The sequence below is a fragment of the Pan troglodytes genome, chromosome 1, assembly GCF_028858775.2.
Source record: "Pan troglodytes isolate AG18354 chromosome 1, NHGRI_mPanTro3-v2.0_pri, whole genome shotgun sequence".
NCBI classification, from domain to species: domain Eukaryota; kingdom Metazoa; phylum Chordata; class Mammalia; order Primates; family Hominidae; genus Pan; species Pan troglodytes.
This window is the reverse complement of record NC_072398.2, coordinates 45,768,747-45,909,213: the sequence shown is the minus strand read 5'-3', so window position 1 is coordinate 45,909,213 and position 140,467 is coordinate 45,768,747. Positions and strand designations below refer to the sequence as shown.

General features: G+C 46.6%; 2 protein-coding genes, 2 long non-coding RNA genes, 1 other non-coding gene and 1 pseudogene across 9 annotated transcripts; 3 read left to right on the top strand and 3 right to left on the bottom strand.

The window, feature by feature from the left end:
• Positions 1-25,527: 25,527 nt before the first annotated feature.
• CHIT1 (chitinase 1) lies at positions 25,528-87,313 on the bottom strand. 5 transcript variants are annotated; one of them, XM_063793548.1, is made up of 14 exons: positions 86,989-87,121; positions 86,405-86,610; positions 53,346-53,403; positions 42,882-42,951; positions 41,242-41,271; positions 38,380-38,581; positions 37,759-37,815; positions 36,211-36,376; positions 35,851-35,975; positions 34,917-35,040; positions 32,379-32,564; positions 31,931-32,044; positions 30,454-30,580; positions 25,528-25,756 (listed from the first exon to the last, which is right to left on the bottom strand). In XM_063793548.1, the coding sequence occupies exons 4-14, from the start codon at positions 42,949-42,951 to the stop codon at positions 25,740-25,742; spliced, it is 1,218 nt and encodes a 405-aa protein (XP_063649618.1). In that variant the 5' UTR covers positions 53,346-53,403; positions 86,405-86,610; positions 86,989-87,121; the 3' UTR covers positions 25,528-25,739. The 5 variants fall into 5 exon arrangements, with proteins under 5 accessions (XP_063649618.1, XP_016791739.1, XP_063649603.1 ...); XM_016936250.4 differs by lacking the exon at positions 86,989-87,121 and having other exon boundaries at positions 86,405-86,740; XM_063793533.1 differs by lacking the exons at positions 25,528-25,756; positions 86,405-86,610; positions 86,989-87,121 and adding exons at positions 26,040-26,203; positions 87,191-87,313.
• On the top strand, positions 68,591-69,420 carry LOC104004695 (nucleophosmin-like; annotated as a pseudogene).
• A 13,282-nt stretch (positions 87,314-100,595) lies between the features above and the next one.
• Positions 100,596-101,851, top strand: LOC100610072 (uncharacterized). Its single transcript, XR_010151145.1, has 2 exons — positions 100,596-100,882; positions 101,038-101,851. It is a non-coding gene; the product is annotated as an uncharacterized LOC100610072 (long non-coding RNA).
• Positions 101,852-111,832: 9,981 nt separating this feature from the next.
• LOC104004533 (uncharacterized) lies at positions 111,833-118,383 on the bottom strand. The gene is made up of 4 exons (XR_010151144.1): positions 118,115-118,383; positions 117,581-117,766; positions 114,143-114,334; positions 111,833-113,700 (listed from the first exon to the last, which is right to left on the bottom strand). It is a non-coding gene; the product is annotated as an uncharacterized LOC104004533 (long non-coding RNA).
• An 80-nt stretch (positions 118,384-118,463) lies between these two features.
• Positions 118,464-122,659, top strand: BTG2 (BTG anti-proliferation factor 2). The gene is made up of 2 exons (XM_001155267.7): positions 118,464-118,808; positions 120,162-122,659. Exons 1-2 carry the CDS (start codon positions 118,667-118,669, stop codon positions 120,494-120,496), a joined length of 477 nt encoding a protein of 158 aa, XP_001155267.1. The 5' UTR covers positions 118,464-118,666; the 3' UTR covers positions 120,497-122,659.
• Positions 122,660-132,044: 9,385 nt separating this feature from the next.
• On the bottom strand, positions 132,045-132,148 carry LOC112206999 (U6 spliceosomal RNA). Its single transcript, XR_002941477.1, has one exon. It is a non-coding gene; the product is annotated as a U6 spliceosomal RNA (small nuclear RNA).
• Between the last annotated feature and the right edge of the window lie 8,319 nt (positions 132,149-140,467).

Below are 140,467 nucleotides of genomic sequence, written 5' to 3'. Positions count from 1 at the left end.
AGCAATTTCCTGGCTTTTCTGGCAGCCTCTACCTTTGCATCTTCAGCATTCACTCCAGGCCCCTGGCCAGGTGGAAACTGGGCACAATTTAGTTACGTAAGCCACAGTGCCCTAAACAAGGCTGTTGTTTTCTTCCCAGGCTCAGCATTGCCCTGCTTGACCTACCCTCCTACCCTCCCCCTCACACTTTCTGTCTTCAGGCTGGGTAAGGGCCAGAGAGCCTCGGGAGGAAGGAAAGCAAAGAGCCTGAAACTGAGCGCTCCCTTTTGGGCCCGTATCTTTTTTTTTTTTTTTTTTTTTTTTGCAATTTACATGCTGATTATTTAGAGGGAAAGACAGGGAAATTCCCAAGAATGCTTTAAGCCCTGGTGCTATTTTGCTTCTGTTTTGAAATTCCCATAAAGAGAGAGGATCTTTTGCAAGCTCGGTGCTGCAGTGAGGCACCATGGAGGAAATACAGGCCCTACGGGGCGGCTGCACTGAGCATCTCACATCAGTCAGCTCCCCAACTCTCTCAGTGAGGCTTTGGAACCCAAGCCTGATGATACAGCCCCTCTCTAAATCCTTCAGTGATCTCTCATCACTCCTAGGACAAGAACAAAACTTCTTAACGAGGCTCTCTGCCTGATTACGTCCCTGTTTGTGGATACATTTTTTTTTTGGCCAAATATCCAGGACAACTCCATTCTTTGCAGGCTTAACATTAATTAATAGGCAGTGAGTGAAAAGTTCAGAACTCCAAGAGGCAGAATGGGTCCAAGGGCTTCTCAAGAAAGTACCTTTATTTTTCACTAATGTTAGGTAATACTCTAATTTTTCCAGGCTGGTTTTGCAGCTCTCTCGGTGAGGTCTCTCTGCTCTCTCCCTCTTCTCTCCCTCTCTCCCTTTCTCTTCCTTTAAAACTCAGCCAGTGCCTTCCCTTCATTGTAAGAGAGGTGGACAAAAAGTGGCTTGTCCAGAATCACGCTCGGTGAATACTAAAGAGGCATCACTTTTCCTTTTTAAGATGACTGCCTCCTTTTGTACCCAAGATGATTGACAGCAATGACAGTCAATGATAGCTTCTTCTTGTTCATTTGGGGCACTGAGAGGAGGACTTCTAATTTCTAACAGTGATATTATGAAGTGGCATGCAGATGCAAAATTTTTCATCACAGAGCACAGGATGTTAAGAAAACACCTCCTATTTTCACTATCTCCCTTTGTTAAAAATTATTTCATAGGCTTAGATTGGCCCAAGCCTTGTTGTCCTATGCTCCCTCAAGCTCAGTTTATTAATTCCACATGCTCTGCCTGAAGGCAGCTTTGTAACAACAAATGGCCAAGATACCCCCAGGCCTGTGTTAGCAGGATTGGCCAAGGGTCTCATAGGCTCACCACCTCCCAGCCTTATCTCAGGCCATGACCCCCACACTCCCTATATTCCACTCATGCTTATATGTCTTCTTTTAAATCCTTATATTTGCTCTACTGACTCCCGCCACAGGGCCTTTATATATGAAATCCACTTGCCTGTAAATAACGATGAAAAATCTGAGATTTTATGCTACTTGCAAATTAATGAGATAACTACAGTTTCGTGGATGTTGGCAGAAGACACAAGACTCCTAGGTCAGAGACAAAGGACTTTATTATCCATGGCACAGCAAGCAGCATGAACATGATTCATGTTAGGGTCAGTTCCCCTTAGCCCCCAAGTCTCACAAGGGCAGTGTTGGAGGAGCCCAGGTAGATGCCATGAATGCAATGAGTTACATCACAGCAGAGGAATCCCTAGTTTAAGGAACTCAAATCTTTCATGATGAGCAGTAAGCCTTCCTCACCTTGGCCAGCCCAAGATAAGGGAGACATTATCTTTATTACTGGACAGTAAACAAATCTGCCTTTTGGTCTGGAGGGGGACGCTATTTCTATCTTCCAAGGCTGTTTGCTGTACAAACATCACTAAAAAGATTGCCTAGAACAAAGAAGCCAGTGTCTCTGCACATAAGCTGTGCAGGAAATGCAGGCAACCCATGGAGAATTGCGGATGGAGAATTGCGGATGGAGAATTGCAGCCTAACACCGCTCTTCTTTGACTGCTTTATTCTTCCTCATCCTTCAGATTGCAGCTCAGGAGTCACCTTGTCTGCAGAAAAAGCAGTCTCCAGGTGACAGAAAACCCGCTATAGGGCTGTCAGAGCACTTTGTACCTCTCTCCTTAACACCTGACTCAGTTATAATTTTATATGTTGTGTGTGGGAGTGGATATTTTGTTTGCCTCTCTCACTAGACTATAAACTCAGTAAAGGCAAGGGCTGGGTCATTTTATCCACCTTTGTATCTATCCCCAGTGCTTGAGACATAGTAGATGCTCAGTAAAGTACTCGTTGAATAAATGAACAAATGATCTCAAAATGGTGCATAACTTCACACTCTTATATTTTGAGTTTAAACCCTGATGTTCTCAAAATTTCATCTCATTCAATAGTTTTTGTTACCCTGTGAAGAACTGACTCAGGAGGTGCCATAAAACCACAAAACAAGCTTCCTGACTTAATTTCCCTAATCAAACATTTCTAGGCCCCACAGTACATTGATAGTGTTCAACCAATGCTTATTAAGTAAGTGTACTAGAGTAGTTGCCTTCCACCGAGGTAGACAGTAGAGACAGAAAGGTGAATGGGAACAGAGAGGCAGTCCCTGTCCTCATGAAGCATACAGTCTGGCAAAGAAGATGGACATTAAACAAAGAAAAGCAAGTAATGTATTATAAAGGAAGGGCAGGTGTTAGCCTGCCCCTTGCCCCCCGTCCCCTACACACACAAAAAATTGTGCAAAAACCTGGGGCAGGAAGAGGTTGTTATGTTCAGGAACTAGAATAATTCAAGAGTGGTTGAGGCATGGAATTAGGGGGAGGGAGCTCGAGGGAGGCACAAGATGAGTCTGGATCAGGAGCCAGAGGGTGGACATTACCACCATTCAGAAAACAAGCTCCTGGGAGCCTGGGCTGGCCCCTTGGGCACAGTGGTTTTGAGGATTCGTTCATTTTGCATGGCATGTCAGAGCAAACAGAGGTGGTGTTGATGCCCCACCAAATACTTGAGGAGAATTCTCTCTTTTACAAGTAGTCTCTTCCTCCAGAGGGTGGACTTCTGCCAGGCAGGAATTAAAATCATCTCCAAATCCTCAGCTCGGTGGTGGTGCTGGCGCACAGTAGAAGCTGTCGAAGACTCAGAGGCAGAAACACTTAGAGAAGAAAACAGTTGCTTGTGAAAAGCGGAAGCGAGTCAGATTTCAGAATGGCTGGCTCGTCAAATGCAAAATGCAACAAGTATTTGAAGGGGGAAAAAAATGACCCAAGGTTATCACGTTTGGTGGAGATCAGCATCATTTTTACAACACATCTTCACTTATCAGCATAGCAAAAATCAGGGATGAAATTATTTTTGTCAGGGAATTTTTTTTTGCTTTTTGAGACAGTCTCTGTCACCCAGGCTGGAGTGCAGTGGCGTGATCTGGGCTCACTGCAGCTTCGACCTTCTGGGCTCAAGCCATCCTCCTGCCTCAGCCTCCCAAAGTGTTGGGATCAATGGCGTGTGCAACCACACCCAGCTGGGAATCCAAATTTATGGGAAATAGCCAAGGCTTATTATTTTGGTGTCTTAAACCAGTCAGGATAACCTATTATTCTTGGCTTATCTCCAGATGCAAATTATTCCCATCCCCACCCCGCAGTGGTACTTGGTCATGAATGAAGCCAGTAGAGTGAAGAGTTGGGCTTTGCGTCTACGGATTTTCCTTCCTTGTGGGCAAGTCCTTGCCATTGAGGCATGGGTTTAACCGTATATGTTGCTTAATAACTTCCTGATGCAGCATCATCAAATTGACATTTTGTTTTATTTGACCAAAATTTATTTCTATTGACAAAACAGGAGGTGCTGATTAAATAAATACTTTCTTTTTGTATGGCTAGTGAAACCAGAGCCACATGATATTAATGCTTTACGGTGAGCTTCTGTCTGGACGCTTTGTAAAGCCCCTAGGGCTGGGAAGAAATTACTTTTATGTGTGAAGTATTATATCAGCACCATTTTCTCTAAGATTCCCATATGTGTTAATATTCCTAGACTGCCAGGAAATGTAGGTTTTATTTATTTATTTATTTTACTACCTCTAAGGCTGCAATGTCATCAGTTCTAAAGCCATACCAGAGTTTTCTAGAGGACTTCATAGGTGTCATTTCCACATGTAAAATGTAGTCTTTATTCCTTAATAGTGGCTTATCATATAACAAAAATTCTTTGCTTGGCCAAATTTCAGTCGGGCTTCTGAATCTTCTCCTAGGCCCATCTGTGCACTTCCTTGTAAAATCCAGTTTTAGCAAAGAGCCCTGCTAAGTCAATTTAGCAAGAACCCCCTACCCTCAACATCTGAATACCTTGACATCTGACCAGGTTCCTTGTCCTTCATCATGCCCCAGGGGATGTCTGACCACCCTGGCCTGTCTGCAGCAAGAATCCTGTTAGGTCTGTTTAGCCAGAATCCCCCTTACTCCTGTTTCCTCTTAGTAACTTCTGTCTACAGACCCCCTGGTCCTTAGCTACTGATTTTCACTTGTCCATGCTGTCTTTAGAGTTGAGCCCAATCTCTCCCCGCAACTGCAAGACCCCATTGCCCTGGTTCCTCTACCTGTCATAATGATCTTGGATAAAGACATCCTTACATACTTCAACAAGTGGCATTGGATAATTTTTTTCTTTAACACATACCTAATTAAATGGAATTTTGGCATGGTCAGTATCCAATTATTTTCTGGTAAGAAAAAGGACAGATTCTCATTGGATCTATATAAATAACATGATCATAAACATTCATTCTATCTAGAAGTGAATAAGCTATATTAATTTGGTTCCAATTTTCCCCCTCAAATGTATAACATAGGATATTTGATCATAAAAAGTAAAGGAACTTGTAAAAGCACGGGTAAGAGGAGAAAACATAAACTGTGCTTGTTCTGTTCTCTCACTCAACACAATGACCACCATCAACACAGGAGACTTCTGCCACCAAATGTGTGGGTCTCTCCCCATCACCAAGCAAGCATTTGCAATGGACACCAGCTGGGTGTCCTCCAGTTCAATTCTGATGCTCTCGGCCTGCAGAGAGCATCAGATCCCACAGGTTGAGGGCTCATTCCTACAAGACTGCCGCCCCTTCAGGCACCAACCACAAGTCTGGGCCTCTGGAACTTTTGACCGACCAGCTTCAAGTTGGGGTTCCCACATTCACCTCTTTAGGTTTAATTTGTTAGAGAGGTTCACAGAACTCAGGGAAACACATTTACCGGTGCATTATAAAAGATATTACGAAGTACACAGATGCTGAGATACACAGGGCGAGGTATGGGGAAGGGGCTTGGAGCGTCCATGCCCTCCTTGGGGGTGCCGCTCTCCAGGAACCTCCACATGCTCAGCTACCTGGAAGTGCTCTGTACCCAGTCATCGTGGGCCTTTATGGAGACTTCATTGGGTAGTCATGATTGACAACCATGTAGAAATGTGATTGGACAAGAAGGGTGTGGTCTAATACTAATAGACGCAATAGGGAAACCCAGCAAGGGCTGTCTGTTCAGATTCTTATTGGCCTCTGTGCAGCATTCCTTCTTTCAGGGAACTGGGCAAGACTCTCTTATGAAACAGGGGTCTTACGACCTACAATCCGACAAGGTAGGTCAGGGGATTTCTTTATGACCAGAGAAGGGGAAAGGTTAGAGTATATTTTGATTGTCTAAGGCCTGCTTCTGAGGCCTAAGACACCCCAACATTAAACACAAGATTGTAACAAGGGCTGCGGGAGTTATGAGTACTGTTCTGTAGACAAGTCCGATCAATACAGGTCATTATAATCTGATCAGGCTGTACAGTGAACTTCTGTCCGGAGGCCTTGTAAAGCCCTTAGGGCTAGGAAGAAATTGCTTTTATGTGTGAAGTATTATATCAGTGCTATTTTCTTTAAGATTGCCATGTTTGTTAATATTCCTAGCCTGCCAGGAAATGCAGGTTTTTTTTCTTCTTTTAAAATTGTCCTGATGATATATTAGTTTATAATCTATATTAAGATTTCCCATGGGATTTCTTTTCCTTTTGAAACTTGAAAGTTCAAGTGGGACTAAGTGACATTTAAGGAGTGTGCCCATGTGCTGTACGTATAAAAACCAACACTGGATTTGAAGACATAGGTTGGAAAAAAAAAGGTTAGCTATCTCATTAATAATTTATAGATTGACTACATGTTGAAATGTTAATATTGTGGGTATATTGGGTCAAATAAAATATATTATTAAAATCTTTTTAAAAAGAGTGCCTTACTCCAGTGTGTGTAGGTATAATATGTTAAATTGAAAATGAGAGATAGAGTAAGCAGATTTTTTTCTGATATTAATTAAAATATAATATCGATCATAATGAAACCAATACTTATTCCACTTAGTCCTAGGTAATTCATTTTTGTTTTGTTGGTCTTGGGTTAGGTAGACCAAACTTTCTTCTATAAAATTGTATGCTTTCTGATCAGCTGCTCTCACTCTCTATGCAACTACTCAACATGGCCCTTGTAGCAGGAAAGCAGCCGTGAGAATACTGACCCAAGGAGCATGACTGTGTTCCAATAAAACTTTATTTAAGGCCGGGCGCGGTGGCTCAAGCCTGTAATTCCAGCACTTTGGGAGGCCGAGACAGGCGGATCACGAGGTCAGGAGATCAAGACCATCCTGGCTAACACGGTGAAACCCCGTCTCTACTAAAAATACAAAAAATTAGCCGGGCGTGGTGGCGGGCGCCTGTAGTCCCCGCTACTCGCGAGGCTGAGGGAGGAGAATGGCGCGAACCCGGGGGGCGGAGCTTGCAGTGAGCCAAGATCACGCCACTGCGCTCCAGCCTGGGCGACAGAGCAAGACTCCATCTCAAAAACAAAAAACAAACAAACAAACAAAAAACAACTTTATTTAAAAAAAATAAAAACTAACCCTGACAGCCAGTTTTCTGACCCCTATTCTAGAGTCTAGACCAAAACCACTCTAGAGAATCTGAGTCAGTCCCTTGGTTCAGTCGAACAGGTCCAATGCCAGCTTATAGAGGGAAGCCCGTATCCATGGGTGTTTATGTCCTGTGATATCAATAGTCCTGATCTTTAGCTTGTAGCAGGAACCTTTAGAATATGGAAGGAAAACGGAAATATTACCCATGTATAATAAAATTAAATGGTTCTGGTTAATCAGCTAGAATGGAGGAGAATGGAGTGTTTTATTAAGGTATAATGTGCAATCGATTTGTATGAGAGAGTGGGACATTAACAAATCTCCAGGGCCTTAATTTTATCTTTATGGGTAAGAATGTCACCAACTGACAAGGATATTTAAACCTAGAGACAACATTTGAAATAAATGACATATGATAAGACACATAATTAAGCCCCATTAGGTCTTTTAGGAAGAAGCATCATTGTTGAAAATCTGAGTAATTTGGAGTTTTCCTTCTGAATTTAGCAGCACGATCTCTCTCTTTTTATGTCCCTATCCTTGCAATAATGCTCCCTTTTAACCTCATATAAAAATTTCTGAAGACATTATTTTTAAATCATTTAATTGATTATTATTATTATTATTATTATTATTATTTTGAGACAGAGTCTTGCTCTGTCACCCAGGCTGGAATTCAGTGGTGTGATCTCGCCTCACTGCAGCCTCCACCTCCCAGGCTCAAGCAATTCTTGTGCCTCAGCTTCTTGAATAGCCAGGATTATAGGTGTGCACCACCACACCTGGCTATTTTTTTTTTTTTTTGTATTTTTATTAGAGACAGGGTTTTGCCGTGTTGGCCAGGCTAGTTTTGAACTCCTCCTGGCCTCAAGTGCTCAACCCACGTCAGCCTCCCAAAGTGCTGGGCTTACAGGAGTGAGCCACCACGCCTGGCCTAATTAATTTTTGAGACAGGGTCTCATTCTGATGCCTGGCCGGAGTGCAGTGACACAATCACCGTTCACAGCACCCTCAACCTCCCAGGCTCAAGCGATCCTCTCAACTCAGCCTCCTGACTGGCTGGGATTACAGATGCACAGCCCCCTGCCTGGATAATTTTTAAAACATTTTTTTGTAGAGAGGGGATCTCACTATGTTACCCAGACTAGTCTTGAACTCCTGAGCTCAAGCGATCCTCCTGCCTCAGCCTCCTAAAGTGCTGGGATTACAGGCGTGAGCCACTGCAACCAGCATCATTTAGTTATTTAAAGAAATTAATGAAAGCTGATTTTCCTTTTATCTTAGCTATAGGAATTTTACCTTTGTAGCTATCAATAGCTATTTGGACCATAATAACTTTAAAAGCCAGAACTTAGGGTTGAGGAAGGAAGCTCTGAGCTTGGAATGAAAAGAACCTACTGACACCAACATGAAACACATACCACAGAGAATTCCAAAAGTCACAGAGACTCCAAACAACTTCTTTAACCTTGTATTCTCAAACTCCAAGAAATCTCAGAATCCTTGGACAAACACATTCACCAGAAAATACTACGAGGGGAGTCAGATTCCAGAAACCCTGTCTGCTGCACCTGACAGAAATCATGTCATGGTCAGGCCATAGCAGCATCAAACCCAGATTCCACTCCTGCTGCTACCAATGTGGACACAATTGGCCGTGCACCATCAGAACCAGAACCAGAAACAGACTTGGCAAGAATCAATTTAGCTCTATTGTTGCACAGAAGACATTTCAGAGGAGCCAGAGGAGGGTGGGCTGCAGATCAGATCCAAGGGGTAAGGTACACTGTGAGCTCTACCTGTCTGCCTGCTCCCTTGGTAGGAGCCAGGCAGCCAATAGCTTTGTAGAAACTCCAGGAATAAGCTGTCAAAGGAGGACCAGAGAATAATACATTTAGAAAAGAGAAGAAAACAATGAACACTTCAAATCAACTCTTCTAGCTATTTTGAAATATACAATAAATTATTGTTAGCTACAAAAAAAATAAAAAAGAGAGAGAAGCAAACAAACTTTCACTTGCAAAGAGTGGAAGGGAGTAAGCTTTCAAACAAAACTGGCTCACCAAATACAAAGCACAAATGTTTAAAGGAAAAAGTCCCAAATGGCCTAGATGACCGTGTACCATTGGTACCATTTCTTCATGGTGGAAAACAGCAACTTTCTCACATGGTCATCAGAGTCGCAACGTATCCTCAGACTTCAGCAGAGCAAAAGTCAGGGATCAAATGGTTTTTCTTAGGAAGGCCAAGTTTCTGGGAAATAGTCAAGGCCTATTTTGGGGACCAGAACCAGTCAGGGCGACCCTGTTGGTTTGTTTTTTTTCCTGCCATGGTAAGTGAAGTGCTTAGTCATGTTGAAAACAGGGCAGAGTGTCAGCAATGCTCAACACACATTTGTTAAACTAAACTGAACTGAAGTTGACAGTCCCTCATAGGCCCATGAAAACCTGGTCTCTCTGGAGAAGCCACATGAAGATAATAGAAAAGTGATTGTACAAGGGTCCCCTTAGCCAGCCTGAAATCAGTTTCCTGGTTAGCAGACAGAGTGGAATGTGGCGCTGTGCACCATTTCTGCCTGGATGTGGGACAGCTGTGTTCAGGCGGCCTCTCCTGTAAGGGAGCAGTGGCTCCCAGCGTCTGTGCTTTCTGGCACACAACACCCATGGGCAGGGGACTGGGAGTGAAAGCAGGGTAAGGAACCACTCTAGAAGTCGGGGCCAGCGGTCTTCACCCCTCTGAAGGCGCCTGGAGCAGCCATGTGTGTATTTATTTTCTGGACCCTGGTTTTGGCCCATCTTGTTAAAGAAGTGATGGCCACTCAAGCCGATCTGGGTGTCCCCCATCCCAGGGATTGACCGGCTTGCTTCCGCCTTCACAGTGTACTCCCCATTCTGGTGCCCACTCCTCACTTCAGTGATTCCTCTTTCTATTCCAGACTCATCTTCTGGAAGCTTCCCTCTTTCACAGGCTCACATCTAATTGCTCTATCCTCTGACTGTGTTCTTACAACCATTGGGTCTGTGAGCTTGGGGAACACTTGTGTCTATGGTGGTGTTTTAGTGCCCATGTGTCTCATCTTACCTCTCAGACTGGAAGCTCCCTGAAGGCAGGACTATCTCTTTTCCATCTGCCACACACTTTAGGATCTCCCTGAAGGTAGGGGCTCTCGTCTCCTTTTCTATTCAGATCTGGTGCCTCCTGAGGGCAGGGTTTGTGTCTCTTTCTGCTGGACTTCCCCATAGCCATGCTTGGGTAAGGGCCTGACTCTCTCAACAGATCTCTTCCACCCAAGGACCCAGGTCTCTAACACATCTCTCTGGATGGTGATTGTGATTTGAAACCACTGTTTTGAGGGATGCTTTGCACTTATCCATAGGGCATGCAAAAGGTGTTCCTAGTGATGTCTTGTTGACAATCTTAAACTCCAATCCATTGGATGATCCTCCTTGTCCTCTCCATTCAGTATCCAGAAGTAAGTGGAGGTTAGTGAAACACACACACACACACACACACACTCCTTCTCCATACATTCTAAATGTCATCTACAAATGTACACCTCTAACCTCTCTAAATAGCCCTGTTCACCATAAACAACCATCCTCTCCTTGGAGTTGTTTTTGATGCCAGGAGAAAAGAAACACTGGCAATGTACAAAGCCAGAGCCCAGGTGACCCCAACCCCACGTGGTGCTGTGGTAGAATCAGAAAAAGTCCCCAACCCCCATTCAGCTCTGCCACTTGCTGACCTTTTTAGCATGACTCAGCCCCCTTGAGCCTCAGCTCCTCACAGGATTGTGGTAAGAATTCAGTGAGGTATGCATGTGAGGGTCTGGCACGGAGCAGATGCTCTGAGGAGGCCGGTTCTCCTTCTCCAACCCCACCTTCATTTCTGGCTCTCCCATGAGATTTCCACCCTCTGCAGTTGAGATGATCCTGTGGCTCCCCTACTAAACACTGAATTTGGAAAACGCTTACAGCAGAGCTACATGGATCCCTTTTGCCAGAATGGAGATGGGTCAGATAGCAGTTATAACTCCCTTTAAGAGCCTTCAACATTAAAACAGGCAACTAGCCTGGGCGTGGTGGCTCATGCCTATAATCCCAGCATTTTGGGAGGCCAAGGCAGGCAGATCACCTGAGGTCAGGAGTTCGAGACCAGCCTAGCCAACATGGTGAAACCCCGTCTCTACTAAAAAGGCTCAGGTGTGGTGGCATGCACCTGTAATCCCAGCTATTTGGGAGACTGAGGCAGAAGAATCCCTTGAACCCAGGAGGCAGAGGTTGCAGTGAGCTGAGATCTTGCCATTGCACTCCAGCCTGGGTGAGGGAGCAAGACCCTGTTTCAAAGAAAACAGGCAAATAAAGCTATCTTCAGACTCTCCATCCTTAGGAGTACTTAGGGGACCAGGCCTCATCCTTAGGGGATCAGGCCCTTTGGCCTGCGATGAGATGAGAAGGTCCTTCCTGAAGCCTGGAGATGGATGCGATTTGAGAACAGCTTATGTGGTAAGGAGGCTGTGGTAGAGAGAATAATGGCTCCCCAAAGATGTCCATGTCTTAGACCCCAGAGCCTGGGAACATGTAACCGCACATGGCAAAAGAGACTTTGAAGATGTATCTAAGTTAAGAGTCTTAGTTGGGGAGGTTATTTTGGATTATCTGGGTGGGCCCAATGTAATCACAGAGGTCCTTATGAGCGGATGATGGAGCGTCAGACACAGAAAAGGGGATGTGACAAGGGCAGCAGAGGTAGGAGTGATGTGCTCTGAAGATGGAGGAAGGAGCCACGAGCCAAGGGATGCGGGCAGCTTCTAGAAGGTTAGAAAGGCAGGGAAATAGATTCTGCTCTGGAGACTCCAGAAGGAACACAGCCATGTGGACATCTTGATTTTAGCCTTATCAAACTTATTTTAGGCTTGTAACCTCAAAAAACTGTAAGACATTAAATATGTGCTGTCTTAAGCCATTATAATTTGTGGTAATTAGTTATAGCGGCCACAGAAAACGAATACAGAGATTGTTTTCTCCATTGACAATGAGGAAGCAGAGAGCAGGTGACCTTTCCAAGTCACTTGGCTGCTAAATACAGAGACTGTACTGGAGCCCAGTCTCTAGGCTTCCTTTGACCAGGCATGGCCCAAGGCAAACCTGAGTGCAGGGAGTGTGAGGACATGCCTGAAAGTGACCTTTCTCCTGCTAGGCAAGGGCCTAGAGGAGGTGAAACCTGCGTGGTCTTCAATGCCCCTGACATTTGAAAGAAAGTGCCAGCTCCCTCAATAAAAACATGCTCAAGGCAGACCTACCCAGGTTGGCACTGGATGAAGACCTCCCTGGTGGGGAGAAAGAAGCAGCTGGATTGCATGATCCCTACCCTGTCCCTCGGATTCACCAAGATGCACATTTCCCTTGAGAGATTGTAGCCAAGGTGGTCTCAGGGGCACTGGTCACCCCTTAACACTCTGGCCCGGGAGGTGGCACAGTCCTCCCCCTGAAAAGCAGAGCCTGAGCCAAGGCATTCAGATAAGACTCAGGGGAGGCTTGAGGGTGAGGCAGGGGAAGTGCACACTTCGAGGTGGGTCCTGGACAGTCAGACGTTCGAGCTATGCTCGACTCCTGATTCCATACGGAGGGCGCCATCTGTTTAGGGACCCCTGTTGAAAGATGCACCCCTGCACCCAAGTCGGGGCCCTCTTCCATCTCCCTAAGGCTAGTCTTCTGAGCTCTGGTTTCCAATAAAGATACAACCTTTCCTCAGGGATTGGAGCTGGGCACCTCCTCTTTATGGAGACAGAGCTCTCTATCTACAGACATGACCTGACTCATCACTCAGGCCACAGCTGAACCGTGAGAATATAACAGTCCCCCAACATCCACATCACTTCCACACTTCCACTGTTTGGGTAAAGCATTACATTACTCTCTGGAGCCCAGAGTCTTTTGGCTGAAAGACTAATTCACTCCATTATTCATCCTGAGGGGCAAGGGAGACTTGCTATGTGTGCCAAGTGCTCAACACATGCTATTCCAGTCACAACCCCCCTGCCGAATCCTGGAATGGAGGTGTTGGCCTTATCCCTCTCAGTAGGTGAGCAAACGGAAGCTGAGAGAGGATCAGTGCTTTGCCCAAAGTCGTGCAGATTTTATGTGGTTTAGCAAGACTTGAACTGAATTCAGCTCTTTCAACACTGAGTGCGGGGGTTGTTTAAGTAAGGCTGCCCTCATGGGATAAAAGGAGAGTGGGAGGAAAAAGAGAGAGAGCCAATATTGTAAGAAAATTCATGAAACACAGTGGGACAATAGGACAGAACAGTTGAAACTGGGACTGTCCTAGATAGCTGGTATAGATCTTGCCAAGAAAGGAAGTCAGAAGCTAACTATAGACTGAGGACCATGGGTGTAAGAACACGGTCAGTCCCTGGATTCTGCCACTTCTCCTTGTTGGTAATTTTCCATTCTCCCCACTGCTCCCCTGCAATGACTAGCACGTAAACCCTGAAACTGAAAGGGACAGCTAGGAAGCAGGTAGCCAGTCTTTGTCCAGTTCTGCAGCTATTTTAGGGAGAGAAAGAAACTCAACAATATGGTGTTTATGAGGAAAGTTTTGAGAAAACTTAAAAATAAGGGGAAAGGAGAGTGAATCTTTGGTGGCTTAGAAGGATAAACTAAAGAGCTCACAGGAGTCTGCCAGGGACTAAGGGCAGCATCTGTTCATTCTTTCAGGAAAGAGTTACTGAGCCCCTGTTAGGTGCCAAGTCCTGGGCTAGGGTGGGGAGAGTGAGGAGTGGAACCTCCTTTAGTTAGGACAGTCAGGGAGGCTTCTCCGAGGAGGTGATCTTAAGCAGAAATCTGAGGGATGAGAGGGAGTCAGCTACCTCAAGAAGAGAGAAAATGATCCAGGCAGAGAACACCATATGCAAAGTCCTGGAGGTGAGAAAGAGCTTAGTGTGTTGGAAAAAAAAAAAGAGAAAAGCACAAGCAAGCTGACCAGCTGGCTAGAGTAGTTTGGGGATGTGGGGAGAGACAAGAGGCCCCAGGGAGAGAGGCAGGTCTGTGTCCTGGGGCCTGTGGAAACCACAGAGGGGTTTTGTCCTCTGTGCAATGGGACACCACTGGATGTTTAAGCAGGTAGTCCAGGATAGAGTTTATGTTTTGGAAAGTCACTCTAGTGGCTCTGTAGGGAATAGATTTGTGGTATGGCAAGAGTGGAAGAGGCATGAACATAAGCAGCTGTTAAAGAGGTCCAGGCAAGAGATGCGGTGGCCTGCCCTGGGCTGGGGACGTGGAGGTGGAAAGAAGGGTGGACTATGGACATTCCTTGGAGGGAACATCCGCACACCTACAGATGAGTTGGATGTAAAAGGATGAGGGAATAGAGGGACCAGGAACCACCCAGGGGGTCCTACCTTTAGCAAGGTGGACAAGGTTGTGCTAATCGTTTAATGTGAGGAATTCGTGGGGTGGAGATAAGTTTTAGAGTAGGGGGTCTGTCTCAGCCATATTAAAGAACTGTTTATGCCTTATCTGGGTAGAGAGAGCAAGCGGGCTGGTGGATACATGCATCTGGAGCTCGGAGGAGAGGTCTAGGCTGCGGATACAGTCATTGGTGTCAAGATGCTATTTAAAGCCATGGGAACGGATGAGTTCACGTAGAGCAAGAAGGGCAGAAGCCCATGCCTGAGCCCTGAGGCATCCTGACATTTAGAGATCAGGTGGTGGAAGAGACCCAGAAGGTACAACAGCAACTATATCATTCAGCCCGACATCCACAGGCCCTGCAGGTTCAGCCCCAGTCTGCCAGGTGCTAGGGCCAGCAGAGGAGGGGGACAGGGCCCTTGCCCTCAATGGGCCCAGGGTCCATGTAGAAGGCAGTTGTTGAGCCAATACTTACAATATAATATGGTAAAGATGGGCCCAGGAGAAGGAACTAGAAGAAATGACTGTGGTCCCAGGTCCCAGAAGCTAGGGCTATGACTGAGTCTGGGAGGGGCCATGGGCCTCAGAAGGATGGAGAGAAAGGTTGCAGTGAGCCGAGATTGCGCCACTGCACTGCAGCCTGGGCGACAGAGCGAGATTCTGTCGAAAAATAAAAAAGAAAAGAGGCAGAGGCTGGGAACTATTCCAGGTCTGGCATCCTTTCCTGAGACCTCCAAGTCCCCTTGAAGCTTGTCGCCCCTCCTTCCCTTCCGCTCGCCGCCAGCCTCCCACCCCACCTCCTAGTCCGCCTCCAGTTTCTCCACACTGCCCGATCTTCTTCCAGCAGAGCCCCTACCGCTCATGAGTAACAACATGGAGCCCTGCTCATTCCTCATTCCCATTCCTACCCCAGGCCTCCAGGTCTCCACCCCTTCCCTGACAGGACAGCCTTCTCAGGAGATGTGTTTTCTACAACTAGGATTAACTTGACAGGAAAATGACCACAGCCTGAAGCCTTGCCCTCCATCAGGGAGGGATGCTGTCTCAAAAACAGTTGCTTCATTTCCTGCTGTTGAGAAATCATGCCTGTTGACCAGCTTACATTTCACATTACTAAGAAAGGAGAGAAATCTGCCCCGCTGAACTTCTTAGACAGAAACTTGGTTAACCCCCTGGGTCTGTGGGTGAGGGTCCTGCACGAACCCCTTTCCCTCCTGTCAGCTGCAAGTGCAGCGGCTGGGCTGCTGGTTTACATTGCTGCCTGGGTCATGGTGCCCACGCAGTTCGCTCTCTCCCATGGCTATGTGCAGTCCACAAACCTGGACAGTTTGGCCTCAGCCTCTCTCCATCCTTATCCCCTCCTGCCTCCCGGGTCTTCGCGTGCCTGGTCCAGTCTGGACACACCCTGGCCCTCAATCTGAGGTCATGGCTCTGAGTCTCATGGCTGACTGCCTGAGACTGCAGTGAGGTCTGAACCCTCATTCAAAACTCGATCTCAGTTCTGTTGTTTCTTTACGTTAGGGTCCCCACAGATCATCCAACCAGAGGAAATTTCCTCTGAACATATTTAATTTGTTCTTTTTTAATTGTTTATGACTCATTTAATCTTGAATTATAATACTTTGTGGGCATGCCTTATCCCCTCTCTTCTAGACTCTATAAACTCCAGAAGCTCAGGCCTTGAATCTGGAGTCAAATCTCATTTATCTTCATCCACAGTCTCAGCCAAGAGCTTGGACATGCTTGTGGAATGGATGAGTTTTGATTAGAATTGTAGAAGGAGAATTTGAGCTGATTGATATGGGAAATGCAACCTAGGGATTGATTTGTTGGTTCTGTACAAAAAAGTACCACTAACAGCCAGGAGCAGAGTCTATAAAGGGGTTAGAGAGCAGTTCATTTATTCACTCGTTCATTCAACAAACACATATTAAGCATCTACTATTTGCCAGAAGTAGTATTAGATTCCGGAGATATAGTAACAAACAAGGCTGATAAAGTCCTGGTCACATGGAGTTTCTCTTCTAGCTCAGAAAGACGGATAGTCAACAGCAAACAAACAAAAAACAAAACAAAACAAAAAACACCACGCAGCAGTAAGTGCCATAATAAACAATTTGGAATGATTTGAGAGAGTGACAGGGAGGTGGTTGAAAGGACTCTCTGAAGAAGTGATGCTTAAGGGGAGACCTGAAGGGTAAGCTGGGCTGCTATGGGAAGATCTGGGCATGGAAGCCCAGGAAGCAAGAATAGATCAGACCAAGTTTTGAGGTCAGGGCAGGTGGGGAATAGAGATGGGACGAGTTTAATGGGTTCAGAAAACAGAAGGAAGGAAAGAGTAGCTGGATCATTTGTTCATTGCCTCATGGTGATCAAGGGGGCAATGAACAAAGATAATCAACAGTTCAATAGGAAGATAATGGCAAGGTAGACAATACAAATGGTATAGTGTCAACAGCAGAAGCTTTGATCTGCGGATGAATTGGAGTCCCGGCCAATTGTTACGGTGTGTGAGCTTGGGCGACTTTTCTAGGTCTTACTTTTCTCAAGCCTAGTTTTTAGAGTTCTTGCAAAGATGAAATGGTATAATAGAAATGAGCATCTACCAATTGACTTTGTGTAAATGGTAGCCTACAATCCAGGTAATAATCTGAAAACCAGCCTTACAAGATCAGGGTTGACCAGAAGCATGGAGCAGAAAGTAACGACCCAGCAGCTGGGCCTAACGAGCCCTCCTTGCTGCTCCTAACCTCATCACCCTCTTTCCCTCTCCTTTCCACTGGCCTGCCCTTTCCTGCCCTTCACGTTTTCCTTATTTTTCTTTAGTCTTTCTCCTTTTCCTACCACAATTTCTCACTCTTTCTTTCCTTTACATTCTTTTAAGTCACATCATCTCAACTGCCTTCAATTTGGAAAACATATTTTAACATATTGGTCATGTTTATTTTGCATGGTTTTGTCTTCCTTTAAAAATCAGGTGTTCTGAATGTTTTATACATCTTTCCTAATTAAAAAGAAACAGCAGCAGCCACATCAAACTTCAGTAATTTTATACAGTGATGTGGCCCTTGTATGATTATGATTTTCCACTGAGGTCACTGCCCCTTAATAGAAAATGGCTCCCACCACTGGATTAGGGATTAGAAAGAGATTGTCTCAAGGCATTTAGGGTCTGATGTGCTGGGAGATCTCTCCACTGGCAGGGAGGGGAGGTCTGGATGTGTTCAAAGGTCAGTGGCCTCTGAGTCACTGCAGGGATGCTCTGGAGCACAGCCTGGGCATCTGGCTCCACCGCTGGCTGGCTGAAGCTCAGTGGCTGCTGCAGATGTGGAACCCGAAAGGTGGAAGGGCAGGGAAGGCCTGTGGGGTCAGCTAGTGCAGACTGAGATCCTGAGGAATCTGTAAGGACAGGCTCTGGTGTGAAGTGCAATGTAAGACACCCTCCCTCCCATTGTTGCAGGCACCTGTGCTTGGCCACGAAAGGACAAGTTTCCTCTGCAAGCACGTGTGTTGCACAAGGGTGGGGTGTGTGTGTGTGTGTGCTCGTGCACATGCATACACGTGTGTCAGGAGGAGGAAGCCATAGAGCAAGTCCCCCACGTCTAGCTCAGGATGATATTGCAAGGAGCCTTCTGGTTGGGGGATCAGGGTGAAGAAGTGATGCTTGATGCCAAGTGGAGACTCTGACCCTCCCTTGCTTTCCTTATTTTCTGAGAAGAGGTACCCAGTGGCTGGCAGTGGCCAGCTGTGGCCAGTAGGTCATCTAGTCCAACCTGCCGACTGTACAATGGGACACAGAGGACTTGGGATGAGAAGTGACTTGTCCAGGGGGCAAAGACCTCTTGATCTTCCCTCCATACCAAGTCACCTTTGCGTCCAGGCGATGGCAGTAGGAAGATGGTGGGGTGACATTCCTTCTGTACTCTGACTTTAGGGGTCCCAGATGTCGAGCATGAAGCCCTGCCCTGGCTCATGTTATGGAGCCAAGTCCCTTCATACTCCAGGGTTGGGTGAAGTAGCTCTGGGTTGTGCAGCAGAAGGCAGCCCAGGACTTAACCGTGGGCACAGATAAGCCACATGTGGCACACAGAGAGCTAACTTTAAACATGGAGAGGGTGGAGGTTTCCACCTCTGAGGGGGCCCAAGTAAGGTCATACGAACTAAGGCTACAGCTTGGCCATCTTACTCTAGATGCCAGGAAGGAGCTTGGGGAAATAAGGGCACCAGCAGGTGGGTCTGGGCTGGTTTGGGTGGCCTGGATCCCCCATGTCCCTGCTGCTCTGCTTCAGATGAAGGCCAAGGACAAGCAGTGGTAATGGCAGTAGTTGTGGACACTGGGTCCTTGTCCCTTTCCTCTAGATGCCCCCCTTCTCAGGTGACCCCTTTACTGTCCCCCCTTGGAGTGTGATCTCCAAGGGTGGAGCTGCTGAGTGGGTAGGGGGACTGGGAGGTGCCCTCACCTAAGCCTGGGCTTCTGCTTGCCTGGCCTCATCAGTTTATTATTGGCCCGGGTGACAGCTGGGAATGGCAAGGACACCCTGGAGGAGGGACTGGGTGGGGCTGGGGCCATCCTAAGCCCCCAAGATCCCACATGCCTGTGGTGGGGGCCAAAGAATGAAAGGAATGTCTGCATGCTCTCCCTTCCTCACTCCCACCCTGAGCAAAATGAGGCAAGGCCCAAGACAAATGTCAATGTGGGCCTTTGGAAGGGTTGTTTCTTTCCTTGAGATATATTTGAAATACATTTGTTGCCTTAATGCCTGAATTAATTAAGAGGGATCTGGCTACTTTCTCTTGGCACCAAGCTCTGAACAAGGGGAAATGGGCATTACTAACAGGAAGAGACTGAATGAGCATAAAGAGCGCTTGTTAGTAGTTAATCTACCCTAGACCAGGAGGTTGCATCTGGGGAGGAGGCCTAGGAAAAGCACGGTGTGGAGGAGGGGGTTGCTGGGAGACCCTGCAGCTGCACCCAGCTCCACCAACCTTTCAGACGCACCCCTGTCTACTGCTTTGTCACCTTTTCCATTCTGCATCTCAGATGGAGCTGCTCTCTTAGCCAGGATCCCCTTCAGTTCCCCCCAAACTCAGCAACACCAGGCCCTAGAGTCAAGGGACATGCATTTCCCATGTGAGAGCTTTATACTGTAGGAAAAGTGGCATCTTCAATGGCATTTACAATTGATAAAAGAAAAACTTCAGCTGGGCGCAGTGGTTCATACCTGTAATCCCAGCACTTTGAGAGGCCAAGGAAGGTGGATCACCTGAGGTCAGGAGTTCAAGACCGGCCTGGCTAACATGGTGAAACCCCACCTCTACCAAAAAGACAAAAATTAGCCAGGTGTGGTGGCAGGCACCTGTAATCCCAGCTACTCAGGAGGCTGAGGCAGGAGAATCACTTGAACTTGGGAGGCGGAGGTTGCAGTGAGCTGAGATCACTCCACTGCACTCCGGCCTGGGCGAGAGAGTGAGACTTTGTGTCAAACAAAACAAACAAACAAACAAACAAAAAACAAACTACAGCTGAAAGAGTTTAAGGAGTTTAATTGAGTTTAATTGAGCAATGAACGATTCACAAATTGGGCAGCCCCTAGAATCACAGCAGATTCAGAGTCTCCAGGGGTGCCTCGTGGTCAGAACAAATTTACAGACAAAAAAGAAAAAGTGAAGTACAGGAATTGGAAGGGAAGCACAGAAACCGGGAGATTGGTTATAACTTGGCATTTGCCTTATTTGAATGTAGTTTGAACATTCAGCAGCATATCAGTAATTGAAGTATGGCTGCTGGGATTGGCCAACACTCAGCTATTGTTACAGGTGCACACTACTAAGTTAGGTTTTCAATTTTGTCTGACTATTAAGCTAGGTTACAGTTCATCCACAAGGACCCAAATATGGAAGTATGGAGTCCTTCTCAGGCCATAGTTAGTTTGCTTTAACACAATGTAGGGAAAGGCTGTACCTGTGGGAGGGGACATGGAGACAGGGGAGAAGAAAGAAGGAGGGAAGAATGGAGGGAGCAGGTTTATTGAGCCTGGATCCTCTGGAGATCCCTGGGGGAATCTGTGGATTCCTTCAGTGAGAGAAGTGAGGGCAGTGCCTCAAGATGAACAACCTCCCCAGAAGGTTCTTAATTATTCGTGGCACTTTCAACAATCTGGTGTCACTCAGCGACTTCTGGGAAAACCACAGGTTTATGGCATCTGCTCTATCCCTCTCCAGGGACACTTAAGAGGGACAGATGGGAGGGAGAGAGCACTAGCCACTACCTTGATTTTATGTCAAATAAGGGCTCTTGCACAGGAAACAGAGATGCTGAGTTCTGAGTAAGACAAGAGCAAGCTCTAATGCCACTTCCTACCACCCTCAGTACCATTTGGGGAGAAAGAGGAGGATCTTGGCCTAAGAAGGGACAGGGAGTTTCAGCTTTCTACCTACTAGAGGGAAAATAGAAAATGCAATAGCCCTGTAGCCAACAAAGACACTAAATCAGTGGTTAAAAATTATCCTTAAAAAAAGCATTGAGCTGATGGCTTTACTGGTGACTGCTACCAAATGTTCAAGGAGCAGATAAGTCCTTTTAACACATCTATCAAAAAATAGAATGAGGGGACCTTCCCAGCTTGATATCCCAGAATCTTGATACCCCAGATCAGTTTATTATTGGCCTGGACAACAGCTGGAGGTGGTGAGGACTTCCTAGAGTGTAAGAAAGAAAACATGCAGGTCCATCTTACTCACTAACATATGTGTGAAAATGTGAAAAAAAAAACTAATCCAGCAAATTACAAAAAAAAATTAATATAGCATGACCAAGCTGGCTCAATCCTAGAAATGTAAGATGAATTTAACAGGGGAAAATGAATATGATTTATTACCAGAATAAAAGCAAAAATTTATAAATGGAAAACCATATGACAAAACTTACATCCATTCTCATAAAAACTCCTGGCAAATTAGGAGTAGAAGGACTTCTTTAGTCTTGTTAAAGGCATCTATGCAAAACCTACAATGAATGGCATATTTAACACTGAAATATTGAAAGCATCCTGTTTCAGGCCAAGAACAAGACAAAAATGTCCATTATCACTGCTTACACTCATCACTGTACTGGATGTCTTACAGCAGTTTGCAAGACAAATAAACAAAAGTTATATGGTTTAGAATGGAAGAAACAAAACTTATTTCTGCAGATGATATGACATGACTATCTACATAGAATGCTGTGCAGAATTTGCAGAATAATAATCATCAAACTTAATCAGAGAGTTAGAAAAGTTGCTGGATACAACATCAACATACAAAAGTGGCATTACCATACACCAACAACAGTTGGTTAGAAAATTTAATTTTTACCATGGATAAAATTTATAACCATAATCAAAAATTTAAAATACCTAGGAATAAATCTAATAAAAGATGTATGAGACCTTTAAGAAAAAATTTATAAAATTTTATTAAAATATATTTAAGAAGACAACTAGGGCCAGGCACAGTGGCTCACACTTGTAATCCCAGTACTTTGGGAAGCTGAGGCCAGGAGTTCGAGACCAGCCTGGGCAACATAGGGAGACCCTGACTCTATTATAAATAGAAAACATTAAAAAAAGAAGTAGAAGACAACTAAACAGATATACCATGTTTTTAGATAAGGAGACTTAATATACAGATGCCAATTCTTCTCAATCTGTAGATTCAGTGCAATTATAATCAAAACCTGGACAGAATTTTTAATGGAATTTGGCAATATAATTCTAACATATACATGGAAAAGTAAGAGCTAAGAACATCCAAGACATTTCTGAAACAAAGAACACAGTATAAAGATTTGCTGTAATAAATATAAGGATTTATTATAAGGCTTTCGTAATTAAGATAGTGAGTTATTGGGGCAGCAAAAGAAAAATACACCAATGGAACAGAAAGATTTCCATGTGTGTACAGAAACATAATTTGTTTCAGGGATGGTATTGTAGGTTAGTATGAAAGGGATAGATTATTCAATAAATAGTGCTTGAATAACCAGTTATCCGTATAGAAAAAAAAATTAGATACAACCTTACAGCATATTTAAATGGCAATTTCAGTAAGACTAAAGGCTTAAGTGGGAAAAAAGCTACAAAACTTTTAGAAGATAATATAGGAAAATAGCTCTTGACTTCAGACTAGAGAAAAATTTCTCAAGATACAGAAAGTAAAAACCATAAAGAATAAGATTGGTAAATCTGACTACATTAAAGGCACCTAAGGAGAATGAAAAGCCAAGCCTCAACCCAGAAGATTTAGCCAAACCTGCAGTCATGAGTGGATTTGTGTTCGGAGCACGGAAAGAACGCCTACATTTCAGTAAGAAAGATATAAACAACCCAATAGAAAAATGACAAGAGACACATTGGACTATTCACAAAAGACAAACACATATTGCTTATAGGTATAGGAAAAGATGCTGAAACTAATGAGTAATTAGGACAATGCAAGTTGAAACTCTAACGGGATACCATTTTACATCTCTCAAACTGGTATAAAGTATGATATGGTAATGGTGAGGATGGGATACAAGAGAATTCTGCTGACGGGAGGGAAAAGTTACACAACCGCTTTGGGAAAACATGTTGCCTGCACCTGGTAAAATTGAACGAGCACATAATTCACATCCCATTAATTCTACTCCTAGGCATATTCTACACATATGCACTAGGAGACATGCTCAAGAGTGTTTATAGCAATATTGTCCACATTGGCCACAATCTAGAAACAACCCAAATGCCTGTTGACAGTGAAATATGTAAGTCATGGCATACTCTTATGATGGAATACTATACAGTAGTGAAAATGAGTTACAGTCATGTGGAGCATTGGGCCACAGAAGATACCATACAGTGTGATTCCATTTATGTAAGTTTCAAAACCAGTGCAAACTAAACAATTTTATTTAAAAATGCACACCTAGCTGGTAAAACTACAAGAAAAACAAGAAAAGGAATAACCAAAATCTAGTTAGAGGGCTATGGGATTAGGGAGGGGCACATCAGTCACTGTTCATCAGAGGCTGCTAATGTTGTTTCCTTACCTGGGTGAGGGATTCATAAGAGTTCCTGAACATATATGTTTTGAACACTATTTGGTATAATGTGATATATTTTACAATGGAGACAAAATTAAAATGATAAAGAGTTTCAGCTCTCACTGCTCCAGGTAAGGTGTGATGGACAGTTTGGTCCCCGATCTGACCAGCCAAGGGGGGAGTCAAATTTGCCTGGGGTTCCAGCAGGTGTGTCAGATGTAACAATGAATGCTATGAGAGAGAAGAATACAGGGGCCTCTTCTTTATGGGTGAAGAGTGGTCATCACTGTTAAGGAAGGTGGCCAGACATTAGTGGGTTAAGCCACCAAAAAGTAAATAGCCCCAAATTCCTTTCAAACTGTATTGCTCAATGTCAAACACACTGTAACAGTTCAAGCAGCATTTGTGCCTGTCTTCAAAGGCCATGCAAGCTTACATGACCTAGTTTATAATTAAGGTGTGTGGGGCTGACAGGGCTGTCTGGTGGGAACAGAGAGAAATTCTTGTTATAAAAAGTGGTATTTGCTTTGCAGTAGATGCTCAAACTTCATATGTCAGATTGTCTTGGGCAATGAGAGCAAGAAGTTCACCCTAGGTGGAGGCAATAAGAATGGCTTGTATGCAGAGAATTTTTAAAAAACAAGAATAAAGCCAGGCTTGGCCTGCTTTTTATTATCCCCATGAGCCTGCAGCTCCAAACAGCATCAGTCATGAAGTACCTGTACCTTCTCTCTGGGTTGATTTTGTTTTGTTTTGTTATGTTTTGTTTTGTTTTTGAGATGGAGTCTCACTCTATCACCCAGGCTGAAGTGTGCAGTAGTGCAGTCTCGGCTCACTGCAACCTCCGCCTCCCGGTTTCAAGCGATTCTCCTGCTTCAGCTTCCTGAGTAGCTGGGATTACAGGTGCCTGCCACCATGCCCAGCTAATTTTTGTATTTTTAGTAGAGACAAGGTTTCACCATGTTAGTAAGGCTGATCTTGAACTCCTGACCTCGTGATCTGCCCGCCTCAGCCTCCCAAAGTGCTGGGATTACAGGCGTGAGCCACTGCACCAGCTGGGTTGATCTTTTGACACTTGGTGCTAAGCTGATCCTGGAGACCCCCCACCAACAGTCCCACCAACTGGAAACACCATGAGGGCAGGGTTCATTTCTGCATTTCCCTTAGGCCCTAGCACAGCTCCTGCCACATGGCAAGTGCTCAGGCAATGCTTATTGTTTTAAGCATCATTAAGATTTCATACTTAGGTAAACCATAAAATCAGATATTGTAGAGGACAAGAGCTGAGGCATGAAGGAGGGTGCACTGGGGAGAGCAACCAAAGACATGGGTTGGCCTGGGTCAGGCCCTGACTCCACTGCTGGCTTGACTTGGACACCTTGGTTTCTGCACCTGTGATCCCACGGGATTGACAGCAGAGATAAATGGACCTGAACATTAGTGTATGGCTGGACACAGAAGAAGTGCCCAATACTCATAACCTCTGAGGTCTAGACACCAAATAGCAGGGTAAGGAGATAAGAGAAATGCATATGATTTTAACTTGGGGGAGGAAAAGACAGCAGTGTTCTAGAAAGCAAACTTGGGCTCTGGGTCTCATCTAGACTGGCATCTAAATTGCAGTTTTAGGCCAGGCGTGGTGGCTCACGCCTGTAATCCCAGCACTTTGGGAAGCTAAGGTGGGCAGATCACTTGAGGTCAGGAGTTCGAGACCAGCCTGGCCAACATAGTGAAACCCCATCTCTACTAAAAATACCAAAAAATGTAGCTGGGTGTGGTGACATGCGCCTTTAATCCCAGCTACTTGGGAGGCTGAGGGACGAGAATCACTTGAACCCAGGAGACGGAGGCCGCAGTGAGCCAAGATTGCACCACTGCACTCCAGCCTGGGTGACAGAGTGACTCTGTCTCAATAATTAATTAATCAGCTAATTAATTGCAGCTTTGCCACATACTGCTTGTGTAACCCAAGGGAAACAGAAAATGACACGTCTTTTGCAGGGGTACCATGAGGATTAAACGACACAGGTTAATTCACTTACTATTCATTCAGTAACTATTTATTGGATGTCTAATACATGCTTAGTATGGTCTCTGGTCATTCAACGAATGTTAATTCCCCTGTCCCTTTGAAGGACAGGACTAATGGCTGGACACTAATATTAAAAGACTCAGTGGTATTCAATAGAAGGGCTTGGGAGAGTAGTGCTCTTGTCATGAAATAGCACTTCAGTCTGGAAATCCTCTAAGTGATTTCTGCACCTGAGGGTAAAAGAAGAAAAAAAGTCAGAAATTATATGGTTCAATATTTACTGAGCCTCAAACATGTGTCATGGTTGGAGAGGACCACTTAAGACATTGTGCTTGACCTTAGGAGCTCGGAACCTAGGGGAGGAGTCTAACATCCACACAGATCACGGTGGCAGCATATGTCAGTGTGGTGGCCCAGTGGTCTAGGGTGGCAGGGAGGCAGTCACTGATGTCCAGGGCACCCGAGGATGTTTCCTGCAGGAGTAACCCAGGAGCTGACTGTCTCAGGGTGACTGGCAGTGGCCCGGTGGGGAAAGGAGGGATGGCACAGGCAGAAGTGAAGCACAGGTGGAGATGCGCTGGAGGAAGCATGGCTTGTTTGGAGACTCCCGATGGTCCCCTGGGATACAGGTCACCACACTGGATATGGGACACCAAGGGTGCTTTCCTGGCAGCAACCTGGGGCAGAGGAGAGGGAGGGTGTTGTACTGGACCATGCACGTGGACCATGCACTGGGCATAAGGGCATGACAGAGGCTGGGGCATCACCAAAGGTTGACTCTGAAGGTACAGTCCACAGGTTGGGGCAGTGGCCGGGAGCCCTAACCTCAGTCGGTGTTAACTAAAAGGCCACGAGGCAAGTGGGGATTGAGGTGACAGTTGACATAAAGGATAGGGGAGCAGTCATTGCTCTGGAGGACTTGTCCATGGGGCCATGATCACCGCCATCAGACTAAGGGCCTACACGAGGCACCTGTGCCAGGGGAGAAATGGGGCCAAGGCAGGGCCTCTTGGGGACATTTAGAAGAGGGGACCAAGGCAGGACCCTGTCCTATAAGCTGGGTTAACAAAGGCAGCCAAGGAAGAATTGCACCCAGATTTACCCCTGAGGACTGTGGATCTCAAAAGTGCATGGGCAAATCTTCCTTAGACTTGGGATCTCATCTCAAATGTGGCCTCTACTGAGCCTTCTGTGACCACACTGTGCCCAGCAGTCCCCTCACCCCCATCCTTCACTCTCTAGCCATATCTTGTTTCCTTTCAGCACTCATTATTGCCTGGAAAGGTCTTATGTGCACGTTTGTTCACTGTCTGCCTCCCCCAACAGAATGTTAGCATCAGGAAAGTAAAGCCCCGGCTCTTGTCCCTGCTGTGTCCAGCTGGACACCAGGCCTGCATGGACACTTGGTGTGTGCTGAGAAACTCAGCAGCAGCAGGAAGACTCCAGCCACATGGGGCTTCAAAGCCAAGGTGGAGTCAAAAGAGACAATCTGGCTGGGAACAATGGCTTACACCTGTAATCCCAACACTTTGGGAGGCCAAGGCAGGAGGATCACTTGAGCCCAGGAGTTGGAGACCAGCTTGCGTAACATGACAAAACGCTGTCTCTACATAAAATACAAAATTTAGCAGGGCACGGTGGTGTGTACCTGTAGTCCCAGCTACCTGGGAGGCTGAGGTGGGAGGATCACCTGAGCCCAGGAGGTCAAGGCTGCAGTGAGCTGTGATCGTGCCTCTGCACTCCAGCCTGGGTGACAGAGAGAGACCTTGTCTCAAGCAAACAACAGCAACCCCGTCTCTACTAAAAATACAAAAATTAGCCTGGTGTGGTGGCAGGTGCCTGTAGTCCCAGCTCCTCGGGAGGCTGAAGCGGGAGAATCGCTTGAGCCCAGGAGGTGGAGGTTGTAGTAAGCCGAGATCACGCCACTGCACTCTAACCTGGGCAACAGAGCAAGACTCTGTCTCAAAAAAAAAGAAAAAAACCAAAACCCAAAAAACAAAAACAAAACAAACAAAAAACAAAACAAAACAAAACAAAACAAAAACAAACAAAAAGAGACAATCTGAACACAAATGGCTTTTAGAGAATTCTCATTGTTTCTGTCCTAGACGGGATTCATTCAGAAAATGGCGTGGGCCTGAGCTAGCCGGGTGACAGAGGGCTGTGGGAGTCCCACATGAGGAGCTGGCATGATGGTTGAGGTTAATGGTGATATCAGGGGTACCCAGCAACTGAACTGGGGTGGGGACGGCAGGAGAAGTGACCGGAGAAGATATGAGGGCCTGATAAAGTGTCTCAACCCTGTGCTGATGGGTGGGGACTTTCTCCTTTGGGCAGGGGAAGCCTGTCAGTTCCCCTGCTTAAAAACTAAGCAAGGGAAGTGACAGGCTTAGATCTCTATTTTAGAAAGATTAAACTGGTTGCGATGTGGTGGCTGACTGGAAGAGGGGGTGGGCAGGAAGCAGGGAGGCCAGATAGAAGGTGGGTCCAGGTATGAGATGATGCTGGTTCTAGCTGAGGGAGTGGCCATGAGTTTGTAGAGGAGCAGGGTGGATGTGAAGACCAGAGAGAGGCTGTGGCTAATGCTTTCCTGAGGGTAACAGTAGTGCAGGTGTAAGACTGCGTACTCAGGGAGGACTTTGGTTATTTGGATGCTTGTAGGAGGGCACATTCTGCTAAAAGGAGACTACAGTTTTTGCTAAATCCTTGACATACCCAGCTCACAGAAGTTGAAGAAAGGGCTGAGAAGGGAAGAGGGAGGGAGGGAATGAGCACTGATCATAGGGCAGGCGTGCACGACTTCACTGACTCCTCACATTTCTTCCATCCTACAGCAGAGGACTGAGGCTCTGCTTCTTTGCCTGAAGTCACACAGCTGGAGTGCAGCATGCCAGAAGTCACCCCTGTACCTGGACTCCACTCCTAACAGCTCGTTGGGATGTGGTTGGTGTATCCCTCAATTGAGACCTCAGGGGGCGGAGCACGTGCTCAAGCAGCTTGTGCTCTGGACTGAGGAGAGCAGGTTTCAAAATGCCCATGGACAGGCAGGCTGCCGGAGTGACGGGGACACTGTTCCTGCACTCTGGTGCTGGGTTTACTCACATGGGGGGCCAAGCTGCCTCCCCCTCATCTCACCTGTCCCAGTCCCCAGCTGCCTTCCCAAGTCCCAACCAGAAACCAGCTTGGAGTGAATAACAGGCTGGACCATTAGGCTTTGTGCAGATTTTCTTCAAAAAGAATGACCAAGGTGCAGCCCAAAGCAGCCAGGAATGTTGGGATGACTTTATTTAACCAGGACACCGTGTGCATGCTCTCTGGCCTATTTCAGGCCTTGGTTCTGGACTCAGAATTGGTTAGAATCAGTCTTCAGTTTAAATGCCTATAAAGTGAGAATAATCATTGTTCCTTCTTCATCTGGTGAACGGGGGCAGTAGGTGAGATAGGGCCTGCAAAGGGCCCAAACAGGATTTATCTCGAAGACCCCTGAGTACCAGGGGTCTGAATTCTTAGTGTAATGCTGAGTGGCTGCTCGCAGAGCGCTTAAATCAGGGAAAGGTTCTTCTCTGCTGCCATCTAGTGGCATTTTGGGAATAACACGTGCGTGAAGGTCCGCAGAAGCTCCTGTTTCCAGGCTTCTGAGCCAATAACCAAAGAACCTGTTGCACTTGGGGCCGCGCTCTGGCTGCCATCACCTGTGTACTGGAAACTGCCCACTGGCATATGGACTCATGAGGCAAGACCTGCCACAGGGCCTGGCACATCCTGCACGGACCACCTTCCCACCTGGCTCTGACCTGCGGATGTTTTGGAGTCAACAGTGTGCTTAGAGAGCCTCTTAAGTCACCACATCTTTGGGAAGAGGGGCACAAACCAAAGATTTATTTTGCAAGTGAAAGGGGCAGCCCAGGAGACCCAGAAAAAAGGAAGGCAAGGCTGAGAGCAGAAAGCCTGGATAAAGGAAGACCACAGAAAGGCCTGCAGGAGCCAGATTGCAGCCCCCAGGGAAAACCCAGGAGGCAGGCTGTAGAGTGATCCTGGGCCCAGCCTCAAAGCTGGGACTGGAGGGGCTTTAGCGACTCAATTCCAGGTGCAGCATTTGCAGGAGCTGCTGAACACCAGGCCTGTCGGGCAGCTTTGCTGGAACAGCCGCCCCCCTGCACAGCTGTAGAAGCTGGACCGTTCCCGAGGATTGGGATAGAGCCCATCAGCTTTGCCCTGGCAGAACGTGTCTTGTCCAGGGCTGGGGCCATGCTCAGGTTCAGAGGGCTGACCTGGTTTTGGAACTTCAAGCTCTGGGGTGCCTGAAGGCAAGTATGGAAGACCTGGGAAGACAGTGAAGATTCAACCAAGGCTCCCCTGAAGAGATCCCAAACCCACAGGCAGAGCACACAGGCAGCAACCATTGGCTGGCAGCAGCCCAGCACCACATGCCCTACAGGCTGAGTACAGCCAGATACCCCAGGCAGAGAACAGCCAGACAACAGCCATACCTACAGCTGAAGCACAGTGCCACAGGCAACACCTGGCCTCACATGTGACAGGCAGTTAAGGCTTTACCCATCTGCAAGCACAACCATATACTGCTGAGGGCAGGTGGGGGTGCCACGCTGCAGCCTAAGGGGAGGCTTTCTCCCAGGTAAGAGAGGAACAAGGTGCTGCTCCCAGTCTGGGGGCCCTCTGGAGGGAAGCCACGGTTACAACAACCCTGGGCAGGCATTGCTACAACCAGGAAGAGAAAGACCGCAAAAAGGAAAATTGTTTTGACAGTTTCCTTAGCTCCTGCGGGTACATGAAGCTTGGGAAATTACAGTATTGGGGCAAAGTCATTTCCTCAGAAGGACCCGGGACCTACTGTTCATTGGATGCATGGAGCTGTGTTTGTACCCCACCTCCAAATTCCACCACTGGCCCTGGGCCCCTTACTTACTCAGTTCCTGCCGCAGCGTCTGGATGAGGGGGTATCGGCCCTGGTTGCAGGAGAAGCCGGCAAAGTCATCTAAGTCCAGTGCCCAGACCATGGCCCCGCCCAGTCCCTTCTGCTTCAGATAGCTGACCTGTGCAGGGAGGGCATGCAGTGGAGGAGCCCGGGGAAGCCTGACCCGGCCACCCCAGAGCCTGGCTACCTCATCTGGACAGGGCCCTTTTTTCTCCAGCAGCCTCAGGCCTGTGAGTGGCTGTAGATTCTGGAGACAGCCTTGGGCTGGGAGCCTGGATGCTGAGTCCTCATGCTGCTTGGACATCAGTCATTTTGCAGTCTCCTTGTCTTAACGTAAGCATGACCTGGGGTGGAGTGGGTGCAGTCGGGAGGAATAGTGTCAGTTGTGTGCACCTCCCTAAGTGGGAACCCTTCACAGCTTGGTCATGTGTGGGCTGAGCTGCTTTATTTAAGGGTATTGTATGCTGGTCAAGGTCAAGGTCAAGGTAAGTCCAGTTACCATAGGGAACAACTCAGATTTCCAAAAGATCTCAATCAAGGCTTGCTTCTCTGTCTTCATGTCTTTGTCTTCCCTGAGAGCCATCTTCCCTCCACCAGATTCCTGAGGCTTCCTGAGGGTGTGACTGTGTGTTCCCTCAGAGTGGGATTCTCTGTCCTCTAACCCTGCCAGGGGGCCATGGTGCTTGATCCCTTGCTGGCCCCAGCCTCCCTTTCATCTAGCTCCCTTCCTCTACCTGCCCTGCTTGGGGGTCCAGCCATGTGGGCCTACACTTTGTTTTCAGAGTCCAGCCTTTACTTTCTCCGCACCCGTGTCTTTGCTTGTGCAGTTGCCCGCTCCCTCACCCCTAAGAATGGCCACCTTCTATGCTTTAGGACTTATCTGAAATACCCTTCCACCGTGACCCCTTCTCCCATCTCCCCAGCCAGGATCGTGCCCCCCTGCAATTGTCCACCTCTAGAAGCTGCCGCTGTCAGCCACACATGATAGTTGATGTGGGATGTACAGATAAACTAGTGAAGCATCCGTCTTCAGGAGCTAACAGTTTCACAGGGGAAAATGGCATGAAACCAGGTAAATGCACCAATATTGGGCAGGAGAAGGGGGTCCTATAAGTAAAGCAAAAGGTCTGTAATTTGGACATGCACCAGGTATTGCCAATGGGCTGAAGAAAGCTATATGTCTCACCATGTGTATTTCTCCTCTTCATATGTCTGTAGAATTTGTATGGTATTTAATAAAATAGAAATACTTTCCAGAGTGCTACTAAATGTAGAGCAATTTTTTGTCATTTTGTCTTTTCTGAGTCAATAGGTAGTAAAGGTACAAAATATTATCACGTGGAGATTTATGAAATGTTGGGACATTTAAAGGAGACTCACCCTTGAGGTCCTGAACTGTCCTCATTCCATGTCATTGACAGGACTTGTTCACTAGGACCACCCCTCTGCCAGCAGAGCTGGGCCTCACCTTGGTTTTGAAGCTCTCCACATCATCAAAGCCCACCCACTGGTTGTCCCGGAAGATGTAGGGCACCTTCTGATCCTGGATTCTCTGTTTGGTGGCCCCCTTCCAGGAGCAGACCTGTGGGAGCAGAAGGCAGCACTGGGGAGGAGGAGGGAGGCTCTTGCAGGCACCTTCCCTTCCTCACCAGGAGGAGACTAGAGATTGGAAAATTCCTGTCTGAGGAAGCCTGGAGAATCAGGAGGTTCTTTGCAGTGACCTAGAATGCTGGACTCAGCTTGAGGCACCTGGGCTTAAGGATAAATTCAAGATGGCATGGATGAGATGGAATTTACGTGGCCAGAATTCTCTGCACCTGGCATCCTTACTCAGAAATGGTGGGAGAAGGAAACCTCTGTTCTCTCAGGCACCCCCTGACCCTCACAATACCCAGGGTGGTTATGGGTTTTCCTACCTCATAGTAGGCCAGCATCCCTCCTTCCTTGGTGAAGGGGCCGGGAGTGCCAGACCCTGTGGCTGGGGCCCCCACTCTGGTGTCTGATGAGGAGGCCAGTGTGAAGGAGCGTCCGTAGGTAGGCATGCCAAGGATCAGCTTGCTGGCCGGGGTCCCCTTCTGCAGCCACTGTTGCACAGCAGCATCCTGGTGGAAGAGGGCAGAGTTAATTTTCTCAGCCCTCAGCCTGGTTCTGATTATCTAAGTCTGGGGGATCCAGAGGCAGAGCTAGGAGGGCAGGGGCTCCTCAGCTGGAGCTCTACGGGCCTTTGTTAGGATTCCAGCCCTACCCCATCTTCTTTAGAGCCTGCCTTAGACCCATGACCCCAGTGAAGAAGCTGCATGGCATGATAACCAGAGAGCGTGGGCTTCGGACGCAGACAACCATTCACTGAACAAATGTGTACTGATGGCCCACTGTGTGCCAGGCGCTGTCCATGGTGCTTCAGACACATCAGTGAACAAGGCAGACACAGATCCCTGCCTTACCCAGCAGCTTATTTAACCTCACTGAACCTTGGTGTTCTGTCTGTAACATGGAAATAAGGAAAATATCCATCTCTTAGGGCATTGTGAGAATTAAAGGTTATAAAGCATGTAAAAGGTCAGCACAACGCAATAAAGGGTCGCTGTGGTCATCATCGTTATCATGATTGTCGTCTTAGTTTTACCCTGAGTACAAAAGCAGGGAATTGGGTCTGCTTTATTCATCTCTGTATCCCCAGTGTCTAGAATGACACCTGATGCTCAGATAGAACAAAGGCTTCCTTACTCACCTTTGAATAAGGCCTTCCCCTGATTATGTATTACTTGGTGTAACACCCCCAGGCCTGTGACGGGAGAAGGTACCCGGTACAAGTATGATAAATTAATGAATAATGAAGCCTCATTCCTTAAGCCAAGAGTATGGTTCACTTTCCCCCAGAAGCTGCCCTAGTTTTGTCAGGTCTAGTTACTCTGAGCCCACTTAGCACTTAGATAAAGAACAGCTTTCACTACATTTATTTAAATATATTTCTTTTTGTCCATCTATACAACTTATCTTTGATCAGATGGGTGCTTTCTGAAGGCAGAAGTCGGGGCTTCTCCTGATCTGTTATAGCACTTTTGTGCAAGTTGGGAAAAGTCACCCATCTGGTTAGAACTTGTCCCCGGGCACACTGTGTGGTGAGTAGAAGGCCTCTTTGTAGGAATAAGATGGCCTCCATTCCTCGGTGGATTCAAGGTACACAATGTGGAAAGCAGGGTGCTGGAGGGACTTCAACCCCACTCACCTCTCAGCTAAATTTCTTTCGGTGTCTCCCCACCAGCGCAGGGATACAGCTTCCTCCAAAACTCACACAGTCTTCCAGACAGGGAGGGAGAGGCCAGACTCAGTGTGAAATGTGGGTGCCTGGCTCACTGGCTCAAAGAGGTGCTCTTTATTCATGAAAGAGCCAGAAAATCAAAGATGTCCCACTCCAGCTGACATACAGAGATGTGGGCTCTCCAAAAGTAAAAAGCATTTTAATTTAGGGTTTTTTCTTTGTTGTTTGGTTTTGCTTGTTTTAAGAAAGAAAAATAATGTAGTTATTATAAGCCCTCTCTGCAGGGTTTTATAAACCCTCTCTATATTTTAAGATATACAGAGGGCTTATAAAAAGGATCTAGGCTGGGCATGTTGGCTTGTGCCTATAATTCCAACACTTTGGGAGGCTGAGCCAGGAGGATTGATTGAGGGCAGGAGTTTGAGACCATCCTGGGCAATATAGCAAGACTCCATCTCTACAAACTTAAAAAAAATTAGCTGGTCATAGTGATCCCAGTTACTCAGGAGGCTGGGGCAGGAGGATCGCTTAAGCCTGGGAGGATGAAGCTGCAGTGAGCTATGATCATGCCACTGCATACCCTCCTTGGTGACAGAACAAGATTCTGTCTCTTAAGAATAAATATATAAAATTTAAAAAAATTTAAAGTGTCTTGATTGCCCAATGAGGAAAAGTTAGGAAACCCCAACCTACCCTAGTCTAAAAACCAAGCCTGCCCTTTGCAGGTGCTGGGAGTACTTCCACCCTGAGTGACATCTGCAGAGATGTTATCAACTTGGGAAAGCTCCTGTCCCTGAAAGCACCTTCCAGAAGGTCAACCAGTGAGACCATGGAGCACAAGTCTGCCCACTGTCTTGAAGGAAATGGGGTGGGGGTGTGTGAGGGAAGCAGCAGGCTTGCTGGCTGGAGACTCAAGCTCAAAGTGGGCTTCCCCATTGGTCACTTGTTTGTCATCAAACTGATTTGCTGCATCTACCATCAGCCAAGATGCTCCACAGAAGTGAGGTTTCCCCTCAGCAGGGGCATGGACCAGGAAAATAGAACAAAACAAGCAAGCAAAGAAACAAAAAAGCTTCTTGTTTCTCAGTGCCCTGTGTATTTTTTCCCATGAGGGCCTCGGGGCTCAAAAGAAGCCACCAAACAGGGCCTGCTGGACAGGGGAGTCCTGCCTCAGCCCTCCTGCCACACGTACCACGTTGAGGCTGGCTGCTGCACCACTCTCCTCTTGCCTCTTGTAGAGGGGGCTGTTATGTCCCGTGACCTTCTCCCAAGAGCCATGGAAGTCGTAGGCCATAAGGTTGACAAAATCCAGGTTCCTGCAGGAGGCATGGAAGAGGAGGTGAGAAACAAGGGATTGGGGGTGGGGGTAGCCCTTCTTTCTCACTCCTACCCCCTCAGTGCATGGCCTAGGGAGGAACCACTGGGGTCAGAGGCAAAGGTGGCAGGCTCACCTGGCTCTGCAGAAGGTGACCCAGACAGCAGTCCCAGCCAGCCCCCTTATGAAGGCCATTCTCATTCTCATTCAAAATTGTCACCCTCACCCCACTGTCCCCTCAGCACCCCCAGGCCCTCCCTATTCCACTCAAGAAAACTCCTGCTACATTGCTATTCTGGAGGGAACTCTAGCTCAGGGTTTCTCCCACTTCAGTGTGCACACAGATCACCTGGGAATCTCACTAAAATGAAGGTTCTTCAGAAGGCCTGGGGTGGGGCCTGAGAGTCCATAATTCTAATGAGCACCTGGTTTTAATGAGGGCTGCAAGTCCACATGCTGTACTTTGAGGAGCAAGGATCCAGAAAACCCATTTTCTTGAAGACAATGGCTTCACTACCCACTCAGAGGCATTTTCACCTTAAGAATGAGTTCCCAAGGAAGAGGACAGAGATCCAAAATGAAGGATCCGGAACAGGGCAGCAGTGGACACTGAGCAAAGCCTTTCTGGATGTGTCTTAGTTTTACCCTGAGTACAAAAGCAGGGAATTTTCTGCTTTTGTTCTGGTGTAAGGATGGGACTTTCCAAATGCCTTGTAGATGAACACCTGCTCTACCCATGGGAAAGCTCAGTCTGCCCTTGGCCTCTCTTCCCTCAGAGAGCACAGCTCCAAGCCATCTGCCTGAGACTCACTGGGCGATTTTGTCCACCTCGTATCCAGCATCCACATAGGTCTGCCCAGCTGGAACCGCTGCACTCAGAAGAAGGCGTTCCTTCCCTGAGGTCTGGGCTTCCTGCTGGAAGGCATTGGCCAAGTCCTGTGGGAGTGGAGCTCAGAGTCAACACAGGGGCGCGCACCAGGCAGGCAGCCCCTGTGAGCCCCAGGTAGATGTTCACTTGTAGAAGTCTGAGAGCTGGCCACAGGGCTGATCTGTGCCACGCAGATATGTGAAGCAGCTGGCTCTGGGGGCAGAGCAGCCCCCACATGTGCTGTGGGGGCTCCAGCTCTGGGTCCCTGCACAGACTGGTGATCCCCGCCCCGCCCAGCCATACCTGTACCAGGGCTGTGAAGCGCTCCTTGTCTACGGCAGGGCTCCCCCGGCTTCCTGGGTACTCCCAGTCAAGGTCAAGGCCGTCAAAGCTGTATTTGCGCAGAAACCTGATGGCCGAGTTGACAAAGGTCTGACGGTTGTTGGCCGTGGCTACCATATCTGTGAACCTGTGAGGTGACGAAGGGGAGTAAGGGCCGGCCTTGGACCAGACAGGAGGCCACTCTTACTCAGAAGCAGGCAAGAAATCACTCAGGACAGTGCGTCTCTGTGTCTGGGCTGGGAGGGGCACTGGGAGGGCTGCTTCAGAAGCTGCAGGGATATTTGCTGGTGAGTTATGGTCCGGGTTGAGGAAAGGGGACCATCCAGAGCACTTTCTACCCCCAAACATCGACATCACCAGGGGCACATGGACACCCTAGGAGCCTTTCCCAAAATTCCCTCCAGAGGCTTCCTCCAAGCCCCTGAATTGTCCCACCCCAAACCAGAACAGTTGACACCCTCAGAATGGAGGTTTAAAAAGAAAAGGAATTAGTTTCTCTAATTCCTCTTGTAAGGTTTTTCTTTAAGTAGGATTTTTCTCTAATTAGAATTTCTCTAATTCCTTTACTAAGGTTAGTAAAGACCTGGGGAGCCCACTGTTTTAGTTTCCTGGCAGGTTAACCTGGTCATCTTTCTTCTAACTCACACCCGTAGAGTGCTTTGTGTTTTTATTGCTATTACTAGTCCAGAGTTCATCAAAATCCCCAAGCTGCCCCAAGAACCACCTCTCCACATCTTCCTTCCTTAGTGGGAAGTCCCTGAACTTCTTGGGGGGTGTCAAGTTCTTTACAGATTGATCCTATTTTATTTTTATTAATTTAGTCCGAGGACACCAGGCTAAAAACTCCTGCATTTCAATAAACAGTCTGTATATAAGCATTATTTTGGAAGATGAGTAATCACTTTCATCAGATTCCCAAAAGGGTTCATGATCCAAAAAAGTTTTAGAAAGACTGTTTAGAGCTTTGGGAGCCCTATATTCTGGATTTCCTAGAAAACACCAAGCTTCAAATACTCCATTCCATTTTCTCCATAAATCATTAAAAAAATGTCCCCCAAATGCCAATACTTTGGCATCCAGGCTCAATCTCACAGATTACCTTTTGTACTCAGAAGTGGAATAAACACTCTTTCTGGGACAAGGTACCCCATTTCTGAGCTCAGAAAACATAGACACTGCATGTTGTCAGGATTAGTTGGGACCCTCCCTCTTCTCATTTCATGGAAGACGAGACTGAGGCTTGGAGAGGTCTGAGCCCTCTGCTGTGTTTAGACCTATGCTTCTGGCAAGACTGGATCTGAAACAGCCTGGAGCGAAGCTCACTGTGCTGCCCTCCAGCTGGGGTGCCAAGAACCCAGAAGGAAATTCAGCCCTCAGAGTTCAGCTCCCCTCCCCTTTCCCCTGACCACACCTCAGCCTGGCCTGATTCCCTGACCAGGGCTCCCTCTGGCCAGTGCACCAGGTTCCCATCCAGGAGCTTTACCACACAGGTGACCACAGTCAACTAACTTCTGAGTGCCGAAATTCCAGCCTCCGATGGCTAACAGGGTCTTCAGCTTGGGATTCCTGGGAAAGACAGGAGACATAGCAGGATTTACTCTGCCAGCTCCCAGGGCACCCTGGCAGGGATGTTACAGTGGGGAGGAACAACAGGGGTGGGGACGTGTGAAAGTGCCTATGTGCAGAGACTGTATTAAGCATTCTGGGGACAGCTGTAGATTGGAAAAGGGAAGTCACGTTCCTGACTCACAGAACCACCTGTCTAACTGTGTGGGCTCAGGAAGCAAGGATTGGGGCAGATTCTCAAGAGGCTTTGTGAAGGTGCCCAGAACACTGGAGCTGAAGGGTGGATCAATTTCATAATGAGGAAGGGGCTTCATGGGAGACAGAAAGAGTCTCACAATCCTGATCACACTTAGACCTAAACTGGAAGGGACCTTTGGGATCCCCTAAGCAAACCCTACCTCTTTCATTAAGCACAGGAGAGCCCAGAAAGGTGATACAACTTGCCCAAAGCCACACAGTGGGTCTGTGGCAGGACCTTAGTGCTGGAGAGGTGTCTGGCTCTGGGAGGAGGTTATCTGTCACCCCACCACATCCCACCCACCCTGCTCCTCTGCTTTGGCTCACATCTTCTTCAGGCCATTGAACTCCTGGTAGAGAGTCTCGTCATTCCACTCAATGGTGCTTAGCTGGTGGTTGGTCATGCCAGCGAAGGCATAGATGAGGTGGGTGCAAAGGCTGGGGTCCACGTCCTTGGGCAGGAAGCGAGCCTCCCCCTGTCTGTACTGGGCCCAGTTGGTGAAGTAGCAGACCAGTTTTGCAGCAGAGCCTGGCCCGTTGGAGTAAAGAAAAGGGATAGCTGTCAGCAGGACCTTCTGGGGACTGGTCACCCTCCATCTGGGGTAGGCAATGTCTTTGGACCTCCCTCTTCTACACCTGGAGTCAGTGGAGGGACCCGACAGGGAGAAATGGCATTTGCTTTTGTGTGGGTGGAGTCTGGCAGTTGGGAAAGCATTTTCAGAGGCCAGACATGGGATCCTCAGAACACTGAGTGGGCAGGACCATCATCTTCTAAGCCTTCTTTTCCCGGGAAGCAAGTTGAGGCTCACGAGCTTGGGGCCCGTCCCCATCAGCACGGCTGCTAAGAGGGCAGAGCAGCGGTGCTGCGACCCAAGTCTCATGACTCCTTGACATCCTTGAAAGTTGCTAGTCTCAGAGTCCGAGCTCCCAGGATCAGGGTCTGGCAGGCAGGTCTCCCTATCCCCAGTTAGGGTCTCCCCTCCAGGCCCTGAAACCTGAGAGAAGGTAGCCCCAGGCAGCCCCAACATGAGGCCTAGAGGGAATTAGACATGGCATGCTCATCTGCAGAAGGAAGGCAGGCAGAACTTTCAAAAACGGTTTGGAATACCTCAGAATACTTCGTTAAAATGCAAACAGATAAGTAGCAGAGAGGAGGCCCCAGTTACAGGCCTGGGTTTATGTTTCTTTAGTCTTGCATTAAAGCCATTTGCATTTGCTTGTTATCCCTTGTAGATAATCTACGTTTATCAATATCACTGCTGAGATTCTAATAGAGCTAATTTTATCTAGGAGAAGGCATTTTGTCTCTAAGTACCCCACACACTGTAGGGTACTTGTCTCTAGAGTACCCTACAGTGTGTGAAAAGACTTTGCAGGGGTGGGATGGTCAATTCCCAGTGAGGGCTCGGTGGTGATGACCCCCACTGAGGTCAGCCCTGTGCAGGGTTGACCAGGACACCAGGAAGCAAGAATGCTAGTCTTCATTCCAGCATCTGCCAAAAATAGACTTTGGGTCTATCTCATCTTCAATCCCGGCCCCATCTGATAATGACTGTGTGGTCTGTGGGGTCTCTTCCAGTCTCTCAATCTATGATGGTGTGGTTTGTATGAGCCAACATTTTATGTCAAGATCTTGATGGAGCAGTGAGTTTGGACTGGAGCGTGCCTGTGGCTGGTGTCTAGAACCTGGGACTTCCCTTTGCCCCAGCAGGGTCTGTCTGTACCCCCTCCAATGCCCACATGGACAGGGATGGGACGAGGAAGAGGAGGGGTGCAAAGTGTCTATAGGAGAGTTTTGGGAAGAGACCGCTCAGGCAGGCCTCAACTAGAACCTGAGAGCATGGAGGGCTGACCTTGGGCATACACGTGGCCCCGGAGTGGTCACTGTCTCTAACCAGAGGTCACCCAGGAGTGCAGCTTGCTAGTGGGGCTGGGGTGTAGCCTGCAATGATACAGGAGAATTGGTGAACTCCCCAAAGGAAAAGAAAGGAAGGAGGGGATGAAACCAGGTAACTCATCCCCCAGGCCACGTAGGAAGGAGCCAGGAAGCTCTTTTTCTATCATGTCATGCTGTCGCATATCAAATATTGTTATGAATTTCTGTACTATGGAGAAAATAAAGTGCAGTGGTTAACAGCAGGGACTCAGGCATGTCAGTGTCTGGGTTGAAATCCCAACTTTGCAACTTACTCGCTGTGTGATTCTGCTTCCTCCTGTGTGAAACGGGGAGACCATTGGACCTTCCACAATGTGTGTCACAGGACCCCAGTGTGGGCTAAAGTTAATACATGTAAAACACTCGGAGGAACACTGCATGGAAGAAGTTCTGTTCTAGGTGCTTCACATATATTAACCCTTAGTCCACACAAAGTCCTACTATTATTACTACTGCAGAAAGCCCAGAAGTAGCCTGGACTAAAGCTTTTTGAGAAATCTTCCACCTCTCATCTTCCCCATGTTTGCTGTTTCTGTGCTCCCGGCTGTTCCCTCCTATGAGGCTGAGAGGGAAATGTACCTCCAATGCTATAGCCCAGCGTGAGAGGCACAGTCGCAGGACAAGGTCTGAGAGGCCAGCATTCCCAGGCCACTGATGCACAGGGAATGCGGTGGGACAAGACGGGGACCAGGAGTTCAAGTTGCTGAAGGTCCCCCAGGTCTCTTTTCCATTTGACACAACAAGGAGCTCCCTCCTGCCTCTCTCAAGCTCCACATCTGATCAGTTCAACAGACCAGAAGCAAGTGTGTTGTCCTCGCAGAGCTAAGGGGCTGGGGATGCTGAACCAGATGAGACTTAGGTTCCTTACCTGCAGCAACTTGGAGTCTGAGACTGGTGCAGAGAGACACCTAAGCCAATAATGAGAGGCAGTACTGTACTGTAAAACACACAGGTGCTGCAAGAGCACAGAGTGCAGAGGAGGGAGCCAGCCACCCCAGGAAAGGAAAGCCCTGAAAGAGGCTGATGCGCAAGCTGGCCCCACAGATGTGCAGGAGCTCAGCTAATGGATAAGGAGGCAAGAGCCTTCCTGGGAGGGCTGGTAGCAGATGGGGACATTTGCAGGGGTCTGAGCTTTGGAAGAGAGTCCCCACTGAAATCTGGAGCTCTTGGGGAGGTCTGGCAAGGAAGGTGTTTTGGGACATTAAGCAGAGCCCAGGGAAGGGGCTGAGGCAGCCAAGAAAGAGGCCACTTACCCCATGGGATCATCAGCAGGACCATGAAACCTGGAGCAACACAAGAGAGAAGGCCAGGGTTATGCTGCCATTCTCACCTTCCCAGGCCCCACAGCTTATGGAAGCACAGGAGGTGGTCAGGGAGGGCTGATTTCATACAAATCAAGCTTTCTCCTTTCAGAAGGGACCCAGGAGGGCACTGTGCCCATCCTTTCATGCAGGCCAGACCACGGGGGTCTCTTCCTGGCCTGGGTTGGTCCTAGAAGCTGATGGAAAGTTCCATGGGCTGAGGCTGCCCCCTCTCTATACCTCAGTAAAGGGCAGTGTGGATTCAGGAAGATTGTGGAAAAACTGCTGACTTGTGAGTTATTTAGAGAGATAGCTTCTCTTTCGGAACAAGAAACAAGCCTGTTCTGGGGCTAGAAAGAATCAACCTGGAAGGGCTGCATGGGGAGAGTTCATCTCCTGGGGGGGGCCGGTGCCTCTGCTCCCATCGTTTATGGCTTCCTGTTGCCTTTCCGCTACCTGGCTGTGGTAGGCAACCACAGCCTTGGAGACCTAGGGTCTGACAGGACTCCTTCGAAGAGATCTCTTTCACCTGGTGACCTTGGACTTCTCTGTCAACCTAATAGAACCTCCATGAAAATTTGCAAGGATGCCCAGGATCTTGGCCCCAGGCTGCCCTCTTGCAGGACAGACAATATGAGGTTGGAGAAGAGGCTCTTGGCAGTGGGCGCTTCTTGGATAAGGCCAACAGGAGGGACCTAAGAACATGGGAAAGACACAAAGACCCAGTGCAGGGGCCTCATTGACTCTGGGCTTTCAGGACAGAAAGAGGAAAGTCAAGTCATCTTCAGCCTGTTGAGAAAAGCCTTCCCTTGCAACATGAAGTCTCTTGGGCTGAAAGAGCCTAAGGGGGAGCCCACAGGAAAGGTAATCAAGGGACTGCAAGCCAGGAGGCATGGAGAGGGATAAAATGACCCTCTGAAGTTCTCCTGAGTCCTCCTGCTTCCTTGCAAATGGTAGCAAGTGGTCCCTGGACATCCACATCCCCACCTCCCCACAGCTCCCGAGACCTAGCCCACAGGAAAGCTAATCAAGGGACTGCAAGCCAGGAGGCATGGAGAGGGATAAAATGACCCTCTGAAGTTCTCCTGAGTCCTCCTGCTTCCTTGCAAATGGTAGCAAGTGGTCCCTGAACATCCACATCCCCACCTCCCCACAGATCCCGAGACCCAGCCCACTATCCGACGGCTCACCTGCCCAGGCCACAGACCGCACCATGATGCAGCTCAGCGGCAGGCTGCAGCCCATACAAACCAGCTTTCCAGGTCCTGCTCTGCTTTTATCTGGCCACCCTGTCCCACCCCAGCCAGGAGTGTTGCAATCAGGGGCACTGGGTGGGGGGGTGGGAGCAGGGTGGGGAGGGGTAAGATGTCAAGCAGCATGAATTGGGCAAACTTGACACAATGGCCTTTAGCAATTCTTGCTTTTCTGGAACAATCAGAGGGTGACTCTTAGTGTTGCCAAACAGAGGAAAGCGGGAAGTGGCCCTGAACCTCCTGATGGATGAGCATGACCCTGACTTTCTTTGTGTAGGTGGTGAGGACCATAAGCAGCCCCAGACTTAATAGGGCTTTGGAGGAAGAGAAATGACTCACGAGTCAGGCAGCTGGGTTCCAGACCAGCTCTCTTGCTTCTCCACTGCCCTCTCTCAAACTGTTTCTCCATCTAGAAGATAATGGGGTTGCAAATATAATTTATTTTTCATGATAGTAATAGTTGCATATCCATTGATGGAGAAAAATAGATAATGATAAATAATGACTATAAGTTTGGTAATGGCTTGAAATGCCTATGTTTCTTATGAAGAATAATAATGGTGGACATTTGGGCCAGGCATGGTGGCTTACACATGTAATCCCAGCATTTTGAGAGGCCGAGGCAGGTAGATCACCTGAGATCAGGAGTTCGAGACCAGCCTAACCAACATGGAGAAACCCCATCTTTACTAAAAATACAAAATTAGCCTGGCATGGTGGCACATGCCTGTAATCCCAGTTACTCGGGAGGCTGAGGCAGGAGAATCGCTTGAACCCAGGAGGCAGAGGTTGTGGTGAGCCGAGATCGCGCCACTGCACTCCAGCCTGGGCAACAAGAGTGAAACTCCATCAAAAAAAAAAAAAAAAAAAAAAAAAAAGAAGAATGGTGGACATTTGTGTCGGTTTCCCAGAGCTTCTGTAACAAATGGCCACCAAACAGGTGGTTTGAAACAACAGAAGTTTATTATTTCACAGTTCTGGAGGTCAGAAGCCTGGAAACAAGGTGTTGGCAGGGCCATGCTTCTTCCGAAGGCTCCAGGGGCGAATACTTCCCAGCAGCTTCCAGCTTCTGATGGCCCCTGGCATTCCTGGGCATGCAACGGCATCGTTCCAGTCTCTGCCTGCCTCCATTTTTACACGCCCTTCCTTGCTGTGTCTCTGTATGTCCCCTCCTTTCTGTCTCTGAGAAGGACATTCTAATCCAAGATGATCTCATCTTGAGATCTTTACCTTCATTACATTTGCAAAGACCCCTATTCCAAATACAGTCACCTTCTGAGATTCCAGGTGAAGTTATCCTTTGCGGGGGGTGGGAGGGGGTCACCATTCAATTCACCACAGGACCCAAGTGGGCACATATTACTGTAATGTCTGCAGACAATGTCTGGTGCATGCATGAACTCCAGGGTCCCTGAGAAAGCTCTGCAGTTTCTAGGGGATCCAGTCTTTGGCCTGTGGGCTTAACATGAATGGCCTGGATGGCCATGTGGGAATATTGGGTGCGGCAGGCTCTGAAGTTATGTTCCTGGGTTTGAATTCCTCCTCTGCCATTTACTATCTGTGTAAACTGAAGTGAGTTCCTTAATTTCCCTGAACTCCAGTTTCTTCATCTGTAAAGGGGAATCCTCAGAGGACTGTTGGGAATGCACTCCATGGTGGCTGCTATTATTCCTGGTTCTGCCAAGTGCTGCCACTTCTGTCTGGTCTAGGGGTGTCAGAGGGCTCTAGTAACCTCTTCGAGGCCCCTGAGAGGGTTGGACCTCAGCGCTCAGATGGACCAGCCCTGAGTCCTCCCTTTCCCTGCTGCAGTCATGGCTTCTGTTTCTGCTGTGGTCAGCCCTTTCTCTTGGGGATCCTGCAAAAGAGCCTGTTCAGGGTCACCTGAGATGTGCAGAGGTGCCTCAGCTCCTTGGTGGTGGGGGAGTGAGAGTGGGATGCAGGAATGAGGACTGGGAGGTCCTGAGCCTTGGGGAGGAAAGGCTTCTCTGGAGAGTTAGGGGCCTCCTTATCTCGCCCCCGCCTCCATATACACAACTGATCTGTCTGTTTCATGCATTTCTTGCTATGCCTCATGTCCCCAGAAGGACCTGCACTGCAGTGCCCCGGTTCTGAGTTTCTCCAAACACTGCCCTATCCCCTATTGTCCTTAGGTTTTCTAGAAAAACAGAGCAAAAATTATAACAGAGTTTGGTAATATGGCTGGATTTAAGGTGAATGTACAAAAATGAATAGCTTTTCTCTACATTAGCAATAACCAATTAGAAATAGAAGTGAAGGAAATGTCTGATTCACAGAAGTGTCAAAATCTATAAAATATTTATAAATAAATTTAATAACAATAATAAGTTTAATAGTAGAATCTATAAAACTTACCCACAGGATATAAATTTGCAATAGGATCTGAACATGTTCTTGCACGGGAAAACAATATCATAACAAATGTCAATTTTTATCAACTAAAAATAAAAAACCAGTAATGATGGTGACACACTATACAAAACTTATTATAATTCCATTGGGATTAAAATAGAATGGAATTGCCACCGGGACAGACAAACAGAGGTAGGTCTGAGCATATATGAAGAGGGCGTGTGCAATGAAGGTAGCAGTTCAAATGAATAAGAAAAAGATGTTTTATAAATGCCAATGACTTAATTGTCTACCAATCTGGAAATAACCAAAGTTGGGCCCCTCACACCATATACAGCAGAAATGACACGTGGTAAATGAAGGGGGGCACAGGGAGCAAAGGAGCTCAAGGAGAAACACCAGCCAGGGTGGGGTGGGAAAGCCAGTGGAGTGATGCTTGAACAGAGCTTTGAGAACAAGTAGGTTGCTGGACAAAGAGAGAAAGGGAAGGAAGTTATAACAAACACACCAGATGTTCACTGATGGAGCCTCTCAGTGAGGAAACTGCCCACGATATATGCAGGGACAGTGGGACATCATTAAAAACTCTGTGTCCTGTCGGTTGAGAACCACTGGTTGAGGTAGGCAGGTGGGGGTGATCTCTGCTGAGGGGCTCTGGGTAAAAGGGCACTGGACATGGCTGGAGGGAGAGGAGAGAGATACAATGCCTTGCCAGCCTGGATTTATTTTACAGTATGCCTCAGTCTAGTAGGGCACATCCTGGGCTTACCTGATGGCCAGACCTGAATTGCAAGATTTCAAGGAATAAGTCCCTGCCTGGAGGCTGAGACCTGGGAGCAGAAGGCAGGCCCATGTCCACCAAAGCTGGGGAGGAGCCTTCCCCAGGGACTGACCCAGAGTGCCCACCTAAGTAGGAAGGTCCCAGTCACCAGTACAGATTGCCCATGTGTAGAACTGAGAGGTCTCTGATGCCTTCAGCAAACTTCAATTAACAGCCCACCACACCTTTGCTCCTAAATTGTGTCCCTCCTGGGGCTGCCCTCCCTGGCCCTCAAGTCCTACAGAGATCACTCTGAGTTAAGCCTTGCCTCTTCCGCAGTCAATGTACTCCATACTACCTTCTGCTATCTTGGAACAACTCCTTCCATCCAGAATAGGAAAGAACCCTGGCTTGGAGACAGACAGAACTGGGTGTATCTCAATGGATATCCCCAATAAATTACTTTCATAGATTTTATACTCTCCTTTCCAGCCCCATTGGCTTCTCCCACCCCTTTCTCAGCCACTGCCAAAGCCCCAAACAAGTAAAACCAGGGTGCTTGATATAAAATGAGGCTTCAAACAAGTCCCCATCCCACCCTACTGCAGAGCAGATGCCTGTATAGAAATTGTAAAGCTTCTGCTGATTTGCATCCAACCTGGCTGGCTGAGCTGGGGCTAGTCACAGCCTCTCCAAGCCTTGGTTTTCTCATCTGTAAAATGGGGAGAATACTACCTATCTTATTTGGTAATGATGTGGATTGAATAGATAATGTGTGAGAGGGCTTTGTAGGTGGGAGGACGCCAGCCAGATCTCATGGGACTGCATCTTGATGGTTGGTACCACACCCTTTTCTCTTGCTTCATGTGAGCATCTCATCTCTGTAGCTGGACTGTCCATAGCCAGGCAGAGTGGGGCCTCTCTCCACACCTCTCTATGTGTCCCTCAGCGCCAAGCATACAGGGGGCCTTCAATTAATGTTTGTTAACTGTTCCTTCCCTCATCCCACCGTGTTCTTCCCCTTAGCAGTAAAAGACATCACCACCTATCTGGGTCCCCAAGTCACCCAGGAAGTGTCCTTGATCCTTCCCTTTCCTCACCCTCAATGATCAGGACCTATTAGACATCCTGCCTCCTGCTCCATCTCCTCCACCTCCTAACCACTGTCAACTCCCACCCTGTCCCCAGAAGAGCCTCCTACCTGCCTTCCTTCCTAATTCTCTTGCCTCTGCAATCCATTCCCCACACAGCAGCCAGAGTACACTTTGAGAAACTTAAATCAGATCCTGTTGCTTTCCTGCTAAGACCTTGCAATGGTTCCCACTTAAAATAAAATATCAACTCCTTAACTCTACCTCTAGAACACTCTAAGTCTGTTCTTTCATTAGGACAATGTTCTTTCAAAGGACACCTTCTTGGCAGGGAAGATAATTTATCACTGGACATAACTAAATAAAAAAAAAACAAATTTTTGAAGCCTCTCAGGCTCACTTATCCATTGTGCCTGGAGCTGAGGCGTTAGATCAGGTGGCAGAAAATCTTTATGGACTAAACCCCACGACTTTGATTAAGTCTATTGGAGGCCCCACTGTAGTAAATTTTGGAATTATGTTTCTCTGTTTAACCAGCTTGTCTTTAGTGTGCCGGACAAGTCAAAGAATCCTGCATCAAAATCGAGAGAATGAACAAGCTTTCATTGCCATGGCACATTTATATAAAAAGAAAGGGAGAGATGTTGCGGGAAGTCAGGGACCCTGAACAGAGGGACTGGCTGAAGCCATGGCAGAAGAACATAAATTGTGAAAATTTCATGGACATTTATTAGTTCCTCAAATTAATACTTTTATAATTTCTTACGCCTGTCTTTACTGCAATCTCTGAACATAAATTGTGAAGATTTCATGGACATTTATCACTTCCCCAATCAATATTATTGTGATTTCCTATGCCTGTCTTTACTTTAATCTCTTAATCCTGCCATCTTCGTAAACTGAGGATGTATGTTGCCTCAGGACTCCATGAGGATTGCGTTAACTGCATAAATTGTTTAAACAATATGAAATCTGGGCACCTTGAAAAAAGAACAGGATAACAGCGATATTCAGGGAACAAGGGAGATAACCATTAGGTCTGGCTGCCTGACAGCCAGGTGGGACAGAGCTATATTTCTCTTCTTTCAAAAGCAAATAGGAGAAATATCGCTGAATTCTTTTTCTCAGCAAGGAACATCCCTGAGAAAGAGAATGCGTTCCTAGGGGGAGGTCTCTAAAATGGCCGCTCTGGGGACAGCTGTCTTTTACTGTTGTAGATAAGGGATGAAATAAGCCCCAGTCTCCCGTAGCACTCCCAGGCTTATTAGGATGAGGAAATTCCTGCTTAATAAATTTTGGTCAGACCGCTTGTCTGCTCTCAAACCCTGTCTCCTGATAAGATGTCATCAATGACCATGCATGCCCGAAACTTCATTAGCAATTTTAATTTCGCCCCGGTCCTGTGATCTCGCCCTGCCTCCATTTGCCTTGTAATATTTTATTACCTTGTGAAGCATGTGATCTTTGTGACCCACACCCTATTCATACACTCCCTCCCCTTTTGAAAATCACTAATAAAAACTTGCTGGTTTTGCAGCTTGGGGGGCATCATGGAACCTGCTGACATGTGATGTCTCCCCTGGACACCGAGCTTTAAAATTTCTCTCTTTTGTACTCTTTCCCTTTATTTCTCAGACTGACCAACACTTAGGAAAAATAGAAAAGGGCCCATGTTGAATATTCAGGGGCGGGTTCCCCTGATACGTTTGCACCTGCCATTGCCTCTGCCCACAATGTTCTTCTCTGTGATCTTCACACAGCTGGCTCCTTCTCCTCATTCATGCTTTTCCTGACCATTCATAGAAAGTAGTGCCCTCCCCTCAAGTCACTCTCTGTTCTCTCCTGATGATTTATTTTCTCCTAAGTACTTTCATGGCTTAATTCATTCATTCATTCATTCATTCATTCATTCATTTGTATGTAGTGTCTGTTTTCTACCACTAGAATGTAAGCTTCATGAGAGGAGGGACTTTTCTTGTTTAGTCCTCTTTGTCTAGTACCCAATATATTTCCCAGCACATAGTAGGTGCTTAATCCATATCTATTGAATGAATGAATTAATTAATTCATGTGACCTCTCTGCATGATCTGGCCCACTATGATATTGTGATATAAGATATGTATATTTGGTCTTTGTCCCCAATTTCTGGCACAGAGCTCCTAAAACCCTTAAAATTTCTTGAGAAATAGGGGTTCTAGGTGCATCTCTTGTTCTAATGTTTAGCCTTTGACCCTAGTTTTGACACAGAACTCCTAAGCCCTTGGAACTTCCTGGGTACTAGGAGCATCTTTTGTTCCAAAGAGGTGCTTCTTTGTGGGCATCTGGAGGGGGGATTGTTCACCAGAAAGACCAAGCCATGATGAGAAGTTTGGAACCTTCAGCTCCACCCCCCATCCTCTGGGAAGGGGAGTGGGGCTGAAGACCAGGTTAATAATTAATCATGCTTATGTGGGGAAGCCTGCATAAAAGTCCATTAACTAGGCTGGGTGCAGTGGCTTATGCCTGTAATCCCAGCACTTTGGGGTGCCGAGGCAGGAGGATTTCTTGAGTTCAGGAGTTTGAGACCAGCCTGAACAACCTTGACCTCCTGAACAACTAGGTCTCAACCTAGTGAGACTCCCTTTCTACAGAAAAACAAACAAACAAAATCCATGATCCATGGGGTTTAAAGAGCTTCAAGGCTACTGAACACATGGAGAGAGGAGAGCAGCTCCAAGCCCCTTCCCATCTTCCTCGCACTATGCATCTCTTCCATCTGGCTGCTCCTCTGTATCCTTTGTAATATCCTTTAAATCAATGGGTCAATGTAAGTAAGTGTTTCTGTGAGTTCTGTGAGCTGCTCTAGCAGAGGAAGAGCAGAGGAAGGGCATCATGGGAACCCCAGTTTTTAGCTGCTTGATTGAAGCGCAGCTCACCACCTGGGACTTGTGATTGGCCTCTGAAGTGGGGGCAGCCTTGTGGGACTGAGCCCTCAGCCTGTAGATCTGACTCACTCAAGATGGATAGTGTCAGAATGGAATTAAATTATAGGATACCCTGTTGGTGTCTGCTGGAGAGTTGTTTGGGTGTGGAGAGAAATCCCCACACCTCTGGTCTCAGAAATGAAGTATGGAGAGTGAGTGTGAGAATACAAGGAGAATACAGTCAGTTTGTGTGTTTTTCCATTAGGCCACCTGCCTACCTCTCAGCCTTGTGCTGGTCATGCCACCTTGAGCACCCCAGTTCTATTTCATGAATGTGGGTGTGTCAAGCCTTTTCCAATCTCAGGATCTTGGCACAGCACCCTTTGCCTGGGATGTGTTCTCCTTCTCATTCTCATCCTCCAGAGCTGGTCTCTGCTGTCACCTCCTCAAGAGGCTTCCCTATATCTGCATATTTCTCCATGGCAGGGCAGTCCTGCTACTCTCTCCTGAAAAGGTGTTTATTTTTCCTCCCCAGACCTTATCCTAATTTGCAATTACATATTTATTTTGTGAGCTTACGTATTTAATGTCTGTAACTCTCTCTAGACTGGAAGCCCCAAGAGCAGTGACCATGTCTCTTTGTTCATTGCTGTGCACCAAAAACCAGATGCCTGTATAAAGAACTGACCTCAATAGACATCTGTTGAATGAGTTGATTATTGAATACTATTCCTTCAACATCCCTTGTAACTCAACATCAAGTGCTTAGTAAGAAGCTGGTTGATGTGAGAAGTGCAAACCACCCCTTAAGACCTCTTAATGTATTAGCAGAAGCTATACTCCCCATATTGCAGTGGAAGAAAGAGAAGCCAGAGAATTTGCAAGCCTTCCAGAGCTAAAGTGGAGGCTTCCAGGTTCTTCCCTTTCCATTTGGTTATCTTTGGACAGGCCTGGCTCCCAGGCAGAGGTGGAGCTAGTGGCTGCAGGCTGGCGTGGGCTTCAGTCATGCTGAAACTCATATCCTGGAGTCAGGGCACTCTCTGGGGACAGAAAGCACCTTGAATCCTCTCTGGCCACGCGGATTCTGGCCTTGCATGTCTAAACATCAGCCTGTTTCCTGTTTCCAGTGGACCATATCCCAGTGGTAGTTGTTTCTTTCACCATTAACAGGTTTGAGCCTGAAGCAGTTGGCATGTAGTGGGCAGTAGAACTAGAAGGGGAGAGTCAGGCCTAGGTCATGATGTGGGCCAGGACTGGAAGTACAACCCATTCAGACCCCTACACCTCTCCCTGACCTGCTGTCTTCAGACACCTGACATTCTGCATGGACTCCTTCCCTCCTCCCCACCTCCTTCTCTCTGTCTCACCCCCTTTCTCTCTGTCCGTCTCTTTTTTCTCTCCTTTCTTTATTTCTACACATAATTATTGTTGTACAATAATAATGTCCCATTGCAGCATTTCTTAAAATAGCATAAACCTAAAACTGCCTTAAGTGTCACCAACTGGAGCCTGAAATTCCATACGTCATTAAAATGAAACAAAAATGTCCTCAATATATTGTTAAAGGAAAAAAGCAAGGTGTACCCATTTCGTGTGGCAGATTGAGCACAGGTATTTATCTCCACTCTCTCCTGAAATCCCTTGAAATCACAGTTAAAGGAATAAAATGGTATAAATCTACTAGGACAAAGCAAACAGAAGAGGAAATTAAAATAGATAAGAGATGCCAACAAATGTTTGGAAGGTGAAAACAGAATGAACAGGTGAAACTGTTTGTGAAAACAGAATGAACAGGTGAAACAGGCTTCACAGACCTGAAAAAGCTGAAACCTTGGTCTTTCATGTGGGGCCTCTTTCCTCAAATGTCTGGTGATCAGGCTGCAGGTGGGGAAGCCCACAGGAAAAAAGAGAACACAGGCCAAAGGACCCTGAAAATGTGCAGGAGTCAGCAGAAAGTTGCCAAGTGGGCTAAAGCTGACAACAGTAAGTGTGGGTGACCTGTTGGACCCCTGGATCTTCTTCATCCCCATTAAATATGGGGATGGTCCAGAGGGACTGAAGACTCAGTAATACCTGGCCCAGCAGAGGATGGTGTGGGGGCTGTAGTGGGTGGGGAGGGTGTTAGACTGAAGACTGAGAAGAAGGACTGAGGAATTAAATGAAAGTCTGTACATGGGATGCTCAGAACTTCCAGCCTTTCCCCCCACTAGGCTCCCAGAGCCCCAGTAAGAGGACTGAAAAATTCCTCTCAAGGAAAAGCTGGCCAGCCTAAGAGAAAAGTTACCAAAACTCAGACTACCAAACTCAAATGACATTTGAGGGCCCCCAGCAGAACAGCCAGGTTCTTCTCCATCACCCGAAGGTGGGGACCTTGGATAAGAAGCCCCCCAAGCCTCTAGAGCTTCCAGTGGGCTTCTGTTGACTCATATGGAACCAAAAGCCTGGTGACTAGACATTCGAGGATAGAGTCCCCACAGGAAAGACCAAAATAAAAAAAGAAGGAACTCAGGGAAATCAGAGTGGGCAGCTCCCAGCGATTCTGACTTTCTAACCTCAAACGACTATATTCTGCCCATTAACAATGCATTACTTTTATTCTTAAAAATTACTTTATGATAATCAATGGGCATAAAGTTTCAGTCAAGCAAGATGAATAAGCTCTAGAGATCTGCTGGACCACACTGTCCCTACAGTCAGCTAAATTGCATTGTATACTTCAAAATTTAACAGGGTAAATCTCATGTTAAGTGTTTACCACAAGTAAATAAAAAATTTTAATATGCTTATTCATTGCACACTTCTAGGTAACAGGTGCTTGCCAGGCACTGGGGACCCAGAGATAAATTCACAGTCCCTGTCCCAGTGGGGTTTACAGCCTGCAGCGTTAAGCATTGCTTTTGGCTGGAGTGATTTCTCAAAAGGCAAATCCCCTGAGCGGTGCAACCCTCTGAGTTATTCACACCTCAGCCTGTTTTCACCAGGAGGAAGAATTTCTGGTCTCCACCATGGGCCCTGCAGTTTTTCTTATCTTCCCCCACATTTTTTGAAGCTGAGACTCCTCATCACTCAAGGTTTTAAACATGCCAAGGCAGGGGGCTTTAGCTTGGGGCCTTGGACCAGGGCCTGCTGGTCCCTGTGAGGTGGGTTCTACCTGGCCTCTGGGGACCCAGGCAGGGAGGACGGGTCTAAGAAAAGACCCTTGTGGGGGCATCTTGGCCCTAGGTTTTCTCAACCCCCACGCAGGGACTGTGCCCAGGGTTCTATTTCTGGGCTTCCACCCACTCCCTGCCTGCTGACTGAATGACTCTAAGTAATCTGTTTCCTCTCCCATGGGTTCCCCAAGATCATCATGGGATGTACTATCACAGGGTCTGAATTGGGCTGGGTGGGGCTGGGCCTGACGGGACACGCTACACATTGTGTTCTTGTGTACTTGTGTACTTGTTTACTCTAACATCTAGGTATTTGAGGGTTCTTCTTTTAAAAATTAGCATTGTCAAAGCTTTGTCTGTTTCATTCATCTTTTAAAGGAAAAAGATCATATATTTACTAAAGGATTCTATAACTTTTAATAAACTGGCAGAAATACTTAAATGGTAACAGTGATGAATTGCTTGAGAGTTAAAAAATCCTGGGTGCCCAGTCTGAAAGAGAGACACACAGTTTTGTGGATTTTACCTCTAGAAGTCCACCAAGTTCTCACGTTGAAGACTGGAAAAAAATATCCTCATGTTACCTGCAAGAGGGAGGGGGAAAGTAATATCTTAAAATATTCCCAGAGCATCTTGTATAACAAAGGCTTGCCCTCCAAGGGAAATTACTTTACCGGAGCCTTATCTTACCTGGGGAAAAATCCACTAGCCCTGTAGCCATCCTGTATCATGTAAGGATAGAAAACACAAAGGCTAAGAAATTATTTTGTAATGCTAAATGACGAGTTAATGGGTGCAGCACACCAGCATGGCACACGTATACGTATGTAACTAACCTGCACATTGTGCGCATGTACCCTAAAACTTAAAGTATAATTAAAAAAAAAAAAGAAAGAAAGAAATGCAGGCAATCTAAAAAAAAAAAAAAAAAAAGCAATTATTTTGAAAGTCATGGCCCAGGGACTCAGGTCCAGTAAAATACTGAGATTTAATCATAAGATTATAGAACTCTCGACTGGGCGTGGTGGCTCACGCCTGTAATCCCAGCACTTTCGGAGGCTGAGGTGGGTGGATCACGAGGTGAGGAGTTCAAGACCAGCCTGGCCAACATGGTGAAAACCCTGTCTCTACTAAAAATACAAAAATTAACTGGGCATGGTGGTGCACACCTGTAATCCCAGCTACTCAGGAGGCTGAGGCAGGAGAATCGCTTGAACCTGGGAGGCAGAGTTTGCAGTGAGCAGAGATGGTGCTGTTGCCCTCCAGCCTGGGCAACAGAGCGAGACTCCGTCTCAAAAAAAAAAAAATTATAGAACTCTTGCCCTCTCCAACAACTTACCACTACATTAACAAGGCTCCAGCATAATAACTGGATACAAATTCAGAAAGCTGCAAAACACAGATCTTATTTTTTAAAGAAATACTAAACAATGTAGAACCAGTTTATAGAAAATTAAGTTGGAAGTGTCATTTCTCAGCCTTATCTTCCATTACCTCCCTGTATCATCTGCACTGTTAGCCACTCTTGTCTCAGCAGAAAGTCTTCCCTTGTCTTTCATGACTTCATATTCTCACCCTGGCTGTTTCTCCTCAGATATCACTTTAGGCTGCCTTTCTTTTTACAGTCTCTTTTTTTTTCTTCAACTTTTATTTTAAGCTCAGGGGTACATGTGCAGGATGTGCAGGTTTGTTACATACTGTAAACGTGTGCCATGGTGGTTTGCTGCACAGATAATCCCATCACCTAGGTATTAAGCCCAATATCCATCAGCTATTCTTCCTGATGCTCCTCTTTCTCCCAGCCCCTCAGCACCAGCAGACCCTAGTGTGTGTTGTCCCCCACCCCATGTGTCCATGTGTTCTCATCATTCAGCTCCCACTTATAGGTGAGAACCTGTGGTGTTTGGTTTTCTGTTCCTGTGTTAGTTTGCTGAGAATAATGGCTTCCAACTCCACCCATGTCTCTGCAAAGGACATGATCTCATTCCTTTTTATGGCTGCATAGTATTCCATGGTGTATAGGTACCACATTTTCTTTATCCAGACTATAACTGACAGACATTTAAGTTGATTCCATGTCTTTGCTATTGCGAATAGTGCTGCAATGAACATGCGTGTGCATGTATCTTTATAATAGAATGATTTATATTATTTTGGGCATATACCCAGTAATGAGATTGCTGAGTCAAATAGTACTTCTGCTTCTAGGTCTTTGAGGAATCGCCACACTGCCTTCCACAATGATTGAACTAATTTACACTCCCACCAACAGTGTAAAAGCCCTCCTTTTTCTCTGCAACCTCGCCAGCATCAGTTTTTTGACTTTTTAATAATAGCCATCCTGACTGGTGTGAGATAGTATCTCATTGTGGTTTTGATTTGCATTTCTCTAATGATCAGTGATGTTGAACTTTTTTTCATATGTTTGGTTGGCTCCATGTATGTCTTCTTTTGAGACGTGTCTGCTCATGTCCTTTGCCCACTTTTTAATGGGGTTGGGTTTTTTCTCTTGTAAATTTGTGTAAGTTCCTTGTAGACTCTGGCTATTAGACTTTTGTCAGATAGATAGAATGCAAAAATTTTCTCCCATTCTGTAGGTTGTTCACTCCGATGATAATTTCTTTCGCTGTGCAGAAGCTCTTTAGTAAGACATAGACCCTATTTTAAGAAGGAATTATAAGGGAAACCCCAAGATAACAGGGGAGGATAAAAAAATTAACCAAACCAGAAAACTGGAGGAAACAGGAGCCTCTGGCACTTACAGCTCAGGAAACTAGGGAAAGAAGAGCAATATAATCCTAAAGCAAGCAGAAAAAATAAATAAAAATTAGGGCAGAAACCAACACAACTGAAGAGAGGAAATCAGGGAAACCCCAAGCTAGTTCTCAGAAAAGATCAATAAAATTGATAAACCTCTAGCCAGGCTAATCAAGAAAACCTAAATTACCGATATCAGAAATGAAAAACAGATAATCACCACAGATTCCATGGAAATTAAAAGAATGATGAAGGAATATTATGAACAAATCTATGCCCATAAATTTGATAATTTAGATTGGGTCAATTCCTTGAATGATACAAACTAAAACTCACACAAGGGAAAATAGATAATCTGAATAGGCCTATGTGTATTAAAGTAATTGAGTCAGTAATTATTAATAATAACGTCACAAAAAAGAAAGCTCTGGGGCTGGATGGGTTCACTGATGAATTCTAACAAATATTTAAAGATAAAATTATGCTAATTCTCTATAATCTCTTCCAGAAAATAGAAGCAGGGTAAATACTTCCTAACTTATTCTATGAGATTTGCATCACCGTAATAGCAAAACCAGATAAAGACATTAGAAGAAGTAAAATTATAGGCCAATATTTCTCATGAAAATAGACATAAAAATCTCCCAAAAAATTAGCAAAATATTATAAACCACAACCAAGTGGGATTTATTCTAGGTATGCAAGGCTGGCTCAACATTCGAAAATCAATTAATTAATCAATCACATCAATAGGCAAAATAAAGAATAAAAACCATATGATCATATAGACAGATGCAGGAAAAGCATTTGACAAAATCCAATACCCATTCATGACAAAAACTATCAGCAAAGTACAAATGAAGAGGCATTTATTAAAATTCATTTAAAAATCTGCAAAAAATCTACAGTTAACATATTTATTTATGAGAAACTAGATGCTTTCTCCCTAACAAAGGGGAACAAATTGGGAACAAGCCAAGCATGTCCTCTCCCACCATTCCTAGTCAGCATTGTACTGGAAGCCCTAGCTAATGCAATAAGAAAAGAAAAGGTATAAAGATTGGAGAGAAATAACTAAAACTGTTTTTGTTCAAAGATGACATGATTTTTCTGTGAAAACATTCCACAGAATCAAAAACAACAACAACAACAACAAGCTCTGGAACTAATAAACAATTATAGCAAAGTTGAGGGATACAAGATTAATATACAAAACTCAATTGTTTTTCCGTATACCAGAAATGAACAACTGGAATTTGAAATTAAAAACACAATACCATTTTACATTAGTATCAGAGAGAGAGAGAGAGAAGAAGAAGAAGGAAAGGAAGAAGAAGAAAGAAAAAGGATAGGGAGAAGAAGAGGTAGAAGGAGAAGAAGAAGGGGAGGAAGGAGGGAAGAGAAATACTTAAATATAAATCTACTAAAATATGTACTATGTCTATGTGAGGAAAATTACAAAATTCTGATAAAAATAAAACAGGTTTAAACAAATGCAGAGACATTCTATGTTAATAGGTAGGTATAATCAATATTGTTAAGATGCCAATTATTATCAGTTTGACCTATCAATTCAACACAATCCCAACCAAAATCCCAGCAATCAATATCATGGATATTGATAAACTGATTTCAAAGTTTATATGGAAACACAAGAGGCCAATATTGAAGAAGAAGAAAATCAGAAGACTGACAATACATGACACTTATTTGGAAGATATAGTAATCAAGACAGGGTGGTATTAATAAAAGAATAGTTGAATAGATTAATGTATCAGAATAGAGAGCCCAGAAATAAACCCATGCAAATATAGTCAACTGATCTTTGACAAAGGAGCAAAGGCAATTCAATGGAGAAAGGATAGGCTTTCCAACAAATGGTGCCAAAACAATTGGACATTGTGCTGGGCATCCCCATAACTACCCTCAGGTTGAATGATTCACTAGGAGATCTCAAAAAACTCAGAAAAATTGTTATAGTCATGGTTATTACATGACTACAAATTTATTACAGAGAAAGGATACAGATTAACATGGGCAAAGGAGAAAAACACACAGATCAGAGTCCTGAGGAGACCAAGATTACGCTTCCAGTGGTCCTCTCCCAGTGGAGTTGTACGGGCAATATTTATTTCCCCCAGTAATAATATGTGACAATATGTTGGAGGTATTATCAACAAGGGAAGCTCACCTGAGCCTTGGTATCAGTCACATAGGCATGTAATATCCATGTGACTGACCTTAGGTACTCAGTCTCCAGCCCCTACAGAGGTCAAATTGATACAGCATTGCACAAGACTTTCACATAAACCACATTGTTAGCATAAGCTATCTGGCATGGCCCAAGGCCCCAGATATGCAAAGACAGGCAGGATATCCCAATGGTGTAGAGGTTAACTGTCAGAAGCAGGTCAGGAGCCAGTGTCTTCTTTGCAATGTGCAGCCTGCTTAGTTAACTTTTGCTGCACAGGCATCTAGATGCCAAGAAAAAAAAAAAAACCAAACACAGATCTAGCACGTTTTATAAAAATTAGCTCAATATGAATCATAAATCTAAATGTCAAACACAAAACTATAAAACTTATAGAAGATAAGAGAGGAGAAAATCTAGGTGACCTTGGAGATGAGTTTTTAGATACAGCATCAAAAGCACAATACATGGAAGAAAAAAATGGTAAGTTGGAATTTACTAAAATGAAAAACTTCTGCTTTGTGAAAGACACTGTTAAGAGAATAAAAAGACAAGCCACAGATTGGGAGGAAATATTTGTAAAACACATATCTAAAGAAGGATTTATGTTCAAAATATACAAAAAACTCTTAAATGCACAATAAAAAAACACCAATTAAAAATGGGCAAAAGATTTAAAGAAACACCTCACCAAAGGAGATATATGGATGACAAATAAATATACGAAAATATATTTAACATCCTATTGATACAGCACAGGCAAGCCCCCAAATTGGGGATTATCTAGGGAGGGTTCTTGGCTTTGCCTAGGAAAGAATTCAAGGGCGAGCCGGTGGTGTTAAACAGTAACTTTTATTGAAGTGGCAGTGTACAGCAGCAGCAGAGGTACTGCTCCTTGCAGACCGGGGCTGTCCCATAGACAGTGTGCCCAGAATAGCAGCTCAGAGGCAGGGCTGCACTCATATTTATACCCACTTATAATTATATGCAAATTAAGGGGAGGTTATGCAGAAATTTCTAGAAAAATTGTGGCAACTTCTGGGTTGTCAGGGCCATTGCCATGTCATTAAGGAATTGCAAATTAAAACAATAATGCATACCTATTAGAATGGCTCAAGAAACAAGCAAACTGGACAATACCAAATGCTGACAAGGATGTGGAGCAACAAGAATTCTCATTCATTGCTGGTGAAAATGTAAAATGGTACAGTCACTTTGGAAGACAGTTGGGCAGTTTCTCACAAAGCTAGTGTTAACGTACAATCTAGTAATCATGCTCCTGGGTATTTGCCCAATGGAGTTGAAAACATGTATACACAGAAACCTGCACTCTAATGTTTATAGCAGCTTTATGCACAGTTGCCAAAAACTGGAAGCAATCAAGATGTCTTCAATAGGTGAATGGATAAACAAACTGTGGTACATTCATACAATGGAATATTATTCAGCAATAAAAAAGAAATGTGCTATCAAGCTACAAAAAGACATGAAGGAAGTTTAAGTATATATTACTAAGTGAAAGAAGCCAGTTTGAAAAGGCTAAATACTGTATGAACTCAACTCTATTACAATCTGAAAAAGGCAAAACTATAGAGACAGTAAAAAGATCAGTGGCCTGGGTGCAGTGGCTCATGCCTGTAATCCCAGCACTTTGGGAGGCCAAGGCAGGCAGATCGCTTTGAGCTGAAGAGTTCAAGACCAGCCTGGGCAATATGGCAAAACCCCATCTCTACAAAAAATATAAAAATTAGCTGGGCCTGTAGCCCCAGCTAGCTGGGAGGCTAATGCTAGAGAATCGCTTGAGCCCCGGAAGTGGAGCTTGCAGTGAGCTGAGATCTTGCCACTGCACTCCAGCCTGGGCAACAGAGTGAGAGTCTACCTAAAAAAAAAAAAAAAAAAAAAAAAATCAGCAGTTGGCAGGGGAAAGTGGGGAGAGATGAATAGGTGAATCAGCACAGGGGATTTTTAAGGGGGAAAAACTAAAGAAGGGTACATGACATTAAGCAAAACCCATGGAACTGTACGTCACAAAGAATGAGCCCTTAATGTAAACTATGAATTTTAGTTAATAGTAATGTATCAGTATTGGTTTGTGAATTATAATAAATGTATCTCACAAATGGGAGATGTGAGAAAACTGGAGTTCACATGGGAGACAGGGGATTTGGAAACTCTTTTGGACTACTGGCTCAATTTTTAAATCTAAAATTGTTCTAAAATAAAGTCGGCCGGGCGCGGTGGCTCACGTCTGTAATCCTAGCACCTTGGGAGGCCAAGGCAGGTGGATCATCTGAGGTCAGGATTTTGAGACCAGCCTGGTAAACATGGTGAAACCCCATCTCTACTAAAAATACAAAAATTAGCCAGGCATGGTGGTGGGTGCCTGTAGTCCCAGCTACTAGGGGCGCTGAGGAGGGAGGATCACTTGAACCCAGGAGGCAGAGGTTGCAGTGAGCTGAGCTCGAGCCACTGCACTCCAGTCTGTGTGACAGAGCAAGACTCTGTCTCAAAAAGAAAACAATGAAAAGAATAGAATAGAAGTAAATTCTATTAATTAAAAGAATTATGTCTTCCATAACGACAGTTTTAAACCTTACTTTCTAATCTTCTTACTGGTATAGTTTTCTCTTGACCTCCATTACTGCAGTGAACAGAAGTAGTCATACAAGCCATCCTTGCTGTGTTCACAATCCTAAATCTTAAAACTTTCAAAATTTCACCATTGACAATGGTGTTTTGGGATACTCTTTCGTATCAAAAATGTTGCCTTATTTTCCTAGTTTGTTAAATTTTTTTCAAATGATAGGTAATGAATTTTATCAAATGTATTTTCTCATCTAATGAGATTATCATGCCTTTTGTTTATCTTATACTCTTTGTGTGTGTGTATGTGTATTTTTTTTTCCTTACCCAATAGTAAGTAAGCAACCAATCCTATACTCTGCTAATATGGTGAATTCTACTGATTGATTTTCTATTGTTAAGCCAAGGATATATTACAGCAATACACCAACTTGGTCATGATGTATCCTTTGCATACATATTGCTGGATCTTTTGCTAATATTTTCTTTAGGACATTTGCTTCTATATTCTTCAGTGAGATTAATCTGTAATTTCTTTTCTCGTAATATCCTTGCCAGATCATGCTAGCAAGTTAACAATAGCCCCATAAAATGAGTTGGGGTGAGATTTTTTTGTTTGTTTGTTTTTTAGACAGAGTATCACTCTGTCACCCAGGTTGGAGTGCAGCAGTGCGATCTTGGCTCACTGCAACCTCCGCCTTCCAGGTTCAAGTGATTCTTATGCCTTAACCTCCCGAGTAGCTGGGATTACAGGCACGTGCCACCACGCCCGGCTAATTTTTGTATTTTTAGGAGAGATGAGGTTTCACCATGTTAGCCAGGCTGGTCTCCAACTCTTGACCTGAAGTGATCCACCTGCCTTGGCCTCCCAAAGTGCTGGGATTACAGATGTGAGCCACCGCACCCAGCCTGAGGTGAGATTTTTATTCTTCTATTCTTTAGAAGAATTTGAGAAAGTTTGGCATTTGGTAGAAATTGCCTACGAATCCACTTGGACTTTTGTTGAGGAAATTACAGATTATTTAATTAATTTTACTTATAGGACTAGTCATCATTTTTATTTCTTCCTGTGTAAGTTGTATTTTATTAAGGAATTTGTCCATTTCATGTAAATTTACAAATATATTTGTATATAATTAATTTATATAATATCCTTCTGTTATCTTTTTGGTGGCTTTATGATCTATAATGATGCGCCTGTTTATACTGCTAACTTAGATTGTTTGTATCTTTCTTTTATCTAATATATGTTAGCAATACCTCTCTAAGCCCTGTTTAGCTCCACCCCACAGGTTTTGATTTCCAATATTTTTCTAATATTTCGCTTCAAAATATTTTCTTATTTGCATTATGATTTTTTCTCTGATCCAAAAGGTTTTTAGAAGTGTATTTCTTAATTTCCAAACATATGAGGATCCTCTAATCATCTTTTCTTGTTGTGATTCCTGGCTTAATTGCATTGTGGTCAGAGAACGTTTTCCATATAATTTCAACCCTTTGTGTTCATACTTGCTTCACAGCTCAATGAATGTATAGTAAATTTTTGTCAATGTTTCATGGATGTTTGAAAGAATGTGTCAATTAAGTCGTTTGTTAATAGTGTTATTTAACATTTTATATCCTTACTAATTTTATGCTTGCTTAAACCATCTATTATTGAAAGAAGGGTGTTAAAAATCTCCCATTATGGGCCCCACTCATGCCTGTAATCCTAGCACTTTGGGATACCAAGGCAGGTGGATCACCTGAGGTCAGGGGTTCAAGACCAGCCTGGCCAACGCGGCGAAACCCCCTTTCTACTAAAATTACAAAAATTAGTTAGCCGTGGTGGTGCACGCCTATAACCCCAGCTACTGGGGAGGCTGAGGCAGGAGAATCGCCTAAACCCAGGGTGCAGATGTTGCAGTGAGCTGAGATCGCCCCACTTCAGCCTGGGCGAAAGAGCAAAACTCCATCTCAAACAAACAAACAAACAAACAAACAACTCCCATTATGATTGTAGATGCATCTATATTTCCTTGCAGTTCAATCCATTTTTTTAAATTAAATAAACTCCATGCTTTGCTTGTATTTCACTGTTTTCTCCCTAATGTCGTTTTTAAATTCAGGGTCCCATCTAGGATACCACATTACATTTAGTTGTCGTGTCTCCTTTAGCCCCCTCTTGTCTGTGACAGTTTCTCAGACTTTCCTTTTTACCTTTTCCAATACTTTGAAAGTTTTGATGAGTATTAGTCAGGTATTTTATAGAATGTCCTTCATTTTTGGCTTGTCTAGTGTTTTCTTCATGGTTAGACAGGGGTTCTGTGTTTTGGGGAGGTAAACCACAGAGGTGAAGTGCCATTCTCATTACATCTCATTAAAAATGTAGGTATTATCTGCTGGATACAATGACTCACACATGCAATCCTAGTACTTTAGAAGGCCAAGGTTGGGGGGATCACTTGAGGTCAGGAGTTCGAGACCAGCCTGGCCAAGTGGATTCATAGGCAAATTCTACCAAATGCCAAACTTTCTCAAATTCTTCTAAAGAATAGAAGAATAAAAATCTCACCCCAGGCTGGGTGTGGTGGCTCACACCTGTAATCCCAGCACTTTGGGAGGCCAAGGCAAGCAGATCACTTGAGGTCAAGAGTTGGAGACCAGCCTGGCAAACACGGTGAAACCCTGTCTCTACTAAAAATACAAAAATTAGCCAGGCATGGTGGCATGCACGTGTAATCCCAGCTACTTGGGAGGCTGAAGCAGGAGAATCGCTTGAACCCAGGAGGCAGAGGTTGCAGTGAACAGAAATCTTACCACTGCACTCCAGCCTGGTGACAGAGTGAGACCTTGTCTCAAAAAACTAAAACTAAAAGGTAGATATTATCCACATAACTGATCTTTTTAACCTTGATCACCAGGCCGGGATACTATTTGCCAGGTTTCTACTTCTCCACCTGGCTTCCCTATTCTACTCTTTGGAAGCGAGTCAGTAAGTGCAGCCCACACTCTAGGGGTGAGGAGTTAAGCTCCACTTCCTTGGGGAAGAAGCAACTACATACCTTTATTATATAATTCTGTATGGGACATTTGTCCCTTCTCTCCCATTTATTTACTATATCATTTATTTATATCCATATGGACTCATAGATATTTATTTATGTTTTGAGTTATAATCAAATACTATTAGTACATTATTTATTTTGCTGCTCAAATTTTTCCAGCTTCGGCCACCGAGAGCTCTTTAATGTTGGCTTGTTTCAGTCAGCATAAAGTTTTTGAGACTCATCCATTTTGTTGTTATCAATAGTTTGTTTCTTTTAATTGCAAGAAGTATTGTATTTTATGAATATATCCCAGTTCATAAACATTGGGTTATTTCCAGTTTTGGCTATCAGAAATGCAAAGCTTCTATGAACAGTTATGTATACGTCTCTTCATGGACATATGTTTTCATTTACTTTGAATAAATATACAGGTGTAAAATTAGAGTCATCAGCTAGCTTTATGTTTAATTTTATAAGAACCTACCAAGCAAGGAACTTTTCAAAGTAATTGTGCCATTTCACGCATCCAAGAGCAACGTGAGAGTTTTTGTTATGTCAAATGCTTGCCAACATGTGGTGTTGACAGTCTTTATAATTTTAGACATTCTAGTAGGCATGTAGTGATTCATTATGGCTTTAATTTGCCTTTGCCTGCTGAGTAATGATGTCGAGCACTTTTTTATATGTCTTTGTCCATTCATATGTCTTTATTTGCTTCTGAAAATGTTGCTCAAGTCTGTCATCCACATTTTTATTGTGTTAGAAGTTCTTTATTATTCTGGATAGAAATCCATATTCAGATATATGTACTGTGAATGTTTTCTACCAGCCTTTGGTTTTGCCTGTTCGTTTTCTTAGCTGAGTCTTTGTTTTTGTATTGTGGTAAAAACCACACAACATTAAACCATCCTAAACATTTTTAAATGTACATTTCAGTACTGTTAAGTATATTCACTTGTGCAACAAGTCTCTAGAAATTTTTCTTCTTGCAACACTGAAACTCTATACCTACCAAACATGAATTCCCCATCCCACCTCCCGCAAGTTCTTGGCGACTACATTTTTACTTTATGTTTTGAGGATTCTGACTTATTTAGATACTTTATATGAGTGAATTATACAGTATTTGTCCATTTGTGACTGGCTTATTTCACTTAGCATAATGTCCTTAAGCTTCATTCATGTTGTAACATGCCCTTTTTTAAGGGCACATAAAATTCCATTATGTGCATATACCACATTTTCTTTATCCAATTACCTGTTATTTCCTCCTGTTGGCTATTGTGAATAATGCTGCAATGAACATGGGTGTGCAAATATCTCTGAGATCTGCTTTGAAGCCTTTTGGATATATACCCAAAAGGGGGATTGCTGGATCATATGATAGTTCTATTTTTAGTGTTTTGAGAAACTCCATACTGTTTTTCATAACATCTGTATAATTTACTTCCCCACCACCAGTGCATGAGGACCCAAACTTCTCTGCATCCTTGTCAACACTTGTTATTTCCTGTTATTTTTATAATGGCTATCCTGATGGGTGTGAGGTGATATCTCATTGTGAGTTTTATTTACATTTCCCTAGTGATTAATGATGTTGAGCATATTTGCACGTACTTAATAACCATTCATATATCTTCTTTGGAGAAATGTCTATTTAAATCCTTTGCCCGTTTTTAAATTGGATTATTTGGGGTTTTTCTTGTTGTTAAGTTGTACAAGTTCCTTATATATTCTGGATATTGACCCCTTATCAGATATATGACTTGCAACTCTTTTCTCCCACTCCATAGGTTGCCTTTTCTCTCTGTTGACTGTTACATTGATGCGTAAAAAAACTTAAGTTTTATGTAGTACTATTTGTCTATTTTTTATTTTGTTGCCTGTGCTTTTGGTATCATATCCAATAAATTATTGCCAAATCCAATTGTTGGCATATAATTGTTCATAATGGCATCTACATTTTAAGAAATTGCTGATAGTGAAGGACTTACTGTTGCCATTTTGTTCATTGTGTTCTGTTTCACTTGTAGCTTTTTCTGTCCCACCCCTTTTTTCTTTTGATAATTTCTTTTGTGTTTCATTAATTTTTTTTGTGGCCACAGATTTTGATTCCCTTCTCATTTCCTTTCCTTTACAGTCTTTGTCCATTTTCTGTTGCTATAACAGAATACTCGAGACCAGGTAATTTATTTTTTAAAAAGAGGTTTGTTTAGCTCACAGTTCTTGATGCTGGGAAGTTCAAGATCAAACAGCTGCATCTGACGAGGGCCTCATGCTGTGTCATAACATGGAGGATGGCATCACATGGTGGTTATGCATGTGAGAGCACTGAGCGGGTACACACACGGAGAGAAAACATGAGGGGTGACCTCACTTTATAACAACCCACTCTTGTGGTAACTAATCCAGTCACTGAAGAGCAATAATTCACTCCTGTGAAATGGCATTCATCCCTTCATAAGGACAGATGGCTTATGACCCAAATGCCTCTTAAAGGTCCCACCAGTTCTCAACACCATTATATGGGGAACAAGCCTTAACATGAGTTTCAGTGGGGGATAAACCATATTCAAATCATAGCACTTACATTCTATAGTTACTGTCTTTGTGGTAACCATTGCAATTAGGTGAAACATAACCTCTTAATGTTTTAACAATCTACTTTTAATGAGTACCATGTGGTGGTTCCCTGATTAAAGCCCCTTAATTCGGAAAAACTGCTTGCTTGCTTACTTGTTTGCCTGTTCTCTTACATAGGTGTGTCTCCATAGATAAATTAGGGGAAAATCTGTCCCTTTGTATTTCAAAAAGGGCAAAGAAAGTTGTAATTAGATTTCTCCATAGACACACTCTTTCCTCCCTGGGGGAAACTAATAAGAAGAGGGTATAACACTTTCCCTAGCTAGAATTCCCTACAGAAGTTTGCCTTTGGACTGCAAAGAAAACAGCTCTTTCATTCTTAATCATCAGATAAGTAATTCAGTACCATTGGGACAATTGTAGATTCAGATCTTTTGGCAGAAGACTGGAAGAATATGGGTAATATCATAACAATCTATTTTAAGCTGATAACAACTTAGCTTCAATTGCATCTAAAACTCTGCTTCTTTACATCTCAGTCCACCCCACCTTTATGTTACTGATGACTCAAATTACCTTTTTTATATTGCATTTCCATTACCATAGATTTATAATTACTTTCTATGCTCTTGTTTTTTGAATTCTATGAGATTTAGAAGAGATTTACACACATTACAATACTATAAGATTCTATATTTATCTATATATTTACCAGAGAATTTAATATTTTCTTTTTTTTTTTTTTTGAATTGCATTTTATCCCTTTACCTCAACTTCAGGGACTCCCTTCAGCATTTCTTGTAGGTCAGGACTAGTGGTGATAAACTCCCTCAAATTTTATTTATCTGGGAAAGTTGTAGTTTCATCTTTGTTTTTGAAGGACAGTTTTGTTGGATCTAGCATTCTTAGTTGGCAGGTTTTTTCTTCCAACACAGGCATATCTCATTTTATTGCACTTTATTTTATTGTGCTTCACAGATATTACATTTTGTACAAATTGAAGGTGTGTGGCAACCCTGTGTCAAGCAAATCTTTTGGCACCATTTTTCCAGTAGCACATGCTTACTTTGTGTCTCTGTGTCACATTTTGATAATTCTTAAAACATTTCAAACTTTATTATTAGTAGTAGCATATCTGTTATTGTGATCTGTGATCAGTGATCTTTGATGTTACTATTGTAATTGTTTTGGGGTGCCATGAAAAGACAGCAAACTTAATTGATCCATCTGTGTGTGTTCTCACTCCTCCACCAACTGGCTATTCCCCATCTCTCTTTTCCTCGGGCCTCCCTATTCCCTGAGACATGAAAACATTGAAATTAGGCCAATTGATAATCTTACAACAATAGCCTCTAAGTGTTCTAGTGAAAGGAAGAGTCATATGTCTCTTGCTTTAAATAAAATGCTAGAAATGATTAAGGTTAGTGAGGAAGACATGTCAAAGGCTGAGATGGGCTAAAGGCTGGTCCTCTTGTACCAAACAGCCAAGTTTTAAATGCACAGAAAAATTTCTTGAAGAAAATTAAAAGTGCTACTCCAGTGAACACATAAAGCAAAACCACTTTATTGCTGATGTGGAGAAAGTTTGAGTGGTCTGGATAGATCAAACCAGCCACGACATTCCCGAAGCCAAAGCCTAATTCAGAACAAGGCTAACTCTCTTCTGTACTATGGAGGAAGGCTGAGAGAGGTCAGGAAGCTGCAGAAGAAAAGTCTGAAGCTAGCAGAAGTTGGTTCATGAGGTTTAAGGGAAGAAGCCATCTCCATAACATAAAAGTGCAAGTGTTGATGTAGAAGCTGCAGCAAGTTATCCAGAAGATCTAGCTAAGATCATTGATGAAGGTGGCTACACTAAACAACAGCTTTTCAATGTAGATAAAACAGGCTTCTATTGAAAGGAGATACCATCTGGGACTTTCACAGTTAGAGAGGAGAAGTCAATGCCTAGCTTCAAAGCTTCAAAGGACAGCTGACTCTCTTGTTAGGGGCTAATGCAGCTGGTGGCTTTAAGTTGAAGCCAATGCTATTTACCATTTTGGAAATTCTAGAGCTTTTAAGAATCATGCTAAATCTGATCTGCCTGTGCTCTATAAATTGAACAACAAAGCCTGGATGACAGGACATCTGTTTACAGCATAGTTTACTGAATATTTTAAGCTCACTATTGAGACATGCTACTCAGAAAAAAAGATTCATTTCAAAATATTATTGCTCATTGACAATAAGCCTGGTCACCCAAGAGTTCTGATGGAGATGTACAAGGAGATGAATGTTGTTTTCATGCCCACTAGCACAACATCCATTCTGCAGCCCATGGATCAAGAAATAATTTCAATTTTCAAGTCTTATTATTTAAGAAATACATTTTGTTAGGCTATAGCTGCCATAGATAGTGATTCTTCTGATGGATCTGGGCAAAGTAAATGTAAATCTTCTGGAAAGGATTCACCATTCTGGATGCCATTAAGAACATTTGTGATTCATGAGAGGTTAGAATATCAACATTAACAAGAGTTTGGAAAAAGTTGTTTTCAACTTCATGAATGACTGTGAGGGGCTTAACACTTCATTGGAGGAAGTGACTTCATACATGGAAATAGCAAGATAACCAGAATTAGAAGTGGATCCTGAAGATCTAACTGAACTGCTGTAAACTAATTTTAAAACTTGAATGTGGACATGAGCCCCCTGAGGCCCCAGAGCTATCTTTTTGGTTGTGAACTAAAGGTTGACAAAGATTATCACTTTAAGGTGGATAATGATGAAAATGAGCACCAGTTATCTTTAATAACGGCCAGTTTAGGGGCTGCTACAAAGGATGAATTGCACATTGTTGAAGCAGAGGCAATGAATTATGAAGGCATTCCAGTTAAAGTAACACTGTCAACTTTGAAAATGTCTATACAGCCAATGGTTTCCTCTGGGGGCTTTGAAATCACACCACCTGTGGTCTTACAGCTGAAGTGTGGTTCAGGGCATATTAGCGGACAGCACTTAGGAGGAAGATGCAGAGCCAGAAGATGAAGAGGAGGAGGATGTGAAACTCTTAAGTATATCTGGAAAGCGGTCTGCCCCTGGAGGTGGTAGCAAGTTTCCAGAGAAAAAAGTAAAACTTGCTGCTGATGCAAATGATGATGAAGATGAAGATGAAGAAGAAGAAGATGATGATTTTGATGATAAGGAAACTGAAGAAAAAGTGCCAGTGAAGAAATCTATATGAGATACTCCAGCCAAAAATGCACAGAAGTCAAATCAGAATGGAAAGGACTCAAAACAATCATCAACACCAAGATCAAAAGGACAAGAATCCTTCAAAAAAACAAAAACAAACAAACAAAAAACAGAAAAAAACTCCAAAACACCAAAAGGACCTAGTTCTGTAGAAGACATTAAAGCAAAAATGTGAGTCCCCATTCCAAGATGGCCAAATAGGAACACCTCCGGTCTGCAGCTCCCAGTGTGATTGGTGCAGAAGAGGGTGATTTCTGCATTTCCAACTGAAGTACCTGGTTCATCTCATTGGGACAGGTTAGACAGTGGGTGCAGCCCATGGAGGATGAGCCAAAGCAGGGCAGGGCATCACCTCACCTGGGAAGTGCAAGGGGTCAGGGGATTTCCCTTACCTAGCCGAGGGAAGCCGTGACAGACTGTACCTGGAAAATCGAGACACTCCCACCCAAATACTGCACATTTCAAATGGTCTTAGCAAATGGCATACCAGGAGATTATATCCCGTGCCTGGCTCAGTGGGTCCCATGCCCACGGAGACTTGCTCACTGTTAGAGCAGCAGTCTGAGATTGACCTGTGAGTCAGCAGCCTAGCAGGGGGAGGGGCATCCACCATTGCTGAGGCTTGAGTAGGTAAACAAAGTGGTCAGGGAAGCTCGAACTGGGCAGAGCCCACCGCAGCTCTGCAAGGCCTGCTGCCTCTATAGAGCCCACCCCTGGGGGCAGGGCATAGCTGAACAAAAGGCAGCAGAAACTTCTGCAGACTTAAACGTCCCTGTCTGACAGCTCTGAAGAGAGCAGTGGTTCTTCCAGCATGGTGTTTGAGCTCTGAGAATGGACAGACTGCCTCCTCAAGTGGGTCCCTGACCCCCATGTAGCCTAACTGGGAGATACCTCCCAGTAGGGGCTGACTGACACCTCATACAGGAGGGTGTCCCTCTGGGACGAAGATTCTAGAGGAAGGATCAGGCAGCAATATTTGCTGTTCTGCAATATTTGCTGTTCTACAGCCTCTACTGGTGATACCCAGGCAAACAGGGTATGGAGTGGACCTCCAGCAAACTCCAACAGACCTGCAGCTGAGGGACCTGACTGTTAGAAGGAAAACTAACAAACAGAAAGGGATAGCAACATCAACAAAAAAGACATCCACACCAAAACCCCATCTGTAGGTCACCAGCATCAAAGACCAAAGGTAGATAAAACCACAAAGATGAGGAGAAACCAGAGCAGAAAAGCTGAAAATTCTAAAAACCAGAGCACCTCTTCTCCTCCGAAGGATCACAGCTTGTCACCAGCAATGGAACAAAGCTAGATGGAGAATGACTTTGATGAGCTGACAGAAGTAGGCTTCAGAAGGTCGGTAATAACAAACTTCTCTGAGCTAAAGGAGGATGTTCAAACCCATTGCAAGGAAGCTAAAAACCTTGAAAAAATATTAGACGAATGGCTAACTAGAATAAACAGTGTAGAGAAGCCCTTAAATGACCTGATGGAGCTGAAAACCATGGCACGAGAACTACATGACGCATGCAAAAGCTTCAATAGCCGATTTGATTAACTGGAAGAAAGGGTATCAGTGATGGAAGATCGAATTTTTTTATTATTATTATGATACTTTAAGTTTTAGGGTACATGTGCACAATGTGCAGGTTAGTTACATTTGTATACATGTGCCATGCTGGTGTGCTGCACCCATTAACTCGTCATTTAGCATTAGGTATATCTCCTAAAGCTATGCCTCCCCCCTCCCCCCACCCCACAACAGTCCCCAGAGTGTGATGTTCCCCTTCCTGTGTCCATGTGTTCTCATTGTTCAATTCCCACCTATGAGTGAGAATATGTGGTGTTTGATTTTTTGTTCTTGTGATAGTTTACTGAGAATGATGATTTCCAATTTCATCCATGTCCCTACAAAGGACATGAACTCATCATTTTTTATGGCTGCATAGTATTCCATGGTGTATATGTGCCACATTTTCTTAATCCAGTCTATCATTGTTGGACATTTGGGTTGGTTCCAAGTCTTTGCTATTGTGAATAGTGCCGCAATAAACATACGTGTGCATATGTCTTTATAGCAGCGTGATTTATAGTTCTTTGGGTATATACCCAGTAATGGGATGGCTGGGTCAAATGGTATTTCTAGTTCTAGATCCCTGAGGAATCGCCACACTGACTTCCACAAGGGTTGAACTAGTTTACAGTCCCACCAACAGTGTAAAAGTGTTCCTACTTCTCCACATCCTCTCCAATACCTGTTGTTTCCTGACTATTTAATGATTGCCATTCTAACTGGTGTGAGATGGTATCCCATTGTGGTTTTGATTTGCATTTCTCTGATGGCCAGTGATGGTGAGCATTTTTTCATGTTTTTTGGCTGCATAAATGTCTTCTTTTGAGAAGTGTCTGTTCATGTCCTTCACCCACTTTTTGATGGGGTTGTTTGTTTTCTTCTTGTAAATTTGTTTGAGTTCATTGTAGATTCTGGATATTAGCCCTTTGTCAGATGAGTAGGTTGTGAAAATTTTCTCCCATTTTGTAGGTTGCCTGTTCACTCTGATGGTAGTTTCTTTTGCTGTGTAGAAGCTCTTTAGTTTAATTAGACCCCATTTGTCAATTTTGGCTTTTGTTGCCATTGCTTTTGGTGTTTTAGACATGAAGTCCTTGCCCATGCCTATGTCCTGAATGGTAATGCCTAGGTTTTCTTCTAGGGTTTTTATGGTTTTAGGTCTAACGTTTAAGTCTTTAATCCATCTTGAATTAATTTTTGTATAAGGTGTAAGGAAGGGATCCAGTTTCAGCTTTCTACATATGGCTAGCCAGTTTTCCCAGCACCATTTATTAAATAGGGAATCCTTTCCCCATTGCTTGTTTTTTTCAGGTTTGTCAAAGATCAGATAGTTGTAGATATGCAGCGTTATTTCTGAGGGCTCTGTTCTGTTCCATTGATCTATATCTCTGTTTTGGTACCAGTACCATGTTGTTTTGGTTACTGTAGCCTTGTGGTATAGTTTGAAGTCAGGTAGTGTGATGCCTCCAGCTTTGTTCTTTTGGCTTAGGATTGACTTGGCGATGAATTAATGAAATAAAGTGAGAGGAGAAATTTAGAGAAAAAAGAGTAAAAAGAAATGAACAAAGCCTCCAAGAAATATGGGACTATGTGAAAAGACCAAATCTACGTTTGATTGGTGTACCTGAAAGTGATGGGGAGAATGGAACCAAGTTGGAAAACAGTCTTCAGGGTATTATCTAGGAGAACTTCCCCAACCTAGCAAGGCAGGCCAACATTCAAATTCAGGAAATACACAGAACATTACAAAGATACTGCTCGAGAAGAGCAACCCCAAGACACATAACTGTCAGATTCACCAAGGTTGAAATGAAGGAAAAAGTGTTAAGGGCAGCCAGAGAGAAAGGTTGGGTTACCCACAAAGGGAAGCCCATCAGACTAACAGCGAATCTCTTGACAGAACTCTACAAGCCAGAAGAGAGTGGGGGCCAATATACAACATTCTTAAAGAAAATAATTTTCAACCTGCAGTTTCATATCCAGCCACACTAAGCTTCATAAGTGAAGGAGAAATAAAATCCTTTACAGACAAGCAAATGCTGAGAGATTTTGTCACCACCAGGCCTGCCTTATAAAAGCTCCTGAAGGAAGCACTAAACATAGAAAGGAACAACCGGTACCAGCCACTGCAGAAACATGCCAAATTGTAAAGACTATTGATGCTAGCAAGAATCTGCATCAACTAACGGGCAAAATAACCAGCTAACATCATAATGGTGGGATCAAATTCACACATAACAATATTAACCTTAAATGTAAATGGGCTAAATGCCCCAATTAAAAGACACAGACTGGCAAATTGGATAGTCAGTGTGCTGTATTCAGGAGACCCATCTCACGAGCAGAGACACACATAGGCTCAAAATAAAGGGATAGAGGAAGATCTACCAAGCAAATGGAAAGAAAAAAAAAAAAAAGCAGGGGTTACAATCCTAGTCTCTGATAAAACAGACTTTAAACCAACAAAGATCAAAAGAGACAAAGAAGGCCATTACATAATGGTAAAGGGATCAATTCAAAAAGAAGAACTAACTATTCTAAATATATATGCACCCAATTCAGGAGCACCCAGATTCATAAAGCAAGTCCTTAGAGACCTACAAAGAGGCTTAGACTCCCACACAATAATAATGGGAGACTTTAACACCCCACTGTCAATATTAGACAGATCAATGAGACAGAAAGTTAACAAGGATATCCAGGACTTGAATTCAGCTCTGCACCAAGCAGACCTAATAGACATCTACAGAATTCTCCACCCCAAATCAACAGAATATACATTCTTCTAAGCACCACATTGCACTTTTTCCAAAATTGACCACATAGTTGGAAGTAAAGCACTCCTCAGCAAATGTAAAAGAACATAAATCACAACAAACTGTCTCTCAGACCACAGTGCAATCAAATTAGAATTCAGGATTAAGAAACTCACTCAAAACTGCACAACTTCATGGAAAATGAACAACCTGCTCCTGAATGACTACTGGGTAAATAACGAAATGAAGGCAGAAATAAAGATGTTCTTTGAAACCAATGAGAACAAAGATACAACGTACCAGAATCTCTGGGACACATTTAAAGCAGTGTGTAGAGGGAAATTTATAGCACTAAATGCCCACAAGAGAAAGCAGGAAAGATCTAAAATTGACACCCTAACATCACAATTAAAAGAACTAGAGAAACAAGAGCAAACAAATTCGAAAACTAGCAGAAGGCAAGAAATAACTAAGGTCAGAGCAGAACTGAAGGAGATAGAGACACAAAAAACCCTTCAAAAAAAATCAATGAATCCAGGAGCTTGTTTTTTGAAAAGATAAACAAAATTGATAGACTGTTAGCAAGACTAATAAAGAAGAAAAGAGAGAAGAATCAAATAGATACAATAAAAAATGATAAAGGGGATATCACCACTGATCCCATAGAAATACAAACTACCATCAGAGAATATTATAAACACCCCTACGCAAATAAACTAGAAAATCTAGAAGAAATGGATAAATTCCTGGACACATACACCCTCCCAAGACTAAACCAGGAAGAAGTTGAATCTCTGAATAGACCAATAAGAGGCTCTGAAATTGAGGCAATAATTAGTGGCCTACCAACCAAAAAAAGTCCAGGACCAGATGGACTCATAGCCGAATTCTACCAGAGGTACAAGGAGGAGCTGGTACCATTCCTTCTGAAACTATTCCAATCAATAGAAAAAGAGGGAATCCTCCCTAACTCATTTTATGAGGCCAGCATCATCCTGATACCAAAGCCTGGCAGAGACACAACAAAAAAAGAGAATTTTAGACAAATATCCCTGATTAACATTGGTGCAAAAATCCTCAGTAAAATACTGGCAAACCGAATCCAGCAGCCCATCAAAAAGCTTTTCCATCACGATCAAGTCAGCTTCATCCCTAGGATGCAAGGCTGGTTCAACATACGCAAATCAATAAACATAATCCATCACATAAACAGAACCAAGGACAAAAACCACATGATTATCTCAATAGATGCAGAAAAGGCCTTTGACAAAATTCAACAGCCCTTCATGCTAAAAACTCTCAATAAACTAGGTGTTGATGGAACGTATCTCAAAATAATAAGAGCTATTTATGACAAACCCACAGCCAATATCACACTGGGCAGGCAAAAACTGGAAGCATTCCCTTTGAACAGTGGCACAAGACAAGGATGCCCTCTCTCACCACTCCTATTCAACATAGTGTTGGAAGTTCTGGCCAGGGCAATCACGCAAGAGAAAGAAATAAAGGATATTCAATTAGGAAAAGAAGAAGTCAAATTGTCCCTGTTTGCAGATGACGTGATTGTGTATTTAGAAAACTCCATTGTCTCAGCCCAAAATCTCCTTAAGCTGATAAGCAACTTCAGCAAAATCTCAGGATACAAAATCAATGTGCAAAAATCACAAGCATTCCTATACACCAACAGCAGACAGAGAGCCAAATCATGAATGAACTCCCATTCACAATTGCTACAAAGAGAATAAAATACCTGGGAATCCAACTTACAAGGGATGTGAAGGACCTCTTCAAGGAGAACCACAAACCACTGCTCAACAAAATAAAAGAGGACACAAACAAATTGAGGAACATTCCATGCTCATGGATAGGAAGAATCAATATAGTGAAAATGGCCATACTGCCCAAGGTAATTTATAGATTCAATGACATCCCCATCAAGCTACCAATGACTTTCTTCACAGAATTGGAAAAAACTACTTTAAAGTTCATATGGAACCAAAAAAGAGCCTGCATTGCCAAGACAATCCTAAGCCAAAAGAACAAAGCTGGAGGCATCATGCTACCTGACTTTGAACTATACTACAAGGCTACAGTAACCAAAACAGCATGGTACTGGTACCAAAACAGAGAGATCGACTAATGGAACAGAACAGAGGCCTCAGAAATAATACCACACATCTACAATCATCTGATCTTTGACAAACCTGACAAAAACAAGAAATGGGGAAAGGATTCCCTATTTAATAAATGGTGCTGGGAAAACTGGCTAGCCATATGTAGAAAGCTGAAACTGGATCCCTTCCTTACACCTTATACAAAATTAATTCAAGATGGATTAAAGACTTAAACATTAGACCTAAAATCATTGAGGAGTGACAAGGTTTGAAACATATGGCATCAGAGGCTAGTCTGTGGAAAATTCTTCACACGTCTAAAATTTTTTTTTTTTTTTTTTTGAGATGGAGTCTCGCTCTGTCACCCAGGCTGCAGTGCAGTGGCGCGACTTGGGCTTACCGCAACCTCTGCCTCCTGGGTTCAAGCGATTCTCCTGCCTCAGCCTCCCAAGTAGCTGGGACTACAGATGCATGCCACCGCACCTGGCTGAATTTTATATTTTTAGTAGAGACGGGGTTTCACTGTGTTGGCCAGGCTGGTCTCAAACTCCTGACCTCGTGATCCACCAGACTTGGCCTCCCAAAGTGCTGGGATTACAGGCACGAGCCACCGTGCCTGGCCTCAGAAATTTCTTTATGCTGTACAGTCCAGCTGCTAGCTTTTTGAACTGTGGGCATATGCCACCTGACTCTAAAGATTGGCTGCTAGCTTTTGGATCTTTGGGAAGATTTCTTTGCTCTGTAATCCAGCCCCTGGCCTTCTGTGCTTTGGGAGATCTCTCTCCACCCTGATTCCTGTCCCTAGCGGTGGAGCGCCAAGTCAGTATATTCACTGAAAGACCAGAGTGTCTGTGAGCGGCTTTCTCAGTTCTCCTTTCCTGTTCCCAGCTTGAGCAGATTCTGCGTGTCTTTCCTCAGGAAGGTCTTTCTCAGCCCTCCCGTCCTGTCCCATCTCAGGCAGCCTCCGAGAGGGCCCAGTTTCTCAGGGGGTTTCTCTCAGTTAACGACCCTGTCCTCAGCAGGCCCTGTGTGTGTCCGCCTGAGGAGAGAGTCTCTCGATTCTCTGCCCTCAACTTTCACACCCTGGGAAGGTCTGTGGTGCGGCTTGGTGAGCAGGTGCAGACTCTCTTCACGGCTGGGGCTTGTTGGGACCCTGGCCCAGTATGCTAGCCCACACTGGTTTCTTTTTACCCTGATCAAGGGTGGCCTCCTTTCCCTCCTCTGAAAGTGGCTGTAGGAATGACTTATTACTTTGAATTACTTATTACTTTCTGGAATTTTAATTAACTTATTTTTGTTTTGCTTTGTTCTGTTTGCAGCCTCACTTCTGCTCTCTGATGGCTTTTAAAAACTATGCTGCTGTAGGTGTTCCAGCTGTCACGTGATGTTATAATGAGAGCCATGTTCTCGCAGGATTTTTTAAGTGGGAGCAGAACGCCCCCAGTTGTTTTTTTATTATGTTCGGGACATTGTGCTTGCAAAACTGTAGGAATAATTGAGGCCTGGGATGATGTCATTTTCTTCCAGAGATGATTTTTATTTGCTTCTTCCAAGCCTAACAAGCCTAGGAGTCCTGGCAGTTGGCAGTCTGGAGTAAGTTTAATCCAGCTTTAAAAATTGAGGTTTTTCTGGGCCGCCCAGATGACTGGAAGCTGGGCTGCAGCATGCAGGGAATAGATGACCTGCTCTTGGGATGCAGCTGTTTTGGATTCCAACCCACAGTATGTGTCAGGGCGGGGTGTGGGGTGTTATCAGGGCCCCCACCTTGGTGGGTTCTAGACGCCAATTTTTTTTTTTTTTTTTTTTTAGACGGAGTCTCGCTCTGTCACCCAGGCTGGAATGCAGTGGTGTGATCTTGGCTCACTGCAATCTCCGCCTCCCAGGTTCAAGCTATTCTCCTGCCTCAGCCTCATGAGTAGCTGGGATTACAGGCATGCGCCACTATATGCAGATAATTTTGTATTTTTAATAGAGATGGGGTTTCACCATGTTGGTCAGGCTGGTCTCGAACTCCTGACCTTGTGATCCACCCGCCTCAGCCTCCCAAAGTGTTGGGATTACAGGCATGAGCCACCGCGCCTGGAGACTCCAGCTTTTATCCCCTAACCCCATGTGGCTCTCATGAATAATGTTCAACCTCTCAGCTGTCTTTTCTTGATTGGCAAATATTGTTAGGGCAAAAGTGGCCCAAATGCAGCTCACCTGTCAGGATATCTGCTTTCTTCCGGATCTTAGCCCAGGATTCTGTACTATTTTGTCAGGGCTCCTATGCTTTCAAGCAAGCATTCAGCTCACCTCGCTGTCATTAGCAGGAGGGTTGGTCCAAATTAGCTAATTTGCTATTGCCAGAAGCTGCCATTTCTGTATCTTAGTTTATTCTTTCAAAAACTCAATCTTCGACAGCTGAGAGCAGTATTTAAAAATTTCTCTTCTCCTATATGATTTGTGGTTTAGGCAACTCCTGAATTTTTGATATATTTCACATTTTATCTTTTGAGATAGCATTATTTAATGTCTTAAGGTTTATAATGGTTATAAACACATGGTGAATATTTTATGCCTTCTATTTCCCAGCCATTGCTTTTTTGCCTTAAATTTTACGTTCTGTTTTTTGTGTAAATTTCATCTACTTTGTATATCTTTGCCTATATTATTATTTTGTAACCATTCAAAAATATTTTGCTTTAAACCTGTGTTATAAAAACATTCACATTGCTTATCATTACTAGCATGATTTACCTACTGTAATTTTATGTTACACATTATATATCTTTTGTTCCTCTTTATTATTTTCTTGTCTTTTGCTATATTAATCCATTTTTTTCTTACTGTTTCTCTCTAGGTTCTTGGGAATTTTCCATTCAGCTTTTATTCTATTAGCAGATAGATACCTTTTATTTATTTTTTATCTTTTTATTTTTGAGACAGGTTCTTTCCCTGTTACCCAGGCTGGAGTGCAGTGACTCAATTTTGGCTCACTGCAGGCTTGACTTCCTGGGCTCAAACCTCCGAGGAACTGGGACTACCAGCTTGGCACGCACCATCTTGCCCGGCAACTTATCTTCTTTGTAGAGATGATGGGGGTGGGGGGTGGTTCTCAATATGTTGCCCAGGCTGGTCTCAAACTCCTGGGCTCAAGCAATCCTCCCACCTTGGCCTTCCAAAATGCTGGGATTATAGGGGTGAACTACTGCACCTGGCTGATACCTTTTATTTTTAAAATCTCTTAACTTCCTTTTTTTTTTTTTTTTAGATGGAGTCTCGCTCTGTCGCCCAGGCTGGAGTGCAGTGGCACGCTTTCGGCTCACTGCAACCTCCGCCTCCCAGGTTCAAGTGATTCTCCTGTCTCAGCCTTCCAAGTAGCTGGGATTACAGGCATACGCTGCCACGCCTGGCTAATTTTTTTTTTTAATTTTTTAGTATTTATTGATCATTCTTGGGTGTTTCTCGGAGAGGGGGATTTGGCAGGGACATAGGACAATAGTGGAGAGAAGGTCAGCAGATAAACATGTGAACAAAGGTCTCTGGTTTTCCTAGGCAGAGGACCCTGCGGCCTTCCGCAGTGTTTGTGTCCCTGGGTGCTTGAGATTAGGGAGTGGTGATGACTCTTAAAGAGCATGCTGCCTTCAAGCATCTGTTTAACAAAGCACATCTTGCACCGCCCTTAATCCATTTAACCCTGAGTTGACACAGCACATGTTTCAGAGAGCACCGGGTTGGGGGTAAGGTTATAGATTAACAGCATCCCAAGGCAGAAGAATTTTTCTTAGTACAGAACAAAATGGAGTCTCCTATGTCTACTTCTTTCTACAAAGACACAGTAACAATCTGATCTCTCTTTCTTTTCCCCACATTTCCCCCTTTTCTATTCGACAAAACCGCCATCGTCATCATGGCCCGTTCTCAATGAGCTGTTGGGTACATCTCCCAGACGGGGTGGCGGCCGAGCAGAGGGGCTCCTCACTTCCCAGACGTGGCGGCCGGGCAGAGGGGCCCCCCACCCACCAGACGGGGCGGCCGGGCAGAGGCGCCCCCCACCTCCCAGACGGGGCGCCCCCCACCTCCCAGACAGCGCGGCTGCCGGGCGGGGGCGCCCCCCACTTCCCAGAAGGGGCGGCTGGCCCGGGTAATTTTTTGTATTTTAGTAGAGACGGAGTTTCACCGTGTGGCGTAGGCTGGTCTCGAACTGGTGAGCTCAGGCCATCTGCCCGCCTCAGCCTCCCAAAGTGCTGGGATTACAGGCGTGAGCCACCGCGCCCGGCCTAAATGTCTCAACATCAAGAATAAGGCCATATCGATCAATAAGATACATGCATACTATTTTGCCACCTTTGACTTTTTATTAATAGTATACTCTTTCTTTGCTACCTCCCAGTTTTTGTCAAAGTAAATTGTGATACAAAAACCCCAATTTATAATCATGAAATATTTATTATATTTAATTTTAATAATAATGATTAGTGTTTCATATTATTATTAATTATAATTATTTCGTTCATTTAGTTTTATTGATTTGATTGTTCTTTGCCTTTTCTTTTACATTTTTTCTGTTGAATTATTTATTTTGATTCGTTTCTTAGCTGGCAGGACTATGTCCTCAAGTACTATTTTTCAAAAAGGGCTTATAGAAGAGCTCTCCCATCCCCACTGGAGTTGGCTAACATCCTGTACCAGTTACCAGTTTATTACTCTCTGGCTCCAAACGTTTCTCCCTTGCCAGCGGGCACAGTGTTAAAGTGTGTCAGTAGAGGGCGCTAGAGGACAGAGAGAAGAAGAGACTTCTCTTGCGGTTTCTTTAAGCTTTCCTTCCTACTTGCTTTTGGGACTCTGAACCCCCGGGGTTCTCAGCTCAGTTTCAGGGCACTTCCGCAGGCATCTTCATGGCTAGTTCTGTGGGTGTCCCACTTAGTTTCCCAGTGGCGAGTTCAGCCGCACCGTCTTGGGTGGATTCCTGGTGGAGCCGACTTGACCCAGCCAGTTTCCTGCGAAGTCCCGCATGCGCACTTCCCCGTGGGCAGCTTCCCAGCAAGTTCTGCGTGAGTCCTAGGTGGCTTTGCCATGAGTTCAGCGCATCCCCCAACAGCAACTTCCGGAGGAATTTTGTGGGCACCCCAGCAGGGGGCTTCCAGCCCCCGAGCCGTGGCCTGCCGTTCTCTTCCCCACAATGTTCGCTCTCTGACTGTGGCCCCGTTCTGTCCAGGGACAACCCAGAGAACTCTTCTGCCCTCAATGGGCTGCAACGCACTTTCTCCAGCAAGGACTGAACCCCAGTCTCGGAGAGCTAGCCTTCTTCACGTTCGTTCTTTCTTTTTGGGTTCTCCCCCACCCCTGCGAGATCATCTAACATTCCTCTTTATTCCCACTGCACCATTAATTTCTATCCTGACTGATTCACAACCCCGAGTTCCGAAGCAAGGGCAAGCTGTGGGGCGCTTCTTGCCGTCTCTACTCAAAACGGAAAAAGCTGGCCAGGCGCGGTGGCTCACGTCTGTAATCCCAGCACTTTGGGAGACTGAGACAGGAGGATCGCTTGAGCCTGGGAGTTCAAGATCAGTCTGGACAACGTAAGGAGACCCTGTCTCTTCAAATATATATATATATATATATATATATATATATATATGTGTGTGTGTGTGTGTGTATATATACACACACACACACACACACACACACATATATACACACACATATATATACACACACGTATATATGTATATATGTGTGTATATATGTATATAATTATATATGTATATATGTGTGTATATATGTATATATGTATATAATTATATATGTATATATGTGTGTATATATGTATATAATTATATATGTATATATGTGTATATATGTATATAATTATATATACACACATATATGTGTATATATGTAAAATTAGCCAGGCATGGTGGTGCGTACCTATGGTCTCAGCTACTCAGGAGGCTGAGGCAGGAGGATCGCCTGAGCCCTGCGGTGTTGAGGCTGTGGTGAGCTGTGATGGTGCCACTGCACTCCAGCCTGGGGCAGGGACTGAGACCCCATCTCAAAAAATAAAAATAAAAAGAATGGAAAGAACCAATGAAATCTTGATGCTATTAACACCTCTGAATATTTCACTGGTTTCTAGAATCCACACAAAACAGGAATCCTACAGAATGATGGCTTGCAGAGGACATTGTAACAGGGCAGTCAGACCAGTTGGAGAAGTGTGCTCTGTCCTATAAAAACGTGCTCCTTCCTGACTTCTACCCCATGTTGGTGGGCCCATGATCTCCTCCTAGACCTCTCAGCTGAAATCAGTCCTGTCCCTGTGTTTGGTGTCCTTCATACCCTCTCGTGGCTGCCTCCCTGCCACGGCCCTGGCTCAGGCCCTGGTCACCTTGCCTAGGGTAGTGGCTTCCCTGGGAATGCCATCTCCACTCAATACTCCTTCTGGTGCTAGAGTGCCCTGCTCAAGGCCTCACCTCCCACGAAGCTTCCTGAACAGCTTAACTCACTGTTTCTTCCTGTTCTGCCCTCTCCTATTATCTGTGCAAATCTGAAGGCACTTTCTGCTCTGTCATGTCCCTGATCTTTCCTGCCAGCCTAGACTGCTTTGATGAAAACTGCATCAGATAGCAGAGGAAACACTTATTTGTATGGAAGTGGCGTCCTCTGCTGGTAGAAGTATGTAATGACTGGAACTTTTCCCTAGCTGTGTAAAGGACCCTTACTGCCCAAAACTGAGACAACCAGTGATACCCAAGGAAACCCAGCTGCCCTTCTCTCTGCCCACCCCAGTCCCTAAGCATGTAAAATTCAATCCGCTGACTCACTCACCAGATTTCCACACCTCACTATTACACTAAGATGTTCCTGATGCTCCAGTCTCATGGATAATGGCAATCTTTAACATTAATTGGATATGCACTATATATGCCAGGCACTGGGCTAATCTCTTCATCTGTATTATATTATTTAACCTTCATAGCAACTTTGTAAGGCAGACAAGTGGACCAGATTCCTTAAAAGCAGAGCCTGGGACAGATTTCATGCACATCTTCTTCTGTTGGGGAAGAACCCTCAGAAGAAAGAAAAGGAAGGAGAGTGGGGTGGGGAAGGAGGGAGCCAGGCTGTGGTGTCAGCTGTGGCTGAGCTGCGGCCTGATTTCACAGGGAGCCCTGAAGCATGTGCTACACCAGAGTTCATCTTGTCTTGAGGTCGGGGACTGGCCTTTCCTGCCCCTGTGTCAGACAAGCATTGGCTGCAAGCCCCAAGCAAGGCAGCTTCCATTCCCGGGGAAGTCTCTGCAGAGGGAATAACTGTGAACTGTTACCAGCCAAACCTCACAGCAGCCGGTGGACAGGGATGGAGGGTTGCACCAGACCAGTAAAGGGGGTTTGGCTGGGCACTAATAGCAACCATGGTACTGTTATTTCTACTGTACAAATGCAGAATTATAATCTTCCAGGTTTGCAGATACTTTATAGATTTTGAGTGTTTTCATATTCATTACCTCATTCAATGTTACAGTAAGCTTGAGAGGTAGTGATCATCATCCCCACTTTATGAACGAGAGTGAGAAGTGGGAGACTTCCTCAGGATTGTCCAGCCAATAAATATCTTCTCTGTTTATAAATAGCGTCTTCTCAGATACATAGGCAGCTGTATTGGGTCCCAGTCCAACCTCTTCCCTGTGACATTCAGGCTCTGGTCGTTTACCAAGGATCTTACAGCCCTTTTAACTCAAAACAGCCATGAAGCTGGCAACCTTCCTTGCTGAGACTAGGTACGAGGATACACCTCCTATCAGGTGAGGCCTTACCTTGCCTGCCTGACACTTTGCTGGGCTCAGAATGCTTCTCCAAATTCCCCCATGGAAAGAAGACACCCGGGCACTTCTCACCTGCTCCTGCTTCTGCAGTTCCCTTGGCAGTTTCCTTAGAGGTGTCCCAGCAAGCTAGAGTCTGTCAGAGGACATTGAGGGCCAGGCCAGAGAAGTTTAGAAAGAGTCCCAGGGCTACCTGAGCACTGCCTTCACCTGCCACAGGGGTAGCTGTGCAGCCAGTCTTGTGGCAGAGGCTGGGGTTTCCTGGATCTTAGAAGTGTCACCTCTTCCACCCTCTCAGGGCCCTGGACTTTCGCCCTCAAGCTGCCTCTGGATCTAGCAAAGGCCCTGAGCCATCTTTGGAATGGATGAGTTCGAAAAGCTGCATTAGAGTGGCTCCCCTCCTTCAACGCCACCTCATCAGAGTTCTAAGGGATGCTTCACACCTAAGAGCTGATGAGGTACAGCAGGAGCACGCAGGGGACCCAGAAACCTCGCATTGTGTTGAGAAACAGCTCACTGACTCAGGTTCAAATGCCCCACTCTATCACAGGGCATCTCAGTTAAGATGAGGTAGAAATGAGAGTAACAGAAAATTCACAACAGCAGCTATTGTGTTGTTATTGAGTGGCCCTTGCCCTCATGGTACAAGGTAGCACCTGCCTACCAAGTAGCAAAACAGAGGGAGGGACAAAGAAGAAGGAGCAGACAGCAGATGCACAACCTGTGTCTTAAGAAAGGTTCCCAGACACTGCTGCATAACGCGTCTACTTACTTCTCTTTGGCCAGAACTCAGTCATGTGACCACGCCTACCCACACAGGAGACTGGGAAATGCAGTCTTCATTCTGGGCAGCCATGTTTCCTGCTACAACTTTTCTTACCCTGATAAAATAGTAGAAAGTTATTGGAGACTAGCAGCTTCTACCACACTAGATTCTGGCCTCGGGCAAGTCTCATGGCCTCTCTAGGCTTGGAGATAATGCTATCTTACAACAAACAATTTGTATTAACTGAAGCCTCCGATGCAAAGGATCTAGCACAGAACCTGGAATATACTATGCACAACCTCCCCTTCTCTGTTCCTGCCTCCAGATATTCTGAAGTGTGTGGCAGTAGCTCAAGTGCTCTCAAATGTGGCCACAGTTCCTATAGCCCGTGTCTGAGTGCTTTCTCTATGCAAACTCACAGGATCACCCTGTAACTTCTTACCAGAACTTCTGAACCAGACCTCAGGGTAGTAGAGTAAGTCACAGTGACATTTAAAGAAGAAATAATGCCACTATCACACAAACGATTTACTCCGTGGAGTCCATGCATTATCCCATTCCATTCCTGCACAACCCCAGGCCATAAGAACTATTATCCTGACTGACAGATTTGGAAACTGAGGTTCAGAGAGGTTAAGCAGCTTGCCCAAGGTGACAGATAGTAATTGGCTGAACTGGGATCAGATCCCGGTCTATCTGGCTCCAAGTCCTTGTCCTGTAATCATCATGGTACAGCAGTGAGGGGTTTCCCTGTATGAGGCATCTACTCACTGCCCAGTGATGGGAACTATTGTTAAAAGATCTCAGGCACACAAGGGAATCAGGGAGGAGTGGGCCCATGAAGGAAGCCTTTTCCCAGGTGAGGAGACTTAGCTGAGCTTTGGGGCCTGTGTGAGACACTGACTACAGTTGTTACCAGGCAGGCAACCTAAGAAGATGCCTGGAGCCTGGAGACTTGATGGGAGTCATAGCCTTGGACTTGCCTACACACTCCTCATATTGCCCCAGCCTCAAGGGCAGACCGCCAGGACCAGATGGGAGTGGGGACAGCCCTGGCCCCTGGCCAACAGCTCTGAAAAGAAAAAGTTTCTTTGTAAGCTGCAGTAAATCCTTAGGGTTAATTGCAGCCTGAACGTTCATTTCAAAGACCTCACTTCCTGAATCCCAGGAGCATCCAGAAGAATGGCACCAAGGTGGCCCAGCCCAAAAAAGCAAGACACGAACACTGTCTCAACCTGTACGTTCTCAAGGATAAAGAGGGCCCCTACTAGCAAGACAAATGGGTGGCCCCTATGATCCTGGAGGGGCTGAGCACAGGGGAAGGATGGCATAGGAGACTCCCACCAAGAAGGTAGTGATCCTGGGGTTGGGCGCCCACTCCCTGCCAGAGAACCCAGCCTGGCCTGGCTTCAGGAGCCCTCTAACCTTCACCCTCAGGCCACTTGACCTCCACCTAAATCCAGCACTGCTCCCTGTAGGAAGGCAGGGGTGTGACTTCTTGGTAGTCTCATCTGGTCTGTCTCCCCCAGGAGTGGGAGCTCCCCGAGGGGAGGGCTGTTGCAGGCCCCTTCAGGACCTCAGTTCCTGCAGTGGTCCCCCAATTACACTTCCTCACTAAGTGTCTGAGGGAGCATTTGCCCAGCATCGCGATTCCTTTAGCCCAGAGCCCTCCCTGAGCAGGCCCAGGATATAGAAATGGTCCAGCGTTGGCCTTTGACCCGGGAGAACAGGGTGAAGGGGACACCCAGTTGCGGACTCCTGCGGGGGTCTGGGTGGGCCCAGTGACGTCAGTTCTAGTTCTCCAGTGAAGGAGACCAATTCCAGGACTGCCCCCAACTTGCTGTGTGATCCTGGGACATTTGCTTAAACTCTCTGAGCCTCATCTTTCCTTTCACACGACAGGGAGACGATCCTGCCTTTGGGAGAATGACTTGAAGTAAATCACTCTTAATCCCTAGACGGAAAGGAGGGAGCGGGAGAATTTCTGCCATCCCACGGGACTCAGCGCAGAGGAGGCGGCTCCCCCAGCTTATTAACCACAGACCAGGTGTGCACGCCCAAGCTCACCGGCAGAGGGCGCCAGGCCTCCGCTTGGTGCTCGAGCCTCGAGGCCCAGAAAAGGTAACCTGGTCCCCAGAGGTCTGAAATCGCTGATTGTGTTTATTCAAAGCCAGTCACCATTGCTCACCCGTCTGACTTACTCTGGGTGTGTGTGGACGGGCGTGCATGTGACCGCGTCTGTGCACCGGGGCTGTGCTGTGGGCTTTGTGCTGAGCCAAAGGTGGGGCTTCTCCTGTCCGCCCGGTCCTGGACTCCCGGCAGCGGCCGGCAGGGGCAGTGCTGATGCTGTAGGAGGGTCAGGAGCCACTGCCTCGTGCTCAGCCCCACGGGAGCCACTCTGTGTGCCCTGCAGCGGGGAGGACCCACAGGGTAGACCGCCTCCTTGGCCGGTGACCCCTGCAACAGAGCCGTCTCTCCGGTGCTCCTGCTCGCCAAGTCAGTGTGAGGCCCGGACAGAGGAAGCCCTGTTTGCTTCTCTGTTCAGAGGAAAGGGGCCAGGGGATTGTAAAATAGGCCTTAGGTTATTGGACAAGAAGACAAAACCAAACCAAACCAAAAGCCTGGTGAGATCACGGTCTCACCCAGACGCAAGTGATTGCTGAGGTCAAATCAGCCAGCCTGGGCTCTGATAACTGCCGGGCCAGGTGGAGCCCGTGCACAGGGGAAGGGGGTTAGCATGGCCTCTGCCTGGGGCTCCCAGCCTGAGGAGGCAATGCATCCTTACCCCAAGAGACCACTGTCTGCAGGACGATACTCCCCAGGATAGTCAGGCTGGTCTGGGAGGCAGCCTGTGGCCACACAGGGTGGAGAAGGCGAACTCAAACTGTGAAGCAGACAGGGCTCGCGGAGGCCCCTCCCATCTGCCCCGCCAGCATCCCCTTTTTGCTTCCGCACTTCCCAGAATCACCCTTTTCATAGACACTTACCGAAGGGCCACCATGTGATCATCCTTCCCAGGCTGAGGGTACAGACAGGAGCTGGCAGAGCAGGGAGGGTGCTGGGCAACCACCACAGGGTCAGGAGCCCTGGGGAAGTCTCCTGATGGTGGTAGGTGGCTGGGGGTGGGGTGGGGGTAGAGGGCTGCCAACAAAAGCTTCCAAGACCCTGAAGGAGGCAAGGCACGCTGAGTTTTAAGGAGCCAGAGGCATCATCTTATCGGGTGACAGGAGTGAGGCCCCACTGCAATGCCTGCCGTGGAGGGGCCAGTGGGCTAGGCAGGCACACACAGCAGCTGTGATAACTTTGGGCAGACCATAAGGCAGTTTACGGTTTGCTGAGTCATTTTACAAATCTTTATTCTGTGAGGTTGGTAGAAAAATGAAGCTCAGAGAGGTTAGGTAACTTGTCCCAGGACACAGAGTCAGGACTTGGGCCTGTATATCCCAAGCTCTAGCCTGAACTGGCTCCTTAGGTAGCCTCTGCCCCTCCCACTACCCCAACTCCCTGAAGCAGAACCTTGGTTAGAGCGGCAGGGCCCGTCTTGTTTTGACAGGTCTAGAACTTGTCTTTGTTTTATTTTTCAGGACACTAGAACTGGTTAACATCTACAGGCCTGGCTCACCCAACCAAACATACAGGAGGTGGGTGGATGGATAAACAATGCCACTGTGACCGCTTACAATGAGCGCCAGTTCGTTTAGAAGGCTGGTGTCAGAAATTGGCTCAAGTCATTCATTCCCTCCTGGTGATGCCGGGCAAATGCAGAACCAGGGCAAATGCAGAACCAGAGCAAATGGAGCCAGCCTTTCTCGAAGGATTTCTCAGTCTGTCAGACTGGGCTACAGAAATGTGTGACGTGCCGGGAAGTGTCAGGGAAAGTGTGGCTCAGGAGTGACCTGGGTTGTAATCTTAGCTCTACCAGTTCTTAACAACATGTCCTTGGCAGGTTGCTTAAGCCTTGGTCTGTTGTTCATCTGATACATGGAGATGATCATAGAACAACCCAGAGAGTTGCTGGGAGGAGCATACAGATGATGTGCTGTGCAATGACTAGGTCCAGGCAGATGCAACATAAACAGTAGCTCTTGCTATTACTGGACAGCTGGGTGACTTCCCTGTCTACAGAAGGTGTATTTACAATGGCCACTGTCTGCAAGCTGTTCTTCTTCACCCCGGTCAGCCCTGGGTCCTCTTACAAGCCCTTGCTATTCCTCGAGCCCTTCTCTTATCACAGTGTCTCTCCAGTCAGGCAGGTGTCAAATAATTCATTGGGCTACAATTTGATTTAGTGACATTCTTTTTTCTTTCCTTTTTTTTTTTTTTGAAACAGAGTCTAGCTCTGTTGCCCAGGCTGGAGTGCAGTGGCATGATCTTGACTCACTGCAACCTCTGCCTCCTGAGACAATAGGCACACACCATCATTCCTGGCTAATTTTTGTATTTTTTGTAGAGACGGGGTCTCACTGTGTTGCCCAGGCTGGTTCTCAAACTCCTGGGCTCAAGTGATCTACCCACCTTGGCCTCTCAAAGTGCTGAGATTGCAGGCGTGAACTCCATGCCCTGCCAACTGAGTGCCATTCTTACCTTAAGGGTGCACAGCACTCAACTTGACGGAGATGTTCTCTGGTTCCTAGAGTGGATGTGAAGATACTATATCTCACTTCCCTCAGCCACATGCCTTCCCTGAGTGACAGGTTTCCCAGGTGACAGGTTTCCAAGTCTGGGGGACCTGGGATGACAGCTGATCCTGCCACTTGCCACAGCGTGTGAACTTGGGCATGTTTCTTGCCCTTATGGAACCCCAGATTCCTTATGTGTCAGTCGGGACACACTCAGCCACAGAGCTGGGAGACGATTACATTTGAAATGTGTAAAGTGTCTAACGCCTGGCCCAGTGTGAGGAGGGACTCGGTAGGCGATCATTGTCTTGGCCGGGCGCGGTGCCTCATGCCTGGAATCCCAGCACTTTGGGAGGCCGAGGTGGGTGGATCACGAGGTCAGGAGATTGTGACCATCCTGACTAACACAGTGAAACCCTGTCTCTACTAAAAATACAAAAAATTAGCCAGGTGCAGTCGTGGGCGCCTGTAGTCCCAGCTACCGGGAGGCTGAGGCAGGAGAATTGTATGAACCCGGGAGGCAGAACTTGCAGTGAGCTGAGATTGTGCCACTGCACTCCAGCCTGAGTGACAGAGTGAGACTCCATCTCAAAAAAAAAAAAAAAAAAAAAAAGATAATTGTCTCATAGTTATGACACAGATGCTGGTTTTTAAAGTTTCAAATATAGATTTTACCAAGCCCATGGGAGAGAAAGATCAACTTCACAAACAGGGCTATGGGGCAGGTTTCCCGCAGGCATCTGAACCAGGTTGGCTGAGTCCCTCTGCTCCTTGGCCTCAGCTCTGTGTCCCTGATCCTGCTGGTATGAGCCCACCGGTGGAGAAGGGAGACGAGGGAGGAGGAAGTCCCGGAGTGATCTGCTTCTCCCATTCCCCCCAGACTGTTTCTTACCTGGAGACCTGAGGGACCAAGGAACTGAGGCCGGAGCTGCCCAGAGAAATCTGAAGATTTGGGGTTGGTGGGTGGAGAAGAGGGTGTGGGGTGCTGCTTGGGCCAGGAGGATGGAAGCCTTTTGGAAGAGCCTTTCCTCCCGGCGATGGGCCCCCTCCCAACCTCTACCCCACCGACACTCTCTACACAAACCTCTGAAGGAGAGAGGCAGCCCCCAAACAGATCTTCTTGAAGATACCCCAATTCAGGGTCACCCTTCAAGAAAACACACCCCTAAGAAAGCTAACTTCTATCCCTGCTCCGTTTGGAAGCCTGCTGTGGGTGACACGAATACAAGCCAGCCTAGAGCAGGTAGGACATCGGGATCACGTCCTTCACAGCTGGCACTTCCATCCCTGCTCATCACTATCCTGTGGGTTAGCAAAGCAACTGTTTTTATTTCCATTTTACAGACCAGGAAACTGGGTCCCAGGAGGGAAGGGGCCTGCTGAGGTCACACGGCCTATCCTTCATGCTAGAGTACATGGAGAACAGGACTCGCTGTCTCCCAGGGCGGCCCCTGATGAGCCGAGGGCCCAGAAGGGTGTTTGGCTGACTCGAGTGCTCAGCTCAGCTGCCTGGTGAGATGTGCCAAGTCTCAGTACTTTAGAAGGGTGGGAGGCAGCCCATGCCTGGAAACAGCACCCTGGCCGCCCCCACCCAGGCCCTGACCTGCTGGATGGGGCTCAGACTCAGGAAGAGCTGCTGGAAACCTGGGTTCCCCCTTGGCTAGGAACAGAGGGGTTAGGAAGCACTTGGGGAGGAAGCTGCCCTCAGTGCTTACCTGTGGGAGTCTGGGGTTTCCCTCTGTTTCCTTGTCCCTCTGGGTTTTTGTGTTACTTTGTTTTTGGTTTTCTTTTTGTTTTTTCCAGGGCTGACAAGAAAAGGGGAGACAGGGGTATAAATTTCTGAGCTGGAAATCTGGAAGGGGAATTGAGCTAGGCTCTGATATGTATCACATTAATCCTGTGTAACATTTCTCATAGACCTGCCCTTGCTGTGTCTTTGAAAACTGTCATGGCTAGCCAAGATGGGTGGATCACCTGAGGTCAGGAGTTCAAGACCAGCCTGGCCAACATGGTGAAACCCCATCTCTACTAAAAATACAAAAATTAGCCAGGCACGGTGGCGTGTGCCTGTAATCCCAGCTACTCAGGAGGCTGAGGCAGGAGAATCACTTGAACCTGGGAGGTGGAGGTTGCAGTGAGCGAAGATCGCATCACTGCACTCCAGCCTAGGCGACAGTGAGACTCTGTCTCGAGAAAAAGAAAAAAGGTTGTCATGGTTTGAACCCATACTTGGTGGCCCCATCTCTGTCTCTGACTGTCTATCTGCCTCTGCCTCCCTCTGTCTCTGCCTGTTTCCTGTGTCTGTCTTTGTCTCTATGTGTGTGTGTACAAATACATATAGGTATATATATTCTGTCTTTGTCTCTGTGTGTGTGTGTGTACAAATACATATAGGTATATATATTCTGTCTTTCTCTGTTGCTGTCTCTCCCCCAACCAATCTGATCTGAAGGATCACAGAGCTGGATGGGACAAGGGTCACCATCTCATCCATTCACAGCCTTTGACCAAGATGGTCTGTGAACCACTGGATGTGGGTTAGGTTTTGAAACAAACTTCCCCTTCCCGCCCCACTCGGGCATCAGTTCATGCTCAGCTTGGGTTTAACAGTCTCCAGATTTCCTCTTTGAGCCAAATTCTCACCCTTCCTGCTGCTGTTTGGACACTTGCTTTGGTGTCCTACAGGGAATAATGATAAGGCAGAGGTCACAGTCCTGGCCCCCACCCAGCCTTGCCGGCTGCGCAGTGAAACTGGTGTTTGCCGGGGCGGTCTTGGCCAGGAGAGAGGAGGAGGGGTGGAGGCAGCTGGGGAGTGTGAGCAAGATGCCGCGGGGGCTCGGGGGAGACTGCAGCCAAGTGCTGCGTCTGAGGATATTTATAGACAGACACACAGAGAGACATGCACGCAGGGACAGAGTACTGTTTGTTTCCTGGAAACATGGACTGTTCTCTCAGTCCTACCAGATTTCCCAGGGAGCATCATACTGAAATAGGGAAAACTGTGTCTGCTGCCTGGTGTCCGCCCTCCACATAAGGAGAGATCTGATTCGCTCCACTCCCCCTTGGTAACTGCAACGACTGCCCCTAGCCTGGGGAAGCCCTTTCCAGGCGTTCCTGACTGCCCAGCTCACATCTCTGTCACATCTCGCCTCCCAGGCCTCCATGCGCTACTCCCACAGCAAAACACTGCACCAGTGCTTGCCCTTCTCGGGGGCCTCCTGGCCTTTGCACACACAGCTCCGTCTGCCAGGAATGCTTTTCCATCCATTCCTATTCTTCTGGCAAAGCCCTACTCATCATCTGCCCACAAGTCACCTCCTCTGAGGGGTCTTTTCTCACCTCTCCTCTGAGAGCTTAGGACTTTGCATGGTTATGCCGCTGTTGTTATTTCTATTTACCTCTGTCTCCGCCTCCAAACCATAAATTCCTCAAAGTCAAGGACTTTCTCTTACTCATCTGTGCGTCCTCAACATGTAGACCAGTGCCTGAAGCAGAGCTGATGAGCAATGGAGAATTGTTGAATGAATGGATGAGATTTTTACAGTATAGCTGCTAAGAGTTCAAGGTCTGTGTTCAGTGGAAGATTTGGTTTAAATACCAGCTCTATGTGAACTTAACCTGGAATTAGAAAACAAAACAAAACAAAAAACAAAAATAAATAAATAAATGCCAGAGCTCTGCCTCTTGCTAGCTATGTGATTTTTCCAGTCACCTGGCCTCTCTAAGCGATTCCACGTCTATAAAGTGGCCTATAACAATAGAACCTTGCAAAGGCCGGGCGCGGTGGCTCACGCCTGGAATCCCAGCACTTCGGGAGGCCAAGGCGGGCAGATCATGAGGTCAGGAGATCAAGACCATCCTGGCTAACACGGTGAATCCCTGTCTCTACTAAAAATACAAAAAAATTAGCCTGTCGTGGTGGCAGGCACCTGTAGTCCCAGCTACTCGGGAGGTTGAGGCAGAAGAATGGTGTGAACCTGGGAGGCGGAGGTTGCAGTAAACCGAGATTGTGTCACTGTACTCCAGCCTGGGCAACAGAGCAGAGCGAGACTCCATCTCAAAAAAAAAAAAAATAGAACCTTGCTTACGTGATTAACGTAAAATTTTAGCGACATTACATATTCCCATAGTGCCTGGCACACGTGGGTTTTTCTCATAACCCACATTTTGTCAGCAAACCCTGTAGATTCCTCTTTTAAAATGTCCAGTCTCTTCTTACCTTCCAACTGCCAACAACCCAATCCAAACCACCACCATTTCCCACTGACATCCAGCCCTCACTTATTTCCAGCACAGCTTTCAGAAGCAGTCTCTTAAAAATATGTCACATCATCTGACTCCTCTCCCAAAATTCTCCTTGGCCTCTCCTTCTCACTAGAGGAAAAGCCCAGGTCCTCATCATTCTCATCATGGCCTACGAGGCCCTTTAGGATGGCGTCGCCCACCACCACTGACTCCACCTCTTCACTTTCTCCCCTGCTCTCCTGGCTCCAGCTGCATGCCACTCTGCCGCAGTGGCCTTCTACGTGCCATTTCCTCAGCTTGGAATTCTATTCCTTCAGAATCCTCATGCCTCCCTCAAAGGCTGCCTTCTCCATGAGGCCCTCCCTGGCTGTCCAATTTAAACTTTCAATGATATGCTCGCTGTTGGCACATTCTTTTTTTTTTTTTTTGAGATGGAGTCTTGCTCCTGTTGCCCTGGCTGGAGTGCAGTGGTGGGATCTCAGCTCACTGCAGCCTCCACCTCCCAGGTTCAATGATTCTGAGTTGAGTAGTCCCTGAGTAGCTTGGACTACAGGCATGTGCCATCATGCCCAGGTAATTTTTGTATTTTTAGTAGAGATGGGGTTTCATCATGTTGGTCAGTCTTGTCTTGAACACCTGACCTCAAGCAATCCACCTGCCTTGGCCTTCCAAAGTGCTTCTTACAGGCATGAGCCATTGCGCCTGGCCTCACTATTGGTACCTTCTATCCCACTTTGCTGCTGGATTATTTCACGTTAGCCTTTATCATTAATAGTATTTATCATTAGTAAATATCATTAATATTTATCAATAGTAAATATCATTAATATTTTAGGTATTTCCTTATTTACCGTCTGTCTTCCCGGGTAGAATATAAGCTTCAAGGGAGCAGGGATTTTTGCCTCTTGTGTTTGTTGCTGTATCCCTAGCATGTAGAACAGTCTGGCATGAATGAGTACTCAGTAAATACTTTGTTGAATAAGTAGATCAGATCTGGGAAGTTTTGCTAGAGTACATTTCCCTCTGTTTACAAGAACTTGGTGCCCCGAGACTGTGAAGATGAGAGCTTATACTGATGTAAAATACGAAAACGTAGCATCCTAGAGATCTGGGTGGGGCTTGGCCACTCCTCCTTGCCCCTGGGCAGCCAGAACTGACTCAGGAGGCAGAACCCCAAAGCATGCTTCTGCCTCAGACTGGATTTTCCCCTCCTTCCAGCCCAGCCCAGCTGCCTCCAGTAGAGGGCTTGGCTGGGAACTTCAAGCTTGTCCTTTTCTCTGGAGAGGATGGGCATTGGGCCTCCACCCTTGGAAGAGGGAGTGGCAGGTGAAGATGACCCACAGCTAAACGGCTGCTAGCTGCCTTTTGTCCAGTTTTCTTGGGATTCCCACAGGGCCTTCCTAGGGAAAAAAATCAATGCCATCCTCCTTGGACTTGGTTTTCCAAGAAAGCAATGCTCTTCGCTGGGCATGGTAGCTCACGCCTGTAATCCCAGCACGTTGGGAGGCTAAGGCAGAAGAGAATCACTTGAGCCCAGGAGTTTGAGACTAGACAGGGAATCATGGGGAGATCCCGTCTCTACACATAATAAAATAAAATAAAATAAAAAATTAGTGGGGCATGGGGTGGCGCCTTCCTGTAGTCCTCACTACTCAGGAAGCATCTGTCTTGTCTCTCCAGATAAACTGAACATTTGCTGACAGCACAGACCCTGTCTTATTCACCTTCATTTGCCAGTACTTTAGAGCATGGTAGCTGCTCATTAAGTTTTTGTGAAATAATTATGAGATTATTCCTATTTCATAATTAATAGTGAAATAAATATTTCACTAGGAGTGAAATAATTATGAAATCACCGTTACCGCCCCCCACCCCCAACCTGCCAAAGTCTTCCTAGAAAAGCATCCTGCTGTTTTTCACTGTAACTCCCATCAGGCAGAAAGCCCCAGAACTCGGGGCAGGGAAATGTTCACCCAACCCAATGAGGCCTTCCTGGACCCTCCTTGCCCCTCTCCCACTCCCAGTTCTCTAGCCCCATGTCTAGGAACCTCTCTGGGTCCTCTGGCACTGGTGGTGGGTCCTCTGTCCTGCTCCCAATCCCCTCCCTCTGTCCTAAGAACACTCTCTCCAGGCTCCTAGCTGTGAGCGACACATCAGATACCGCAGCACAGGGTACTCCTGGATGGAGACAAGGTAGGAGGGTGAGGGATGGTGACAGGATATAAGAAATTCAGAGAGCAGGAGAAATTGGAGAAGGCAGCAAGCCCACTGCCCTCCCTCCCAGCTTGGAGGCTAGATCTTTAGACAAGGTCTGTAAATAACATCAGAGTGGCCTCTGGTTCTGTGTTTGAACTGTGACGTTCTACTCCCCAAATAGAACTCGACTATCTGATCCAGGCATTCCCTGGGCCTGGGGGAGCAGCGAGAACCTGTCTCTCCCTCTCAGGGTACTCTAGAGCCAGGACCCAGGACCCTGCCCCCACGACCCAGCTCACATATCTACGAATCCGTGAGGTTGTACTGAAGGTATGGTTTGTGTGACCTTTGCAACACACCCATGTCTCTGGAGCACCCGAGGTTAGAGTTTTCAACAGTTCATAAGAGAGACAAGTAGTGCTGTGTTTTCTCCCTGAAAATAAGCAGAGATTCTGATGCCCAGGGGGAACACCAGAGTAGGCTCAAAGGTCACTTTCTATGGTCAAGCTCCACAGAAATTCAACCACTCACTCCCCTGTGTTTTGGGTCTCCCAGGAGGGCCGTGGGAGTATGTGCAGTGGGCAGCCCCTATGGGAGGTGGCTGAGAATAGGGAAGGTGGAGAACACAGCCAGGGCCATGCAAGCGTGCAGTGAGGCATTCTGTCCTGTTACAGTGTGTCTCCCTGCCACCCTCTGTTTCTCCCACCCTCTCGCCCTTTCTGCTCCAATAATCCCTCCTCCCTCCAGAGAGCAGAGGGGTGACTGATGGGTCTGCTATCTGCTGCCTTCCCTCATGCTCCAGGTACCCTGCACAGGAGTAATCTAAACGACTTGGGTAACCGAGATAAGATCCTTGCTGCCATTAAACATTGACAGGCCCCAGTGTGATGAGAGTGCTCAGTTGCAGAGAAACTCCTGGACTAGTCCATGGGGAGGCAGGGAGACCACAGCAGCTGGGCCATTAAAAATGAATGGAAACCAACCCTTCTAAGGGGCTGTGCCTCTTAAAGTGGCAGTTCTCCTGTTGGCTGGGGGGGGGGGGGGGAGCCAGGAGGATTCAGAAAAGGCCAGGAGGCCCAGGCCCTACCCAGTATTCAAAGTCACAGCTATTCGTGCCCTTCACACTCTGTTAGTTGGGCGGAAAGAGCGTGGATTCGGAATCAGGCAGATTTGAATTTGAGTCTCAGCTTGACCCTACAGTGTGGGTTTAGGCACCCTGAACGTTAGTTTGTTCATCTGTAAAATGGGCTTAATACTTACTCAAAAGGCTATAAGAATGAAGTGAAATAATACATATAAGTTGTCTAGTATGGTGTTTGGTCTATTAGAAATAATTACTTAAGGCTGGACATAGTGGCTTATGCCTGTAATCCCAAGACTCTGGGAGTCTGAGGCTTAAGCTCAGGAGTTTGCGACCAGCCTGGGCAACACGACGAAACCCCATCTTTACAAAAAATACAAAAATTAGCCAAGTGTAGTGGTGCGTGCCTGTAGTTTCAGCTACTCAGGAGGCCGAGGTGAGAGGATCACTTGAGCCTGGGAGACGGAGGCTGCAGTGAGCTGAGATCACACCACTGCACTCCAGCCTGGGCGATAGAGCCAGACCTTATCTCAAAAATAAGTAAATAAATAAATAATAATAACTTACAAGTTAGTCCCCCCAGCCAGTTGTAATGGCTTACACCTATAGTCCCAGCTACTCAGGAGGCTGAGGTGAGGGGATCCCTTGAGCCCAGGAGTTTGAGGCTACAGTGCATTATTATTACATCTGTGAATAGTCATTCACTTCAGCTTGGGCAACATAGTGAGACCCCATCTTAAAACAAAACAAACAAAAAATGTTAGTCCCCTTCTCCCTTGCCCCTACTTCTCCTGGAACGGGGTGAGTTTCTTCTCAGACCCAAGTCACCTCAGGAAGACCCCTTCTGGCCTGGTGGGATCTTTTCTCTGTTCTTCTCCCTCCCACAGCTTCCAGAGACCCTGGTCTCATTGTCTGTTCTCTTGCCTGCCTTCCTCTGCTAGACTGGAAGCACTCTGAAAACAGATATCTCAGCACCATTGATTTTCCAGTATCGGGTCAATGTCGGGTGTATACCAGCTGCTTGGAGAATGTTGAATTTAACTAAACTGATAAAATCCTTTATAAAGATGTATATAAGACCAATAAGTGGAAGGCAAATGACACAAGATGGAAGGAATTAGGGTAATTTGGGACAGAGAAGGTCATCCCAGCTGTCCAAGCTTACGGCTATCTTAGGTACGGTTAGTCCGACATCCTCACTTTATAATGAAGAAGTCTGAGACCCAGAGAGTCGGTGGCTGAGCCAGAGAGTTCACCAGGCTCCTGACTTCTGGCATCATGCTGGAGAGCTGGGGCTGGGACTGACAGGCTCTGTCCCTCTCCCCTGTGAGCAGGGCAGGATGATCCTCCCAGGCCAAGTGTATGGAGAGGTTCTGTGTCTTACTCCCAATTCCCCAGAATCAGTGCAGGGTGACCCTAAACCCAGAAAGCTCTTGTGACTTTGAGGCCAGCACCACTGTCCTCAGGGCACCTGGAATTTCTTGTTAGCAGGCTGGATGTGCACTTGACTCTGCAAATTTTGGCTCTAGCAATAAGGCCACGTACTTCCTTGATTCTGGGAGGTCAAGCATTAAGTGGGAGTGTTTTTGAAGAGGGAAGAGGATGAGCCACGTCTAACATGGCCAGCCCTTTCCCTGCAGTGCCTGCTCCAAATAACAAACTGATTCAACCTGTCATTAAGTCATCCTGTTATTATGGACTCTGAACTGGTCCTCCATGGAACCACCTTGCAGCTTCCTCAGTGGAATGGCCTGGGGCAAAGATGGATGGGATCCTTCTCAGTAGGACAGGAAGTGGGAGACCCGTCCCAGGGTCCCAGTTGCCTTCTCTGATAAGATCTTTATAGCCTATTCTGTGGGATCATCATGAAGATTAAATAACACAATAAATGTGAAAGTTCTGGGATATAATATAGTTATAATAAATATATGGCAGGATAGGGACTGAATGAGTCAAGTCAGGGACACCTTGGCCAGGTGGGTTTCTTAGTTTGAAAAGGTTCTCAGACCTTCCACTTCCTAATACTCCCAAATGGCTCTCATCACCCCATTGCTGTTGATGAATGTCTCCTGTGGCTTTTAGTCCACAGGAAGGAACTGAGCATTCTCCTCTTGCTGAACCTGGAGCTCAGAGGCCAGGAGAAACATAATATATTATATATAATGTCATATATATTATATATTGATCATGCCTATTACCCCAGCACTTTGGGAGGCTGAGGTGAGTGGATGGCTTGAGCCCAGGAGTTTGAGACTAGCATGGGCAACAAGGTGAGACCCCTTCTCTTAAAAAAAAAAAAGAAAAAAGAAAAAAAAAGAAAAAGAAAGAAATAAAGGTGTCGGAATCAGGGAGAGAATTTCTTTTCATAATGGTAGAGAAATTAAACTAGGAAGCCTCTTAAGTAAAGTTCTTTCTTATAATAACAATACTGAGCCCTAAGTGTTTTGCACATAGTAACTCATTAATCAAAAACAATCCTATGTGATAGATATCATTGTAATTTCTACTTTATGGATGAGGCAACTGAAGCACAGCGAATATTAGGTAACTGTTAAAGATAAGATTTGAACCCAAGCCGTCTGGCACAGCAGCCGGAACCTCCGACCACCCATCACACAGTTCTGCCTCTATTAGAAGAAGACCACTCTGGGGAGCTTCCTGGGGGAGGAGAAACTCTTGTTACAATAATCAATAATCAATCAAATTTCCAAGGAGATTTCTCTGGACCTTTGGAGGGAGATTCAAAAGCCCTTCTCCATCCCACTTCTAGGTCTGCTTGCTAAGTCAGGAATAAAGCTACCCTGGATCTTCTGGAACTTTCTGTTCTCTGAGGCAGGAGGGCGTTTCTTTGGCCAGGACCTCCCAGCTCAGAGGCTCATTGGCCCCAGAAACATGGGTGGCCCACTGGAGGTGGGCTGTGCCAGTTGGCTTTCAGACGGGAAGCTGCTGGGCACGCTTGTTCTCCACCACACCTCTGCAAGGTGAACCTGGGACTGGGAGGGACAGCCTGCTGAAGACTGAGAGCGTGGGACACTTATGACTGTCACACTCCTTCTCTGCAAATCATCCTCTAAAAGGCTTCCCAGGGCTTGGCTCTGCTTGGTTCTCTGAGCTCCTCCTGCAGGCAGCTGCCTTTCAGTTCACTATTGTATCCCAGTGAATCCAAAATTAGCTTGATTCACAACAGAAAATGAGCACAAAACCCCTCTATAGCCAGAGAGTGATTGTCTACAAAGTCCTATGTGGTAGAAATAAGGCTTTGCCCCAAGGAGCCATCTGGCTGTGTGCCCTCTCCCACACACACACTTCCATTTGGCACACTTATTGTTATCCTGTGCTGTGAGGGAACAGAGGTACTGGCCACGGATCCATTGCAGAGGATCCATTGCAGCTTATACTCCCACGGTGCTAGGAAGGAGGCGGGACAGGTAAGACAAGCACACAAACCATGGAAAAAACTGGAGGAAACTTTCCACACCTCTTAAGCAACTGGTGCATTTCCCTGTGGTGTAGGTTGAGTAAGTAAGCCCGAGGAGACAGGATGGGGTGGACTCAGATGCCCAGGGAGGCAAGTCTTGGTTTGGGGTTTTCAGGAAGGCAGGGCCACTTGTAGAGATTGCAGCTGGTGGTGATCTGGGGTCTGTGGAGGTGGCAGGCAGAAATAGCAACTCGTGTGTCCATGGTGGCACCGTTTTCAATGCGCCTTCATAACCATATCTCGTTTGATCCTGACAGTCCCTCTATAAGCAGTTTGCCACTGTCATTTTTCAGATGAAAACATTGAGGCTTAGAGGGGTTTCTGAGTAGCTGTGAAGTCAGGACTTCACACTCCCGATCTTTCCCCTGGCCTCCAGTTTGCCTGGCAAAGTCACAGGAGGTATCTCCATGGCACCGCATCAGCCCTCACAGAGCAGGAAACCTTGATTTCTACAGAGGCTGTTTCCTCCCAGCCTTGTGCAAGGCCCACTGCAGAGACAAAATTATGGTGGCAAAAGTGTGAATGCCAAGGCCACACTGGTAAGAGCCAGTGGCTGGGCAGCTGCAGTCACCCCACCGAAGGTGGACGGGTGTGGCTCAGTGGCAGGCAGAGGCTGGTCCCCACAGGGAGGAGGAGGGAGCCTGTGGGCGGCCCAGGGGCTGCCCCTCTGTCCCCAGGGGAGTGGGTGGAGGCCTGAGGGGGACTGTGCTGAGATGTTTGGTCATCAGAGGTCGGGGTGGGGGGTTGGGGAGGTAAAGCAAGAGTCTCTTATTTTTAAACCAATCAATGACAGGACAGCTGTTCTTTGTTTCCATGAGCTCAGCAGAAGAGGAAATGGTTTGCCTGTGCGGTGGGGGAGGAGGAGAGGGTAGGGTTTTAGGTTAGTGCCCTGGCTGTGAGGAAGTGGAACTTGTTACCCAAGGACTTCCCTTTTAGGCAGAATGTCTGCTTTCCTACCAGGAAGAGTGGGCTTGGCCCTCTGCTGAGGCTCTCAGAGGTTCTCCCAGCCTTGGGATCGCTGAGTAAAACCAGTCAGCACCATGTCACCCTATGGAGACTGGTATTACCTTGCGCCTGTGTGTGGTGACAGCGGGCATCCTTTGGCCTGCATAGCAAAGGGCCACTCCCCTCCTTTCCTCCTGTCCTCCCTTCTTCCCCAACCCCTCTCTCTTGGAGGACAGAGTCTGCTCCCCTAAATTCTGGGTTCTTTTTCAGGCCTCCATCCCTGGGATTTGCTGGTAGAAGAAAGGGAATCAGCGCTGACTGAGCTCCTACTATGTGCCCTTCCTGGGCCTGGCACTGGAATCACAGGATGAATGAATAAGGCATATTTCCTGCCCTGAGGAGGCGTCTATAGGGGAAGTCGGAATTAAGGCACCTCCAGAATTCTGAGGTCAAGGGAATGTCAACAGAGCTGTGAACAAAATGCCCAAAGCCATGAAAATCTAGAGAGAGAGACTTGAAGGGGAGGAATGGGGTAGGAGCTGGTGCCGAGGATGAGAGGGGAGAATTCACCTGGTGGAGAACTGACAGGTGGGGGCTGTTTTCAAAGTATTTTCACAAACGTTTATTCTCCTGACTCTCACAATAAATGAAGCCAGCCAGAAAGTATTCTCCCCATTTCAGTGATAAGGAAATGGAGGCTCAGAAGGGTGGAATGGCCCAGGGCAGGGCAAAGCTGGGGTGGAAGCATCGGTCTTGTGCTTCCACACTCATTGCACTTTCTTCCAGGCCAGGCTGAGGTCAGGATGGTGGAGGAGGTGGTGGAGGTGATGAGGTACCAGAGCAACCTCGAAGAAAGCTGAGAGGCAGGAGACCGCCAAAGGCAAACTTGGAACACCTGGTGACTCCGACTAACTCCATGTGATGTCCTTGAGGACTTTTATGATACTGCTACCACTGCTAATAGTAATAAAAGTCACTATTTAATGTGTTTACTATGAGCTGGGTGTGCAAATATTGTGGAAAGAGTGAACATATGTGCAGAATGCTTAATAAACGTGATTTCCTTTTATCTTCAAAAGAACAATACAGGCCAGGTGCGGTGGCTCATGCCTATAATTCCAGCACTTTGGGAGGCCGAGGCAGATGGATTGCTTGAGCTCAAGGAGTTTCAGACCAGCCTGGGCAACATGGCAAAACCCCATCTCTACAAAAAATACCCAAAAAATTAGCCAGGTGTGATGTTGCCTGCCTGTGGTCCCAGCTACTCCAGAGGTTGAGGTGGGAGAATCGCGTGAGCCCAGAAGGTCAAGGTTGCAGTGAGCTGTGATCCTGCCATTGCACTCCAGCCTGGGGTGACAGAGTGAGACCCTGCCTAAAAAAAAAAGAATCAATACGATTAATACTTTTACTTCTATTTTTCAGACAAGGAAATTGAGGCTCAGAGAGGTTAGGAACTTGCCAGAAGACCTACCAGCAAGTGGCAGAGCTAAGGTCCCATCTGACCCCAAAGCCCACCCATAACCACTATGCAGTACTGTCCAGGCAGAAACACAAACACTACCCCATTGTTTTTATTCTTCAACACCTTTGGTATCATCCAGTCCCAGGACACTGGCTCCTGAGGAAGGAAGGCCCCTCCCACAGCCTTTAAAATTCCCAGGCATAAAACCATGTTCACCAGCCACCGTGAGGGTAAGCCTCAGAGACAGGGACCATGCCCACAGCCAAAGCAAACTTGCCACATCCTCCGCCAATGCCCTGCCAAGGAGGGCCACTAGCTATTTTTCATGCCTCAAACTCCCACTCTATCACAGCACCCAGAGCTTGGGGATGGGGTGAGTTTTCCCCCCAGACAACTCTCTACCGTGGAGAGACTGGGCCAGGGGAAGTAGAGAGAGGAAGTAGGTCTTAAATAGAGGAGCGAATGTGGGTGGCTAAGCACTGTGGGTGTGAAGGGATGGTTGGGAGGCCCTGGGGACTTTCCCCGGAGGCTGAGCTAGCCAATTTACTCCCCAACCCACCACAGGCAGGCACGCACACCCATAATTTCAGGTGAGACGAGGCAGGCCTCTGAGAACAGCACTCCAACAGGCTTTATCTGAGTGCTCAGCTGGACTCAGAAATCAGAGTGCCTCCCCCAACCTGCCCCAGGACAGTGAAGGCTCCATGATGAGCCCTGAGTTCTCATCGCAGTTTCTCTTCATTTTCTGTTTTTTTCTTGGCCTCTGCCTGGCAGGAGGCCTCTGGAAACCCTCGTTTTTCAGGCTGCTTCTCCGTCAGCCCCTAGGCCAGACCTTTTTATTTGACTGGTCCTGGGGAAGACATGGGGAGGCCACTTGGCTAATGAGAAGCCAGTCCCCTTAGAGCAGTGCCTCTTCTGAGACTTTCTGGGGTTCTCTGGAAACACAGATGCCAGTTGTTCTTTTTATTTGCTTGTTTCAGGACAGAAGAGATTGAGTTTCAATAGGAGATGTGATTGTCTTTAAACACCTATGGGAAAATCCCTGGGCTCTGCAGTAAAAATACACACCATGGCTGTCCATGTCATATGCGTCCTTGACACCACCAGGCAAAATGCACAGGCTGTGAAACACATTTGGACGCCCAAAGAGCAGATCCTCCAGAGCACAAACACCTGCACCCACCCCAGGACAGAAGTGCTCAGGCAGGTGTCACCAGCGCAGCCCCTGGCCCCCGACTTTCCCTGCTCCACACCCCCATTCACACAGAAGGGCAAAGACAGCCCACGACCTTGGCTGGCCGCGCTCAGTCCTTGGCTCCAGCCACCTGGGCAGGGGTTAACCAGGCAGGCGCGGCCACTCCCTCCCGCCACCCGCCACCCGCCGCCTCCCTCCCGCGCCGCGTCACTTGTTTTTCTGCTGGGCTTTCCCGCCTCCCGCCGGCCGCTGACGTGGACTGGGGGCGTCACAGCCTCTACCTCAGCTGCCGGGAAGTGCTTCCCTTATATGGGCACAGACTCCGGAGGGGCCGGCAGGGCAGGGGCGCTCTTGGGGAGGGCAACAGCTGCCAGCCATCAAGGGCCAGGCTCTCCTCTCCCAAACAATGCCCAGGCCGGGGCAAAGGTGATCCGCATTTGGAAAAGGGAGGCCGGCCTCCCTGTCTCCTCCCAAGAGCCAGAGCCCAGGCGGGCAGCCTTCCCAGACGCTGTCGCTCTGCATCCTCCCTCTTTGGGTTTCTCATGAAATGTGCAGAGCTAGATTGAAATGCAGATGACCAGGTGGCCTTTCATTGATGCACTCTGATAGTCCCTGAATGCTCTGCATCCCAAAGTCCACGGCCAGAAGGCTGTGATGCTAGGCCAGTGTCGGGTGGTAGAAAGGACATCCTTGCCTCTGCCTTGGGGCCTTAAATTTGTCTTATAATTCTTCAGGCCCCAGCTTCCTTCTCCATAAAATATGGAGGATACTGGCCTCGAGCCTTGTAAGGACTAGATGAGTGTTCTGCTTGGTGTAAAACAGCTTTGCAAGCTGTAAAGTGCTATTCAGACTTACAGGTGGTCACTTGGTGCCAGGGAGGAGGAACCTGTTCAGGAGCCCCCTCCAGAACCTGCCTTTCCCGGGCCACACCCATGTGCTTTGAGAATGCCCTCTGACCCTGTTGAAAAGCTTAAGCTGTGTAAATAAAGTCATCCGGAGTTTGCCTCTTGTGTGTACTATGGCGAGCTGTTTGTCTGGGGCCTCTGTTAGTAAGCAAGTGGTGAGCATGCTGGAGATGATCCTTCCAGCAGGGAGGGGAACCGTGGGTGAGCGGTCATCGTGCAAACGCCTCGCACAGTACTGGACACTGTGCAGCACATGACTGTCTACTGTTGCTGCTAGTAAGAACTCTTTCCTTCCAAATCCAGCTCAGCTCAAAACTCCCAGGCCAACAAGCTATTTCCTGCTGGCACCTTCACTCCAACTCCTTGGTTAATTGTGAATCGTGTTTGTGCAGTGTGGCTCTGCCCACATTTGCCTGTCTCCTGGCAGCTTTGCGTCTGTGTCCTCGATGTGGATGCTTCTCCCTCCTTGGGAACTTGCAGTGTCCTGCGGGCAGGAACCGTTTCTCCTCAGTCAGAATGAAGAACCCACACTCTCTACCTCTGAGGGTGGGGACTAAATCTCCTTCCTTTGATCACTCTAGGACAAAGACGACAAAAGGTATCCAGATCACGAGGTCAAGTGATTGATTTGTGACCCATGTGACCCATACATAAATGGCAGTGAGCCATAGGGCCAGCCAGACATGGTAAATTTCTGCAGCATTTCTCCTCCCCACTCATTGGCTTCAATGAGCCCCCACGGAACCCTCTCTCAGGGAGGACTGTGCTAGGTTGCCAAGAAGTAGACTGCACAGTGGGCAGGCAGGTATCCTCCCTTTGGAGATGGTTGTCCTCATTAAACATCAGGTGTTTGAAGGTGACACCTAATTCCATGCTCCCAGTGGGTAAACTGTTCGTCAGCTGTGCCCAACTGCTCTTTAGGTGCTGGGCAAGATTGGTTCAATGTTTTATTCGAAGATCGATGAGTGATCCAATAGTCTTCCTCAAAATATTCCAGATTCCCCTGGAAGTGGGGATGGAGGGTGGAGAAGACATTCCTTCTCATCAGTGCCTCTGGCTTTGGGATCTCAAGTCAGTTCCTTTTGGGAATCATCCTGCTGACGCTGAGCGCTCTCACTGTTGTGAGCCATGTCAGCCCTGTCTCTTGTTTCTTCATATGAACTCCTTACAAGGTCTGTATGTACATCATGGGCTTTAGTGAAGGTTGGGGTCTCCTGAGGTGGTTAATTTTGCAAAAATGTAAAGAGCTTAAAAAGGGAGTGTGGGGCATTTCTGTTCTTAAACTTCCCTCGGCTTCCTCTCTCACACTGGCTCTAGGCCCTCCCAACACCATTTTAAGGTTACTCAAGCCCCCTTTTTTTGCTGCTCTCTCTCAGGAACAAAAATATAGATTCCTCTTGTTTTCTTCGGTGGAGTAATTCAGCTCTAACCTCCAGCCACACCTCTGAACCTGTCTAAGAATTCAACGAGATAGGTCCAAAGCTTCTGAGTGTGTAAGTTCGTAGGCAAAGAGCCACTTTTTTTTTCTTTTTTTTTTGAGACGGAGTTTCGCTCTTGTTGCCCAGGCTGGAATGCAATGGCACAATCTCGGCTCACTGGAATCTCTGCCTCCCAGGTTCAAGCGATTCTTCTGCCTCAGCCTCCCGAGTAGCTAGGATTACAGGCAAGCGCCACTACGCCCTGCTAATTTTGTATTTTTAGTAGAGACAGGGTTTCTCCATGTTGGTCAGGCTGGTCTTGAACTCCCGACCTCAGGTGATCTGCCCACCTCAGCCTCCCAAAGTGCTGGGATTACAGGTGTGAGCCACTGCGCCTGGCCGAGCCGCTTTTTTTAAGCCTGGCAGGTCAGGCTGGAAGATCGTGGTGGTGGTCTTCCTGGACTTATGCAATGTTTTTACATAAGGATATTGACTTACAATAGATTCTGCTGAATTCAAAAAGTAGGGGACAGAGAGTTGTTCTCTTTCTAGGAGCTTACCCATTCCCACTAAGATAATCATTCTGTTACATGTTTGGGAGCTCAATTGTCTCAAAGCCCTCTTAGACATACCTCATAACCTTCCTGTCTCCATTCACCTCATGAGTTTTTGCCATGGGTCCCACCTTGCTTCTACACAACTCTAATGCTTCAGGGAGGCAGCTGAAACCACCTGGGGCCACCTGACTATTTGACCGAGCAAGGCTCAACCCCTGACCTCAGAGAGTTCCTGAGCCAAGAGGGAAGGAAGGAAACCCTGAAATAAGGATAGAAAGAAATGTAGAGATGATATTGATTGTTACTATCCCAGCCATTATCCTGATTACTTCTGTTGTCATTATGGGCTCTTATGAAAGGTAAACCCAATTGAGGAAGATACTAAATGCCAACTGAGAACAACTTCAGATTCCTTGGCTCCAGTATTCCAACATAGGGATTCATATCATAAATTTCTTCTTGAGGAATGTGTGGATGTAGCGGGCTGGTGGGGGTGGGTTTTAACAGGCTAACTTGAATGCTTTTTTATATTTCACAATGAAAACTATATAATGCAGGTATTTCCCTTTTTACCTTGGCTTCCTGGAAGTTCAAAGATAAATTTAGGTGTCAAAGAAGTATCTGATTCAAACAAGTTTGTAAATATCTATCTTTCTCTTTCTTCCTCCTACTACCAATTCGTTTCTGATCTTTAATATAATATAAATACACACATAAAATCATCCTCTATGTGGTTTAATATTTTAAGCTGTCTCAAATTCTTCTTGGAAGTAAGCAAAGTATAAATTATAAGTAATAATAGTTAACATGTACTGACCACTATTATGTGCCAGACACTATTCTAAGTATTGTAAACTCATTTGATTCTCCCAACAACTCTAAGAGGTAAGAATTACTATTAATCTCATTTTATAGATAAAGAAATTAAGGCACAGAAAGCTTCAATAACTTGCCTAAGATAGCACAGCTAGGATTTGAACCTAGGCAGTGTGGCTTTAAGGGATGTGCTCTGCCCACCGCACTAGAACAAATCCGTCAGTTCAAAAATTTAATTAGCCCATCCAGGGACACCAATGTAAAAAAGCATAATTATATGCCATCGGGGCCAGTCATCATCAAAACAAGACTGATATAAGGCCAGGCGCCTATAATCCCAGCACTTTGGGACGCCGAGGTGGGCAGATCCCTCGAGGTCAGGAGTTCGAGACGAGCCTGGCCAACATGGGGAAACCCCGTCTCTACTAAAAATAACAAAAATTAGCCAGGTGTGGTGGCGCACAGCTGTAATCCCAGCTACCCGGGAAGCTGAGGCAGGAGAATAGCTTGAACACGGGAGATGGAGGTTGCAGTAAGCTGAGACCGTGCCACTATACTCCAGCCTAAGCAACAGAGTGAGATCCTGTCTCAAAAAAAAAGACTAGTATATCATAACAAGCAGCTCAGACCACCCATTCTTAATCTAAATAAAGATTCCTCTCCACTCCTCCCCAACCTTATTCTTAGTGGAAGGGATGGAGGAAGTAGGATTTAGAAGAATCCTTTCCCACCCTTCCCTAGCCCACTCTCACCCCACCACCCCAGCCCCCTTTTTAGAGACTTTCCTGACATGTCCATTGCCCTAGATGTGCCTTACTTTTTTCTTCAATAATGTGGGAAAAATAATGTTTTCACTCCTTCTGTATCACTTGCACGGAGATAATTAGTCAGCTTTTTGATGGACAAAGAGCTGAACAGAGAGAATTTCAGGCAGAGCAAATAATATGAGTAAAGGTACAATAAGCTGGGCACTCAGCTACTCAGGAGGCTGAGGGAGGATGATCACTCCAGGTGAGGAGTTTGATGATGTAGGGAGCTATCATCATGCCTGTGAATAAGCACAGCACTCCAGAGCCTGGGCAACATGGCAAGACCTCACTGTTGAAACTACAAAGGCACAATGGTATGAAAGTGCAAAGTATGTATTTGAGAAACACTGAGAATGGGTTAATTGAGCTTAGAGGTTGGCCAGATTGTAAAGGCCTTGAAGGCCAAACCAAGAATTAAACTTTCAACTGTAGGGAGCCTTCAGAGCTTTTAAACACGAAAGAGACAAGGCAGACCTGTAGTTTAGGAGCTCTGACAGCAGAGTATGGACTGAGGAAAGGGCAGGAAGGGAAGCACTTCAGGCAAAGAGACCACTTAGGGAACTGTTGAAACTATCCAAGAACGATCTAATGGTTGGTGGCTTCAGTGATGCTGAGTAGAAGGTATTTCAAGAGGATAACTGACAGGACTGGGCCAGTAATTGGATATGGGATCCGCTCAGGAAGTAGGGCTCCAGGATATCTGTCACCTCATCAGGAAAATCCTCTTTTGCTGGCAGGTGATCACGTATTCCACTAGGACCCAAGGAGTCATCAATGTGAACCATAGATGACAGATTAAGAGGCAGGGTGGGTCTCCTAGCCCAATACTCTTTTGTTACATATAAGCAAACTAAGGCTCAGGGAACTCCAACCATCTCTCCCTTTCTCCTAGCTCCTTCCTCCAAACCACATGGATCCCTGGACCTGAGCCCATGGTGCAGTAGAGAAGCACCTCAGGCCCAGAGACAGGAGGCCACAGGTGAGAAGCTGCAGTACCTCTTCTTTAGACTTTTTCTTGTGTCCTCCTTTCTGAATCTGTCTACCTCTTCCCTTCAGCCCCCATCCCCCAGGTGGTCTCTGGCTGTCACAGCTGTGATGCCAGCTTCCTGCTTGCCCCAGACACTCAGCCCCAGGAGGCCCAGCCCCATTACAGCTCTGCCAAAACAACATCTGGGGAAGCTCCAATAGGTTCAGGGCCTCTTCTCTTGTTTTTCGTCTGGAGATAAAGGGGGTTTATCCTGGGCCCCTGGGAGTGAGGATGAGGAGGGTTTACAACATGTCTGTCTTCTAAATTTGGGAAAGAGGCAATAAATTCAGCTTCAGATCTGCTTCTGTCCCAAGTCCATGTGTTCCCCTGTGAGTTTCTGGCACTTTCAGTCACACCTTCTCGTACCATAGGAGAAGGCCTAGAGGGAGAAGGTGTGGGAGGTCACATTCTTGGGGGGCCTCCAGGATAACAGACTTTTAGCAGATCGTTCCCATCCTTTTGCTCCTGATACACCGAGGGAGTCGCAGAAACAAAAACACATCACTAGGGACCTTTCCAGCCATATTGGTCTGGCCATCTGTCCACGTCTCTTCCCCTTCCCCAGCTCCCACCTCATCCCCTCTTCACTCTCTCTCCTGTACCTCCCGCCATCCTTCTTGCCTTCACCCTTCCCTGACCACACAGCCAGGGTGGCAAAGGAGGGTGAGAAGCCCAGATCATTAATCTTCCCACAGACACTAGTGGGTTAGTAGAGCACAGCAGCTGAGAAGCAACCCTCAGGGGAATACATGCCTTTGGGGGAGCAGATTCCTTCCCCAGATGGGGCCTGGCATAGAGTCAGCTTTAGTTACAAGCTTGATGAATTCCTAATACTTTCCAGCCCCTCCCTCCCAGCAGCAGGAGAGTGGGCCTGTGTGGTATGCAACACAGATGCAGCCAACGCGATGCAGAGTAGCATGGAGAGGATGAAGAGGTGAGTTAGGGGAGCACACAGCCTGCATCCAGGACCCTGGAGGCCCTGTCCCTCCGAGACACGAAGACCACTCTGCAGTCATCAAGGCAGTGGCTGGCCCCTGACAGCAGAAATGGAAGTTCCCTGGAGGTTGTCTTTCTCTGCCCTGTCCAGCACTCTGGGTCTCATGTCTCAGTTGCCAGGCCTCTCTCCTAGAACCCTGTGTTTGGTTGCCACCTCCAAGGTCCAGCCAAGACTAAAATCCTCACTCCCTCTATGGATGCTGGTCACTGTCCGAAGGACACATGTTCTCATCCCCATTCCACTGTGGGTGTGCTCTGTGCTAGTCTAACTCTCACCACCCTCCTTTCCAAACCCTTTCATTGAGCCCCCTTTGGGCCCAGAAAAGTCCCCTATATCCTCACCCCTCCAAGCATTTTCTCCATCTCCTGGCATTCCCTCAAACGAGCTGTGTCAAGAGAAGCCTGTTTTTCTGCCTCACCCAACACTCCTCAGAATGAGGCAGTGGGGACCAATGCATCTTGCTCTGTGTTAGCCTTTCCCTGCCATCATTCCTCATGCCTTTCTCCGAAGTTCATTTATCCCACTGTCTCATCAACATGGGCCCTCCCGGCCGCTCTTTCTCATTGACTGAAGATCTTGCCCTGTGAGGGTTAGGGCCTTTCTCTGTACTCTAAATTCCTGCTACCACCTGAGGAAACATCAACTTCTATGTGAGTAGCTGAACTCATTCTGCTCCTGGGCTCCTCTGTGTCTCCAAGTGGCCATCTCACACACTCAGCCTCCAGCCCTCACCCCCAGATAGACACTTGGAATGCTGATACCAACTCCCAAACCCACCATGGTCCACCGCTGGCTCCCAGGGGAACCCAATAAATATTCCTTGAGTAAGTAAATACATGAATAAAGCCAGGGTCACATGATGGGAATCTGGCCTAATGGAAAGGGCCCTAGACTGGGTGGGAGATCTAGGTTCTAGTCCTAGCCCCGCCACTAAGTAGCTGTGTAACTTTGGACATCTTTTTTTCATCTCATGGCTTTCTTTTCTCCATCTGAAGAATTAAAATTTTTGTGTAGATTATTTCTGAAAACCCTGCTTCTGACAGTTGGCAATTATGAGACATGGTTTGCTGAGCATCTATAATACTTAGGTAGTATGCTAGGTGCTTCCTATAAATTACCTCTCATATACCTAATAACTAAAGGCCAGGTGAGGTGGCTCACGCTTGTAATCTCAGCACTTTGGGAGGCTGAGGCAGGCAGATCACGAGGTCAGGAGTTCAAGACCAGCCTGGCCAAGATGGCGAAACCCCGTCTCTACTTAAAATACAAAAATTAGCCAGGCGTGGTGGCAGGCGCCTGTAATCCCAGTTACTCAGGAGCCTGAGGCAGGAGAATCACTTGAACTCGGTGGGGGGCAGAGGCTGCAGTGAGCCAAGATCTCGCCATTGCACTCCAGCCTGGGTGAGAGTGAGACTTCGTCTAAAAAAAAAAAAAAAAATATATATATATATATACACACACACATATATATATATGATATGTATGTATATACTTAATAACTGATTCAGTAGTTTGAGGTGGGTGGGTCCAGAATCTCAGGGAGAGGCTGTGTGATCTGAATTTTTATCAAACTTCCTGGGTGATTTGAATGGGTATCCTAAGGTCCCTTGGTATGCAGCCATTTGAATGTCAGATGAGAGATTTTTAATTAGTACTACAGGCAATGGGAAGCTATTGAAGGTTTTTAAAGCAGAAAAAGAAGGGTAATACTAAGGAGAGAGAGAAAGAACTAAGAAACAAGGAAGAAGGGAGAGAAGTATCTTTGATCTGTTACATGTTGAGACTGAAACACCAGAAAAATGCTCCAAAGATGTCCAGCTCTCAGTTGGAAAAAAATGAATTGGAAGCTCTGTAATAAAGGTGAAGTTAGAGATGACAATTTTGAGATTTATTCTTTATCAGGAGATGCAAACTCAAATACCTCCAGAATGAAGGCAGGTAATGCAAATGAAGATTAAGTATAATTTAAAAAAAACAGCATTCATCCTTAATAAATGGCAAGTACCACTTTGTCTCAGCAGGGATGCAGTAGGTAAAGGTGGAGACTGTGGTGAGCTAGAGGACATACCCCCTGTCTTAGGGGCCAGTCATTGCCAAATAGAAGTGGGGGATCAGTGTTAACAGATCTTCTGGTTTTTAGAGAGAAACTATAGATATTTTCATTTTGACACTTTCTAATTATTAAATGTTCACAATGAATTTTTTAAGTGCTTAAACACTATACAGACAAAACCATTTGTATCTATGGTCAGCTTTGCCTTGGGGGGTTCTAATTTGTGACTTCTAAGCTGCACAGATGGGATTCAAGAGAGAGAGTTGAGTAAATTGAGAAGAAATCCAGGGGCTGCACTGTGAAGAACCATGGCCCTCCCAAGCACCCAAGCTTGCCCAGCGGTGAGCCCAGGGCTTAGAGAGACCCTGGTTCTTTTGGCCACTGGGTGTTTGGTGAGCTCCCATGTTGGTGGCAGCAAGTGAAGCCTGCACCTGCCACAGCTATTTCTGCTCATCAGCTGGAAATCATGTGGGTAGCCTCTGAGGTCCTGATACCTCCGGGGTTAGATGCCACCTTGGGGAGGGGCCTGCAGCCTTCACTCCACCACTCTGTATAGTCACTTTTATCCCAAACTGTGAAGATGCTCTCCATCCAGGAGTGTCTGAGTCCTGGCTGGAGCAGGCATCTTGTTTAACACATCTTAGACACCCACTTTGTATCAGGAAATTCTTCTGTTGTCTAATTTAAGTGCTTTTTGTAGAATTTAATCTTTTTTTGCTTCTTCTATCTTCAGAGCAGGTGGTGGAATGGGTTACTCTTTAGCTTCCAGATTCTTCCTCAGCCTTCAATAGAGTCTCAAAAAGCCCCAGGCTGGGCCCGGTGGCTCACGCCTGTAATCCCAGCACTTTGGGAGGCTGAGGAGGGCAGATCACGAGGTCAGGAGTTTGAGACCAGCCTGACCAACATGATGAAACCCCATCTCTACTAAAAATACACACACACACACACACACACACACACAAATAGCTGGGCATGGTGGCATGCACCTGTAATCCCAGCTATTCAGGAGGCTGAGGCAGGAGAATCGTTTGATCCTGGGAGGTGAAGGTTGCAGTGAGCCGAGACCATGCCACTGCACTCCAGCCTGGGAGACAGAGCGAGACTCTGTCTCAAAAAAACAAAAAACAACAAACAAACAAACAAACAAAGTCCCATCTCAAAAAGTGTCCTCAGGGATGTAAAACTTGTTACCTGCAGATTAGAAAGCTGTTTGCTTACTGATATGTTAGCAAGCCTTCCTTCGGTCTAGATGGGTAGTTTTCTGCTTACCCTCAACCCTAACCGTCTTTGCATTATCTATTTCTGTACCTACTCTCAGTTCATTCTGGGGTGGAGGAAGGGGTTCAAACCAGAAATATTAAAAGTAGCTAGCATCCCCACCTTCCTGTAGTTCTCATTAGCAGGTTTTAGAGACAATCTTATCTTCTCCTCTTCTTAAATTCTCTTCTGATTCTAAAGAATGACTCCCAGACTGGCTGGCCTAGAACTGACCTTGAAAGGTTCAACTTTGTGAGAAAATGATAGGGAACCCACAAAGATGTCCCGACCATCACCCAACGATGCTTGCAAAGAGTTGTGATATATTTAGCAGTATTTCCACCCTGATTAGGAAGCAAGGAAGAGGCAGCTGGTCTTCCCCGGGTGATGTTTCTTATCAGCTCTGGGCAGCACAGTCAAGTTGTCACCAATGAGGTCTGTAAAGAGGAAAGATCAAATTAGTATTTGCACCAGCTACACTCAGACATACTCCACCAAAATGTACACTCTACCATAACACCCACATTTCACAAGACGACTTTCTTCAACAGATACCATTATATGTGCTTACTAACATAGCGAACACATATCCATATCCCCTGCTACCCACAAACATCAGAGCCCACATGCAATCTAAGTATGTATGCTCACTCAAATATACATACTAATACCTCCCTAACCACACTGACACACAGACCAACAAAAACTACACTCTGCATGGTGGAGAAATGACCTGATATTACCCTCCTACAATATCTCAGCCCAGCCTCTGCCTGCCTCACTCAACCTCAGGTTTCTACTTGTACTCAGAAAATTGAGCCAACCAAGCCAAGTCCCCACAGGCCCAACAGGGCGCTGGGAAAGATAGAAATCACTTACAACGATCCAGTTGCTTCTGAGCTGGAAATGGAGAGCAGGGCTGCATGCTAACCCCACAGACAGGGCCAGCACAGAGGCCTGAGGAGTGGGACCCACTTCTGCGTGGGAATATGGCCTGAAGAGAGCAGGTGGGTCAATCCTGAGTCGGCCACACAGGTGGGCTGTGCAAGTGGGCGAGATGAGCAACCAGGACTAGAGGAACCAATAGGTCTGAGGTCACATGGGACAGAAATTCTGGTCCAGATGAGGCATAAATGAAGTCCACCCTCACTTCCATCACCCCATTCCCCCTCTTCAGTGGGTGAAGTCACTGGTCAGCACAAGTCAACATTTAAAGTTCAAAATTCAACCCAAGACCATTGGGTGGGAGTGGAGGGAGGGAGAGAAGAATGAGGAGGAAGAGGAGGAGGAAGGGCAGGAAGGGAGAAAGAGAAGCAGGAAGGACAGGTGGGGAGGGAGAGGAAACCCACTCTCCTTATCTTGCTGCTCAAACAGCACCTTGATTATACCAAGGAATGGGAAGCAACAGGCAACATGCAAAGAAAAAAAGCAGGGGTGATATCTTGACTTTTAGAGCTTCTAAGGATTCTGGTCCTAGCAATATAAGAGTAGTTTCAGGAAATTTCAAAAACAATTGGGACTGCTATAATGTATTCAGAAATTGATTGAGAACCTAAATCCAGAGTTGAGTACAATTACACTGTGTGTATATATATATTTTTTTAAAATTATTTTTTATTTTTTACTTTTTGAGACGGAGTCTCACTCTGTTGCCCAGGATGGAGTGCAATGTCGTGATCTCGGCTCACTGCAATCTCTGCCTCCCAGGTTCAAGCATTTCTCTTGCCTGAGCCTCTGGAGTAGCTGGGATTACGGGCATCCGCCACCACACCCAGCTAATTTTTTTTTTTTTTTGTATTTTTTAGTAGAGACTGGGTTTTGCCGTGTTGGCCAGGCTGGTCTCAAACTCCTGTCCTCAAGTGATCAGTCTGCCTGAGCCTCCGAAAGTCCTGGGATTACAGGCGTGAGCCACCACGCCCGGCTACACTGTATATTGACTTGGGAACTTTGAATGTGAGATACATTAAGTTTCCTCTCCCTAGGCTTGTGTATAGAAAGAAAAGAGGAAAGGCTGGGCACAATGGCTCATGCCTGTAATCCCAGCACTTTGGGAAGCCAAGGTGGGTGGATCACGAGGTCAAGAGATCAAGACCATCCTGACCAACGTGATGAAACCCCACCTCTACTAAAAATACAAAAATAGCTGGGCATGGTGGTGCATGCCTGTAGTCCCAGCTACTCGGGAGGCTGAGGCAGGAGAATCGCTTGAGCCCGGGAGGCAGAGGTTGCAGTGAGCCGAGATTGCGCCACTGCACTCCAGCCTGATGACAGAGTGAGACCCTGCCTCAAAAAAAAAAAAAAAAAAAAAAAAAAAAAAAAAAAAAAAGAAGAGAGAGCAGTGGGACTGCCTTCTGGTATTTATGGATCATCTCTGCCCTACACAAAGTTCACAAACTAATCACCAATGACGAGGCCAAGGCACACCCTGGGTAATGGTGGAGACGAGGGGTTCCAGCCTCCTGGCTCCTGTCCCATTCACTGCATCATCGCCTGCAATGACAGCTCTGTCGGACCACGGCCCATGCAACAGCAGCAGAGGGGCCCAACAGTCTAATGAAAAGGCCCCATACTTGAAGTCAGAAAATTTGGTCCCAGTCCTGGCTCTCTTGAGAATTCACTATGTGGCCTGGTGTGGGACAGAAAAATCTACATAAGGACAGAATTCTATTTTCTGAAGCAAAAAACAGTCGAGGGGCTACCATAAGATTTTTTTCAGCAGTTCAGTTGCAAGAGATGTTAGGCATCTCCTACAACTCACACCTGTCAAAGACATACCCAGGAAGATGTTCAGCGTTTTCACATTTAGGTGCTGAACAACCCTATATAGCGGTCTATATCTTGACCTATTTCCCTGACTTCCTTGGTGGTTGACCTTGGTCAGTTCCGGCCTTGCTGACACCTGGTCTCCATGGCTGGGTATATCTCTAAGTTATCTTGTTTCCAGGGTCAGCCCTGTTTCCTGTAACAAATAATTCTTTCCCCTCAGTGAGCAGAAGTAATGGCCTCATCTGGCCTGATCCAGCATTTGGGGAGAAGCCAGTGAAAGAGGCCATCTAAGAGATAAGTTTAATGCCAAAATATTAGAATTTTGGGTCATTTTTATTTGTTATATGAAGCAGTAGAGCAAAATATTTGAATTCTGAATTGTTCCAGAAATGTGGGACATGTGAGCATAGTAACCTGTTTTCAATTAACTTGCAAACTCTGGTTGAATCTCTAAAAAGATCACTAGCAATACCAAATGATAGATTATGAATGCCCAAAGAATGGTATGGATGACTAACTCAGCCTCGAGAGAATGGTCAGCATAGGTTTTCAAGGTGGAAGACCAAGATTACACTGTACCTTCAGTAGTGTGAGAGATTGAGGCAGGGGTGGGGCGTGGTATAGACAATGATGTATGCAGGAGATAAGGACGTGAGCCACGGAGCAGCAGGGTCACGCATGTTCAGGCATGCATGGAATGGGGACCACGTTACAGGGCAGAGATGGGGATCATGGGCAAGCTGTTGAGGGATCCAGGCTGTAGATTTGCTGATACTTAGAGGGCAGTGAGAAGAGTGACCCTGGAGCACAAAGTAGCAGCAACCTAAAAAGGCAGATGGGGCTAAATTATGAAGGGTCTTAAACATTAGGCAAAGGAGTCTGGACTTGATTTAGTAGACGAATGGGGGAGGGGATGTTTCAGAATGACCTGAGCAAGAGAAGAGCTAGGGAATGAAGTCTTTTAGGAAGGGAACTCCACTAACAGTGGGAAGGGTGGTCTGGGGATGGGACTGGATACAATCCACTGCAACCATCTAGATAGTAAGAAGCAGCCGATTTGGGGACTGGATTTAGGGAGCAAAGTACAAGGAGGGGCTGACCTTTCTGGACGGAGTGACTGGGAAATGATGGTATCGCTGACAGAAATGGAGATCAAGAGCTTTGGAGAGACAGTGGGCTTCGGCTGACATTGAGGTGGTGGCTGGACATCCGAGGGAGAGGACAGAGCCGGTGGGAACAGGAGCAGGATGGAAAGACAGGAGGACAGACTGTGCAGATGAGAAAAGCCACCGTAAAACAGTAAACATCAAGACAGGCTACATGCATAGGACCTCTCCAAGGAAAGGCAGCCTAGAGAAAAGGGAGGAGGACTGAGGAGACATAGTGCGGGGAACGGGGCACGAAGGCATCCAGGGGCAGCACAGCCAGACAGGGGGTGGAGAAGCCTGGGGCACAAGGAAAAAAGACAGGGACACTGCTTCCAGAAGGTGGTCAGAGGGCTCAGAGTCCAAGGAAAATAGGAATTTACAGAGGCCACTGGGTTTTAGTCACCTTACAAACACGGCATCTGTATGCCAGACCCTGGGCCAGGCTTCGCGGTGTTGGGTAGAAGTTATCCTCATTCAGCAGACATCTACCGAGTGCCTGTGATGGTGGCGGTCCCTGAGTGTGGAAGAGGGAGACTGAGGCCAGATTCTTTCTCGAGAAGGTCCAAACCACAATGAGGAAGGAAGACGGCTGGGGGAAGGAGGGAGTGGACGGAAAAATACGTACAGTTGAGAGCAGACCACTAATTCAAAAAAATTAGCACTTAAGGAAAGTGAGAACTAGAAAAATAAGTTGAGAAGACAAAAGTCTTGCAACACACCCCCTACCCCTACCCACCAGAAAATTTAGACTTGAATGTTTCTCAGCAAGAGAAAAGGCATTGCTGTAGAATGGAACTTGTGGGAGGTGGGATTACCACGGAAATAAATAGAAGACAGCCTCCCTTTCCAAAGAGCCAAAAGGAACCCATTTCGTCTAGTTAAGAGACGAGGCAAAGCGGTAAAATGGTGACAACACGTCCTGGTGAGTGGTTCTGACCGTGAATGGTTGGAAAATGCTGTGGGAATCAGAAAGGGGAACCGTCTGGGAGAGTTGGTGTCACCGAAGGCTTCTCGGAGGAGGTGGCCTCTAACTCGAGCCTTAAAAATGGGCGAAGAGGCGAGGCCGGGGCCTGCCCGGCGCGGAGTACTCGGGAGCCGCCTCCCTCCTTTCAGAGCTCTCAGTCCCGTCCCCGGGCCTCGCTTTCTCCTCTCGCCTCGCTCAGCTCAGCCGGGCGCAGGTTCCTAGCACTGACGACAGCGCGCGATGACCTCAGCGCCGCCAAGGCTGCGAGGGCGGGGGCTGGGGTGGCGGGGGCGGGGAAAAGCGCCGGAGCCCGGGGCCGAGCGGAGAGGCTGCGGGCCCCGCCCCCATCCGCTGGCCGCGACCAATGAGCGCCGCCGCCGGCTGCCCCCCTACCTCCCTGGACCTCTTGAAAAACGCTGCCCGGGGAAAGTCCGGGCAGAGCCCGAGCAGCGGCCAGGGTAACGCTGTCTTGTGGACCCGCACTTCCCACCCGAGACCTCTCACTGAGCCCGAGCCGCGCGCGACATGAGCCACGGGAAGGGAACCGACATGCTCCCGGAGATCGCCGCCGCCGTGGGCTTCCTCTCCAGCCTCCTGAGGACCCGGGGCTGCGTGAGCGAGCAGAGGCTTAAGGTCTTCAGCGGGGCGCTCCAGGAGGCACTCACAGGTGAGCGCATGCCGAGGGGCCTGGCGCCACCGGGGGTCGGCCCCATCCCTGCCAGGGCCGTCTTTCTTCTACTCCTGCGGCAGGGTGACCCACGGGAGCAGCTTTGGGACTCGGTGGCCCTCCTCCGACCCCGGGGGCGGCCCGCAGTCCCCAGTTTCCTGGGTCCTCCTCCCCAGCCCTGTGCTCGGGTCTCGGCCGTGGCGGTTCTGATGGGGCGCGCCCCTCTACGCTCTCGGAGGCGCAGACCCTGGTCCTGGAGTGCCAGCCCGAGTCCCCAGCTTATGCCCCTGTCTCATTACGGGCTCGTCTCCCTCGGTGGACCCTCGAGATCTTAAGACCCTCGATGGATGTTGTTGCGGGCCGCCCGGTCGGCCGAGGGGTCCCGATGAGGGAAGAAGGTGCAGTCGAGCCTTTTCAACAATTTGGAGTCCCAGTGCGGTTCTTCCTGCCGGTCGGGGTGCGCTGTGCCTGGGGTAGTCCACTGGTTGCTGACTGGCTTCAAGTTGGAATTTGGGCCCCCTTTGTGTTGTCTTTGGTTCCCCTTAGCCATCTGCCACCTATTGTGGTAGGGAGGAGAGCCTGGTAGCTCGTGACCCTGCCGTGCGGGCCTTCGAGTTGGGAGGTGAAGAGATAAGCAGCCCGCTCGCTGGCTGGGGAGAGACCTCTCTCCCAGCTGTTTCTAGCTGGTTACTGTCAGTTTTGGGAAGCGATAGCCATCTCGGAACGCACCCACACAGACCCTGCCTTCTGAGGAAAACAGATGTTTCATCAAAACAACCCAGTTTTCACTCCCTTAGGCACTGCTAAGGAAGGTTCTCTGACTCTTCTGAAGGAAGCAGAGGGAACACAGGGTGGGAGGTCCAGTGACTTGCTGTGGACCCAACAATGTTGGCAGCCTTCCTGGCCCTGAAACTTCAGCTCACAGGTCTCCAGAGGCCCTGCCTGGACATGCCAGTCCCAGTCACACCCTTCCCTTGCTTTGGGGGTGTGCCAAAAGCAATACACTGGCCACTAGAGAGTACCCTAGAGCTCTAGAATCCCCTCCCAACACGCACACACACACTCACACACACTCTGTCTCTCACACACACACACTCAGTCACACACACACACACACACACACTCTCTCTCACATACACTTGTCCTGGAAGCAGGAAAGTGGATCTCTCCAGCTTCCATAAAATTTTCTCTGCTAAGTGGAAAGAGGGTCCTAGAACTCAGAGGAATCCACCTCCCTTACTTAAAGGGCCCCTTCCTCTCCTCCTGTCCCTTGACCCTCCACCCCGCCCTATGGTAGTATCCATGGCCTAGCTGCTCTAACCAGGGCATCTCCCCCTGGTCCTGTCTCCACAGAGCACTACAAACACCACTGGTTTCCCGAAAAGCCGTCCAAGGGCTCCGGCTACCGCTGCATTCGCATCAACCACAAGATGGACCCCATCATCAGCAGGGTGGCCAGCCAGATCGGACTCAGCCAGCCCCAGCTGCACCAGCTGCTGCCCAGCGAGCTGACCCTGTGGGTGGACCCCTATGAGGTGTCCTACCGCATTGGGGAGGACGGCTCCATCTGCGTCTTGTACGAGGAGGCCCCACTGGCCGCCTCCTGTGGGCTCCTCACCTGCAAGAACCAAGTGCTGCTGGGCCGGAGCAGCCCCTCCAAGAACTACGTGATGGCGGTCTCCAGCTAGGCCCCTCCGCCCCCGCCCTGGGCGCCGCCGTGCTCATGCTGCCGTGACAACAGGCCACCACATACCTCAACCTGGGGAACTGTATTTTTAAATGAAGAGCTATTTATATATATTATTTTTTTTAAGAAAGGAGGAAAAGAAACCAAAAGATTTTTTTTAAGAAAAAAAATCCTTCAAGGGAGCTGCTTGGAAGTGGCCTCCCCAGGTGCCTTTGGAGAGAACTGTTGTGTGCTTGAGTCTGTGAGCCAGTGTCTGCCTATAGGAGGGGGAGCTGTTAGGGGGTAGACCTAGCCAAGGAGAAGTGGGAGACGTTTGGCTAGCACCCCAGGAAGATGTGAGAGGGAGCAAGCAAGGTTAGCAACTGTGAACAGAGAGGTCGGGATTTGCCCTGGGGGAGGAAGAGAGGCCAAGTTCAGAGCTCTCTGTCTCCCCCAGCCAGACACCTGCATCCCCGGCTCCTCTATTACTCAGGGGCATTCACGCCTGGACTTAAACAATACTATGGTTATCTTTTCTTTTATTTTTCTAATGAGGTCCTGGGCAGAGAGTGAAAAGGCCTCTCCTGATTCCTACTGTCCTAAGCAGCTTTTCTTGAAATCATGACTTGTTTCTAATTCTACCCTCAGGGGCCTGTAGATGTTGCTTTCCAGCCAGGAATCTAAAGCTTTGGGTTTTCTGAGGGGGGAGGAGGGAACTGGAGGTTATTGGGGTTAGGATGGAAGGGAACTCTGCACAAAACCTTTGCTTTGCTAGTGCTGCTTTGTGTGTATGTGTGGCAAATAATTTGGGGGTGATTTGCAATGAAATTTTGGGACCCAAAGAGTATCCACTGGGGATGTTTTTTGGCCAAAACTCTTCCTTTTGGAACCACATGAAAGTCTTGATGCTGCTGCCATGATCCCTTTGAGAGGTGGCTCAAAAGCTACAGGGAACTCCAGGTCCTTTATTACTGCCTTCTTTTCAAAAGCACAACTCTCCTCTAACCCTCCCCTCCCCCTTCCCTTCTGGTCGGGTCATAGAGCTACCGTATTTTCTAGGACAAGAGTTCTCAGTCACTGTGCAATATGCCCCCTGGGTCCCAGGAGGATCTGGAGGAAAACTGGCTATCAGAACCTCCTGATGCCCTGGTGGGCTTAGGGAACCATCTCTCCTGCTCTCCTTGGGATGATGGCTGGCTAGTCAGCCTTGCATGTATTCCTTGGCTGAATGGGAGAGTGCCCCATGTTCTGCAAGACTACTTGGTATTCTTGTAGGGCCGACACTAAATAAAAGCCAAACCTTGGGCACTGTTTTTTCTCCCTGGTGCTCAGAGCACCTGTGGGAAAGGTTGCTGTCTGTCTCAGTACAATCCAAATTTGTCGTAGACTTGTGCAATATTTACTGTTGTGGGTTGGAGAAAAGTGGAAAGCTACACTGGGAAGAAACTCCCTTCCTTCGATTTCTCAGTGACATTGATGAGGGGTCCTCAAAAGACCTCGAGTTTCCCAAACCAAATCACCTTAAGAAGGACAGGGCTAGGGCATTTGGCCAGGATGGCCACCCTCCTGCTGTTGCCCCTTAGTGAGGAATCTTCACCCCACTTCCTCTACTCCCAGGTTCCCCACCCCACAGCCAGTCCCCTTTCCTGGATTTCTTAACTGCTCAATTTTGACTCAAAGGTGCTATTTACCAAACACTCTCCCTACCCATTCCTGCCAGCTCTGCCTCCTTTTCAACTCTCCACATTTTGTATTGCCTTCCCAGACCTGCTTCCAGTCTTTATTGCTTTAAAGTTCACTTTGGGCCCACAGACCCAAGAGCTAATTTTCTGGTTTGTGGGTTGAAACAAAGCTGTGAATCACTGCAGGCTGTGTTCTTGCATCTTGTCTGCAAACAGGTCCCTGCCTTTTTAGAAGCAGCCTCATGGTCTCATGCTTAATCTTGTCTCTCTTCTCTTCTTTATGATGTTCACTTTAAAAACAACAAAACCCCCGAGCTGGACTGTTGAGCAGGCCTGTCTCTCCTATTAAGTAAAAATAAATAGTAGTAGTATGTTTGTAAGCTATTCTGACAGAAAAGACAAAGGTTACTAATTGTATGATAGTGTTTTTATATGGAAGAATGTACAGCTTATGGACAAATGTACACCTTTTTGTTACTTTAATAAAAATGTAGCAGGATAAACTTGTGTGGTGTAGAGAAGTTAAAATCCTCACGTTGTACATTCGTGTTTCCCTTTCAGATCCAAATCCTTTCTTTGTGTTTAATAGTATTTCTCCTCACTTTCACTCAGACAATCTACAGCATGTGGGTGGTATAAAAGAAAAATCTGGTTGTATGGCTGGGCCATTTCCAAGCATCCCCTCTTTCCTGGAAAGTAGCTCCTTACTTCCCTCCGTTTTGTTGTTTGTTTGTTTGTTTGTTTGTTTTGAGACAGTTTTGTCACTCAGGCTGGAGTGCAGTGGTGCAATCTCAGCTCATTGCAACCTCTGCCTCCTGGGCTCAAATAATTCTCCCACCTCTGCCTCTTGAGTAGCTGAGATTGCAGGCATGTGCCATCAGGCCCAGCTGATTTTTGTATTTTTTGTAGGGACGGGGTTTTGCCATGTTGCCCAGGCTGGTCTCAAACTCCTAAGTTCAAGTGATCCCCCTGCCTCTGCCTCCCAAAGTGCTGGGATTACAGGCGTGAGCCACCGCGCCCAACCTACTTCCACCTTTAATGAGGATTCTAATTTCCCTGTGAAGATGCTAGAAGTAACAGGGTTCTAGTCTGAACATTCCCTAGTCTAGCCAGATCTCCATCTTATGCATCTTGTTTTTGATAGTCGTTCATTTCATTCATTCATTCATTCAGTCAGTCAGTTATTCATTTAGCAAGCATGTATTGTCAGTAAGTGCTAGGCACTGAACTTATTAAAAATCATTGAGACACAGCCTGTCTCACAGACCAGGGTTTGGTAAGCAGTGGGTAATGAACTCCTTCCCAGGCTAAGGCAGGATTGTTGGCAATTCCCAGAAAAGGTGCTCTTGTCATCTCTGGGGCTGCCATTTGCTATCCACCATACTTCTCTTGTTAGACAAGAGCAGCTAGGCCTCAGGATCTATGCACTGGAGCTGAATGCCAATGCTACAGGTTAGCTAGAGAGCAGCTACTTCTGACAGCAAACACTGGAGTGAGAGCCAAAAGTTTGTTACCAATTTGTAACTCCCTTTGGTTACATGCAAGGAAATAACAGTTTTTATCTTCCCTGACTTTTGAGTTCTTTCCATGAGATTTTTGACACAAGCCCAGAGTTTCCCACTGAGGGCAAGTACATTCCCAACCTGGTCTAGTTTTTTCTTGGCTGTAGGTGAGCTGTATTTATTTGTTTATTTCTTTCTTTCTTTTCTTTTCTTTTTTGAGACGTAGTCTCACTCGCTCTTGTCGTCCAGGCTGGAGTGCAGTAGTACAATCTTGGCTCACTGCAACCTCCGCCTTCCGGGTTCAAGTGATTCTCCTGCCTCAGCCTCTGGAGTAGCTGGGATTACAGATGCCTGCCACCATGCCTGGCTAATTTTTGTACTTTTAGTAGAGACGGGGTTTCACCATGTTAGCCAGGATGGTCTCGAACTCCTGACCTGAGGTGATCCACACTCCTCGGCCTCCCAAAGTGCTGGGATTACAGGTGTGAGCCACTGTACCTGGCGGTGACCTGTATTTAAACTAAACTTTACACATGTTGCTTCATATACAGTGACAACTCCCCCAACTTCATTTCATACCTCCATAACCTTTATCAACAAACATACAGTTTTCCCTAGATGTGCTATGTTGGAAGTAGCCCAGGGAGGCTGTGTGTGCTATGCCTGTGTTGAGTGAGGAGGGTAGGGGAGCCAGGGATGGGGTTAGGGAAGGCCAGGTCATCTGTATCATAAATAGAATTTGGTTAAGACTCATTGTATCAAGGGGTTGTTACTGAAAGGAGTAGTCCCATTTTTATTTGTAGCTTCTGAAATAAATGTCCTAGACACTTGTTTAAAAAGACCTACTCTTTTGGATGTAAGGACAGGGTTAGTTAGTGTTGAGGAATTTTTGCCCACCCTTTTTTGAGCATTTGGTACAAAGTCAGCATCTAAGGACCTACTCTTTTGGATGTAAGGACAGGGTTAGTTAGGGTTGAGGAATTTTTGCCCACCCTCTTTTGAGTGTATGGTACAAAGTCAGCATCTATCTTCCTGATTCCTAAAAAGCCTAGCTCATGAAGGATATTTCCTTGTTTAGTGGAAAGCCTGAAATTCGGGGAAGGTTGTCTGGAGACTGAGGGGACCCTTCACCCACGTGTGTCTTCAAGTCAGGGAAGCCACAGCACGGCAGATTCACCTTAGGGCCACTCTCGGCTGTTGGTAAACTAGTAGTCCCTCAATTTACATGAGAGGGTTCTGTGGTCAAGCAATGTGTTTTCTTTTTTGATATGAACCAATTTCAGTAGAACTGGAGCATACCCCTTGGCTACCTGGGGGTACAGGGGCTCTGGCCTGAAATTGCTTGAAGAGTTGCAGTTGGTGGCTTTCATGTGTTCAGGGACTAGGCCTTGGTTGGTCTGTTCTGCTTCCATCTTCTCCACTTGGTAAGCAGTGCCAGCTTGGGAGACCTGTGGTCAGTCAGCTGTTTTTGAATGATAATGCACCTCCCCAGAGAGTGTAGACAAGGCTCTGCATGCTGCAGATTAAGAGCCCATCCTGGATCCTGATAAGGAGTTCTGGGTGGGGGAGTCCTTGGTGCTGCAACAAACAAGTCCCAGGAGGAAGAAACCCACTTCTGTAGGCCTGACTCCTGTAAGGAGGTTTTGGTAAGGAAGGCGAGGACTCAGGTGTCCTGGCTTCCAGGCCAACACAGCATCCCTGGCCCAACAAAGATTGGTGCAACAGAAAGAGTTCTGGACTGGGAGGAAGAATGTATGGGTTGTGGTCCTGGTACTTCTTAACTAGCCGTGTGAGTCTGGACAAGCTCCTCAGCTTTTCTGTCTTAAAAATTAGGGAGTTGGCTGGGTGCAGTGGCTCATGCCTGTAATCCCAGCACTTTGGGAGGCCGAGGCAGATGGATCACTTGAGGCCAAGAGCTCAAGACCAGCCTGGCCAACATGGCAAAACCCTGTCTCTACTAAAAATACAAAAATTAGTCAGGTGTAGTGGCGCGTGCCTGTAGTCCCAGCTACTCAGGAGGCTGAGGCAAGAGAATCACTTGAACCCGGGAGGCAGAGGTTGTAGTAGCCGAGATTGAGCCACTGCACTGTAGCCTGGGCGACAAAGCAAGACTCCGTCTTAAAAAACAAAAAAACAAAAAACTGGGAATGGTGGCTCATGCCTGTAATCTCAGCATTTTGGGAGGCCGAGGTGGGCGAATCACGAGGTCAGGAGTCCGAGACCAGCCCGGCCAACATGGTGAAACCCCGTCTCTACTAAAAATACAAAAAATTAGCTGGGCATAGTGGCGGGTGCATGTAATCCCAGCTACTTGAGGCAGGAGAATCGCTTGAACCCGGGAGGCCAAGGTTGCAGTAAGCCAAGATTGCGCCACTGCACTCACTCCAGCCCGGGCAACAGAGTGAGACGCCGTTTAAAAAAAAAAAAATTAGAGTTTTGGATTAATGACCTACATTCTTTTCTTTGGCTATTTATTTATTTATTTATTTATTGAGACAAGGTTGCACTCTGTTGCCCAGGCTGTAGTATAGTGGTATGATCACAGCTCACTGCGGCCTTCATCTCCGAGGCTCAGGTGATCCCCCTGCCTCAGCTTCCCAAGTAGCTGGGACTACAGGTGTGAGCCACCTCTCCTGGCTAATTTTTTGTTATTTTTTTTAGAGATGGGGTCTTGCTATGTTGCCTGGGCCTGTCTCAAACTCCTGGCGTCAAGTAATCCTCCTGCCTTAGCCTCCCAAACTGCTGGGATTACGGTTCTTGCCCAGCCTTTTTCAGCTTTTGATTCTAAATCATCCATCCCCATTATACTGCCAATCACTGGGGGGGGGGGCAAATTAGCACCATTATTATCATTATTTTCAATTAGTTGAACTGAAAGGTAAGGTAATTTGGGCTGAGAAGTACAGTAATTAATAATCTTTTGCTTGGGTCAGACTCCTGCCTGTTAAGGTTTCAGTTTAGAAACACTGTGAAGCAGTACTACAAAGAGGTTAGGAGCTCAGGCTCTGGTGTTAGGCTCCCTAGGGAGGTTTAATCTCAGCTCTACCACCCACCTATCCACTGTGCAACCTGGTGGCTAGTGACTTTAGCCAAGCCTCAATTTCCCCCTTTGTAAAATAGAATGAAGAATATAACCAACTTAAAAATGTTGTTACGAAGATTAAATGAGAGCCATAATCTACTTATAATTGTCCTGGCACATGTAAGTACTCGATAAAAAGAGAATACTTGTTCTTTCTTTCTTTTTCTTTTCTTTTCTTTTTTTTTTTTTTGAAACAGAGTTTCATTCTTGTTGCTCAGGCTGGAGTGCAATGGCATGATCTCCGGTCACTGCAACCTCTGCCACCTCGGTTCAAGAGATTCTCCTGCCTCACATGGGCAAGGACTTCATGACCAAAACACAAAAAGCAATGGCAACAAAAACCAAAATAGACAAATGGGATCTAATTAAACTAAAGAGCTTCTGCACAGCAAAAGAAACTACCATCAGAGTGAACAGGCAACCTACAGAATGGGAGAAAATTTTTGCAATCTACTCATCTGACAAAGGGCTAATATCCAGAATCTACAAAGAACTCAAACAAATTTACAAGAAAAAACCCCATCAAAAAGTAGGCAAAGGATATGAACAGACACGTCTCAAAAGAAGACATTTATGCAGCCAACAGACACATAAAAAAATGTTCATTATCACTGGTCATCAGAGAAATGGAAATCAAAACCACAATGAGATACCATCTCATGCCAGTTAGAATGGCAATCATAAAGTCAGGAAACAACAGATGCTGGAGAGGATGTGGAGAAATAGGAATGCTTTTGCACTGTTGGTGGGATTGTAAATTAGTTCAACCATTGTGGAAGACAGTGTGGCGATTCCTCAAGGATCTAGAACTAGAATTACCATTTGACCCAGCAATCCCACTACTGGGTATATACCCAAAGGATTATAAATCATGCTACTATAAAGACACATGCACAAGTATGTTTATTGCGGCACTGTTCACAATAGCAAAGACTTGGAACCAACCCAAATGTGCATCAATGATAGACTGGATTAAGAAAATGTGGCACATATACACCATGGAATACTATGCAGCCATAAAAAAGGATGAATTCATGTCCTTTGCAGAGACATGGATGAAGCTGGGAACTATCATTCTCAGCAAACTATCACAAGGACAGGAAACCAATCACCGCATGTTCTCACTCATAGGTGGGAACTGAACAATGAGATCACTTGGACACAGGGTAGGGAACATCACACACTGGGGCCTGTCAGGGGGTGGGGGGCTGGGGGAGGGATAGCATTAGGAAAAATACCTAATGTAAAAGATGAGTTGATGGGTGCAGCAAACCAACATAGCACATGTATACTTATGTAACAAACCTGCACGTTGTGCACATGTACCCTAGAACTTAAAGTATAATAATAAAAAAAACCTTAAAAAAAGAGAGAGAGATTCTCCTGCCTCAGCCTCCTGAATAGCTGGGATTACAGGTGCTGCAACTATGCCCAGCTAATTTTTATATTTTAAGTAGAGATGGGGTTTCACCATGTTGGCCAGGCTGGAATCGAACTCCTGACCTCAGGTAATCCACCCACCTCAGCCTCCCAAAGTGCTAGGATTACAGGCGTGAGCCACCATGCCCGGCCTGAGAATAGAAATAACCCCATCTCCTTAAGGACTCTGAAGAGGGTCCTAAAGTGAAAGATCCTAAAATGAAGAACACTCTGGCATACTTCTAACTGGAAGGAAATCATTCTTAAAATCATAGCACCTACTAGTACCTTCAAGAATGGCTACAGCTGGCTGAGTGTGGTGGCTCACGCCTGTAATCCTAGCACTTTGGGAGGCCAAGGCTGACGGATCATGAGGTCAGGAGGTCGAGACCAACCTGATCAACATGGCGAAACCCCGTCTCTACTAAAAATACAAAAATTAGCTGGGTGGTGGCACGCACCTGTAATCCCAGCTACTCAGGAGGCTGAGGCAGGAGAATCTCTTGAACCTGGGAGGTGGAGGTTGCAGTGAGCTGAGACCTCACCAGTGCACTCCAGCCTGGACGACAGAGCGAGACTCCATCTCAAAAAAAAAAAAAAAGAAAAAGAAAAAAAGAATGGCTACAGATAACACCATCCGAGCAGCCTGTGGCCTCTCCCCTACAAAGATGATTTTCAATCCTTTGTTTAAAAACATGCACAGGGCCGGGCGTGGTGACTCATGACTGTAATCCCAGCACTTTGGGATGCCAAGGCCAGCGGATCACAAGGTCAGGAGTTTGAGACCAGCCTGGCCAAAATGGTGAAATCCCGTCTTTAATAAAAATACAAAAACTAGCCGGGCATGGTGGCACATGCCTAATCATCCCAGCTACTCAGGAGGCTGAGGCAGGAGAATTGCTTGAACCTGGGAGGAGGAGGTTGCAGCGAGCTGAGATCGTACCACTGCACTCCAGCTTGGGTAACAGAGCAAGACTCCGTCTCGAAAATAAAAAAAAAAGAAAAATGAAAAATTAAAAAAAAAAAGCACAGGCCAGGTGTGGAGGCTCACGCCTATAATCCCAGCATTTTGGGAGGCCATGGCAGGTGGATTACTTGAGCCCAGGAGTTTGAGACCAGCCTGGGCAACATAGTGAGACGACATCTCTACAAAAAATAAAAATAATAAAAATAAAAAACATGCACAGCCCAGGCTGTGGCAAAGAAAATATGCACAATACAAAAGCCCTTCCTGGGTCATATGTAGCCTACAGTAGGGACTCTAAAAGTACCTGCTGAATTAATGATTGATAACTGAATGAACTCATGTCTGACCTCTGTCATTCTTGCAGAAATGTACGGTATCCTTGCTAGGCATCTGACCTCGGTGGGCCACAGGGCAACTTTGACCCATTGGCTCCACTGGTCTGCTTGTGGATTAATACCAAACTGGGCTATGTGCTCATTTACACACAAAGTGGATGGGGAAAGTTTTCTAATAGCAGCTTTACTTACCTCCACTCAGCCCATCTGTGGAGTACACCCACAGGTTCTCCCTTCCCAGAAGAGAAATAAATGGAGAAGCTAAGAAGGGCAGGGCCAAGCTCTCTGGCTTTTTCTCCACACCACTTCTTTGCAGAGCTGGCAAGAAAAACGTTTGAGCTCAGTCTAAGAGGCTACCAGGGCCCTGGATAAGGATCTTATACAAACGAGTATGCCCTGGATACGCAGCCAATCCTTTCCCCTGATGTGAGCCTGGTTCTCTGGGCCCCAGCAGCTTCAAGCCATTTTGTTCCCATTGGCTCTGCCATTCTCCACCCTCATTCCTATAAACAAGAATGAACCTTGATTCAACTCTTGTCCAGTAAACTGCACAGGCTGCCTAGAGCATATCAGATAAGAAGAGGTAATAGCTGGGTGAGTTTGGAGCAAGAACTGCTTTACTTAACAACACTATCAGGGAAGGGCCATTTAAAATTTGATGGGCAGGGGAGTGAGGGTGGGACCAGGCAGTAGATAAGTGAGGCTGGCTGGACAAAAGCCATGGTAAACTTGAGGAGTGAGCTCAAACCTTGTCTGAACAGAGCCTCTGTTCCTTAGCTTCAGTCCACTGCAATCATGAGGCCAGTGATTTCAGATATGGTAATTTTCAAGAGCAGCCTGAAATGTAGATGTTTATTTGACATTTCCCTAAACTCTAATCATGGCAACTAATTTTTTGAAAGTGCTAAAGGCTGTTTTTTTAAAAGTACATATCTGCATGTGCTCTCAACTTGTGGCCTATGATGTACCTGGGGCCACCTGGGAATGGGATGTAGGGGTTTTCAACCCTACCCCCCAAGCTAGGAGTGAGTCTCTGCATTGAGGACCTCAGTGGAAGGCTGTCCCTATGGCCACAATCTCTAAGAAGGAGCATTCTGGCATGTTCCTGATAGAAATGAGGGCACACAAGGGGCCTCTTCACCCCTAAAATTAGATAAAAAGCAGCGCTCCCCACCTCCAACTGGTGGTACCCGTTAAACTTGTGCTTGGGACGGCAGCCTCCAGGCCTTTGCTCAAGGAATGCCCTGTCCCCTTCCTTTCCACCTACTTTAGCCAGGTTCACTCACGTTTTTAAGTTCACACTTTTCCAATGTTCACTGTTCAGTGTTCACACTTTCAAGTTCACAGTTTTTCAGTGACATCTCTCCTTCACAGACTGGGCTACGTGGCCTTCCCCTGAGTTCCCATGATGTTCGGTTTTATAACCCTGAATTTATAGCTAGAATGTAGACTAGAGACCTTGCCTGAACAGTGTCTGGTACTTAGTAGGTATTAGTGAATACTGGTTGAACAAATGAATGTCAAAGTTGCCAAGAGTGGAGGCTAGTGGATGAAAGGAATTTAGATCAGGGGTGGAAGAAAAAAAATTAAGCCCATTCAGCAATTTTGAGCTGGGACTCACTAGGAACCTGTGATTGCACCTTAAGAAAACTTGGTCCTTTGAATCTTGCAGGCTTTTAGGTCTTTAAACACCTCTTATTGAAATGTAAATGTCACTTAAATAGGGGTGTTCACACCTTAAATCATAATGTGAGAGAGCCTTCGTTATCAATTAACTCCCTAAATGGATTTACCCAAAAGGTAACAACCTGGAGAGAAGAAATCTGGGCTGATGCCAGGAAAGGACTCTGGCCTCAGTGGCAGGAGAGGGAGAATAGATTCCACAGCTACTAAACGCTGATTTGTATCCAGAGAAATCCTTCCTAGTGTCTACTTTGGAGGCTGGCTGGGGGCTGACGGAAATGGCACTGGGGTAGGAGTTGTTAGGAAATAGGGGACCTAGCTTCAGGGCTGACAGTAACTTGTAATAGAAGTCTTCGATATCTTGAACAAGTCCCTTCTCCACTCTGAGCCTCAGTTTTTGTCTTCCTTCCTTCCTTTCTTTCTTCCTTTCCTTCTCTTTCTTTCTTTCTTTTTCTTTCTTTCCTTCCTTCCTTCCTTCCTTCTTTCTTTCTTTCTTTCTTTCTCTTCCTTCCTTCCTCTTCTTCTTCTTCTTTCTTTCTTTCTTTTTGGAAAGTGTTTAGTTTATAAATCATCTTGTGAAAAATCCACAATGGCTGCAGCCTTGCACCACCTTTTCTCCTTCATGAGCCTCAGTTTTCCTATCTGTAAAATGAGTCACTTGTGCTAAATTATCTCTTACCATTCTATTTTCGTTTCCACATGGAACAGGAAAAAAAAAAAAAAAACAAAAAAACAACCTATTTCTTCTGCTCTATTTCCTGCCGGCACATAACCCAGGTCTTGTCCTCGTAACATTCATACAACAGCCTCCTGCCCTCCCTGTCCTACCACCGGACTGACCATCATCCTAGCACAACGCAAACTCTATTTTCTTTTTTTTTTCCCAATTTTTTTATTTATAAAAATACGGAATGCTTCACAAATTTGTGTGTCATCCTTGCGCAGGAGCCATGCTAATCTCCGTATCGTTCCGATTTTAGTATATGTGCTGCCGAAGCGAGCATGCAAACTCTATTTTCATCATGCCATTCCCTTCCCGCAGACTTTCTTTGCCATTCTGTATTCCTAAGATGGGAATCCCAGGCTCTCTCAGTCTTTCCAACCCCAAACTCCTTGTGCAGTAGCCCAACCAGGCCAGAGCCCCTCACCGAATTCTCTCCTGCTCACCTTTCCTTGCAGCTCTGCTGACATCTGCAAGTTTCTGTACTCTGCCAATTGACGTGGCACAAATCACTTTCTTCTAGGATGTGAGCACCTACTGTGTGCTGAACACTCACTATTGCCAGGGACTCTGCCTGGTGTTTTACACACAGTATCTCTACTGTTTTTTTGAATGCAGTCTCTGAGATCTTATGACCTCAGATTCACGGATGAAGAAAGCAAGGCACCAGTAACTAGAAGAGGGCAGTGGTGGAAATGGGTTTAAAACCTATGTGCGCCTGTCTCCAGCATCAATGCTGTTTTCCCTTACCACTGCCTCTTCAGGATGCCTTCCCTGAATAATTCCACTTGTCCTCTATATACGTTCTTACCTCAGGGGTTTCCAGCATTCATGCATATGGTTTAAAACTGCTCACATCTTTATGACATATTTCTTACTTCAGAACTCCTTAAGGATGTATACACATAGTTTATTACTGTTCACACTTTTATAGCAAACACAGTCAGCACATTGCTCTGTGTGTGTGTGTGTGTGGGTGTCTGTGTGTGATGGAGTCTCGCTCCTTCACCCAGGCTGGAGTGCAGTGGTGTGATCTTGGTTCACTGCAACCTCTGCCTCCCCAGTTCAAGCCATTCTCCTGCCTCAGCCTCCCAAGTAGCTGGGATTACAGGCACGTGCCACCACACCGGGCTAACTTTTGTATTTTTAGTAGAGACAGAGCTTCAACACAATGGCCAGGTTGGTCTCAAACTCCTGACCTCAAGTGATCTGCTGGCCTCAGCCTCCCAAAGTGCTGGGATTACAGGCGTGAGCCACCGGGCCCGGCAGCACATTGCTTTGAGTTGACGTCTGGTGGCTCTGCAAGCCCTTCTCCCCTCTCCAACTGTTGTCACTCACACCTCCATGGCAGGAATCATTTCTATTTCCTTTTTCACCTCCATGTGCTTGTCTACCATTCTGCACGGAGCAGGCCTAAGTACACTGACCGTTGGATGACAGATACGGGTTGAATAAACTACAGTGTGGTCCTCAGGTAGCTGTGGGGCAAGTGTCCCCTCCTCACCACCCCTCCATCCTCCCACTCTAAACCTAAAAGGAAAAGTGCTCTATTTGGGAGTCTCCTAAGAGGGAGTGAAGGAGCTCTGTAAGCTAAGCCAGCCTGCATACATGGTTCCCGGCACAAGGTCTACACACCAGTGAACACAGGAAACAGGAAAAAAAAACAGGTTCTTGGGTGGATGCTGGATGCTGATGGCAGGGCTTCATTTGATGTTGGTGAAGTCAGTTCTACCCTGAACCTCAACAACTTGAAATCATAAGCAGTAAATAGGCAGACACAGATGGAGATCTAGGTAAGTTTGGAAATAACTGAAGACTTATCTTTGGAATGAGCTTTCACATTACATGGGCGGGCTTTCACATCACGTGGGCTGATGAAGACTGATGATTCAGTCTTCATGCCTGAACCACGGGTTTACTTTTACATGGTCCACAGAGGTTCAGAAGCTCTGGCTGAGGCTAAGGAGGCAAAGCCTTCTGAGGAGTCTTTCCTGTATGATTGCTCTTGTCCTCACTCAAGGCAAGCTGGTGCTAGACAGGGATGATCCCTTTACTGTGTATGTGTTAGTGGGGGACTGAGAGGAGGATGGTGCATTTCAGCAACTCAGCTGTTAGTTCCCAGCAGCTGGTGGGTGCCATGAGAAGTGCAATTAAGCCCCTGACCCCCCTCCCCCAGCTCCTCCCCAGCCTAGCTACTCCCTTGCAAACCCTTTCTTCGTGGGCAGAATGTTCCCTTGCCAGCTGCCTGCTCCTCCAGGTGTTTCCTGTACTCTCTATTTACTGGCTGGGGTGGCTGAGGGTGGAGAGAGGGAGTCTGTTTTGGCTTCCTGTTAGCCAATGGCAGTGGGTGTGGGGAAGGCTGGCGCTCCTGTATCTAGGGGGAGCTAACCACAAGCAGCAGCTGCCTCCTGACACCTGCCTTTCTGAGAGCATGTAAACAGTTAGGGGACCAGGGAGGAAGAAGGCCTCCTGAGCAGGGCAGACATTTCTGTTCGGTCAGGCTGGAAGAGGTCATTTCATAAGCTCCCAACCTCCATTCTTTCCAGGGGGAAAAGGGTGGGGTCAGGTCACCCCAATGACCTCAGGCCTCCCTGGACTCTAATCTCTACATGAGAAGCCCAGGTAGTACTGGGTCTACCTCCACTGTCTACCTGCCATGAAATGGATGGCACTGCCTCCCCAGGCAAAGGCCAGGAGTGGAGAGCGAGACCTTGGCAAAGCCTCCATTTCCTTACCTGAGACCTGAAACAGCTACACATTCCCCACCTTCACCAAGGTCCCCAAATCCAGCCAGCTTGGTACAGAGACACTGTCATGGGTTTCCCCCTGGCCACTCTTCCCAAGAAGGCAGGACAGTATATTTGGTTTGTTGCAGTTTTTCCAATCCAGTTGAAATGATACACTTGTCTATGTGTGATCCTTCCCTTCTTTCCTTCCCTCCCTCATCCCCTCCCCTCCCCTCCTCTCTCCTCCCTTCCCCTCTTCTTCTCCCCTCTTCTCCCACTTCTCCCCTCCTCTCCCCTCCCTTCCCTCCTCCCCTTCCTCTCCTCTCCTCTCTTTTCTCTTTCCTTGACAAAGTCTCACTCTGTCACCCAGGCTGGAGAACAGTGGCACCATCTTGGCTCACTGCACCCTCAAATTCCCGGGTTCAAGCAATCCTCTTGCCTCAGCCCCCGGAGTAGCTGGGACTACAGGCGTGCACCACCACACCCAGCTAATCTTCATATTCTTTATAGAGACAGGATTTTACCATGTTGCCCAGGCTGGTCTTAAACTCCTGAGTTCACGCTATCCACCTGCCTCGGCCTCCCAAAGTGCTGGGATTACAGGCTTGAACCACCATGCCTGGCCTCCTCAGAGCAGTTCTATAGCATTGACATTATTACCCTTAGACTATAGAGGAAGAAACAGGCTCAGAAGGTTAAGCAAAATTACCTATGGGCACAGTGCTAGTAACTGGCAGTCAGGCTTGAATCCAAGACTGACTGAATAAACAAGAAAAATTATAGCAAACAACCCAGGGTTTCTTATGTTTCTTCTTGTCACGCTTAGTGCTCTTGTCTTCTGGATTCCAGGAACTTTTACACAAAGCCACAGTTCACTTTGCAGATAGCCTACATAAGATAAGCAGTCTGACATCCCAGGCTTACACATCTCTTATGCCCAAGCTCAGATCACCTCTCCTCTGTGAAATCATTGCCATTCATCCTAATGTTAGGTGATGTTTTAAAAACCTGCTGAGTTCTTACAGCAAGAAGCCACTGCTCCCTCCCACTGTGTGTCTTCCATGGGTTTCTTTTTTGTGTATATGTCATATTTCAATTTAAATATAAGGTCCTAGAGATCACCTCTGATGTTGCCCAACATTCACACAGCATCTGCATCTAACACAGTACCTGGACATGAAGCTGAAGCAAGAGGGACTGAGGAGACTAGATAGTCTAGATGCTTTAGGGAAGCCTCTCTTTTACCCTTTGTCTCACTCCAATTGGAGAAATCCCAGTTCAATACAGACTGGCCAGCCAGATGGGTTGCTTCACCCTAATCAGGAATTTCAGCTGCTGACTTCCCAGCCCTGGTACAAAACACAGGAACTCCTTGTGTTCATTGTGACCCACTTCCTTACTGGAGCCTGCTCAGGGTGGAGGCTTAAGTCTCAGTGGCTTCTCTTGTTTTCACAAAAGGAAAATAATCTCTGTCATAATTACTGCTTGACCAATAGGCTTCTCCTGTGACACCTCCCTGGGGGAAAGAAAATGGAGCACTGACTGTTTCCTAGGATGAAATTCAAAGATATCCAGGGGGGTGGGCCAGGATGTAAAAGCACTTGTTGAGATTATGGTGCTATTTGAATGTGAGGGATTGATGTGGATCCATGCTGGCCTTGGAGTCCAGAGGTTGTTATCTGGGTCTAGCATGGGGCCAGCTGCAGCTGGCAGCTTGAAACCCATTTTTATGGTTTTGAGTTTTCAGCCATCAGTGTGGCAGGCAAGTAATGAGTGTCCTGCAGTAAGTGCCCTCTTATGGGCAGAGACAGGTCCTTTCGAGAAGCACAGGGAGAGAGGAGAGCAGAGGAGAAAAAACAGGGATGGGTCCACAGTGTGTTGCCAGTCCAAAGGAGGTGACAGGAAAATTATATACCAAAGTACCTAAAACACTGACCACGTGGGATTGAATGCAAACTAATGGAATTACACAGCATGATCTACATCAGTGCTGGGATGTTAGGTACACAAATGGAAATGATCAGAGATGGGTGAGGTTAGCTTGGGCAAGGATTGGGAAAGACAGATGTTTTGAGAAATGCCTTTGCAGCTAACATGTCTTTACTACCTTATTTATGCCCAGGAGAAGACATTTCAACCACTTCTGAGCACTGGCACTTTGGCCAACACAAACAACAGGAGGTCAGGTGGGTGGGCAGAAGAGCAGGGCATGAGGCCAGTTAGGAGAGCGTCAGGTACTGTTCCCTGTGTTCTCTGGGTAGCCACTTTCCTCCCCTGTGCTTCCCATCCTCCCCTGACACCAGCATCACCAGCTCAGCCCTCTGCAGTGGCATTTAGCCTAGAAGAACGCATGCCTATGGCCTCAGAATCGTAACTTTACTAAACCTTTGATTAAGACATAGGGATGATTCCCTTTTATTCTGAATGTATTGACCTCAATAAATAAACTCTTAGCACCTTAACCCAGAGTTCCCCTTGAATCCTCCTAAGTCAGGCTAGATTGATGGAAGGCAGAGGGAGAAGGGAGACAAAAATCTGAGATTCAGGAGGTTGCGGGGAGGGCACTAGCCTTAGCTCAGCCTCCACCCCTACTCTCTAAAAAAAGATCTCTGCACAGCCTTAGACCTTTCTACTCTCAGTTGCCTCACGAAATAATAGATGTGAAGTACTTTGAACTACGTTTAAAGTGCTGTGCCCACTCCACTTCCTGGGAGATGTGGGTGTGGGAAACTTGAGAGGAGAGCCTTGCGCAGCTTCTTCTGTTTACCTGGTGTTGGACCGAGCATCAGCTTGCTCTCTACCACACTAGGAGGTAGGGCGGTGGGGGTTTTTAACTCCCCAATTTACAGAGAGGAAACTAGAACCTGAACAACCCAGATGACTTGCCCAGAATTACACAACACGCAGACAGTGAGCTGAGACTGGAAGCTGAGTTTTCTGACTCCTGGCCCACTCCTAGCTTCTTAATGTTTGTGGGAATGTGGGGATGATTTTAACAGAATCCCATTCTGGAACAACTCAAACTTTATCATTTAACTTCAGAGCACCCAGATCCCACTATTCCCCACCTGTCCCAGAGGCCTTGGATTTTCCATTTAAACCCATTTCTGAAGAGGCAAAACGATGCGGGTCAAGGGATGTTTGCCTGATGAAAGCCTCAAAGTACAAAGTCCCAAAGTACTGCAGCTTAGTGCTGCTGCCCCAAACTGAAGTCTTCCTTCCCAGGGGCCCCGGCTCTGCGCAGAGCTGGTCAGAAGCCCAGGAGGAGCGTGGGGGCAGAGCTTCCCCAAAGGAGGACAGATGGGCAGGCTGGCCTCAGTACCCGTGCTTTCAACAAACTTTTGTTTTCCAGCCGAACATGCAGTGTCAGTTCCCCTCTCACCTCCCGCTCCCTGGCAGCCCACCCTCTAGCCCCCATTCTGCCTTCGGGTTGGCCCTGAGGAGCCGATGGGCTGTAGAGGGACTGGGGTCTTTCTCCTTTATGACTTGGGAGAAGGATGAAAAGGAGGCTTGCAACCGGTGTGGGGCAACTGTTGCCATCTGTCTGGTGGGATGTCACCAGGGAAGGTCTCGCCCATTCACTCCTTCATGCACCGCTGGGCTTGGGCCTTTTGTTTGGTTGGCTGGGGAGGGGGGCTGCTGTAGTGGAGGGAGGCCGTGGGTGAGAAAAGCAGCTTCTTTGTGTCTGGACCAAACTTTCAGTGACTCACCAGGTTAATTTGCATGAGGATGCTGCCCAATCCCCAAACCACTCAAGTGATTGACACCCCCTTCCCACTTCACAACCTCTCCCCGCCTCCTTTGGTCACACAGCTCCCCAGAGTCGGAGGGAGATGCACTGGCTCCTGCACTGGGATGAGGAGCAGGCCAAGCCTCTGGGTTCTCTCTCTCCACCCTCATCCCTGTCCCTTTCCCAGTGTAAGGTGGATCTGGTGTCCTCCTCCCTCCCCACCCCTAGCCTGGAAGAGCTGACATCCAAAGTCCTGCTTCCTCCTTACAGCTCTTTTTGTTTGTTTTTTCTGTGCACTGGGCCTGGCAGGCGAGGGGCCAAAGCCGGAGAAAAGACCCAATAGCCACCGCCCAGCAGCTGAGCAGGAAAAGAAAGGAACTGAATAGAGGCGGTGGGGTTGGCAGCCCTCCAGTCCAGCTCCTGGTCTTTGAATAAACACCCCAGCCAGGGGCTGGGGATCGGTGTGGGGAGGCTTTGGGGCATTTAATTATTTAAAGGTCTCAATTGGATGAGCTAAGTCCCTTGGGAAGGGGGAGGACAGGCAGATGGTGTGCCCCAGGAGCTGGGAAACGGGTGCAGGGTGCAGCGGGGATGGTGGAGGATGGGGGTGGGAGAGGTAGGGGAGACTACACCAGAGGCAGGGCTCAGAGAGTAAGAACATGGCGGAATGGGAAGTGAAACCGCGGACTGCCCTCCCGACCCAAGCAGCGCCCTGAAAATAGCCTTTCCCAACACCAGCTGGGGGCAGGTTCTCAGCCTCTTCTTCCTGTACCCCTTCCCACCATTCCCCAACTTCAAAGTTGGTGTCTGCCCTAAGCGAGATCCATTTTGAAAATATACAACAAAGCTGTGACGTTTGGGGGATGAATACTTCACTTTTCTCCGGCTCTGAGGCATGCTCCAGGCTGGGCCAGGGGATCAGGACTGTACAGATGGGAGGATTTTCTCGGCTCCGTTTTTTTTTTTTTTTGCATAGTGGTGAAATTCACCTATAAAATTCAGCATTTTATCTGTTTTCATTTTATATGGTGAAGCCACACGGGGAATCTCTTGGGAGTCTGGAGAAGTCTTGGGAGTCCTAAGGACCTTAACTGAAGTCCTGCTCTTGGGGGGCATGTGGTGTTTCAAAAGGCAACCATTCTAGCCTTTTCCTTTGGCAATATAGCAGGAAAGTCCCCGTCTTCTAGAGCAAAGTCAGATGGGTTTCCCAGGTGGAAACAGACTACCTAGGTACAGCTAGCTCTGTGACAACAGGCAAGTTACCTAACTTCTCACTGCCTGTTTTTTCATCCTTAAAATAGGATAAAAGTAGTTCCTAGTCGGTATTGTTGGGAGGATTGATTTTTGTGAGGTGCTCAGAAGGGTACCCAGCTCTTAGAAAGTACACAATAAATGTGATTAAATATTATTATGGCCATTACTAGAACAGGAGGCATTCATCTAGGTTACACAATGGAAACTGAGATAAACAGGACTGGGGAATTGAGTATGAGGCCAAAGGAAAATGTGTGAGGGGTAGATCTGCCTCTGCCCTTTCTCCCTTGTGTAACTGAGCTATGGTTGGAAAAGTGAGACCCTATCGTCTAGACCCTTGCTTTGTGGCGGTTTGGGCATTATTGTTACATGGGGAGAAGGTGTGCGATTTACGTCTCCTGCTTCCCGGGGCCCTTTTCATTCTCTCATTAGCACTTCCGGGCCTGCAAGTTCAGCTGGTCCCTTTTGGGGCACACACTGCAAGACAGCACTGTCTTCAGTTCATAGTCTGGTCTGCCTCAGAAGTTAGGTGGATGATTTTTGCACCTTCTCACGTTTGCAAGTCCCTCTTCCTCAATATGCTTGGTGGTGAGGGTAAGGGGACAACGGCGATGCCTTTCCACCCGGGACCGTTGCGGCCAAGGCGATCCCACACGGGCTGCCTGGAGTCAGACCGCTCCAGCAAGGAAGCTTCGGGGAGGAGGGAGACAGCGCCGGCTGGGCGTGCAAAGGCAGGCAGGTGACCCTCCCTCCGTCCCGGATATGGGCCTTCGGCCGCTCACCCCCCAGCCACCCACCCACGTCCCTCAATCCCCACGAGCAGCTGACTGGGACCTGAAAGTGCCACCAGACGCCCTCACAAGTCTGCTTTCTTTGCTGGGAAACAGCAGCC

Excerpts from the sequence above, each read along its gene's own strand:
- CHIT1 (XM_016936239.3), bottom strand. The coding sequence starts at position 42,951 with ATGGAGAAACAGTTTGAGAGAGGGCAGTGGAGAAGCAAGAGAGCTGGT. Across the intron at positions 38,582-41,241 it reads CCTGCTGATGATCCCATGGG|GCTCTGCTGCAAAACTGGTC; the intron begins GTAAGTGGCCTC and ends CCAACGGGCCAG. Across the intron at positions 35,976-36,210 it reads GCTTCACAGCCCTGGTACAG|GACTTGGCCAATGCCTTCCA; the intron begins GTATGGCTGGGC and ends CCACTCCCACAG.
- BTG2 (XM_001155267.7), top strand. The coding sequence starts at position 118,667 with ATGAGCCACGGGAAGGGAACCGACATGCTCCCGGAGATCGCCGCCGCC. Across the intron at positions 118,809-120,161 it reads GCTCCAGGAGGCACTCACAG|AGCACTACAAACACCACTGG; the intron begins GTGAGCGCATGC and ends CTGTCTCCACAG.